Raw genomic sequence first — 144,179 nt, 5'->3', positions numbered from 1 at the left:
ATCAGTTTACGTAATGGCTTTCTGAATTCCCTTTTAGCTCAAATTCTATGACCCTAGGATTCTGGGGCAAATTTCAGCTAAGTTTTTTAAAAGATGAGAACATCTATATCAGCTAAATGGTGAAGTACTGAACCAATGTCTAAAGCCACTCAGGATAGAACTCTGCTGTTGTTCTCCAGGGGAAAACTAGTTATATAGAAGCACCTGAATAAATACAATGAAATGGACAAGACAAAAATCATACATCCCTGATTTTGTCAGGATTGTTATTCCCTGCTCCAGAACAGAGCCTAACATTCTCTGACTTAATAAACAGTTTCAGCTGAGAAAAATCCCTTGCTTGGAGCTAGTTGGTGATAAACCTCCCTAAAGCTCCTGAAGTTGATTTCCAGATGAAGCCCACAGAGTCATTCCATCATCAAGCCTATATTGGGAGCTTTCCCAGCCCAGGAGAGCTTTGGGAGCTTGTTCTTCACTGGCACGACTTTAGAGGCCCTAAGATCAACTTCTATGACAGGATCTGGCAGGAGAAGGAGAGAACTCCACTTCAGTAGAAAATTAAAGCATTTTACATTTTAAATTCCAAGCAAAATCTTCTGAATTGCTTTCTGAGTTGCTTTCCAAGAAATTCCAGACTGTGTGGATGTTGACAACAACAGTGTAAAATGGAGGGCTAAGCAGTGGGAATTGGATTAATATTCTCCTAACCAATCTGGAAATTGCCAGCCTTCAAAATGATCTCAATCCCTCCACAGCTGGAAGGTATCATCCTGCTTTATCCAGATTATTGCTTTAATATCAAACCTTTCTTTGCCTGTGAACACAGGCTTCTTCAGTATGTCATCTTTCTTGAATATCCCTCCTCAATGCCGTCCTCTTTTTGCCAAGTCAGAGCAACATCCCTGCCTGTTGTTGACAGCTGGGAGATGGAGACCAGGAAAGAATAGAAAATAATGGGGAGGAGGACTCTGGGGAAAGGACGCTTGGGAGATGAGGAGACAATGCAAGTATGGCATCCAGAAGCTGACAGGTGCATTTTGAAGACATTACCTATAATCACAGGATCAACACAGGCATCTGACAAACGCATTTATCCATGTGATCACCTGAAGAGGTTAGAACCTGTGTCTTTTAAGCAAATGGCACACTTGGACAAGGCTGTTCCCTCAAGGTACATGGATGCTGAGGAAGGCAAGATTGGACCACAGAGTAACTTTAGATTAGATCTAAATACCCTGGACATCTAATGCACCATAGCCTTTTGTGGCAAAAGGCATTATACAAAGGCTTTAGAAGGTACAAGTGGGGACCTTTTCTTCTTCGTGTTTATGTAACCAAAGAAATAAATATTTGATAGCTAAGATACTATTTATAAACTGATGTTCACCAAATACTTTAACTGGATCAAGAGTGACACCTAGTGAGCAAGCTTTGCAGAGACAAACATTTTATGGAGAAGAGAAAAATAAAATAATGAAAAACTTATATTTATTTTGCTTTATGATTTTAAAACATCACCAAAGATATAAAGAAGTCACTCTTTAGAATCCTTCACAAAGAGATGTAGAGAAGAACAAGAAAACTGTAAAGGAGTAAGAGGAATTCACCAAGAAAAACAAGAATAAAAATGAAGAAAATGAGTGATAAAAAGTTTGATTTTTTTTTTCATTTCACTGAAATACATTTTATTTCATGGTCATTTCTTAAAAGCAGCTTTATCAGTCCTAGACAAGAGAGGCTTTCCCAGAGGAAAATAAAGCACTTGTTCTACACCAGAGGAATAGACTATTCATTTTTCAGTCTTTGGGTGTCAGGGAAGCTGCAGTGTGTTAATTTCCTTGGAAATATCCACCAATTTCTAAGGACAACTTAGGATAACTTTAAACTTAACGATGGGAAAATCTGGGTTCAAATTCCACTGATTCTTGCTAACTAAATGAACCTGGGTGTCATTTACTCTGAAAATACCACCATGTATGCCTTCTTGTATATTTTGTCTTATTGTTTTCTACAAAGAATTCACTTTACTTCCCTCATCTAACATGCATTTCTGCTTTGTCACTTCCCCATATCATTCATTTGTTCTTATTCTGGAAAATAGTTCTGTCACACTTCATCCAAAACAACAATTTGACAAACATATGTTAAATACCTCCCATGCTGCAAGACACAGTTCTGCCTTTTAATATAATATAATGTGAGGATGGAAGTAGACAAAGCTTGTCTACAAATTTTTACGTTAGGATATGATGAGGATGTAGGAGAAAGTAATGGAAAACTTATATAAGACATTCCTTTCAACCCGTCATTCTCACTGACTATCCCCCATGTCAATAATTCTTTCTCTTCCCATATACCTACTTGAATCCCTGGTTTTCTTCAAGTACTATTTAAAATCTTGCCTTCTACAAGAAGTCTATACTGACCTGCCTTAATTCTAGCACCTTCCTCCATTGATTATCTCCCATTTATCCTTTGAAGAGCTTGTTTGTACATAGTTATTTACATGCTTTCTCCACCATTAGGCTGAAAACTTTTTGAAAGAAGAGATTATCTTTTCCTTTCTTTGCATCCCGAGTGTTTAGTGTATTGCCTGGGTATATGTAGTAGACAATTAATAAATGCTAGGATTGACTGTGATCCCTTCTTTCTGAAGAAGATCATAAAAGACTTCATGGAAAAAGTAGTAGCTAAACTTACTGCTGAAGGAATCGAATTTCAGTGGGCTGAGGGACTTCAATGAGAATATAGTAAAAAAAAAAAAAAAGTCTACTTGGTCTAAAACACAGCAAAGCTGTACCCAGGAGAGGGAATTAAATACCAAGTTCAACAATTTGTGTTTATCTTTTAGATAACAAAGATTCACTAAAGGACAGTGGTGTGATCAGAGAAATCCCTTAAGAACTTTGGCATTAATCAAAAGAGAAAAATAGGGAAACTACACTATATGTTATTCATGTTAATCAAAATTGTTTTAGACTGTTTAAAATAACTAGAAAATACAAGATTGAAATATTATTGTAGTACAGGAAATGCTGAGTTGATGGATTTTTTAAAATTTGGAAATATTTGGACTTATAAAGGAAGATGTTATCCACCTTCAGAGAAACAGAGGATAAATGGAAGCAATCATAGTATGGTCTTGCACAGCTATATATGAATGCATATGTGTATGATTACAGATATCTATATATATGAATATATACATATATAAATATAAGTATATATATGATTAATTATAGATTTCACAGGAGAGAAAATAAAGTAAAAAGTACACAGCAGAGAAAAAAAGAAAACCTACAAGGAAGCAAAGAAAAAATGGATACCTCTGAACACAGTGTGCAATATTTATCATATAGGCTTTCTTGAAATGGAAATTCATTGCTTTATATTTTGAATCCTCACTTATGTTCTGCTGTGCCCATGGCAATTTTTTTTCTTTTTCTATTTTGTATTTAGGTTTAAAATAAATTTTTAAAAAGAATTTTGACAATAGTGTGATGGATGTATTGAAGAAGGAAAAGAGGCAAAAAAAAAAAAAAGTAGAAAGCCATTATAATAATTCAAGCAAGAAATAATGAGAGGCAATGTAGAAGAGTAAAGGAGTAAAGATAAGAAAAGCAAGGTTCAGATCCTTACTTCTATTTGCATGACCTAACAGAAAATCCTATACCCTCTCTTGGCCTCAAGTTTTTCCATTGGTAAAATGAGGGGTGGAATAAAATGATCTCTGAGATTCTTTACAGTTCAAATGTATGATATTATGATGCTAAATGGAAATGGTGCTGCCAAGATTAGAAAAGGTAACATATGGGATAAATTGTGCAGAGGTAGACTCAGCAGGACCTAGCAACTAATTGCATAAGAGTGAAAGTAGAACAGAAAGTATTAAAGGTGACTGTAAATATAAAGACTAGGTGAGGATAGTCAAACCACTAGCAGAAACAGGGAAGTTAGGAATAAGGACAAAATCAAAATTAAGAAGAGGAAATTTGTTTGTGTCACCAGTTTGAGACATCAAGTGGAATATTCAGATAGTAATGTCTCCTACAGGAAATTAGGATTGGAGTTCTAGGAGAACTCAAGAGTTTAGACCAAGATTTGGGGATCATCTGCATAGAAGTGATGCAAGATACCCTTTGATCCAGCTGTGTCTCTACTGGGTCTGTATGCCAAAGAGATCATAAAAGAGGAAAAAGGACTCACACCTGCAAAAATGTTTGTAGGGGCCCTTTTTTGTAGTTCCGAAGAAGTGGAAATTGAGTGGATGCCCATTAGTTGGGGAATATCTGAATAAGTTATGGTATATGAATGTAATGTAATATTATTCTCTAAGAAAAAAGACTTATAAGAACTGATGCTGAGTGAAATAAGCAGAACCAAGAGAACATTGTACACAGAAACGAGATTATGTGATGATCAACGTGATGGAGTTGGCCCTTTTCAGTAATGAAGTGATTTAAGGCAATTCCAATTGACTTGTGATGGTAAGAGCTATCTGATTCCAGAGAGACTGAATATGGATCAAAACATTTTTCAATTTTTGTTGTTATTTGCTTGATTTTTTCTCTTTCAATCTGATTTTTCTTGGGCAGCATGATAATTATAGAAATATATTTAGAAGAATTGCACGTGTTTAACCTGTATTGGATTGCTTGCTGTATTGGGAAGAGAGAAGGGTGAAGGAAGAAGAAAACGATGAAACACAAGGTTTTGCAAATATTAAAATTGAAAACCATCTTTCATGTATTTAAATAACTAAGATACTATTACTGGAAAAAATAAAGAAGTGACACATGAGATCCCTAACAGAGAGAGTCATAGTGAAAGAAGACTGAAGATAAAACATGGAAAGTATGGGCTAGGAAGAAGAAAAGAAACTAGCAAAGAAGTGACTATTTAGAGAGATTGGAGGAGAATCATTCTAGCAAAATGTCAATAATAGGTGTTTATATAGATTCAGATATAATTTGCTTTCTTCAATTGTATACTATGCTTTATGGCCTTTATGGAGTTTTCTTGATAAAGATTCTGGAGCAGTTTTCCATTTCCTCCTGCAACTCATTTTACAAATGAGAAAATCAAGTCAAATAGGCTTAACAGACTTGCCCAGAGTATCCCAGCTAGTAATTGTCTAAGACCAGATCTGAACTCAGGTCTCTCTACTCCAGGCCCAGCACTCTATCCACCGCACCACCTAGTTGATAGATCAGATCAGATATAGACATAGACATAGGCATAGAAAAAGACAGTCATGGACATGGACACAAAGACAAAGACTGAGACATAGATATAGACACAGACATGGACATGGACATGGACATGGACATGGATATGGATATGAACATAGACATGGACACAGACAGATTTAGATTTAGGCATAGATATAGATATTGACATGGACATAGACACAGATAAAGACAAAGACTTAGATATAGACATAGGCATGGACATGGAAAGAAGCACAGGCACAGATATAGACATAGGAATAAATATAGACATGAATATGGACATAGACATAGACACAGTCAAAGACAAAAACTTAGAAATAGATATAAACATAGACATGGACATGGATATAGACATGGACACAGACACAAACACAGGCATAAAAACAGATATAGACATGGACATGGACATACACATAGACATACACAAAAACAAAAACTTAGATTTAAACATAGATATAGAAATAGACCTGGACATGGACATAGAAATGGATATGAACATGGACATGGACACAGACACAGATACAGACAGTAACATGGACATAAATACAGATACAATTCAAAAGTAACAAGTGTTTTCAATTCTAGTCATTTCCATTTAGCCTGTATCTACTATGGTACAGGGTAGTAAGTTGGGCCTTAAGTATAAAACAATAATAGTTAACAATAACTTTTATATCATGTGTACTATGTGCTAGGCTAAGCACTTTACAATAATTATTCCATTTGATCCTCACAATAATCCTCATAATTTGCAGTTGTTGTTTTAATCACCATTCTACAGATGAGAAAACTGATGCAAACAAAAATGAAGTTATGGGGTCACACAATTAACAAATATCTGAGGCTGGAAGTGAACTCAGGTCCAGGTTCAACCCTCTATCTACTGCCTTGCCTTGCTTCCTCCAAAAAAAAAAAAAGTTATGCAATCCTTTTCCTAAAAAGAGCTTGTTGCATGTATACAAATCAACAAAATCTTTTTTTTAAGATGGGGGCATAAAATGTTAAGGAGGAAGAAAACATTGTTGGAAGTGAGGAGAAGAGATAGTGGTAGAGGATGGAACTAGCCAATTAGGACTCATTCCACAAAACCTTCACAGACATTGTCTTCCTGTTATGCATCTACCACATGGAAATTTGGGTATCAGTTTCTGCCACAATGGCCTAGGGGTTTCTCGTGGGAAATGATAAAGTTTTCCAATTATATTTGGAGCCAAAAGGACTGATACCTTAGGAGGCATGAACTTAGTACCTCTTACATTTTCCTCCCTGTCAAGGAATCAGACAAGAACAATTATGAGCAACTGGATGAAGGGAATGGCATCAGCTACCTGATCTCTCCTACCCAGCTGTCGTGTGCCTCTGAATACATGGTATTTCTGTCTTTTATGTCTTTTGCATTGATAGGGTGAGATAGCCTATTAGAAAGCACTGTGGATAGGGGTTAGCATGGTGAATCTGAGTAATAGTCATTGACTAGCTTGAAAATAAGTTATGAAAAATAAGACAAATAATTTAGAGCAAAATAATAGAAAACTAAACAGCCCAATTCTAAGGAGTTTTTATTTCACCCTTTAGACCAATGGTTCTCAAACTTTTTGTCTCTGAATCAATTTACAATCTTAAAAATTATTGAAGTAACATATAACTGAGAAGGAATCGTCTTTAAATGAGAAGAGTAACTAAGGGGAGGGGGGAAGAAAAGATTTGTGTTTGGCCTTGGACACGTCTCCATGTCATACCTGAACTAAAAAAAGAGTTCTCTTTTTTTTTCTTCCAGGTGTAAAGTTTTTGTTTCTTTTTTCACAAATTCCTTTTCATCCTTTCCTACTTCTTTTCTTTTTTTATGTACTTATTTATTTAAAACTTAAATGCAAAATAAGAAAAATCAAAAAGGGGGAAGACAAAAAAATAAAAAAGAAACATTGCTATGTGGATTCAAAATAAATAACAATAAGTTTCCATTTCAGGAAAATATATATAATAATAAAAGAGATTACATTCATGATTGTCCATGGAAACTTCTTTTGTTCTCTGCTGGGCACTTTCCTTCCCACTATCTCCCCTAAGCAGGTCACAGTTAAGCATGGATATATTTATTATGGAGATATGTGCATGTGTGTATACTTGAATATAAACACACATACACATATATACACATACACCTAAATATATATGCATATACCTAATACATACAAATACATTTAAAAGAGTATTAATATGGCTGACATATAATATAGATTTCTCTTTTGATTGAATCTTTTTTAAATTTGTCTGAGATCAATGATTACTACCCCTACTTTTTAAATAATTTTATTATGTTTTTTATTATTTATTTATTATATTATTTATTATTTTAATATATATAATTAATTTATTTTATTATTATTAAATTAAATTATTTTAATTAAATTAAATAAATATAATTATTAAAATAGTTATTTTAATATATAATTAATATAATATAATAAATATATATTATTTATTATGTTTTATTATTCATTTTTATTATGTTTGTGCATATCTCCTATTTCCTATCCCTGCTAACTCTTCTACTTTACTTCTATCTTTTGACTTGCCTTGCTATTACTTAACCTCCTAGTTGCCGCTGTTTCCGATGTCACTGTCCCTGCCCCACCATAGATCCCCTCCTTTATCTTCTCCCCCTGCTTTTGCTCTCTTTTATCTCTTTCCCATTAATCTGCACACCTTATCCCATGGCTGTAAATCTACACATCCTTCTATATCTCACCTTGTCCTATTCCTTCCCCTTTATTTCTTTATAAATTTTAGAAGGTGCTATATCCTCTCTGGTATGTATGTGTGTGTGTGTGTGTGTGTGTGTGTATATATATATATAGTTCCTTCTTTAACCCATTCCTAATATGAGTAAGTTTTCAGAACTATCTGCTGTCTTCCCCCATCTAATGTCTCTATGTTGGTTCTTACTAATGCATTTCATTCATATAAGATAATTACTCTTTTTACCTTTTCCTAGATGGTTTTGTGCTTTAGAGTCATGTCATAATCAACTCTATCACAATCTTTCTTTGGACTACCCAATTACTAATTTCAGGTTTATATTTTCACATATAAAACATAAATAATTTGTTCTTTTTGAGTCCCTTGAAATTTCTCCTTATTGAGTCTTTGCTGTGATGGATTTATATGTTGAATTTTCTGTTGAGTTCAGATTTATTTGAGACAAAATTCTGAAAATTTGACAGTTCATTGAATGTATTTTTCTCATTCAATATTATACTTAATTTTGCTGGATATATTTTCAGTCACAACCCTAATTCTTTTTATTGTTAATATATGGTTTTTCAGGACCTACAGTGTTTTATTGTAACTTCTGATAAATTCTGGGTGATTCTTATTATAGCTCAGCATATTTAAATTGGTTTTTGCTGCTGCTGCTGCTGCTGCTGCTACTGGTGGTGATACCTTGCAATGCTGCACCAACTGCTTACTTGTCCAGAGGGGTGCTGGTTTACAGGAGCACAGGACCTCACTGTGAGACAGGAACTGGTAAACTGCTTTCCTATGCTCCAAATCCAGACCAAGACAAAATGAAGTCAGGGAGTTTGTCAGTTGAACTCCCAGCCTCCTTGTTCTTTACCATTTTCTCTTTGATGGTACTTGCTACTCTTCTTCTCCCCATGAATTATCATCCTGACTGTACCTAAAAGTCTTGACTCTTTTGAATTATATATATATATATATATATATATATATATATGTATATATATATATAGATATAGATATAGATATATAGATATAGATATATAGTCCAGGTCATTTACACCAGCTTCATTTTAGGATTATTGAAGCAATTATATAAATATAGCTGGAATCCCAAGCAGTACAATCACCAATAGATAGAAACTATAAATCAAATAATAAAGCTTTTCATGGGATGTCTCTCATTCTTGCAATGTTCTTCCTCTTCATGTCAGACTTCTGCCTTCTCTGGCTTCCTTCCAGTTTCAGCTTCAATCCCACTTTGTACAAGAGGTGTTTCCTATTCTCTCTGTCTCTGATTCTGTCTCTGTCTCTGTCTCTCTCTGTCTCTCTCTCTCAGAGTCTCTCTCTCTCTCTTTCTCTCTCTCTCTCTATCTCTCTCTCTCTCTATCTCCTTCTCTGTCTCTCTCTATCCCTCTTTCTCTCTGTGTATCTATATCTGTGTGTGTTTCTCTCTCACACACACACACACTAAATAATTTTAATTTATACTGTACATATTATTTATGTACATAATTATTTGTATGTTTTCTCCTCCATTCAAATGACAACTCCTTGAAGGCAAGGATCATGGTTTTTGCCTTCTTTTAGTCGCCTGGCACATAGAACACCCTTGAGTGCTTTCTGACCTTTTGCTCAAAGAACTGTCCAGTGACATAGGGAAGAAGAAGGAAACAGCAGAGGGCACTCATGCTACAATTTCAAAAGCACTTTGGCTGTAGATTTTATAAATTTGCCCCTTGGTGAACCCAACCAAGACTCAGCTGCATTCTTTCCTAGGTAGCTCACAACTATCTCAGCCAAATAGCAAGGAAAAGGGAAAACATTCAGAGTGGGAAAGAATTATTTCAGAGATGAAGCCCATACTCTCTCCTCACTGAGATGTCCATGTTCTTACAGAGCTAGCTGTTCCTTCACTACTTCTAAAAAAAGAGAGCTATTCCCCCCCAAAAAGATGTCTCTGCACCAAAATGAATCAGATAACATTCTTGATGAAGATAATTGTGTAATATAAACGGAGAGGAAAAGGAAGAAGAGGGAAAAGAGGAAGGCAAAGGAGCTCAGTGCAGTAGGAAAAACTCAAGGCTTGTGATCAGGATAGGTCTAGATTCAAATTGCTGTCTCTGGTACTGTGTGATCATGAGTAAATCATTTAAATTCTCTGCTGGTCAGTCTCCTCATCCACAAAATGGGATGGGAAAGACCTACCTCCCAAAGTTGTACGCCCACAAAAAAAAAAAATGTATGTAGAATCCTTCATAAAACTTAAAACTCCCTGTATACAAATGTAAGCTCTAGAAGGTAGAAATTTCCTTTCTGTCTTTTTATCTTCGGCATCTTAGCATTGTGGCTGTCATATGGTAGGTGAGTGTTTGCCAAATTGGACTAACAGTAATCCCTTACACTAGGAAGGACTATACCAGAGAACTTTCGCTCACTGCTCTATCAAGTAGATCTGTCCTTTTCAAGGAGAGGAAGGTTTGAAGGCCTCTAGAAACACTATCTGGTACCCTGATTTTTGAGAAGCCTAATGTGTCTTACTCCCTTGTTCTCAAGAATTACTGATTATTTAGATACAGAAAAATTCTATTTTCTTTCCCTTTTCGACATGCTGTAACAATCAACCCCACACACAATCTTCCTCCCTTTCTCAATACATTGTAATAACATTTTTCTTTCTCAACCCATTGTAACAATAGACCACACACAGCCATCCAAAGCCAACTAAGCAGATACACTGAGGTACAAATTTTTCTCAAAGTCCTGGATCTCCAAAGGCAAATTCTTTTAGAAAAGATTTGCAGGTTCATGGGTAAGCTGAGTCATTTTAAAATTTTAGTCATTTGGAAAGATCCCAACTCAAATGTAAGTCCTCATACGTAACTATTTACAGATTCTTAGGAACTCGGATAACAATTGTTAACATTCCATAACTTCCATGGATTTGTGATCTCATCAAGATCATCAAGATTAAAGGATGACAACTCATTCTCTTTGCTTCATAGGTTAGTAACCAAAAATGTTGTCATGAAGCCTCCTAGTAATAAGCCTCTCTGACTTAGTCAGTATAGCACTAATAATCCATCACCAAATCCCTTCAAACATCTTTGAAACAAAGTTGGCACTTTGTCTTCAAGAATTGACAGTCACCTCCATGCCAGAGCATGGAATCATACGAGGACCAAAAATCCCATTAGTCAGGCCACAATTTCTGCATATATCTCCACCCTAGTCCTTTCTCCAAAACTATAAACCTCTCAAAGCTATCTGCCACTGGAGACTACTTTCAAGTAGAGATCCCAAATGTGCCCTTAGCCAAAAAGCTGTAAACACTACAATTCATTAATGGACCTGCATCCATGGAAGTTAGCTGCCACTATCTGGGAAAGCATCTTGGTCCTGAAAATGATGAACTGGGAATCACAGAATCTCAAGAGTCAGACATTCTTAGACTTAAAATTTTTCTGGGACAGAGAGAGAACCTCCTCCTGCCCCCTCCTCTTCCTTACCCTTCTACTAAGTAGTTTTCCAGATCTCATCTTCCCTCCTCTATTCAACAAACTTCAGAGACTTAAATTAGAGCATCGTTTCTAGTTCTGGGTTCTACAATTAAGGAGAGCTCTAGACAACTTACACCAGTTGAGAGAAAAGACATAGCAAAGTGATTAGAGAGGTTGAAAAATAAGCTCTTGGGGAAAGGTTAAAGGAACTCAGATAATTCAGCCTGGAGAAGAGAAGGTTAAGGGGGGTCACTTAATAATGGCTTTAGATTCACAGTATGTAATAGGCTCTTGGACATCACAAGATGATAATGAGCTGTTCCCTATAGAGAACAGAACAAGACAAATGAGTCCAAATGCAGCAAGGGAGATTCCTGTTAAAAGCAAGGAAGTTTTCTGACAGAGAGGGTTGTTAACAGTGAAGAAATGGGCTACTGAAGGAGGGTGGTGAACTCTTCAGGAAAGTTTTTGATTTTTTTGTTTTGTTTTTTTTAAGAATGATAGAATTAATGAAGGACTTGAGGAAGGAACAACTTTAAGGAAGAACTTAAGGATGGAGGGGACTTCTACCTAATTCAATCCCCTCATTTTACAGATTAACAAATTCAGGACCAAGTCAGCTTCCCAGGAAAGGGAAGAGACTTGCCCTAAATTCACATAAATACACAGTAAAAAAAAAAAAAAAAAAAACAGGGCCAATGCTTGATCCTACATCCTTTGACTCCAAGTTGAGTCCTCTTTTTCATCTTGAAATATTTCAATGTCACACTGATTGAAGATCACTTAAGAAGATACTATAATAATAAAAAGAATAAAGAATATTAAGAATAAAGAATAAGGAAAAACCTAGATTTGGAGTCAGAAGACCAAGATTCATATCATGATCTGCTGTACTAATTGTGCACTCTTGGGTCTCCCTGGGCCACCATTTCAATAAATAATTGCCTCCAAAGTGTCTCCAGATCTAGATCTATAATCTCAAAACTATGATTAGGTTATCCACCAGGCTGCCATTACTACTAAATCTATGATGCTAAAATAATTTCTTATACCTGAGGACATTGAAACCTACAGAGCTGAAGAGTGTCCAGTGTCCCATGGACCATTTAGGACTTGACCAAACCAGTATTGCAGCAATACTGTGCACATGTCCAACTTGCCCACACTTGCACACAAGAATAGTTTTAAGTTTAAACTATGGTGAGGATATGAGGACATTCAAGAGCCTCAACTGTGATTTTCTAAAATCATATCTCAAATGGATCCGTACATCAGAATAATCCTGTTAAGTGGCCTTCTGAAACATCAGAATAAACATCAAGGGATTATAAGATGGAGAGATGTGTGCTCACAAAAGTATTTGCTATGATCATGGAGGACATCTAAGGCAGAACCTGCATGGAAGAGGGATTCTGTGTAGATGTGGAGGTTCTCCAGATGTTCCTGTTTATGAATGACATTTTCTTGACAATATCAAGCCTCAAGACAGAGCAGAGTCTTCTGTGATTATTAAAATGAATTTGGTCAGTCCATCCACATAAGAAAGACAAAATGGAGGAAGAATAGCCATTGGCCCCAGATAGAGACCTTTTATGAAGGCTATTGAATGAGAAAGAAAGAATTCAATAAGCTCATTAGATGGACATGTATGCGTTATACATACACAATATACATAGATACACAAATATATAACAAATAATACTGATGGACCCAGAGTTGAAAAGGAAACTGCAGTGGATTGCTTTTAAAAAATTGTAAAGCATTTTACTGACACCCAAGCTGTCATGACTGCAAAATCCCATCTTCTTCATAAAAGTATTCACCAATGTTATTCTATGACAACAACAGCTAGATTACCACTGACTCCATAGAACTAAATATAAGCATTACATAAAGGGCAAAAGACACAGGTGTGGGATGAGTAAAAGCAGTTTGCTACGTGTAACAATTGAGAAACTCTGAAGAATAAGAGTAAAGGATGTCCTTGAAGAATTTTGTGACAGAAAGAAAAGACAAATTGGTCACATGGTGAGAGCAAAGGATAATAAATGGATACCCAAGGTGCTCTTGGGTATGAATGAATGAATAAATGAAAATGAAATGAAATGAATGATGCTAATGAAATATTATCATGAATGAATGAAATGAAATGATGAATGAAAATGAATAATTAAAATGAATGAAAAATGAAATAAATGAAATGATGAAAAGAAAAGAAAGGTCTACAAAACAATGTCCCTCCACTCAGCAAACTTTCGAGAGGACCACAACAAGGGTCACAGCACTGGATAATCAGATTGGCTAGACTGACATAAAAAGAAAATGACAAATACTGGAATGAATATGAGAAAACTAAATTCTTTAATGCTCTGTTAGTAGAGTTGTGAATTGGTCTGTCCATTCTGGAGAGCAATTTGGAAATATACCTGAAAAGTGATTAAACTGTGCATCCGCTTGAACCAGACACACTACTCTAAGGTATATCCCAAAAAAGGTTGAGGAATGAGGAAAAGGATCTATATTTACAAAAACATTTAAAGCAGGAAGGGTTTTAGTAGAAAAGAATTGGAAATTAAAGGGATTCTCAATTGGGAAATGACTGAACATGTTATGGTATATAAATGTGATGGAATGTTATTGTGCTGAAAGAAACAATGAAGAGAATGGTTTAAGAAAAACTTAGGAAGATTTGTATGAACTGATACAAAACGAGGAGAGCAAAACTAAAGCAATTTATACAACAGAAGTATTATAAAGATCATCAAACTTTGAAAGATTTAGCAAATCTGATCAACACAATGCCCAAGTACAATTCCAAAGGACTCATTATGAAACATGAAAATGATAATCTCAGAATATATATTCTTTTCATTTCTTTTTTCTTCTTTTGAATATGACTGGTTTTTAACAATTAACCAATTGATTGATTTAACCAATCAATTTTAAGTTTTGCATGACTATATAAATGTAATGTGATTTTTTTTCTTGTCTTCATAATTAATGGGTAAAGAAGGAGAGAGAGGGAAAAATTTAGAGCTAAAAATAAAATAATGTTGGGAAAGGAAGACAGAAAGGAAGGCAAGCAGGAAAGAAGGAAGGAATGAAAGAATGAAGAAACAACAGGAGATAAGTAGGCATCTATGACTTGTGATAATCATTGTAAAAAACAAGGAAATCATAGATCCATTGGACTATTCCGAATATCTGCATTCTTATGCCCCAAGATAATCACTAGCCAGCTATTCCACATTTCTGACTTTTTAATTACAGTACCCAGGAGGCTGGGATTTTTGAAGATATATATCTACATATGGTCTGTCCATTCATATATATGAATATATATATATATATATATATTATAATGTAATGAAGGCAAGATTTGTAGATGACAGAGGAGGAAGGAAACCCACTGAATTAGTTGGAAGAAAACTGAGTTTAACATTTTATCAGCAGTGGTTAAGTACATAATTGGTAAATGTCAGAGGGACTATGGGAAGACAAACATGCTAATTCACTGTTGGTAGAGCCATGAATTAGTTCAACTGTTCAAGAATACTGTTTCAAACTAAAATTAAAAGTCACTAAACAAATCCATTTTTGCAGAGATCTTGGCAGGAGGTCAAAAACAAAAAGGAAGGTCCTCTTTACCAAAAAAAAAAAAAAAAACTATTTTAGCAGCTCTCTTTGTGACAGAAAAAAACTAGAAAGAAAGAAAGGAAACAGTGGGTACCCATCAGCTGTGGAATAGCTGGACAAACTGTGATATATGAAGACAAAAGAGTATTATTGAGTATAAGAAACATCAATTATGCAGAATTCAGGAAAACAAGAAAACTCACATAAATTGCAGTAGAACAAAGTGAGTTGAACAACACCACCAAAAAAACTATTTATACAATGACTAAAGCAATACAAAAGAAAACAACATGGGACATTTTCAGCCCTTTAACAGATTCAAACACCAATCTTGATTTTGGCAACTTGAGGCTACAGGTGCAAAGTGAGTCCCATGTTTTCATGTGAGGCCATTGTGCTGGTTTCTAAGTTTTACTTAACTGTAAATACTTAACATCTTTGTTATGAGGGAATATTCTGCCACAGAATAGAAAGGATATTTATTATTTTAAATGGGTTTAAGAAACAATGTAATGTAGTAGAAAAACCACAGACTTTGAAGATGATGATTAAGACCTCAAATCCCATGTTATTTCCTACCCCTTGACTCCATTAGACCTGAGTTTCTTCACCTGTAAAAGTAAGGGGTTAAACTAAAAAGCTTCTAAAAATCTATTCCATGTCAAAAACTACAATCCTATCAGTCAGTCTCTTTGGGCGAATTTATATGTTATGTGTTATATTATGTAAAAAGGAATAATGGTATTTGTACAACTTAAACACAGAATAATTCTGAAGATCAAATAATATACAGGAGAGCCTACTGGAATAATAAAGTTATTATGTATGTAATTGCGACGACCATGCTAGCACCCCAGACACCCCAGAATCAGCCGGAGTCAGGATAAGCAAAAGTCCTTAGTCTTTTTTCTTGGTCTTTAGATGCAGGAGTGAACAGGATGGAAACAGAATCTCCTCCACTGTCTTCTCCCTGGTCTAAGGCCAAAATGACTCTGGCTCGTCTTACTCCACCCCCCTAGTCCCTTGTACAATCATCTGTATACACCAATCATTAAGCCAGCACAGGATAGTGGGAAGGACCATTTTCCAAGCATATGCCCAAAGAGTATTATCCAATCGGTAGTTAGCTCAAGTGCTCAGCAGTCCTGATCCCAGTGCGTCAACTCAATAGTTTCACCCCTCTACATCTCCCACTTTCTTTTGTTTTAGAACACAGGTAGTCATGCCCTCCCTGACTTCTCAAGAAAGGAGGTGAAAACACCAAAAAGGAGGTGATCACACACACACACACCCCCGACTTCTCAGGAAGGGGGGTGAAAAGCACCAAAGGGAAGTGAGGATTGCTAGCAGATTTCTGGGATGAAGGCTCATATTAGAAACAGGTTTGCACAAACCCATCAGCATGGGAGGTATTACACAAGCACATAGCAATAACGCATAGGCTATTAGTGATGACTCTCCCCACAACCAGTGCAGGCTCAATGTGGTGCAACAAACATGAATTGTACATGGAAGTAGTGATATAACAAACAATATAAATAAATATGGTATTATAAGAGATTTCCAGAAGTCCTAGAAGGAGGGTATGTAACAGTCACACATACTCCTTTTTCAGCAGCCAAGAGAGAGTCCAAAACCAATCTATTGTCCATTGCTTCACGTGTCAGGGAATCCAATGATCCCTGCAAGTTTTTGAAGTCCTGCAACAGTCTTTTCATGTGTTAGGGAATCCAATGATCCCCATAAGTCTTTGAAGTCCTGCAACAATCTTATCATTTCTCAGAAAATCTAATGATTTCTGAGGGTTTTGAAGTCCTATAACAGTCTTATCATGTCTCAGAGAATCCAATGATTCCTAAGGGTTTTGAAGTCCTACAACAGTCTTATCATGTCTCAGAGAATCCAATGATTCCTGAGGGTTTTGAAGTCCAACAATTTTTGATGTCCATGATTCAAACGCCATAACTTCCATGCTCTTTCAGTGGTGAGCACAATCAGTGATGGAACCATCCGATGTTTCTTGGGTCTTCTCATTCATTTCAAGGGTCTGCTCTGTCTCCCTCCAATGGACAAGGCGAATACAGCTCGTTGGCACCCATCTGATTCCTTCTCCATCTGTGGAGATATAAGTAAACCCTCTCCTCCAAGCAATTAGCCTATCTGGTCCCTTCCATTCACCACTTTCTGGGTCTCTCCACATCACCTGGCGATTATCTAAAGACAGTGGAGCCACTAGCACTGGACACTGCCCTTCCGGTGGGTTATAAAACCTGTCTGCTGGAGCCAATGCATCTTTGTCAAAAATCAAAAAATTAATAGTATAAAGAGCTAGATTTAGAAGTTCTCTAAGGTTACCTGTGGCTCCCCCTTTCTTTTGTTTTTGGAGGAGCATCTTAATGTCTCTGTTTCTCCTCTCTACTATTGCCTGTCCTTGAGGATTAAAGGGTATGCCAGTGGTGTGTAAAATCTTATACTGTGCACAAAAGTGTGAACAATGTTTAGAAGTATATGCAGGTCCATTGTCTGTTTTTATGGCTTGTGGCACACTCATAATTGCAAATGCTTGTATAAGGAATTCAGTGACCACTCAGGCTGTCTCTTTTGCTGCTGGTATTGCAAAAGTGAATCCTAAAAAAGTGTTTACCACAACATGGATAAAAGACAGACGATCAAAAGATTTATAATGGGTCACATCCATTTGCCAAATTTCACTGGGTCTCAAACCACAAAGATTCTTCCCTGGAGACAGTGTAGGAGCGTGGAAAGGAAGCCAAGGTGTACAGGCTTTTACTATGCTCCTAGCTTCCTCTCTTGTTATTCCAAATTGTAAATGTAAAGCTCAAGCAGCCTGATGATATTTAGAATGAGATGCCTGAGCTTCTTGGAACAAAGGGGTATTGACCAACATAGTTAGAAGGCTATCTGCCTTTGAATTGCCATCAAATATGGGACCTGGAAGTCCACTACGAGAATGGACATGTAATATATAGATCTTACTATAGATCTTATAGATCTTAGGGCTGTTTTTCATTCCCTGTAGCAAAACTGTCCATTCATATTTTTTATAAGGCTCAGCAAAGTTAACACTGGTCACTGAAAAGGCAAATCTTTTCATATCCTCCTTATCTAGAGGGATAGAATAGAAACAATCCTTAATATCTATAACCCAAAGAGGCCATTCTCTAGGCAACTGAGTAGGTGATGGAAGCCCAGGCTGAAGAGTTCCCATAGTTTTCATCTCTTCATTTACCTTTCTTATATCTGTCAACATCCTCCATTTTCCAGATTTCTTTCTTACAACAAACACTGGGGAATTCTAAGGATTTAGAGAAGGTTATAATTGTCCTTGGTCAAGTTGCTCCTATATTATATCTAATAAGGCCTGAATTTTATCGCTACCTAAGGGCCACTGTTCTATCCACACTGGTATATTAGTTTTCCATTGGATAGGAACAGGTGAAAGTGTTGGCAGGCCAACAACAGCTTGACTAAAAAAACCAAAGTACTCATTTTTAACCCTAATTGTTGAAAACGCCTCTTCCCCACAGATTGATGGGGATTTTTTTTCAACTATAAAAGGAGTAAAAACTCCTGTTTTGCCTTCAAAAGTCCATCTCATAGGGGTAGCACTAACTTCAGCTGCTACTGATCCTCCTACGTCAGACATGTAGGTGTCTGCTTTAATCTTTGGCCAGTGACTGGGCTAATTAGCACCTCTAATGACTGTATGATCTGCACCTGTGTCTAACAATCCTTCTAATGGTATGCCATTTATATAGATAGTGAGCATAGGTTGGTCAGCTGTCACAGCTGCTGTCCAGTATATTCCTGGATTTTGTGGCCTGGGAGTCAGAATCTGGGCAACTATCACCAGGTTGCTTATTAGGAGTCTGTATTAGTGAACCTGCTGCTACTACTTCTCCTGGGTGATAAGTCACACATTGTCTACCTGTATTAGTGACTGGGATATTATCTACACATTCCCTAGTTTCCCACATCAGTGTATGGATGGACACTGTTTTATAAGTGCTCTCAGGAGTTGAAATGGTCATGCCTATTGTGCCTGGAGACAAGAGATCCATAAGCTAGAGAAGAACAGATTTCACCTCTCCAGGGGTATCTCAGTTGTCCCAGCTGCATACAACTCTATTCTCCCCAATTATAATCCCCTTCTCCCATCATAGGGCTTTCTGGCTGATTGGTCATGTCTGGGTACTGGACTTCTAGGCACTCTTTGGGTGTAGCATCGGCTGACATTATGCCCCAAGTATTTTTTGCCTTGGGCCCTGGGGCTGGGCCCCTTGTCCCATTTCTCCGAATCAGTCTACATTCTGAGGCCCAATGGAAGCCTCTGTTGTATTTTGGACATGGGGTTTTGGGTCTTGTTCTCCCACCCGGTTTTCTCATTCTGTCTCTATGACAACATTGAGCTTTCAGATCTCCTACTTTACCACATTGAAAGCATTGATGAGTCTCTCTGGAAGTCTCTTGCCAGAAGGGACCCTGTCTTCCCATGTTGGGATCTTGGGAAGTCTGCATCATAGTCTGGCTATAAAAGGCATTTGTGCCCACTGTGGCACAGCATCATATGAACTCCTCTAAAGGAGCATCCTTGCGCAGTCCTAGTATAATTCTTCTACAAACCTCATTAGCATTTTCTTTAGCAAGTTACCTTATCATAATGTCTGTCTTTCACCCTTATTGTTTTTATTGGGGAGTGAAGTCCATGCTTTGATAGCAGTAGCAGCAGCAATTTGCTCATAAGCTGCTAAGGGGTAATTAATCTGTACCGAAATTTCTGCATAAGAAGCTACATCTATTAGTTAGTCCCAGGTGAATGGAGGATTAACTCCACTATGACTATTTTGTTGGGCTTGTATCCTACAGAGCTCACTATATTCAAAAAGCCACAACAAATTTTGTCCAGGTTCTAAGCATGTCCTTGCTATAGATTTCCAGTCCCTAGGGGTTAAGACTTCATAAGCCAAATTCTGTAATAACATCTTAACATAAGCTGAGGTAGCCCCATAAACAGTGCAAGCCTTTTTCAAGTCTTTGAGGATTTCTATATCAAAAGGAGTATATCTTCTACTTTCTTGACCTGAAAAGTCAAACTGTTGAATCACTGTATACATTTCCAGTTGCAAATCACTTAAATTCTGGTCTTCTTCTATGGCTTTAAGTATTGCCTTTTGCAGTCTAGTCATAGGAAGGGGTGATTTGGGGGGGAAGGTGCTGGTGGTATCACTGCCCCTCCCACTACTCCTCCCCCCTCCATCCCAGAAGGTGAAGTTGATGGGGGCGTGTCAAGAACCAATTCCAGTGTAGGCAGGGTTGAAGCTGCTTTGTGAGAGTGAGAATCACCACGCCCTTCACCGTGCCCTTCATCCTCACTTAACTCTCCATGCCCTCCCGTGATATCGTTTTTAATCCCTCCTTTGTCCTCCTCATTTTCCTCACACTTCCTCATCTGGCTGTTCTTAGAATTTTTTTTTCTATAACTTGCAAGATTCTTTAAGGCCAATTGTATTATGTTGTATATATAGAATGTCTCCTTGGAAATTGAACAAGGACTGTTATCATTGTAGTATTTGCATAATTGCTCTCCTACCAGCTTCCAATTATCTAACCCTATCTCTTCTTCCTTTAAGAACCAAGGGGACGTGCGTTCTAATGACCCAAGAGTCTAGCGATCTCCACCCAAGTTACAATTAATCCTTGTCCTTTGATCAACTTAAGCATGCTTTATATAGCGCCCGCTCGGGGCGGGGATGGGCATGGGGCTGGGGATGGGAGAGAATCTTTTTCTAATATCTGCCCCATTTCAGCTAGAAAAGATTTCTAGTTTAGCCCTTACCAACATAAGTTCCCTGTTTGTCTATTTACATACTCACCCTGTTTCCTGGTCACCAGAGACTGCTTCAGTGAAGTTAGGGTCCTTGGGCCCCACACTCAGGCGCCAAATGTGACGACCGCACTGGCACCCAGGACACCCCAAAATCAGCTGTTGTCAGGATAAGCAAAAGTCCTTAGTCTTTATTCTTGGTCTTTAGACACAGGATTGGACAGGATGGAAGCAGAATCTCTGCGAACGCCTTCTCCCTCATCTACCACCAAAGTGTGATTCCGGGCAGTCTTACTCCACCTCCTAGTCCCTCCTACAATACTCTATACACCAATCATTAAGCCAGCACAGGATAGTGGGAAGGATCATTTTCCAAGCATATGCCCATAGAGTATTGTCCAATCGATAGTTAGCCTCAAGTGCTCGGCTGTTCTGACCTCAGTGCATCTACTCAATAGTTGCAGTCCTCTACATGTAATGCATAATAACATAATAAAATAATATTTAATTGCAATATTAAATATACATATAATATAGATATATTTGGTATGTGTACATTATATACATATATAGTGTGTATATATATATATATATATATATATATATATATTTACACTCACAAATTACACTCATTGTGCATTTTTTGGTTATTAAAAGCAGTAATATTTGGATCCCCTATGTATGATTTTTAGAATACTCTCACATATCACTGTGGTACAAATATGACCTGAATCCAAGGACAGACTAATTCATTTCCAGATTAGTCCTCCCCAGAACATGAGCTATAACACATGTGTATATAACAGAGAATTAAAGGGTTGCAATTTGGAGCTCCTGTGTGAATATCTACACTATCAAAATTTCATGGCTACTTGTTATTTTTCCAGAAAGTTGTTGGGAATTTTCTCATAGCACTGTATAATAACTTGTCTTTTTCTTCCTTCCTTCCTTCCTTCCTTCCTTCCTTCCTTCCTTCCTTCCTTCATTAATTCATTACGTTCTCACTTTCTTTCATTCCTTCCTCCCTTCTCTCTTTCCTTTCCTTTCTCCTTTTCTCCTTCCTTCCTCCTTTCGTTTTTTCTTTTTCTTTTGGCTAGAACAAGATATTTCAATACATGTAAGGTACTCCTAATACAATAGGGAACTCCTCCACCAATGAAGACCAGCATCTTCTTGACTATGTCTATCCAGAGAATGCCTGGGACACTGAAACAGTGACTTGCCTGGAGTATGTTCATAGCCACTGCGTGTCACATACAAGAATTGAACCCATCCCTCCCTGCCCAAAGGACTATCTGTTTATCCATTTTGCCAAGCTGCCTCATAAATTTTGCTTCTTAAAGGTCAGGAGTTTGTCATCATTTCAACTTTGTTTAGTAACATGATATCATGAGAATTTGTCTCCAAGGTTGATCCTAGGCAGCTCAGAGAAGCATGGGATTCCCATTCTGGCTCTGTTACAGATCAATGCTGTCTTGTTTAACTGCTGCTGTTGTTAAGAGACTGCCTGCTTCCCAATCCTGGGACATTATCATCATTATCAACTGAAGCCAAGTTATCTTCTAGCTAGCTATTTGGAATAAAGAAGTCAGAATAACTTATTCCTCTTTCCTGAGCTGCAGCCAGAACAATAGACTAAATGAATCTCATAAGTCTTGTGTCTCCATTAAAGAGGTGACTTTCCATTTAATATCCCAGGAGACCTTAGTTCAAAAGTCCACTGGAAAGAGAGACCATCTACTGGCTCTTACAATTTGCAAAGCTGAAGGTATAATGCTAAGGAGACTGGGGGAGCAGATATAACAAGAAGAAAGTGGACAGTGCTTAACGATATCTTTCTTCTGAATGGTCTGGTTCCTTTATTCTTTTATTTATCTCTTCATCTGATAGGCAAAAAGCAGAACCTTTCAGCTCTTGTTCTCTCTTCTACTGAAAGATGGAGTGATCTGATAGTTTACCCTCCCACCGTGAAGGTAGGGAGGGAAGTAGGAAAGAAAGCGTGACTCATCTTCATAAGTTCAAATATGGTCAAATCAGATACTTATTAGCTGTGTGACCCTGAACAAATCACATAATTCTATTTGTCTCAGTTTCTTCATCTGTAAAATGAGCTGGAGAAGGAAATGGCAGTATCTCTGCCAAGAAAACTTCAAATAGGGTTGGGAAAGACTGAAATGACCCAGCAACAAATACCTGCTACATGCCAGACTCTGAGTTAAGGGTTGGGATCACAAAGAAAGTCTAAAAATAGTCCCTGGATCTCAAAGAACTCAAAGTCTATCCTGGAGGTAGGGAGGGAAAACAACATGCAAATAACTAGGTTCAAACAAGATATTTTGTAGTTCAGGCATTTCAGTCATGCATTTCTTCATGATCCCATTTGGGATTTTCTTAATAAAAGATACTGGAATAATTTACCTTTTTCTTCTCTAGCATATTTTACACATGTGAAAATAGAGTCAAACAGGGTTAAGTGACTTACTCAGGATCACCCAGCAACTAGTTCAATTTGAATCCAGGTCTTTCTAACTCCAGGTCTGATGCTCTGTTCACCACACCAGGCTCTACTTGGGTAAAGTATCCAACACTTTGACCTGAAGAGAAAAATGAGAATACCAACATCTCATTGTCATTTCTTCCTCTACTTGTCGTATGGAAACCTTGACAAGCCTTCTCCTCAGCCCACATACGTGTGTTTCTTTGATTGACTGACCCGCCACCATCCTTAACTACAGCACCCTCTCCTTTCCTGGCCAGCTCTTCAGACATAGTAGCATGTTTCTTGCCCTCAATAGCGCTATTTTCACGTGGGTAGAAATCTTAAGTTTCTTCCTTGTCCCAAACCCCCAAAGCCTTACTCCAGATGAACTCGCCATGGTTTCATACAAAGATGGAACTCTTGTGGATAAATATAATTCTCAATAAGAAAACTCCTCTTACTAATTCAATCAGCTCCTGCTCTGCAAATGGAGATTAGCAAGATATTAGGAGATTCCCTGTCTTTCAGAGTTAAAGCCCAGTAAGCAGGCTTGGCGTAACAACAATCCTTTGCTCACCCTCTGGATGATCTCACCCTACAGCAGAATCATAGAACTGTATTACTTTGACCATCTCCAGGTGTTCACTAATCTCAGACAAGACTGGACAAGTTCCCACATTCTGGTCATGATGCCCTGCTGAGAATCAGACTTGCCACAGTTTTGTTATTATCCCTCCTTTTTAGGGATACAAGTCACTCACTGTAGAGCCATAGGTGTAAGTATCAAGATCTCTCCACCTTGCCTTGCATCCCCCCACTAGGAGTGGGGTCCCCACACATGTTTTCCTTGCAAGCCAGGTCCTTACTTTGAAATTAAACTTCTGCTTGATTCCTGCCTGCTTTGTTCAGTTCTGACCATCCACAGGTTAGAGGCCAGTTCCATATGGTTGATTAAGGGGTGTATTCTGGGTCACACAAACAGGAAATGATGGAGAAGGGACTTGAAATCAGCTTGTCCTGAGCCAGGTCAGCCTCAGGCTGCCTCTCCAGATGTTTATTAACTTAAATTCCAACTAGTAAAACATGTGGAGAGATTCTCTTTATAGCAAAATGCTTTCCCTCTGCTCTAACCCCCTGGGTCCAGTTAGCCCCATTTCCTTCTACCCTCACACCAGAGGAGTACCTTATTTGGTGGCCACTACCACCACATTCCCTTCACCCACTAAAGGGACACAGATTTCCATCTTCCCTCCTGTCCTGATTTTTAGGAACCAGCCCACCACCCTGCAAGGGCTCTTACTGCTTAGAGTTCTAAGAAAAGAGTTGTGGCAAAAGGATTAATGTGTTGAGTCTCGGAATCAGGAAGAACCAAGTTCAAATCTTGCCTGTGATGCCCTATTGCTGTATAACTAAAGCTAAGTCACTTCCCTGCCCAATGTCTCCAATTGGGTTGTGAAAAAAAGTAGTTGACAAAAGAGGAAATCTTAAGCCTCAGAAACCTAGGAGTAATACAATAGAGGAATAATTCAGAAGAATAATTCAGAATCTGTACTTTATCCCCTGATTCTCTTCTTTCTTATTCTTATATCTGGTTTGTCCAAAGCTTTCCATTTCCTTTGATTTTTTTCCTTTTTTCCTTTTCTGAAGGAAGCAGAATCAAATCTTCCTAGACTCTCATGGTATGTGTTAAAGATCCCTTGAGGTTTCCCACAACCCATCTAGGATTCATTCAAATCTCAGAGGATACTCCAGATAAAACATTCTTAAGCTCTTTATGTGTCCCCATTATCCCCTTAGGCAGTTGAGTGAAACCTCTGGAATCCTGTTTTTAAATGCATAAATCAAATACATCGACTATAAAGGAAACCATTATAGTAAAATATTATTTCAGAATATTGGGGGGGAAATTTCAGGGAGCCCAGTTTAAAAATCTGTTTCCAGATTTTAAACTTTCATCTTAGCTTCTTCCCTATAGTTTCCAGGATGACGGTCATCAACAACATTTTCTTCATACCCTCCATCCTCTTGGCTGCTGACCCCTGGCCTAGAGTATAGTGTAAATCTCTTATAATTAGGGTCAGCACTCATTTAGGATTTGTCTGGACAGTCCCAGGAAAAGGAGGTGTGAAGACCGTGTATTTTTAAATCAGCAGGAGGCAGGAATTCAGGTTAGGGGAAAATCATCAGTCTTTATTCTCAGTGAAGAGGATTGGAGGTGGAAAAGAATCGGTGATAGCAATGTGTGCAGTTGAGTCAAGAAGCTAGCTAGACCAGCAGCCACACGACCAGCAGCTAGGAGTATGGAACCCAGGCCCAATCTCTCCCAGCTTCTCTTCCTGTCCCTTTTTGCCTCCACCCACCAAAATCGTCATTTCCTATACAACACATCAGGACTTGCACGGAGAGTGGGCAGGGGCCATTCTTTATCCAATCATGTATATTAATAGAGTATAGCCCAATTACTATTTAGCCTCACGTACTTGGGACCTCGGTGCATCAACTCAAACCTCAGCCCATTACAGGAGGAACTCACCTATTCCAAGACTGACCTTTGGACCAGAAGCTGTGCCCCACATTAATTGAAGTATGACAGAATTGTCTAGCAATCATTGAAGAACTGGTCACTCAATGTGTTTGGAACATTTGTTCAGCCCAAGCTGGGGCAATAAGGACCAAAGGAGATGTCTGTCACTAGAGTCATCTTGGAGTTCAGGGATTATTCTTTTTGCTGAGCCTAAAACCCATTCATGGAATTGATGATTTCATCAAAAGTTTTTAATGGAATCCTACTCTTATAATTTCTAGCTGATAGAATAAGCATTTATTAAATAAGTAATTGCTATATACCAGGCGGTAATTATCTTCCCCACACATATTATATATATATAATTTGTTATATATGTATTACATAATAAATTTATTATAAATAAATCTATTATATGATTAAAGGAATAGCAAGTTGTTCATAATACATTTGCAGTTTCATATGCAATCATCTTTTTTATTATTCTACTACGTTATGAAAATATTTGTTTTATTTCATAAAGTAAAAATGAAATAAATTAAAAAAATTTTTTTTTATTTAATAGCCTTTTATTTATAGGATATATGCATGGGTAACTTTACAGCATTAACAATTGCCAAACCTCTTGTTCCAATTTTTCACCTCTTACCCCCCACCGCCTCCCCCAGATGGCAGGATGACCAGTAGATATTAAATAAATTAAAATATAAGTTAGATACACAATAAGTATACATGACCAAACCGTTATTTTGCTGTACAAAAAGAATCAGACTCTGAAATATTGTACAATTAGCTTGTGAAGGAAATCAAAAATGCAGGTGGGCATAAATATAGGGAATTAGGAATTCAATGTAATGGTTTTAGTCATTTCCCAGAGTTCTTTCTCTAGTGCTAGTTCATTCATTACTGCTCCATTGGAAATGATTTGGTTGATCTCGTTGCTGAGGATGACCAGGTCCATCAGAACTGGTCATCATATAGTATTGTTGTTGAAGTATATAATGATCTCCTGGTCCTGCTCATTTCATTCAGCATCAGTTTGTGTAAGTCTCTCCAGGCCTTTCTGAAATCATCCTCTTGGTCATTTCTTACAGAACAGTAATATTCCATATAAAAAAAAAACTTTAAAGGAAAAAAAAAGGTCTGATAAAGAATTCCAACAAGGTGTGTAGATTGTTTGTATAAAGTCATAGGTTATTGATAAATATTTGCTGAATGAATACTATTTATTCTTTTAATTTGCCAAAAGAAAAAAGGAAGGGGGACAGAGATAGAGAAAGAAACAGAGAAACTGAGACACAGGCAGAGACAGACAGACAGAGACAGAGAGAAAGAAAGGGGGAGGGAGAGAGGTATGGAGGGAAAGAAGAGGGGAAGAAAAGGAAGGAAGGAAGGAAGGAAGGAAGGAAGGAAGGAAGGAAGGAAGGAAGGAAGGAAGGAAGGAAGGAAGCAGCTAGTTGACATAGTGGATAGAGCATCAGCCCTGAAGTCAGGAGAACCTGGATTCAAATTTGGTCTCAGCACTTAATATTTCCTAGCTTTGTGACCCTGGGCAAGTCACTTAATCCCATTGCCTCAGCCAGAGAGAGACAGAGAGAGAGAGAGGAAGGGAGGGAAGAAGAAATAAATGAAGGAAGAAAGGAAAGAAAGAAGGAAGGAAAGAAGGAAGGAAGGAAATGAAGTTATATACATGATTATTAGAACCTAATAATCAGCATTGACTGCATGTGGTTCATATTCACAAAACCATAAAATATTGACAAGTCTGAGTGCTGGAAATATCTTGAGTGGGTATTACTTGATGTGAGAAAAGCTGATGACAATGTTCTCGAATGACAAGGGATTTGATCATTCCTGGGGATAAAGCATAAGGCCACAATGAGCTGCTGACAACCTTGCCCACCCTGCTTGCTTTTCTTTTTTCCAAAGAATGTGTTTTATTTTCTAAGAACAGTAAAATATACTCAGCTTCACTTAATCTGGGGGAATGGTGCAATGTAAAATCTGCTATACTAACCAAGGTCAAAAATATACTCTTGATAGTATGAAGAATGGTTCCTTGAAAATGTGAAGTGCAGCAGAAATTGGTGGTCCTTTTCCATTCCCCTTATATGGAGACTCACTGGGCTCTGACAGCCTCCACTTTCTCACCCCTCCCTATTTAACCTTCTGCAATCTGGACTCCATCCATTCACCACTCCAGTGAAATTCTCTCCAGAAAGAATCAGATGACATTCTTTTGTAGTCTTTATCTTCCCTGGCATTTCTGCAGCGTTTAACTCCCTTATTCCTGTTAGAACTCCCTTATTCCTGATACTTCATCATCTCCTTGTTGCTATGACATTGAATATTTGTGTTTCATTTCCTATCAATGTGACCATTCTTTCTGCCTTCTCTGCTAACTCTTCTTTCTCTTCTATCCACATAAACTTAAATGCCAACCAACCAAACTGTCCTCATAAGACTATGTCTGCAACCTCTCCTCTCTTTTTTCTTTTTTTTTTTCTCATTAAAGTTCTTTTTATGAACAGAAATCTGTTTTCTCTTCCTCCTAGTCTCCATCCCACTGAAGAAAAAAAAACTAAAAAGGAAAAACAATATCCTTGTAACAAATATGTCATGGTAAATTAAGAGTAGTGGTCATGAGAGACTAGAGTTCAGTCCAACTTTTGATACTTCTTCTGTTCAGTCATTCAGTCATGTCCAGTTCTTCATGATTCCATAAACTAAACTGTTCATGTGATTATTTTTGGCAAAGATATTGGAGTGGTTTGTTCTTTTCTTGTCCAAAGGATTAAGGTAAACAGAGGTTAAGTGATTTGCCCCATTGTCTCATGTGTATTACCCCCTGTAAACATTTAATTTCTCTAAGCCTCAATTTTCTCCTCTAAAAAATGGGCATAATAATATGTATAAAATCCACTCCACTGTTGAAAACCAAAGAAGATAATATATGGCAAATCACAAAATGTTATACAAATGTCAACTGTAATATTTACACCTTTTTAATGTAGCACAGAGAATTGTACATAGTAGGTGCCTAATAAATGTTTGTTGAATTCACTTTCTAGATAAGGTTCTATTAAAAAAAAAGTAAAACATCATGAATTTTTTTGATAATTTAGGATTATTCTGTTCTATTTTTATATCCTTTTGCTGTTTCTCTCGTGTTAAATGAGATCTCTGAATCTTTCTTGGGCCAAAATAAGCTCATTTGTTGCAACTTTAATAGCTGTTTGTGTTAAAAATTGCCCTCATTTATAAATAGAATGGTAATTTCCTTATAGGAAAAGAACAAAATACATTCCTAACCCCTGCTCATATAGGATGTTAAGCATTCTCAGTTCAAATAGAATTTCTGAATATGTCAGGTCAGCATTAAGTGCTTACTACAGTTAATATATTTTTTCTTTTTAAGTGGACTATTAAGTCCATTAACATTTAATGAAACAACTTTAGCATTATACATGAAAAAATTCCACATTATATGGGTGCCTTTCCATCAATTCCCTAAAGGCAAATGGACATAAATTTAAAAGAAATACAACTCTGACACTTTACTGCTGCACCAACTGGCAAAGATTTCTATGTAACAAATACCAAAAACAATTGTGTTTTTTTTTCAGGAGCAGTCAGCCTAATTTGGCAGTTATTTAATTAAGCCCTTCACCAAGCATCATAACAAGAATGGCTGGTTATTCATAATGTGGTCAGTATCGCTTTTGTGCTCTTCTCAAAAATGTGAGTTTTTCAAGTATACTAAAGTGCTAATTCCATAAGTTATAAGAGATTCCATAAATTACATATTGTGTGTATACACACACATATTTATTTATCTGTTTAAATGATAGATTTCTCCCTTCTGCCTTGAGTAAAATATAAAAATGTTGAAGGTAAGAAATATTTTTCATTTTCTCTCTGTTTCCCCAGAGCCCACCACAGTGTTTTATACTTAGTAGGTGTTTCATTGAACTTAATAGGTGCTTCAAAAGTACCTGCTGAATGAGTGAATAAATAAAAGATTATCACATATCATAAAAATTCTATCATTGGTGATTTGTGACTTTTCTTCTCTCTCTACTGCATAAGGAACAAGGCCTCTTGCAGTTAAAGACAAATACTTGAATACTCAACTTCTTTGGAGAGAGGCTAAATATAGGACATAGCAGTTTAGGATAATTCACAAATTATTGCCATCTTAAAAGTCTATTTATAGATTGAGATCTTTATAACATCTCTGTTATGGAATGTCTTCTCTCACAAATACTTTCTTTTTCTGCATCCCAAATATAACTTTCACCACAAATAATCCACAAACAAACATGGATGGTCGAGTTGAAAGCCTTATTTAAATATCAAACAGGTACCAGACTCTCTCTCTCTCTCTCTACATATATATATATATATATATATATATATATATATATATATATATACATATTCAAGGGAGACATTCATTCATTTTAATTCATCTTTACCAACCTTCAAACCATGGATTTTATTGGGGTTTTTAAAAATTATTTTTAGGTTTATTCATATGATAGCTCTCAAGTCTAAATTTGAATCTTTTTAAATGCTCCTATCCTGAAAATCATTTGGGGGGTTCCTTCTAGGAGAAAAAAAGTCCTGTTTAGCCTTGTTTAACTTAAAAAAAAACTAGAGAACAACAACTCCCCAAAAAAGCAAACCTTCATTCATTAATACCCATAATCCAACACCTTGCACAATACTGTCAATTTATTGATATCATCCTCTCTTCCTTACCAATTGATTTTTTGGAACTCAGCAAATAAAGGACTACAGATGCTTGGATTCAGGAACATGTTCCTAGAAAATTTATTTAAGTATCTAATAAAAAAGCCATATATATAAATAGAAATGTATATATATATATATATATATATATATATATATATATATATATATATTTAAACACTATTCTGGAAAAAAAAAAGTCAGGAAGCAGCTGCAAGGATTTGAATACCTTTGAGAGACTTGAACATCTAAAGGCTTGAGCTGGGCCGGTGTGGTTGAGAGGAGGCACATTTGACATGGCAGTTGTAGAAGCTGTAAATGTCCCACAGTAGGAAGCTGCTTTCTATAGACTTCAAAGCAAAAGGCAGTTAATTATCCTGCTTTCAGGAGAGGTCTGGACATACTTATGACAGCTGTTAGGCGAGGACACATGGGTATCTCAACAAGGAAACATCCAACTTCCCATAGTGACATTGTTCTGTTCCGATCACATTGGGAAGAAATGAGGAGGGCCTCAGCTTGGTTCAATTCAAATTAATCTAAGAGTTTTCCCAGATGGCTTCTGAAACACCAGCTTATTTCTCACTCTGTAGCCTGAGATCCACTAGGGCCTCTGAGCTGGAGCTCACATGCTGTTTGCATATGCTCAAGTTCCATTTTGAATTCTGTGTGAAGGATGCCCATTTGTACCTTTTGCTTCCCATCATTATTGCCAATCCAACCTGGAGGTCTGGCAACTTGGGGGTGGGGGAGAGAGGGAGGCAGGGAAGAATGGAGTTTTCCTTCCCTCCTGAGCCCCTTTGAATGTACTTGCTGTTGATTTTTATTCACAGAAAACACTGACTGCTCTTGACAGGTGGGGAAGAAGGATGTTCTCCATGGCTGACCAAATACAGTGGGTTGGACAGCCAACCAATTTCCATTCTTGATGTGAATCCAATTCTGGCTTAATCACCAGGAATTAGTTCTAGGTTCACTTAGTCCAGAGTTTCCCCAGACAACTTAGTTCAATCATGCAGAGTAAACTCAATTCATTCTAGGTCCTTAATAGCAACAGCACCCAGAGTTAAGGCCATAGCTTGTGCCCACTGCTTTATCTACCTAGCTTATCTATAACTGTATATACACATACATATGAAGTTATATATGTATATATATATATACACACACATATGTATTTTTTTTCTTTTAAGTTTTTCATGATGTCTTCAGGATTCCTATTACCCAAGGTCACTTCCAGGACCAAAATCAATGATGCTCTGACAATGTCAGCCTATCCATGAGCACAAAAGGGAAGACAGAAAAATAAAAGAGCAGCTCATTGGACCCGCAGAATGAATGATATCTGGACAGGGAAAGCCATCAAAGGACAAACTTCAATGTAATTCAATAATCATTTAATAAATCAGACACTAGGGAAGGTTATAGGGAGAGGGCAGGGAGAGGAGGGGAGAGAAAAAGCCCAAAGGAGTCTTCTGTCCAGAAGGTAACATCTGAGAATGAATGAATGAAAGAAAGAGAAATGTACTTTTCTCTGTGCCAAATGCAGGGCTGAGTGATATGGCCACAGATACAAAATACAAACCCTATCCTCAAAATGCTTACTCTCTAACAAAGAATAGCAGTGAATAGCTTGGCATGTGATGGTGAATGGCCTGCAGGACCTTAGGAGAGTGTGCTAATATATCCCATCCAAGGAAAATGGTGGGGTTCATTTGATTCTTGGTTCTGGTTCTGATACTTGGGCTGGAGAAGGGGAGGAAATGATATAGATGAGAAGCAGGTAAGTTTGCTAGTCAGTAAAGAAGGAGTAAAAGTAAAGTATGGCTAAGACTTTCTGAAAGCCTTTCAGGAGAGACATTCACCAATGAGGATGGCAGTACTCTTACAGGAACATTTCTCCTAGACAGCAAGGCTGCTTATTGAGAAGAGTATGGGAAGAAGCCCAAAATAAAATAAAATAAAATAAAATAAAACATTTAAAGAACTAAAATTTGATGTGACCTAATATGATTGCAGCTTTTTTTAATAAGAAATTTTCTGCCATTAAGCCTTGTAAGTTAGAGAACTCGTGCACTTAAAACTGAAAAATTAAAAAAAAATTGAGAAAACACCCCCCCACACACCCCAGTAATTTCTGACCTCTTAGTGCCCTGGGTTTCCAGCTATTCACCTCAATCAGCCACATACTGTTTCCTGACATGTCCAGGGTTCCAAATGAAGTCTTCCTGATTTTCAAGCAGTTGGTAACTATCTGCAACATATGCACAATCATCTTCTGGGTGAAGTTTCAAAATCCCAATTCTGTTCCTTTCCCCTCTCTCCCCCCTCATCCCAACTAAGCAAATTCCCTGTGAGGCTTTCATTTTTCTCAAGTGTGCAAAATGTTCCAAGACTGGCTGGAAATATATGTCACATGACTGATTTTGAGGGAAGTACGTTAGGAATTTTAATTTTTTCTTTAAGCAGTTCACTTAGTAACCAGAATGTCATTGACCAAGAGTTCATCCTTTTCTTCCCAAAGGCTGAGCAGGAATTGGTTTTATTTTTTTTTGGTTTTTTTGGCCATTATGTAGTTTGAGAATGATAAAATTTAATGTCCTTGCTTTCCTATAATGACTTTCCTGTCTTCCTGAGGAGTCTGAACACCCCAGAGGAGCAGGCTGGGCAAGTTTCCATAATACAAGGCAGCTGATGAGAATACTCGAAAGACAGACCATCACTGTGCCCTCTCTAGCATAGCACAAAGGGTGCAGCTCAGCCACAGCCCACTGGGCAAATGTCTGGTTGCCCACTGGGTGGTTTGACCTGGGATTCTAAATAGGTGCTGGAAAGCAAGATTCAAGAATCATCTCATTAGTTCTTTGGTTGGACATTGGAGTGTATCTGTATAGGGGAACATCAAGTGTGGAAATTTCCTCCACGAGCCATCTTGGCAACTTAGTCTTAGAGAGTTGTCTTAGGCAATCGAAGATTAAGTGATTCTCAGGTTCATCTCATCTAATAGACCACAAAGATGGGAGAGTCTTGATGATTGGAATTTAATGAGAAAAAAAAAATATTACAGTGGATCACTTTTTTTCTAGCCTGAGTCAGAACAATGAGAGAGAGATACATTGATATTGGGAGTGAGATCTGACCAGCACTGAGCCATGTGAAACATTCTAGCACAGAGAAGCTTAGCAACAGGACAACAAGAAGCAGCCCTGTAGCTTACTACCTAGATCTGGGTTGCAGATCCAAGGTAGAATTATGTCTAGAGGTAGTATTCTAATATGAATAGCAACTACAATTCAAAGGCTACTACTGATCAAGAAGCAAATTCAGAAGCAAACAAAAGCTATGTGGTTGGACCCCAAGAATGAAATGGGATTTCAATTCCAGCTTCTAGTCCAGTCTAAAACCTGCAAATAGGCAGAAATCCTAGACAAGCTGAAGCACTAGACTTGGAGACAGGAAAACCCAAGTTCAAATCCAGTCTCAGACACTTACCAGCAGTATGACCCTATGTAAGTCATTTAATCTCCCTTTGCCTTGATTTTCCCAACTGTAAAAGGAAGATAATAATATTACCCAACTTTTAGGAGCAAGTGAAATTTTTGTAAAAAGTGCTTAATCCAGTGCCTGGACATAATAGGTGCTATATAAAAGCTTATTCCTTTCCCTTTCCATTTCCCATTCATGCCAACCTTCTTACAGTCTTATTTTTAATTATTTATATTATTATTATTATTATTTCAGGGTGATATTGCAATTAGTCTTTAGTTATCCTCTTTCAGAATATTTTGAAGTTGAGCCCCTACTCTAAACTGGTGCTATCCTTTGAGTGCTAAATCTTCTCTTTTAGTAAGATTAAGGTTTTCTCAGATATTAAATGTTTTCTGTGTTATAGTGACTAGTTTGCTTTGTCTAACCTTCTCTAGGAAATAATGATAGGATTAATGCTTTCACTTTTATCTATTTCCTATTTTTCAGAATTGACAGCTTGATCTGCACTGAAGGCATGAGGTTTCTTGTGATTGCTTATTTTTCTTCTAAATTCTAAAATTTCTTCTAATTTTTTCTTCTAAATTTCTTCTAAATTACCTTCTCAGAGTTCATACATGAATTTCTCTCCATCAGGAATGGTTATGACCCCTGAAGCTTTTGAAGATTTGATATTTCAACTTCAAGAACTTAAGGTACTTACTCTATCAGTCCAGCCATTACCATTCAAGTAGCTCCAGTTGTCAGTGGGTCCTGTCTGATAATAATAAAACTTGATGGTTTTCCTGGTTGCCTCTCAAAATATTCATTTACTTAAGATAAAAAAAAGATTAACCATAAAAGTGACAGAGACAACATAGGCTCGTGGAAACACATGGATGGGAGATAAAATAATTATCCTTTCCCACTTACTCATGCCTAGTAATAGGTCTGCTTTCCCACCAGAAAAAAAAGAAGTAAAAAGGCTGGCCAAAATGAAGATCACTCCTTTTGTATGCAAATTCAATTCTGGCCCAGCAGCTCTTGAGCCATCATTTATTTCAGCCAGAAGGCTCTTCAACAGCATATAGTACAAGGTCCCCAATCTCTCATGACCAGATCTAAGCTCATCAAGGCTCCACATGTTGGATTGGAACTAGCTAGGTAATATCTGCAAACGTTCTGTATAATCCATTAGGAAGAGATAACAAGAGCCTGGTCCAAGGAGTTGGCCCTGATTGGTTAAGTCTCCATTTCATAAATTGACATCAATTTCATCTATCATTATTTAATCTAGTGCTGTTCACATCCAGTGCCTTCCACCTCTCTTCCACAAGAAAGTATCCCTGGAAGCAGAATGATTTCTGAAAATCCTGGAAAAATTTACATGAACTGATACTGAGTGAAGAGAGCAGTCAGTAGAACATTGTACAGACTAACAGCAACATTGTGGATAATCAACTATAATAGGCTTAGCTCTTCTCAACAATAAAATGATCCAAGATAATTACAAAAAATTCAATATGAAAAATGTTGACCACATCCAGAGAAAGAACTATGAAGTCTGAATGCAGAGCAAAACCTACTACTTTCATTTTTTTTTGTTTTTTTCTTTCTCTTGGTTTTTCTTTTTTATTCTGATTCTTCTTTCACAACATGACTAATGCAGAAATATGCTTAACATAAATTTACATGTATAAACTTTAAAAAATCATAAAATAAAATGTAAGAAAATCTCCAAAAAGTGTATTCCTGAAAAACAACATACTATAACAATAACCATGTAAATGAAAAGGATGCTAAAATTAAACCAAACTTTGAGTAATTAGAAAAAACCAGGATCAATCCTTCAAAATAAATAATTAGCACATATATTTTCTCCCTGCCCCCACCCCAGCAGAAAATTAGGGAACTACAGAATATTGCATACATTTCCTAATGAAATTACTACATCAATTGTTTTTGATTAGCTTTTTTCCTTTATTATAAGGAAAATTTTAGTTCTGAGGGTAAAGCATGAAATCATGAATCTAGATATGACTACAATGTAAAAACAAAAGATATCAATAAAACTTATTTTTAAATAATCAGAATCACAAAAAATAAAGTATTTGTGATATAAGTTACTGAATAGTGAAATTCAATTCAATAAACATATTAAGTGTCTACTAGGTATTTATGTACGTGCAAGGTACTGTCCTAGGTATCCGAGATACGAAGACAAAAGCCAAATAGACCCTGCCTTCAAGGGGCTTATAGTCCACTGAAGGCATGGCTAACAGGTAAAAATCTAAAATTTATATGAATTTATTTTAAAAGGAATAGAGAGCAATGATGACTGAGTTAAAGCCTTCAATTAGGAGACGGTACCTAAGCTGTGCTTTGCAAAAAGGTAGGAGTTCTAGGTGGAGGTAGAGATGAAGAGGGCTTACATTCCAAAAACAGAAGACCACTTGTGCAAGGAGAGTACAGTTCATTTGAGGGGAACAGCTATTTGGACATATGAAGGGAACTATTATGAGTTATGTTTCTAAAAGTAGGTTGGAGAGTTTGGGGTCTGACTTCGTGATCATAAACCATAAGTTTCGCTTTTGCCAAGTTTTGCAATCATGTCTCCAAATAAATATATGTTAACTTGGCTTGAAGGACCTTTTCAAGGTATTTGTAGAATACCTCTCTAATTCTCTTCAATAGCTGCTTATTCATAAGCTGCAATTATTTTCAGATTAGCATGCATATGTTTGCCATGTACACCACAAAACAAAATGGCCAAATATCTTGGGAAATGTTTGCTTGTGTCTTTAGTCACATGATGAAACTAAATCTGTCCACTCTTTATTTACCATCTGAAGTGAGCTATTTCATTTAGCATATGATTTCTGATTCTACTTATAATAAGAATATAAATATAGATATGGTTTGATTCCACTAATAATGTGCCAAGATAGCCAGCCAGGTTCATAGGAGTCCGAGCTGGAAAGGACTATTTCTAGTCGAATACTATCATTTTGTAAATGAAGACACTGAGATTTATGTAGGTTAAGAAAAGCAAACATATAGTGCATAACTCAATTTTTCTCAGAGTCTATCTAGCTTGGGAGGACCTGCAAAGGCTTACATTTCATTGGTTTAGTCTCTAAGAACTCCATCATTTCCATGCCACAATAATCAGATCTTTTTCAGAATATACATTTTAATATATACAATTCCAACCAAATTTAAACAATTAGATCACTCTGATAATCATTCAGCTAGCAAAATCTTTAGATCAAGAACTGTTTCATTTTTTTTTTGTCTTGGTATAGGAAGAAACTGGTTCAACTCCTGTCTCTAAAACTTTTTAGATGCATGTCCCTGGGCAAGTGGGTTAACCTCTCTGTGCCTCAGACAGCTTTGGTGCATGGATTTGATCTATGATATCATCATATAGAGAATTCCAAGGGTGAGGAAACTCCCACTACCCATGCAGATAGACACCTTTCCTGCAATCTGTAGTTAGAATTCTCTGAGTTATATAGAAGTTACTTATCCAGCATCAAACAGCAAGTATGTGTCAGAGCTAAGACTTTTTGCCCAGGTCTTCCTAGTTTCAGGTATCTGTCCACTGTATCATGCAGTCTCAGGCATCTTGCTGGAATTTATTTGCTAAGATGTAGATGGACTGTCAGTCTGCCTTGGTGAAGGAAATTTCCCATTCCAATGAAATTATATATCTTTAGATATCTACTTGAGATCCAATCATTATTATAAAAGTGTTCATTTATTTTTAATTGTTTCATATCCCTAGGGGAAATAAAACAGCAGAGGAAAATAGTTGATAATATATATTGAATTATACCGATCCTGAATTCTCAGGGGTATTGCCCTACACTAGGAGATAGAGCATCCAGCTAACATCTCATCCTCTTCCAAGTTGCCTACATTTTCATTATTTCAAGGTTTCTATTTTTTACAAAATATTTTTGTGTGGCCTCATTCACATTCAAAACCTTTATTTAAAAAAAGGATTAGCATAGTATACTTTGCATGAACAGAAACTGTAACACATAGAGTGACATAACAGAAGGGTAGCCTATGGAGTCCCAAAAGTCCTGGCCTCGAATCCTTCCTCTGAGATATGCTAGGAGATCCTGGGAAATTCATTTAACCTTGTAGTAATCCTGGCAACTCTCTAAGTCTCTAAATTGCAAATATGAACTGATAATAGAAATTGCCTCAAGGGTATTTTTCTGTGCCAATAAATCACAGGGTTTGCACATAACAAGTGTTTAAAAAGTATTTGTTAAATGGCATGGATTATGAACTTCAAAAAATCTTAGAATCTAGAAAACAATTTAATCTGATCCTCTGTCAACATGAAAAAAGATGCATATTATTACTTCTGCTTCCCCAATACTCCTATAATATAACACAATACTCTTATTTCCCAATTTCACTAACATTGCCAGGTTGGGTACTCAGAAGGCTACTGAATATTTCTTCTTTCATATAAAACCTGCAATTCAAGTAATGTTACTTATGAGCCCTCACTAGTGTGCTTCTCATTGATGATCAGCCAATAACTCCAATTAACTTTAAGGAAAAAAAGATATATGCTAAAGTGGTAGAACAAGAATCATTGGTACAAAATATTACTCTCCAAAAATGTAGAGTACTGTCTCTCACAAGAATACACAGAATAAAGGGAATAGTGGTTTTAAATATAGAGAATAATAATAGAAGCACACACATGTAGAGAACATATGTTGCCAAAAGATAAACCAACTTTTGTTATAAGAGGTCCTTTTCTGAGCAAGTATTCTTTTTGAGTTCAAAGGTTCACATGCCTTAAATATCTTCCTTTCTCAAATGTTTATTTTTCTGTATCTGTGTGTGTCTCAATATCTGTGTTTTTTCTTAGTTCATTACTCTGTGTTCTAAGTTGGACACACCATCTCTGATTAGTCTCTCGTTTTCAAGTGACATGCTCAGTGGAAAGGGAATAGAGACAAGGGGAAGAAACTCTCTTCTCCCATTAAGAACATTATTACCCCATCAGAAGTTAAGATAAAATTGGGAACTTCAACTCTTAAACCAAAATCTTCTGTTTCTAGGCTAAAATTAACTCATCCATGTATAGGTTCAATAGACGGGACTGAAACTGCCAATCACCTTGTATTTTTTTTCTTGAATCAATCCAAAACATTCCCATTGAATAAAGAGATTAGGACATAAATAATCTTTATACAATTTAAACTTCTATCTTGTCCACTGATCAACTGAATAATTGGAGTGGGGAAGGCCCCCTATCCTTCCAATATTTTTGTAAGTTTCCAAGAATGATAATTTTACAGTATCCCTTGATCCCATTCAGATAATTAGTCTTTTCCTAGCATTAATCTAAATCCATTCAGTGGCTAGCACAGTAGATTAATAAATGTTTGTTGAATTAAAATCTTGCTATAATTAAAACCTGTTTTGAACTCTAGACTTTAGATTCATTTGTCAGTTTGTCCTAAAATGGAAAAAAATAAAGCAGAACAGTTTACAAAATCATGAAAAATATAGCAATTCCTAAGGTATGTTATGGTTCTTTCATATTTCACAATTGTCTCAACCTGGTCACTGTGGGGGAAAGGATAGGATAAGAAGAATGGATTTAGCACTTATAAGTGACTGAACACTTATTAAAGGAGAAGGTAAGTTTGTCCTAACACTGCAAGGCTGTGAAACAAGGATACAATAGCATTTACCTATTCTGAATGTGTTTCCCACCTCCACTCCCCTTCTTCATCAGAAAACAAGTTTGATCAATCAGTCATCTGTATATAATGACTAAAGTGGTCTCTGACACCCACCAAGTCTGAGAGGCAATTCCTTTATGAGGTTAAGACCTTTTATGCCCTAAAACCAGAAAAATGAATCAGAAAATCTAGAATCAATCAAGTTCTGTGAATATAGTATTTTTGTCCTTGATATATTTTTAAATATCTCTTTGAAAAACTAAATTATGTGAATTGGGTAAATGGAACTATCAATGATTAATAGCAGAGAAAAATATATCAGAATGGGGTCTCAAGTTGATAATATTAGAGAAGAGATATCATAACTCCTTAGACGTACCCTTGGATCCCTAAAGAGCAGATAAAGGGAATCTGGCTCCAAGAAAGAAAGGTCACAGAGCTTGCTATGTATGAAAGACTAAAATTTTTCAAACAGTCATTTAGTCATGAAAATATGTTTATTAAATGCCTACTATTTACAGCCTTCTTCTATGAGCTACAGAAACACAATGATAACCAATACATGATCTCTGTCTTTTAGGAATTTAGTAAGAAAAATGAAACATATATATCAATAATTCTAATATATAATAAAACCTCAGAAATACATGAGAGAGACACAAAGTGTTAAGGGAGAAAAAAAAAGGACTCTTTACTTCTAGTTAGGAGAATCAAGGAAAGCTTAACAGACAAGACAGATTTCCTTTGATAGAAGGTGTTCATGGGAGAGAATTAGGAGTAGGAATAAGAAAATAAACAAAGGGAGATGTTCAGGAGAGGAGCAAAGTGAAAAGAAGCTAAAAAGGCAGGCTTTAGGGATTTAGATGCTGAATTGAAGATTTTTACATTATCCAGGGGGCAGTAAGGGATAAGAAACATTTTGTAAGTTATAAATGGCTAGATCTGTGCTTTAAGAAGATTAATCTGGCACAGGATAGACTGGAGTTGATGGAGGTGGGGAGAAGGGGTAGTCTAGACAGAAGTCAGTGACTACAGCGGCCAATGGAAAAACACTAGATTGTTAGTTTGTGAATCTTCAATTAAAGAAAATGAGTTTGGGGACCTTGTTGCTTATGTCTCCAAACATTATAGAGGGAAAGGTTGCAGAGCTTCCCCAAAGCCAGTGGAAATGAGTGACTGGTCAGGATGTATCAATTTTCATCTTCCCTGGATTCTTCCCAGAAGTCTAGATGTCAGAACAGGAGGAAGTTGCAGCAAGAATTTCCAAGATTTATTTGAGAGATGTATAGATTTATTGGAGATGGAAGAAAGAGTGAATGGTTAGAAAAAAGAAACAGGATGGAGGGGGGTTCTGGTCCTGGCTCTTTCAGTGACTTGCTATCTGATCTCAAGACTGACATATTGCTCCAATAGCCCTCGATTTTTCTCTGCTAAAAAATGAAGGGGTTAGACTTCAAGATGATTTCTCAGGTCACTTCCAGCTGATCATGTGTCTGTGCCTGGCTCCCTGCCTTCACCCAGGGATGAGCCATCAGGCCCGAATTCTTGTGCTACAAGATGCTGAGTCACTAACTGAGTTGAGCAGAGCCACAGCCACAGGAAAAAAAAAAACTATTACCTTTCAAAAACTGGTCTAGGTCTATAACTTTCCCTTTTTCTTATTATTTTAAATCCTTATATGTTTCCCCATAGCAATCACCAGCAAAAATCCAGATTAGGCAGGGTTGAGATGGTGTGAGAATGAAAAAGGCAGAGAAGGAGTGGAGAGTCCATGCTTGTTTTCTTTCAGTAAACTGGGTCTGAAAGAAGAAGGGCAGCCATCACAAAATACCAGCAAGGGAAACAAGAGAGGTAAAATCTAGGTCTTTCTTGGGGAGGAAAAATGGGGGCACAGGGATACAAAAGGCCTGAGTCAACACATTACTTACCTAGGAGGCTAGCTCAGGGCTGGAACTGGGATCAAGAAATCCTGGATTCAAATCCTGCCTTAGGCACTTACTAGCTATGTGCATGTGGGCAGCTCACTCCATTTATTCTTCCATAAAATGGGAATAATAATAGCATTTACCTTATAGTGCTGCTGTTAGGATTAACGATAATGTGTGAAAAGAGCTTCACCCAACCTTAAAACTCTCTATAAAATCTGAACTTTAAGAGCTGCCATTTGCTGGACCTCCATCCAGATGTTTGAAAATGTATTTTTTTTCTCCTATTGCTCTTCATCTCCTGAGAGGCAGCCTGACACAGGACTAAGAGCATTGGATTTGGAGAAAGAGCACATGGGGTTAGTTCAGATCCCAGTTCTGCCATCTCTTACCTGTATGACCTCATTAGATTGTAAGCTCCTTGAGGGCAGGGGCTATCTTTGGCTTCTTTTTATGTTTACAATACTAAACACAACGCCTGTCATATAGTAGGCATACTATATAGTAGGTATAAATGTTCCTTGGATGAATGGCCTTGAAAAAGTCACAATTCTTCTGAGCCTCAGTTTCCTCATCTGTAAACTAAGGTGTCTATATAATATAAATGAATGAAATACTAAATGTATAAATTAAAATTAATTTAAAATAATTTTTTTAAAAATACTATTTACTTTGTGCCAAATCCTCTGCCTGACAGTTAAGTACTTTTCCATTTCTAAATCTCTGATGCTTGTGGTCATCAAAACCATTTGGTACTGACTAAGAAAAAGAGTAGTGGATCAGTGGAATAAGTTAGGTTCATAAGACAAAATAGTGATCTTGTGTTTGATAAACTCAAAAACTCCATCTTCCAGGATAAGAACTCATGATTTGACAAAAATTGTTGGGAAAATTAAGAAAATTGTATGGCAGAAACTAGGCATTGACCAACATTTAACACCCTATACCAAGATAAGGTCAAAATGGGTTCATAATTAGACATAAACGGTGAAACTGTAAGCAAATTAGAAGAACAAGGGATAGTCTACCTCTCAGATCTGTGGAGAAGAGAGGAAATTATGGCCAAAGAAAAACTAGAGAACATTATGAAATTCAAAATGTATCATTTTGATTACATTTAACTAAAAAGCTTGCACAAACCAAACCAAAGCAGCCAGGATTAAAAGGGAAGTAGTGAACTGGGGATGGGTGGGGGATTTATATCTAAAGATGTATTTTGAAAATCAAACTGTTAAAAAAAAATAAATTTCTGATGCTTTTGGAGAATTAATATAATGACAAGAGTGATAGATGAGCGTTGTTCAGTACAGCTATTATTAGAGGCTCTGAAGTGGCTACTTCACAGACACCGATGTGATGGAGCCAGCTCACATCAGGTCAGAAATTTTCTGTGTGAATCAATCAATAAACATTAATTAAGAGCCTCCTACATGCTGGGCACTGTGCTAAACATTCCTATATACTTTGAGAATCAGCAAATGCTACAAGTTAAAACTTGTTGATTGCCTTGTTGATTTATTGCTTAGACTTAAGAAAGTAGTGGAGAAAATGTTAATAATGCAGATTAAACTTAATAGCATCTCCTACATTTTCAGAGAGCTGGCTGTTAAACATTTAACACAAGGATGTTGTAAGAATGCCAGGGTGGGTATAAAGTGCTTTGTAAGTCTTAAAGTGTTACATAAATGTGAGTTATTGGGACTTGTCCATAGCCAAAATTATGCTTCCCTGAATCTACCTTGTTTGATGCTCAAATTCATCTTTTGAGATGACATCTGCTTTCTGCATCCTGGCTCCCAACCAAGCAAGGTGAGGGAAGAGAAACCTGGTACTTCCTGTTTTCGGCCTATGGAGATCCTCCTAAGCAGGATCATGAATTTGCTTAAGGGAATTATTGAGTTGATTTAAGAGTTTCTCCAGAAGAGCAATTTGGAACTATGCCCAAAAAGTTATCAAACTGTGCATACCCTTTGATCCAGCAGTGTTTCTACTGGGCTTATACCCCAAAGAGATACTAAAGAAGGGAAAGACCTGTATGTGCCAAAATGTTTGTGGCAGCCCTATTTATAGTGGCTAGAAGCTGGAAAATGAATGGATGCCCATCAATTGGAGAATGGTTGGGTAAATTGTGGTATATGAATGTTATGGAATATTATTGTTCTGTAAGAAATGATCAACAGGATGAATACAGAGAGGCTTGGAGAGACTTACATGAACTGATGCCGAGTGAAAAATGAGCAGAACCAGGAGATCATTATATACCTCAACAACGATACTGTGTGAGGATGTATTCTGATGGAAGTGGATTTCTTCGACAAAGAGAAGATCTAACTCAGTTTCAATTGATCAAGGATGGACAGAAGCAGCTACACCCAAAGAAAGAACACTAAGAAATGAATGTAAACTGTTTGCATTTTTGTTTTTCTTCCCGGGTTATTTATACCTCCTGAATCCAATTCTCCCTGAGCAACAAGAGAACTGTTCAGTTCTGCACACACATATATATTGTATCTAAGATATACTGTAACTTCTTTAACATGTATAGGACTGCTTGCCATCTGGGGGAGGGGTGGAGGGAGAGAGGGGAAAAATCGGAACATAAGTGAGTGCAAGGGATAATGTTGTAAAAAATTACCCTGGCATGGGTTCTGTCAAGAAAAAGTTATTTAAAAAAAAAGAAAAAAAGGAAAAAAAAGAGTTTCTCTAGATAGATAGGAAAGGCAAAGAGAAATACACAGGAAGTTTGCCCCACTCTATAACTGGATTAGCTTGGAATTTCAGGGGTTGTTAGAATGGACCATCTCTGAATGAAATTGTTCATTCTTTCCTGAAGTTTTGCCCCATTTTCAGATGAAAATCTTATTCAAATCTTCTTTAGCATGATCCAACCCCCACAACTTCTCTGATTTCTATTTGGTTGGATAAATTTGCTTGGATATTGACCCCACCCTAGCTTCTCTTCCCAACACTGTCCTTATCCTAATAGCTGTATTTTTTTTTTTTTTGGCTGAGGCAATTTGGGTTAAGTGACTTGCCCAGGGCCACACAGCTAGGAAGTGTTAAGTGTTTGAGGCCAGATAGATAGATAGATAGATAGATATAGGCTCGTTCATATTTCTCTACTTCTGATGTTCTTTTGTACAAGCAACATTCAGTGGGAATATAAATTAATGGTAACTTTTCTCTTAAGAATGATCCAGAATGATGCTTCTTTTCTCCTGAACTAATATTCCTAGCCTAGAGAGATATTTAAGGGGTGGCTGCTTGATATAATTCCAGTTTGATGCCTTTAAATCATAGGTTTAGAGATGAAATGATTATTTAATTCAAGCCACTCATTTGTCAGATGGAGAAACTGAGACCAGTATAGATTAGGTGACTGAGCCAAGATCACATAAGGGAGGAGAATACAGCATCCTCTACAGCTGCTCCTGGGGCCTGCCTGACCATTCCCCCAGCTAAAATGCTGGCAAAGCAGGCGCTGCTCTTGGCTCCACTCCCCAAAGAGGTGAGCCAGCCTTTAGACACTACTCACTAACCGTGTTTTTTAATTTAGCCATCCCATAAGATACATGTGTAGGTAATATACATACACATATAATATTTGATTTTCTCCTGTTCTTTGTCCCCCTCCAGTCAGTTCAGGTCCATACAACTGACCAGAAGAATAGTCTACCACAGCTGAGCTCCCTAACCTCATTACCAGAGAGCCTCATTCGCTGTCCCAGAAAATGCTTGTCCTTGGCTGGCACTGATGAAATAGACCCACAAGCCAGCTGTGATATATTTGATAGGTCCAAAGGGCTTAACTACCACCATGGCAGCTCATAGGTTCTTGGTCACTCCCACAGATAAATCACACCTTCTGTTTTTGTGAGCACCAATTTTAGCTATCTGCTGATGAGGTTGCAAGTAGATTTTGGTGATCATCTTTACTTCTGAAACCTTCAAGGAAACCAGAGGCTCTGGACCACACAATGAATGATACTTAGTATGTGACTTATCTCTAATCCAAGATCAGGCCACACCTAGTTGCTACTGTCAGAACCTGATCGGGAAGAAATTGGTCCCTGATACTAAGCACATCTTTGTATACTAAGCACAGCACCCGACAGAGCTGACACTAAGAAAATTATCCATTTTCCCATTTTACTTGAATTGACCCCACCCTAGCTTCTCTTCCCAACACTGGTCCTTGTCCTAATAGTTGTATTTTTTTTTTTTTTTTTTGGCTGAAGACTTGTCCAGGGCCACACAGCTAGGAAGTGTTAAGTGTTTGAGGCCAGATTTGAACTCAGGTTCTCCTGACTTCAGGCTGGTGCTCTATTCACTGGACCACTTAGCTTCTGCTGTAGAAAATACAGGGGAATACTAGTCAAACCACAAGGCACAGAACATTGGTTCCCTCAGTTCATTTATCTACAACCCTGGTTCCCACTTCTTTTTCACTTTCCTCAATTATGGTAGAGAAAGATGCCAGAGTCTAGGCAGAAGGATCTGAAAATTCTCCTTCCTCCACACTTATGTCACCCTAAGTTTTTGGACAGCTTTCCTACAGCTTATTTGCTAGGGGAAAAAATGCAATTTTTTTCTTGAATCCTCAACTTTTTTTCCTAAGCTAAATCAGCCTTATGTTTAAGAAGAGAATAGAGGAGTCAATAGGAGGAATTGGACTATGAGAAGAAATCCAGTAACATGAAAGGCAAAAGAAAATAAAGATTTGACAAATTTTAAGAAATTTCTTGTTTTCTGGCCATCATCTTGCCCTCAGGCAAGTCACCTCAAATTGCTCTTCCCCTCTTTCCTTACTCTGGAAACCATAACCAAATTAGATTCTATCATTGCTTCTGGAAAGAGTGAAACAATCCATTAATTGATGAGACAATCTATCAATCTACAGAGAGCACCCTTCTGGGTCACTATTCTCATATGTGTGTGTGTACATATACACACACATATATATAGTATATATCCATATGTGTATATATATATATATATGTATACATGTATTTGTATATAAGTATATATCTCCCCCTGTTAGAATAGAAATTTTTTGAGGGAAGGTTTTTATTTTGAATTTATATTTTCAATGGCTTAGAATAGTTCTTGGCACACAGTAAGAAGTTAATAATTGCTTCCTATGCATTCATTCATTTATCTACACTGTAAGTAGTTTTAAAATGTTAATTGAGTTGAATTCTACCTGCACAACATCAGGACCATCTGTCATGTCTCCACTGCCACAATCCTGGCTGATTGCGACCTTACTGATTACTGAAATAGCCTCCATTTAGGCATCTCCCTATCTCTAGTGTCTTCCCCTCTCTAAACCATCTTTCAGACAGCTGCCAAAATAATCTCCTAATGTATAAATCTAAGTTCCACCCAACTCAAAAATATATCAACAAGGGCCAAACCTCAGGGAGCAAGAGGCACTACTAGTACGACTTGTGCTGAAGAAAACTCACATCCATTTAATATTTTCTCTGATAGAACTTAGTCATAATATTTGGGAGTCCAGGTGCAGCTGAAGACAAGGAAGTGGAAAGAGAGAGAGATACTGACTGAGAAGTTCTGATTGACTGCCTCTTCAGTTAAATAAAAAGCCTCCCACTCACCACAAAGTTAGCAGACCAAAACCAGGTACAAAATATCTAATAGGTTTCTAAGGCTTTTCGTCCCAGCTCTCCATGAAGCAAGATTCTCCAACTTTCTGGGAAGGGAAGTTGTATCAACTGAGTGAACTGTTATACTCTCTGTATACTCCTGAACCCCATTCCATGTATCCTTCCCAAGGCAACTGTAGCTACTGCAAAGCACTCTTTACGGGAAAGATAGTTATTCCCAATGGTAGGACTGTTTCATGTATTACTTTCCCCATTGCATCTCTATGCTACTGCTCTACAACTCTCTACCCTCCATTGAATTTTCTCCTAGTGATGGCTAGTTACGGCTCTGCTGGAAAACTCCTGTTCCTATACATCCTTGATGTTTCTTCCCCAAGGCAACTGTAGCTACTGCAGAGGACTCTTTACGAGAAAGATAGTTATTCCCAGTGGTAGGACTGTCTCATGTATTACTTCCCCCATTGTATTTCTATGCTACTAGTCTACAACTCTCCACTCCCCAATGAATTTTCTCCTAGTGATGGCTAGTTATGGCTCTGCTGGAAAACTCCTGTTTCCTTTATCCTTGATGTAACAAGATCTTTTAGCATCCATGGTAGCACATTGCTATCCACCCATAGCTTCATTTGACTGATTTGCATTCTGAAGATGTAAAATGGTATCATCAGAGGGAGGACAGTGCAAGTTTCTTTAGGTGAAATACAGGTGATAAGAGTCACTGAATAGGGTCTGAAATCTCATATACCTCTGGACACTATGGACATTAGTTTTAAGACATTCAGGTTACATAATTGGTCTCATCTCTGGAATATTTCATCTGGCTCCTCTTTCTTTTTTTATAGTTTTTTTTATTATAGCTTTTCATTTACAAGATATACACATAGGTAATTTTTCAGCATTGACAATTGCAAATCTTTTTGTTCTAACTTTTTCCCTCCTTCCCCTAGATGGCAGGTTAACCAATACATGTTAAATATGTTAAAATATAAGTTAAACACAATATATGTATACATGTCCAAATAGTTAAAAAGAGTCGGACTTTGAAATAGTGTACAATTAGCCTGTGAAGGAAATCAAAAATGCAGCCGGACAAAAATAGAGGGATTAGGAATTCTATGTAGTGCTTCATACTCATCTCCCAGAGTTCTTTCTCTGGGTATAGCTGGTTCAGTTCATTCCTGCTCTATTGGAACTAGTTTGGTTCATCTCATTGTTGAAGAGGGCCACGTCCATCAGAATTGATCATCATATAGTATTGTTGTTGAAGTATATAATGATCTCCTGGTCCTGCTCATTTCACTCAGCATCAGTTCATGTAAGTCTCTCCAGGACACTCTGAAATCATCCTGCTGATCATTTCTTACAGAACAATAATATTCCATAATATTCATATACCACAATTTATTCAGCCATTCTCCAATTCACTCAGTTTCCAGTTTCTGGCCACTACAAAGAGGGCTGCCACAAACATTCTTGCACACATAGGTCCCTTTCCCTTCTTTAAAATCTCTTTGGGATATAAGCCCAGTAGTAACACAGTTGGGACAAAGGATATGCGGTTTGATTGGCTCCTCTTTCAATGATAGGGTTACAGAGACAGAATAAAACCAAGCAAACTTTTCTATCCTGAAGATTTTCAATTATTAAAAAAATTAAAGTTAGCCTTCTATAATCCAGTTGCCCATACCACTGAAAACAGGGGAGAAACCTCAAGTTTCTGCAATGCTTTCTATACCAATATAAGCTAATTGCATGTATGCAGCTCTAATTTTAAATGGAACTGGGTACTCTATCATATCTATTGAATCTCTGTCCTGTACCTCAGACTTCAGGATCCAAGGTAAGGTGTTTTGGGAGAGGAAAGGGTGAAGAAGAGGGACAACAACCCAAAGAGTATTTCAGGATAGGAAGGGTTGAAATGGAGTTTTGGATAAAAATCTTAGTTTGGGATATGCTCAGTGTCTACGTTTAATTTAATAAGTTCATCTCTATTTGCATCAAATTGATTATACACTTTTACAAGGTAATGGCCATGGCAGAGTCAATTCAATGACTCTCAGCTCATTGACAGCTCAGAGAGAGGGAATAATAAAAAACAAAGTAGTTGGGAGGACACGATAAGTAATTTGATTGGTGAAGACACTCATACATGACTATGGACATGTTTACAACAGAAACCAATCATATTAAAATATGGTTATCAAAATATTTGAAAACAACTTCATAGACACCACATCCAGTACAATTTCTTGAGAAGATTCTGAGAAGGCAGAGTAGGTCAGAAAACTTTAGGCTCTGCAAATTTCTTCCACAAAAAAAGGGCAGAACATCACCTCAGAGCGAACATAGAGCAGTAGAAATAAAAGTAGGATAAAGCAGTTGTCTTACTAAAATAACTTGAGGGACAGCTAGGTGGCCCAGTGGAAAAAGCACCAGTCCTGAAGTCAGGAGGACCAGAGTTCAAATCTGACCTCAGACACTTAATACTTTCTAGCTGTGTGACCCTGGGCAAGTCACTTAACCCAAATTACCTCAACAACAATAATAATAATAAAATAAAATAACTTGAAAAGATCCTAGAAAAGACCCAACCTCCAAAGGTGATGGTTTGGACTGAGTGAAATGCAAATACCTGAAAACTAACTATGTTAGAATCAAGAAAGAGCTGGGTTGAGAGGCAGCCAGCCTCACAACTTTTATTCCATGGGCAATGAGGGAATTGGATAGCTAGCTAAGTAGGCAAAGATGGAAGGTCCTTCCATTGTAGAGGGACACCAAGTTGGAAAGAAGTGAGTGCAAGGGATAATGTTGTAAAAAATTACCCAGGCATGGGTTCTGTCAATAAAAAGTTATAATTATGAAAAAAATAAAAGAGGAGAAATCAAGGAAAACTTAGAAAAAAAATGAGAGCATCCAAGAAAAGCAAGAAATTGTGAAAGGTTAACCAACTGAAAACAGAGAAAACATAAGGAAGAAAATAATTTCTTGAAAACTACATTTGGGCAAGGGGAAGCTAATGACATTACAAAACACCAAGAAAAAATGAAATTAGAAGAACGAAAAAATAGAAGAAAATGTTAAACATTTTCTTACAAAATCAACTTATCTGGAGAACAGATCAAAAAGAAAAAATATAAGAATAGTTTTCCTACCTGAAAGTTATAATTTTAAAAAATCTTGATAAAATATTACAATAAATTACAATAAATAAAATATTAGCCTGAATTCAGCCTGAAGCCTGAAGAAGGTAAAGCAGAAATTGAAAAAATTCCCTGATCGCCACTTAAAAGAGATGCCAGGAGGAAAAATTATCCTATCCAAGCCAAACTACACAAATTTCAATGCTCCCAAGTTAAGGATATTTTTGCAATGTTTTGTAATATTTTTATTGCAAGCAACAGAAAAACCCTTACCTATTGAGGATCTACAATCTGTATTATACAATATAATTAATCTGTATTATACTATACTATTTTGCAGAGCAAAAGACTTGGGTTTTGAGGTAACTTAACCAGCAAAGTTTATTCGATTTTTTTTTAATTTTTTTAATTTTTAAAATTTTTAAAAAGAATATTTGACAAACTAAAAAAACTTTTAGGTATTATGACAAAAAGAGCAAAACTTAATGGAAAATTCAACATATAATATCCAGGAGAATTATAAGGTAAACATCAAAGATCAATTATAAATGACTCAATAAGGTCCAACTGTTTATTTTTTATATATGAAAATGTTATCAGTACTCTAATGACTGTCTTATAATGAACTGGTTGATTTTAGAAAAACATGGAAAGACTTAAATGAAATAATGAAAAGTGAAAGTGAACAGAACTAAGAGAATGTTGTATACAGTAACAATAATGTTATTTGAGAATAATTGTGACCAATTATTCCGAGTATTATAAATCTTCAGATCAACTATAAAGGATCAGTGAAGGAAAGTGCTATAAACCTCCAAAGGAAGAACTGATAAATAGAAGTATCCATAGTATGGTTTTACCTTTATTTATAAATCTGTGTTAAATGGTGGTTTTCTAGATCTAGTACAGGGTGGGGAGAGAGGGAAACAGTGCAAAACTTAAAATGTAATAAAATGTCTGTTTTATGTTGCTTCTTTCCTGATCAGGGATGAATCAGGATTAGGGATGAAACAGATCAAGGTACAATGTATGAACTTCAAAAAGTTAAAAGAACCATCAGAGGTTCAGCAACTGAGTCCTTAGAAGACTCTGCTAGTAGCCATCACCAACCTGTGTGTCCCAGGCCAGCAATTGAAGCACTGGGTCCTACAATCAAGACAGTGACTCCTCCATTATGCCAGACCCAGAATTTGTTGGGATGAATGTTGGGCTATTACCATTTTAAATTTGAATTCACTCTCCCCAAAAACTGAGGAACCGAAGGCAAATTTTAGAGAGAAGTGTTTTGTAGCACACTTATAAGTTTGAGCCCACTCTCCCAGAAACTGAAGGAATACATAAAGCTTCATGCTTCTGTCCTCACTATCATTTCTCAGTAAATTTCTCTCTGTAAAGCTGATTTTACAAAGAGAAATTTTAATTAATTAATATTAAGAAAGCAGATGGTAAAATTGATATTGGAACTAAAACTGGAACTAATGGAGGATATTGGGTAGAATGCACTGGAGGGACTTAAAAGCAACAGTATTGGATTATGTACCATTCCCTCAGGGTTGCCCATATAATCCTGAGGGAGAAATCAATACCAGACCCCTGGGATACCACCAGTGCTAGTAGGGGCTGGGAGAAGGAAACCAGAGTCTGTTTATGCTACATCAAGAGAACTGGATAAATTGCCTTGCTAAAACAAAAAACACTATAAGTCACTTCAGAAGATCAAAAATGGGAGATTTAGATGGAAGACTATCAGGTCTATTCATCTAATTTTACAAATGAGGAATATAAGTCAAAGAGAAGTTATTTGCCCAGTGTCACACAGTAAGTATGTAAGATGGTATTTTAATTAAGGTCTTCCTAACTCCAAGGAAGATCTTGTTGTTTTCCTACCACTTTCCAGAATTAGCAACCTTATGATGTTGCTACTTTCATGGAATGTTCCTTATCTTTATATATATATATATATATATATATATATATATATATATATATACATGTATATATATATATTTATATATATATGTACATATATATATTATTTATATCTTTATTTACTGAGAAATGATAGTGAGGACAGAAGCATGAAGCTTTATATATATATATATATATATATTTATATATATATGTATGTATGCCTAATTTTCCATTTCTCCACCCTTTCCCTCCTCAGATAATCCTTCTTTAGTCTCTGATAACTTCTCCACTTATCAAAATAGAAAAGGATCTGAGATCAGATATTAACACTTTAAATATTTGCACAATACCTGGCACATAGTAAGTACTTGATAGATGTTTATTGAATAATCTGACAATTAATATAGGATAGAAACTAAGCCTGTAATTAAAGCAAGTCAAATGGACAAAAAGAGTGAGTTCAAACCTTACCTTTGACTCTTACTATCTGTGTAATCTTAGGTAAGTCATTTAAATCTCTCAGCCTTAGTTTTCTCAGTTTGAAAATGAAGATCATAAAAGCACCTAATTCATAGGGTTGTTGTGAGGATCAAATAAGATTTATATTTATATATATATATATAAATATAAATCTTATATATATATACACACATATATGTATATGTATATATATATACATATATCTAGATATACTATACATATATGTATGTAAAAATTTGCAAACTTAAAGTACTACATAAATGTTGGCTATTATTATTTCATGACATAGCTATTATTTTAGAGTATAAGAGAATTCCCTAGTGAAAAATCAATGGAGGTTGGCACCTTTTCTGCAATTTATAATCTTATCAAGAGCACTAACAGGTTAAATGATTTACAAAGGGTCACATACCAATATCGGTCAATGACTTGAATCCCAGTTTTCCTGGCTCCAAAGCCAACTCTACTCACTATAAGAACTGTGTAATGGCAAGTGCCTATATTTCTAATTATTTGGGATACTGATGGATGGAGAATTACTGTTGATCAGGAGTTCTGTGCTATAGTGAGGTATACCAAAGAGAGAAATGATTATTTCTCTCTTATATTAATAGCCATTTATTTGAATTAGGATTAAGGTTTCTTCCTCATTTGGGATAGCCCCCACAGGTTATTCAGACAGCTTTTGAAGTACAGAGCAAATATTGAAAAGAAAACTCAGTTTTGTTCAAAAGGTAAAGGACTTTTAGTTTAGGTGAATTGATAATTCCAATTCATTGTATTTTATTCAGTTGGGTATGGAGGAAAAAATGGATTCTTCCTTTTGTTTAGATTACCCTAGACAGGGTGATATGGGTATAGACTCTTAGACCAAGACTGAGTGATCAGTCATGTCTTCAGACCGTCATTAGAATAATACAGACTTTCATTATAATATTTATTCTTCTCATTGTTAACCAGTGAGAGTGACTGCCACCCTCATTTACAGTTGCTCTTCCAAGGATATATTAGCATTGAGTGGGTTCCATGAGGGGTCTTTGGCATTCAAGAGTGTCACTGATCCCTTTTATTAATTATTGCTAGCATGATTAATAAAATGATTTATATGCTTTGTTATTCATATATTTATTATATATATATATATTATTTGATTATATTTATATTTTATATGTAATTATATTATTACATTGTTAAATATTATATTACATATTTTTATTATACATATTTTATATATTTATCATTAATAAAATGCTTTTTATCAACCAAGCAAGTATCCATATTAAGTTCAATTATCAATATTATGAACATCTGAGAACAGTTGCCTAAAAAAAATAAGCCAGCCAATGTAGGAAATCAACTGTTTATAATTTAGTGTAAATGAATTTCAGTGCTGATTAAAGAAGAAATATCTTTGTCCCTATTAAAGGAAACTGAAGCACCAGCAAGACGTTGGGGAATTATTGAAGGAGGGAAGGAAGTGGTCTTTCATATCCTAAGTCTGTAATCATCTGGTTGAAACTACTGATGACTATGTCAATGGACACATGGAGGGAAAAGGCTTTTCTCTCTTGTAACCAGTTTTTTCAAACAGCTAAAACTTCAACTCAAGACACCTAAGAAGTCCCCCTTTCCTTACCTGAGCACAGAGTTGCTTTTCTAGCTTGAACTTAACATTTTCATCTATTTTTGTCAGATGAGTAGAAAAGTCTAAACTCAGAAGCTCCTTAATTTTACAGATGAGGAAACTAAGGCCCAAGAAGTGACTTGTTCAAAGTCTGATATACTACTAGTAAGTAGCACCAGGAATGTAACCCAAAATCCTTTGGCACCAGAACTGACACTCTTTCTGCTCTGGTTATTTCACCTCTTGGAGAAGCAAAATGATGAGATTAGATTAGAAGAGCTAGAAGGTTCTTTCCAACTCTAAATCTATGATCCTATGACTAGGCAATCAACCAATAATCATTAAGTACTTACTAAGTATAACTGTACCAACAGTCCACCAGCTTAAGGAGTTTATGTTCATGGAAAAACAATAGGCACATAGATGAAATCAACATATATGAAATATATAAAAACTAAGGGTAGGTTCAGGGAGATGGGGCAGCTGGGGAAACAAAAAAGGCTTCATATAGAAGATGGTTTAAGCTTAAGAGAGAGGAAGAATTAGTAATAATCACATGATCCAATTTTTAGTCCAGAGCATTCTGAAGAATGGTCATGAAGCCCTTGATGGACCAGTAAAATTGTTGACTTCATTCAAAACAGCTCATTATAGTTTTGGACCACGTTACTGTAACTGTGAAAACATTCTTCTTTCATATCACGCCAAAATCTGCTTCCCCATAACGGCTACTTCCCACTGTCAGTCCTGTCCTCAGAAGTTATGCAAGAATAAGTCTTCTTCCTGTCTTACACACCAGCCCTTCAAATAGTTGACTAGCTATCAGGTCTTCCCACTCAGTCTGCATTCCATGCAACTGTTCATTATAGGATAGGATTTCCAGACCCTTCATTATCCTTCTTGAGCACATTTCCCAATTTTTCAAGATATGGGACAGAGTGCCAAATACAATTTTCCATATGTTACAAACTATAATGAGAAGCAAGTATCATCTTCCTTGACCTGGATACTATACCACTATGCTTCCATAAGCCTCCAGAAGTGGTGAATGTAGAATATTGAGTTTTTCATATATATTTGTTTTGGGGTGTGTGTGTGTGTGTGTGTGTGTGTGTGTGTGCGCACATATAGGGAGATATTAGTTTACTGAACTTTTCTCCCTCTTTTTTATTCTTTATGCAATGGAAAATAAAAGTGAATATAAACCAAACATCAATAAAATTTTATTTTAAAAAGTTATATTAGCTTTGTCAAAAGTCAGACCTTAACATTACTAAGTCATAGAATTATAGAACTGGAGGGACCTCCGTGCACATCTATTACACAATGCATATCCAAAAAAGAACCCAATTGTAGCATATTCTACAAGTAATTATTCAGTATCTTGTTAGAAAATCTCCAAGAGGGGAAACCAAACCCTACTGAAGCACTCTACTTTTGAGCAATGCTAATCTATGTGACACTCAGCTGTCAAAGTGATTGTCCTAAAACACAGGTCATTTTCATGGTCATTAAGCTTCCCCAGCTCCTTATTAATATAGGTTTATCTTTTTACTTCTGGGTCTACCTTTTTTTAGAAGTCTGGTGAAACTGTTGAGGTCTAGATTTGGGGTACCTAAATGAAATTAGGGTTTAGTTAAGGTCTAGTGGCAGGTTTGGGGTACAGGGAGTCAAACAGAGCTCCCCTGCAACCCCCTTGGATTTGGCACAAGGATACAGTGTTAAATGAGGTCTAGTAGCAGCCCGCGTTCCCAATAAAAGCATTTATTGGCCCAGAGAGCTAGATTGATAAAAGAGGTTTATTATTGAGTTTAGAAGTAGGAAATAGGTGAAGGTAGAGATAAGGAGGGCACTGGACAGAGGGTCCTCACATGGCTGGCATGTTTGGAATCTCTGCAAAGAGGGGTTCCCAGCGTGGCCCTTTTATACTAGGAGACTTAGCTCGAGGGGTTTTTGGTAGTAGCCCCAAAGTTGGCTCAGATCCAGGTTGGGCTGGGACAGGTCCCGATCTTCTATTGGAATTCAAAGGGACCAGGATTTGTGAGTCAAAGGGTAATTTGCATTAACTAGGGGGGTTGGAAATCAAAGATTGGAATCTTCCCCACATCAAAACCAATGTACCTCTTGTTTAAACAACAAAATTAAATACATAAAATTATAAAGGAAATCAATTATATTGAAATATAAATTATCAAACTTTAAAATGCAAGGTCACAGACGTCAGAACCACTGCTCTAGATCAAATAAAAACTATTCTCTGTGACATTTGGCTCAATGGTATATTAAAACAAAATGAAACCAAATTCTCTAACCAAGGAAATCATTGTGATATGGTGGGAAGATATTTCATTTGATGTAAGAGGTCATGGGTTCCAGTTACTCTCTGCTTCTTACTCTTTTTGTGAACATGGTTCTTTATCTGTGAAATGAGGGTACCGTACTAAAAGGCACTTGATCTTTAAACAATGACAAGGATCTATCTCAGTCTTGGAGAAATGACCCTAAAATATACCTTTGCAAACATTGTTTGCAGGAGTTACTGTGTCGGTTGGATTGAATTTAAATGTTTTTCTTTGTTACAAAACAGGATTGGAGCATATGGTATAAATGTCATATACACAACAATAAAACTTTTTTTTTTCAACGTCTGCTACCCACCCACCTAATGAAGGAGTTGGACTATATGGTTTTACAATCCTCTCCAGCTCCAAATTTGTGATTTTATGAACACTTTGTCATCCTATATGAAAGAGCTAAAAATTATTAGGAAAGTGGAGGTGATGGGAAGAAGGAGGGATTCCCTGGAAAATGGGAATCCTCTGAGGTTCTGTTCCAAAAATCAGCTGGTACACCCTGATTCCCTGGCCCAAGAAGTGCTCTATAATCCTAGCAATGAAAGGAAAGCAGTCTTGAGCTGCAAGGAAGTAATGGGGCTTTGCTCTGCCTCCCTTCCCCCTTCCTGACCCTAAGGCAGACTTGCACAAGTTTAAAACGCTCGGTTTCTCCACCTGGAAACGAGGGGAGGGGGTGAATGAGTGGCAGAACGCTTGTTCACTGTGGGCAAGGAGCAGTTCTCACCTAATCCGAGGGACTGCACGCACGAGTCATTTGACACGCGCTGCCCAGAGGAGACTCAGGGAGACATTTTGGCTAAGCCCCAGCGGAGCTGGCTGCTGCGGTCAGCTGCAGCAGCCCAACTGGCGACCTACCGGCAGGAAGGATGCAGAGCTGAAAGCCAGCGTACGTGCTCCACGTGACCGTGTCGTATAAGACCTAGCTGCCGGCTCTGCCCTCTTCAGCTGCTTCTCTCGGGTGCCCCCTCGCCCCGGTGCCTGGGCTCCCTGCTCTCCACACCTACCGAGTCCCTGCCTCCCCAGCAACCTCCACTGCCGGCACCATGACAGGTAGGTCCGGGGCCAGCTCGGGCGGGGCTCGGGGAAGCTCCCTGGGCCAGCTGGGTCTAGCCCCGGGTCTCTCCTTGCGCGCGGGGCGCTTGGAGAAGCCATGGAGCTACTTGGTCTCCTCCAGCTCTCTCTGCCCTTCCTTCCTTCTTCCTTCTCTCTTTGCTTCCCTTCCCGGCCTTTCGTTTTCTAATTCGCTCTCCGAGAGCGTTGTTCTCAGGGGGCTTACCGGGAGCTCGATAGCCCGGAAAGGGTACGTTGATTGCCGGGGGTGGGGTGGAGAAACTTGAGGTTTGTAGGGGGGGGGGGGGGGCCCAGGCTGTTCTGCTTCGCTTGTCACCCTCCCTCTCTGGGACGGCCTGAGAAGGCGGAGGCTCCCTTCGCTGGTTTTGCCTTTTCCTAGCCAGGTGTCAGCGCACTCTGGAGATCCCATTCCGCACCCCCAGCCAAGGGGGGACTTGACCTCCCCTCTCTTCCTCGGGATCACCCCTTTGCCAGCCGCCTTCTCCTGCGCCCCCCCCCCCCCCCGCCGCTTCCCCTTTAAAGGATTGACAGCTGCAGCAGCTGCTGCTGGGGTGGGGTGAGGGTGGGGAGGGACCTCGCCCCCCATCCCCGACATCCCCTCCTCCCATCCGCGACCCGGACACTGCGGAGTTCCCGGAAGCTTCTTGCCTTTCCCCATCAGGGCCCGCGGGAAGGAATGAAACTAGTTGCTCCGCTGAAAGGAGGCCCCGGGTGCGGCTCACCCGGGCGGGCTAGGCATTGCATCGCCCTTGGCCCGCGCCTATTTTTAGGCCGGCCCTGCAGGGACGCGGGGAACCGGGGCAGTCCGAGTGGGCACGAGGTGTCTGGCTGCCCGTCTGCCCGCTGGGAGCCTGTCCCAAGGACCTGGGACTCCCGCTGACCTGACTCGACTCCAAGAGATCTTGCTTTTGGGAAGCCCACTTGTTGCAAATGGGGCCCCGCAAGATGCTACGTCTGCCCAGAGATGGGGGTTCAAGGACAGAATGGGTGAATGGGGAAATGCAGCAGGTATGGCCTACAGTCCAATCCTGCCACTGATCAGTAATTGTAATAAATGTGATGGTACAGCTACTCTCCGGGAAGGCAGGGACCTCCACCCACAGGTGGACCATTAACCACTGATCCATTAACTGCTTTTTAAAAATATATTTTCATAAGTATTCATATAGTTGGTTTCCTAGCTGTAATCTTATCCCTGTGATCCTGTGCATTTTATCCATTTAAAAACATTACTCGGATAAGAGTCCGCATCAGTGGACTGCTAAAGGATCCGGTGCTAACACAGAAAGGTCAGGGAACCCTCCCCCCCTCTTCCCCCTTCCATTAACATCCTCCTTCCAGAACCTATCCTGAATAAAATTAGAGTCTGGAGTCTTTATTTTGAATCCTGGCTCTGCCATTTGCTTGTGTAACCAAAGCCAAAGTCATTTGATTTGTGTAGGTCTCCTGTTCTTCATCGGCAAAATGGAAGCATTGGATTGGTTGAGCTTTAAAATCCCTTATTGCGGTATATCCTATGATTAATCATCTTCTACTTCTCCCATCATGCTTTCTACCAGAAATATCCACAAGCCCTAGGTCCTTCTCTTCACTCTTCCAGGTTATCCTTTCTCTGATCATTGAGTCACATTTATGTAAGTGACTTTCCTGTATCATTCTTTTGAATAGTTGGACATAACAAATGAACAAATATTGTATCCTAGAGTGTTAAACCTGTAATCCAATCTCTTCCTTTTGAGATTTTGCAACTGAGATCAGCAGAAGGCTCTTCTCAAAGATACTGAAATGTTCTTTGAAAGCAAATAATTGGCAAGTCTGGAAGGACTGGAGATTGAGAAGGGGAGAACCATGCACTAACTCATGGATTTTTAAAACTAGAACTGTAATTTCACTGGTAGAAAGAACCTCAACCAATACTGATTTTAATGCCCCTCAAATGTAGAGTCTTTTGAGAGTTACCTGGGGGCACTGGCAGAGAACAAGTGACTGGTCCAAAATCATAAAGCCTGTATGTATCTGAAGCAAGACTGTTAATCCTGTTTGACTATGAGGTCAGCTATACAACCATTAACTCCATTTCACCTTTCATGGATCACAGGAAGGAAAACAAGGTAGAACAATGACAAAGTACCTGGCACTATCATTTTCTGATAGTAAGGAAAGTGATAAATATGATTGAATGAGAGAGAGACCATCTAATTCCAGCCTTTCATTTAACAAAGGAGAAAACTGCAGGCCAGGGTCACACAGGTAGGAAGCATTGGAACTAGGATCTGAACCCACTTCCTGATTCCTCATTCAACAGACTATCAGATTCCTTCCCCTTTCTTGATAATATGCTCAGAATGGAACTTTATCCCTCCGTTCCTCCCAGGGCTCCTGTTCATCTAGCTATCTCTTGACTTAGCTACTTTCTTTCCCCTCCTTTCTATAGTTTCACAATTATCAACCCTCCTGGTTAAAAATTGGTTAAAGGGATGTGAGGAAACTTATGACTTCCTGGCCCTACAAACACCTCGCTCACTGGTAGGGAGTGCAAGTCAAAGCTAGGCCTTAAGGAGCTTCTGTACTTTGTTTAAATATCTTAGAATTGTTATTAAATAATTTTCCACAGTTCTTTGAAAGGAACTGGCCAGTTTAACATCTAGAAGTTGACAGACTCTACAGGGGCCTTTATATGAGGCATAATAAGTAGCCTAGTAGAATTCTGTCCCCAGAGAATCCTGATAGTCTCTGGGCTTCTATTTCTAAACCCATTGGCGGGGAGGGGGAAATCCTCCGATGTTCTGTCTCCCTTTTGTTTGTTGTTTGTCCTTCGTTCTTTGTTCTCAAAGATGATCATGACATTAGGGAGGCGATGCTATGTGGCATGCAAGTGAGTTGAATTGAACTGAGGGTGAGTTTTGCAAAGTCATCAGCCTTACTTTCTCCTCCAGAGCCATTTGGGTCTAGTGGCAAGATATAGATGAGAATGACTGGAGATGTCCCTAAGGTTGAACTAGTTTTAAGAAAGAAATGTAGCCCTTAAACTCCCAAGATATCTTGCAAGATATCCACCATCAAAGTTTATATTCCTTTGGACAGAGTACTGGCAGGTATACCTACTATATGACCACCTTTTTAGCAGCTAAATAGATTGCACTTTCCTGCAGTCTTTCCAGACTCACTTGTATGTGAGGCTACATGTTTCTATAAAGAAAAATTAAAGAGTGGGATTTACTCTTAAGAGTCGCTTTCTGAAAGAGAATAGTTCATTGTTTTGAGAATTGGTCAAACAAAATCCATTTAGATGAACAGAAGAATCGTATATTTTGATTTGGAAAAAGGTCCTTAGCAGCTAGGCAGCCTAATGTGATCAACCAAGAAAACCTGAGCTTAAAATCTGCCTCAGATACTGAGTAGAGCTCTGTTACCCAAGACAAAGTATTTAATTCCTTAAAGCTTCAGTTTTCTCATCTGAAAAATGAAAGGGATGGTCCTAGTTCCCTTCCAGGGCCAAATTTATGGACACCTTTCCCATTTTACAGATGAGGCAGCTGAGGGCCAAAGAGCTTAAATGACTTGCTTTTGTGTTTTGCAGAAAGCAATAGAGCCAATATTTGAACCTTGGTCTTCTGGCTCCCAATGCAGAGCCTTTCCCCCTATACACAATTCATTCAGCTTATTTCTGAGTCTCTACAAATTCTGATTTTCAGTATATAGTTGGCTACATGCCCATGCATTTAAACTAAAATCTACAAATCAGATTAAAGTCTCAAGTACTATTCTCAGATCATCTAGATTCCTGTTGGCAATTGTTTAAACTTGGCTTCTCATCTAGTTGCAGTCGCTTTGTTAGGGAAACTGAATGAACTTACTATGTGATCATTTCATTATACTTAATTAATTTGCAGGTGTTTGCTTTCCCCCTTAGTGTTAAGTCAGTAGCATTTCCTAGCATTGTATGGTGCAGCTTGGGCATTAGAAGACCTGGTTTCAAATCTGTGACTTTGAACAAGGCACTAAATCTCTCTGAGTGTCAGTTACCTCATTAGTAAAATGAGAGGGTTACACTAAATGACTATGACAAGAATAAGAGTTAAACCTTAAGTTTAATATTTATCTTGTCATTGTTTCATTGCCCTCCTGAGTGTGTCCCAGATTCCTCTGCTAACAGATATGTCCTTTTTGTCCAGAAGCAAATATGATCTCAGATTTGCTGCTCTGGCTAAATGATGTTAAAAGAAAAAAAAAGCTTTATTTTGGCAATAGGGGATTTCCCTCCTGGAAAGTGCACGTGATCTTAGCCAAAAGACCAAGAGAAGTAATAACTGATAACCCCTCTGGGAAGAGAATGGTTGTTCTGCCTTGCTTTTTCCTGATTCTGGGACACTATTATCAATGTCATCTCTTTTTGCATTAAGATCAATCTTTTGTGACTTTGTCAACAAATGACTCCTACGCCAGAGGAGCTTTGGTGCTCGGCTCTTCACTGAAACAACACAGAACGACCAAAAGGTTAACAGTGCTGATAACCCCGCAGGTCTCTGAGTCTATGAGGTAAGACACTCCATAACTTTGAGCCTTATCTTTGCTGGTTCTATTTCTGGCTTCTTTGGTTTACAGACCAACTACTTTTCAGAAACTAGCTTATCAATGTATATGTAGAAAGTTTGGCTCCTAGATGGGGCAGCCTGATAGAGTGTATCCATGATGGATGAGCCGTCAGGAACTCCTGGGTTCAGTTGCTGCTACCTCTAACACATTCCACTTGTCACGTCAACTTTCTGAGCTTCAAAATACTTATCTGTAAAAGGAGAATAATGATGCTCCAGTACCTAGTTCGTAGGGTTATAGTGAACCTCACATACTATATAAGGGTTACTTATTTACTTACCACACATTATTTATTAGTATTAGAAAGTTAAAATGCAAATATCTGAATCACTTCTTCAGGGCTTATTATAAATTTAAAAAATAAGACTCACTATAGGAGCTCTGTTTTGTGTTTATTTGCACTTGGACCCTCTTTTGCGAATTGAATGGTTAGGGTTGTGAAATTTCAAGTCAGTCTCTGTGCCAAGAGCACCTGAAAAGAAGGCATTCTGTAGCATAGTGGCACCTCTGTTCTGGGACTCAGGAAGGAATGATGTCAGAGAGGAGACTTTGTACTGGGGAATCTATTAATGAAAAGGTATATTAGGAGCTAGCAAGGAGGCTGGGGTGCAGGGGGCCTGTTCATTGGCTTATTTTGGCTAATTTCTGGATGAACTGGAAAATGTTTCTCTCTCCCAACTTTGGGAATTGTTTTGCTGTTTACTTCAGTGCAGTTAAAGAAATGAGATGGACTGGAAAGAGCCTTGGAGCAGCAGCTTAGAACCTCAGTTTTAATACAGATTTAGCCACAAACTGGCTGTATCATCCTGGGCAAGTCCTTTTCCCTTGGAGTCTCTCTTTCCTCCTCTCTGAAGTGATCTAGCAGTTAGCCTCTATCACATGATTTCTAAAATCCTTTCTAGCAAAGACATGCAGAATTTCAAAGTGGAAAGGAACTTCTGTGGCTGTTATAAAGTACCTGACAAATGGTGAATCAGCTTTTACTTGAAGCCCTCCAGGGAGGAGATCCCTAACTCCTGACAGTGAGGTTTAGTGGAAAGAGCCTTAACATTCCAGCAAGGGGTAACAGAGACAAACTGGGTTCAGATCCTACTTTTCTATCACTTACTACCAGTCTGATCTTGGACTTAACCAATCAATTATTCAGTCTGGACCTTAGTTTTCTCATCTGTCAAGTGCTTTTCTAGATCAATGATGGAAGAATATCCTGAGGCAGCCTAACACTAGTTATGCAGACATGAAACTTAAATTTTTTTAAAAAAAAGTCTTTCACTTATTTAATTACCAAACCTATTTTTTCTTCTTCCCTTCCTACTTCATTGGAAAAGAGAAAAGGGGAAAAAAGACAAGCTTCAATTCGCCTTTTTACAGCTCTCACTCACTGTTACTTCTGCCTTCTGGGGCTAAACAGAACAAGTCTAATCCCTACTGTTTTGAGAATTCACAGATTTGAAAACAGTTATCATGTGTCCTCTGAGCCTTCTCTTCTAGCTCAATTCTATGGACTTAATTCTTTGAACATTCTAAGTATTAGGATTATTTTTTTTGATGGTTGGTTCTGACCTGTGATTTATTATTTTATTATTGTGAGGAATGTCTGATATAGAAACACTATCTTTACAGATCAGCAACTCATCTATAATTTAGGTAATTAGTTGCCTAGGGCACTAAGAAGTTAAAACTAGCTCAAAATCACAGTCAGTAAATGTAGGTTATCTCCAAGAACAGGTATGTTAACTGATTTTCTGTTAGTTCCCTCTCAAGAACTTCGTTAAATTTCCATTGGTTAAGTTTCTGTCATATTGAGACATGAACATATCCTACATTTGCTATCCATTGATCAACAAGAGTAATCCCTACAGCAGTTTTAGGCAGAAACATGGCAAATGCTTATTAAGTAAGCTTTATAATTCAGAAACCAAGAGTACCAGAAAATTAGGCAATAAATAGTTTGGCTTTGCTGACCCCTGAGATTTTTTTTGTGATACACAGTTTCATGTGTCTAATGTCCATAACTTCTAACTATTTTAAGGGGAAATGTAATTCTATATAACATCTCCTAGAGAGTAAGGGAATGGTAGAAGGGATCTCCAATTTCAGCAGTGGGGAACCCCTAGTCTAAGTATCATCTCTGCGATTTAATAGATTGATCAAGTATTTATTTGTTGTGTATGATGCATTCAGTGCTAGGGATAGATTCAGAGACAATGATGGAATAAGAGCCTCCCATTCTACTAGGAAAAAGAGAACAGGTGCACAAATACACAACACAGAGGTATGAACTAATCATGACTTCATGGGTCTAGGGAACTCTCTTTAACAAGCCAGGCTAGAAACTTTTTGATAACATATTCTTTGAGAAGACTTGGGACTTGTCCAAAGTCACACAGCCAGTATATGTCAGAAATGCTAGCTGTCATATACACACATGAGTAATGTCTGAGAGAATATTAACAACTGGGAGGTAGGATATGATGAGAGTCCTTAGGGATCAGATGATGAGCTGAACTATGAAAGGAGCACAGACTACCTAGAGATGGAGTATACTATGTATCAGGGGTTTTATTTTTCCTTGTCTCTGATAAGCAAATTAGCAAGCACTTTTTTTTTAATAGCCTTTTATTTACAGGTTATATGCATGGGTAACTTTACAGCATTAACAATTGCCAAACCTCTTGTTCCAATTTTTCACCTCTTACACCCCACCTCCACCCCCAGATGGCAGGATGACCAGTAGATGTTAAATATATTAAAATATAAATTAGATACACAATAAGTATACAAGACCAAACCGTTATTTTGCTGTACAAAAAGAATCAGACTCTGAAATATTGTACAATTAGCTTGTGAAGGAAATCAAAAATGCAGGTAGGCAAAAATATAGGGATTGGGAATTCAATGTAATGGTTTTTAGTCATCACCCAGAGTTCTTTCTCTGGGCGTAGCTGGTTCAGTTCATTACTGCTCCATTGGAAATGATTTGCTTGATCTCCTTGCTGAGAATGGCCTGGTCCATCAGAACTGGTCATCATTATAGTATTGTTGTTGAAGTATATAATGATCTCCTGGTCCTGCTCATTTCACTCAGCATCAGTTTGTGTAAGTCTCTCCAGGCCTTTCTGAAATCATCCTGTTGGTCATTTCTTACAGAACAATAATATTCCATAATATTCATATACCACAATTTATTCAGCCATTCTCCAACTGATGGGCATCCATTCAGTTTCCAGTTTCTGGCCACTACAAAGAGGGCTACCACAAACATTTGTGCACATACAGGTCCCTTTCCCTTCTTTATGATCTCTTTGGGATATAAGCCCAGTAGTAACACTGCTGGATCAAAGGGTATGCACAGTGTGATAACTTTTTGAGCATAGTTCCAAACTACTCTCCAGAATGGTTGGATTCGTTCACAACTCCACCAACAAAATGCATCAATGTCCCAGTTTTCCCACATCCCCTCCAACAATCATCATTATTTTTTCCTGTCATCTTAGCCAATCTGACAGGTGTGTAGTGGTATCTTAGAGTTGTCTTAATTTGCATTTCTCTGATTAATAATGACTTGGAGCATCTTTTCATATGACTAGAAATAGTTTCAATTTCTTCATCTGAGAATTGTCTGTTCATATCCTTTGACCATTTTTCAATTGGAGAATGGGCAAGCACTATCTTTTAAAGTAGTGTAATGTTCTGTATAAGAATGAAAACCAAATATTTAGTAATATTCTGTATAAGAATGAAACCCTCCCTATCCTCCAAAATAGCATTTTATTGCAGAGGAATGCCTGTTTGCAATTAGTTAATAATCATAGTTGCCAGCAATTTCTTTGGTTTGCAAATCAGCAGCTTATATATTAGAAATAAGAAAGAGTAATACAATGTTATATTTTTGCTATGATGATATGGGAGAGAGGAAGAGAAAAGAGAAACAGTGGTCATGCTTTTATTATCAATTTCATAAAGTAGTAATTCAAAAGAAACAACAGTTACAGTGTATTTGAGAGGCACAGTTTGTCCTACAGTACGATAGAATAGATGGCATGATGGGGAAAATTTGTCAGAATCACCAACTGATAACAAAGGGTATAGAAATTTTAACAGAATAACCAATTGATAGAAAAGATAAAAGGTATAAGATAAATAGCAATCTCATGTCACAGTGGGGTTACTAGTTCTGCTTTTCTAAAGGGTGTTGAGCTCTGTGAACTGAATTTTTTTTGTGAAATTTTATTTTATTTTAACTTTAAAATTATTTTTAAATTTAAATCTGTTTTTAAAATTTTACTTTGAACATGTACCTTTCCTATCTTTTGCTCCACAAGCCGTTCCTTATAATAAAAAGAAGAAGAAAAAAAAAAAAAAGAAGAAGGAAAAGGCTGTTAGCAAAATTAACCCACCCAATTGGACTTTATTTTAACAGGAAAGTTTTAGAGAAGATTTTTGATGAAGTCATCCTGGTTGACATCTTGGATAGCAGGGATTCAGCTCATCTAACCTTAATGAAAAGACCTGAATTGGGTGTCACATTAACCAAACTCCACTGCTGGTCACTGATTCAGTATTCAAAATGTGTGTTCATGGATGCAGATACTCTGGTGAGTCAAGATGCCCATGCTGGCCAAAAAGATTATATATAGCAACTGAGATCTGTTAAGTATTCAGAGCAATGCAGCTAAGACTGATAGTAGAAGGTGATTAAAACATCAAATGTCAAAATAGAAAGGGGACAGAAGAGCCTAAACAGGCTATCTTAAATCTGTCCCTTTTCTATTGCAGACTGGGACTTCTGACAAGTGCCACCTTGATGCTGTGGAAACAATGTCAGAGGATTGTGGGATATGGACGTGATAGGGAAATTTTCTATAAATTCCGTGTTTTCCTTTTGAATTAGGTACTGACAAATATCGATGAGCTTTTTGAGAGAGAGGAGTTATCAGCAGCACCAGATCCAGGATGGCCTGACTGTTTCAATTCAGGAGTCTTTGTTTACCGACCTTCCATTGAAACATACAATCAGCTGTTGCATATGGCTTCTGAACAGGGAAGCTTTGATGGTATGTATCCTATTTGGTTGTTTGGGCATCTAATTAGATAGGTTTATAAATTCTGCACAAAGTCTTTATTGATGACTTAATGATGTGAAGAGTTTAAATCCTTTTGTTTTGGAGATTATTTTGTCTATCTCTCCATTTATTAGAGAAACATCTTGGTTTTAGTTTGCTTATTTAATTAGAGTCAAGAGAACACAAGCTTAGTTTTGGGTGGATTTTATTATACCTAAATTCAATCTAAAAATGTATTTTGATTCTTAAGGACCTGGATACTCCATTCTACAATTTAAACAAAGGTAGATAGTCTTGATCAAGGCATGCCTTTTCCAATACAGAAGGAACTTGAGTTTCTACAGAAGTCTATAGAGTCTTTTTTTTTAATATAAACCTTTTTATTTTCAAAACATATGCGTGGATAATTTGACAATATTGATCCTTGAATAGCCTTGCGTTTCAGATTTTTTCCTTCTTCCCCCTACTCCCTCCCCTAGATAGCTAGCAATTCAATATATGTTAAACATATATAGAAGTCTTAGAGAACTAATTTTCCACTCTTCAGGAAAGATGATGATTGCTTTGATGGGTGTGTGTGTGCGTGTGTGTGTGTGTGTGTGTGTGTGTGTGTTAATATGACATTTCTAGAGTTGGAAGGGACTTTGAGATTGGTCCAACAATTGTCTGAAGACATTCTGGACAGTTATTCCTTCATCTTTTGCCTTAGTGACATGACTTTATCACTACACAGATATCATGAATTTAAAAGAAACTGTGTGTTTGTTATGAAAAAGGATAGGGACTAGAGCTGGGATTTCAGAGTTATAAAGAAACAGACAGGGGATGAAGCTCCTACCCTCAATCAAATCGGCACCTTCTCTGCAAATTAAATTCTTAGAACTCTTTCTAAAGCCATGAAAGAATATGTTTTATGCAGTTCTGAAGAACCAGTATGGGTCAAAATCTTCTTTGAACCCAAAGTTGGTTCTCTCTCCATTCTACTATACTACCTCTCATGAAAACTCTAAGAAAGCAAGTTTAGTAAATTGGACTTCAACTTTTAAAGGTGGGGTGGAAAGAAAATTGAAGGTCTGTGTAAATATTTTTCTGCCCATAATTTTTCCTATTTTCAGTAAGTCTGTGACTTGGGCATGGTATAGATTAATCTTTATTATCAAATAGGAAGATAATTATGACATCCTCCAATATGCCTTAGTAACTGTGCATCCAAAGGTTTCGCATCTGGGTAAGGTCTCCTATCCTTTTATTGGAGGATTCTATCAGTAGAACCTATAGCTAGACTATCCTTTTGAAGTTACCCAACTTTGGGATCTGGATAAGCTATTAACAACAATTAGTAGCCACCAGAGATGGTACTAATATTTTTCTCTCTCTCCATAAAAATCCTTCCATATTGTGGCTCAGTATCAAATGTTCGTCTGAAAATGATAATTGAAGCATAAGTTTTAGGAGGGAGATGGGATGCTAGAAGCACCAAATAGGGTTAAATTTGGGTTCCTTCCCTCCCACACCAGCTTACTTTCTCTATCTTGAAAACCTTATATCTAGAACCTGCTATAATCAGAAACACAGTGTCAGACTTGGGGTAAGAGGGGATTTCAGAGGCCAGAGGGACTAACCTATACCTGAAAAATCACCAAGAAGGAGGCATCTGACCAATTTTTGCTTGAAGACCTCCAATGAAGGGGAACTTGCCCTTTCCATGACAGTCCATTCCTCCTTACAGCCCTAATTGTTGTGAAATTTACCACTTTATAATTTCCACAATGCTCTTAGTTATATGTCCTTTCCACAGTCATCCATCAGCCCTCCAAATGCATCTAGTCCTGTCTCTGAACTATCTCTTGCATTTGAAAAATGTATTTATGAAGCATTGTGCCAAAAAGTGAGTCATCTCTTCTTTTTTCCAGTGTCTGTCCCCACCACCCTGGCCTTGTTTTTAATTGGCTCTTGGCTGGATTACTGCTGTTGCCAACAATGTACTGGAGGTTATTGTTTTTCCTCCTCTTGACAAGGAGTTAGTTGTGTTTTGCCTTTACCTTTATGAAACTAGTTGTACAGATCAATCAGTGGAACTGTGACAGCAAGAACTAAGGAAGTACTAATAAGGAAGTGTGCCATTCTTACAAGGGTGACTGCATAGCCTCTTCCAAGTCACTATAATCTAAAAATTGTCTCTCCTAGGAAGATTTCAATTCTGGAAAAATTCTGTGAATTTGAAGTCGGAGGTCACTGAAGACTAGTTAGGGCCCATTGTTGGAAACAAAATGACTTCTCACAAGAATTTGATGAGAAATTAAGATAATATGTTAAATACTTTATACTAGTTTTAAATAATATGAACTGGGTAGGACTGAAAGCTGTAGCTCCTTAAAAGGAGGTCCAAAAGAGAAAGACTAGGGGTTTAACTGGATATACTCAAAGAAGCCAGAGGCAAGGACAAGTAGGGAAAAAACCCAATGACTCCCTCCTCCAGATTCTAGGGCCAGGATTAATACCAGAGCACCCCAGAAACCCTGTACCACTGGGACTGGGACCAAGGCTTCCACAGCAAAGCTAGAAGTGGCAGTAAAGACATGACCAGAGATGTCATAGTTTTCAGGCAGTAGAAGAAAAGGGGAAGTCCATAGCAACCATTCAGCTAGGATCTGCTGTTCTCATTAGGCTCCTGGATCTGTCATTCAAGGCAACTTAGAAAATTCTGCTCACTCATGTTGTGTATATCTGAGAAAAGCTCTAGGATCATAGCAAATCAGATCTTTTAGAGATATGGGAGGAACCCTGCTCAGAAATCACATTGGTTTTTTTTACCTAATGGTCATAACCAGGGAGATGCTTAATTGGCTAAGAAACTGACAGTTCCAAATTTGGAAGACTCTAAATTTAGAAGTTTCTGGATATGTGAGATTCCAGAGAGAGGGTCACAGGCAAGAGTCAAGAACATGACTGGGGAATAGATGGAATACCAAAAGATTAAATCAGGAAAACCAGAGGTTTTCCTAGACTGTAAGTCATCAACCAATATCACAAACAGAATTGATTCAAGACACCCTGCTTCAGCTACATAAGAGAAAAATGGTCTGTGTCTCTCTATTCATAGAAATGTTTCCTTATTTTAATCTATAGGCTTGAAATTTGACAATAAATGAGTTGTCAGAGCTAGAACTATATTAAACTAAGCTTCCCAACTTTTTTTCCTTCCCCAGAGTCTTTAGTTTTCCTCAGACCCTTTATTCAGTGCAAAATTCTAGTTCTTACATGTAACTGTATATAAAAAATAAAATAAAGATTAGTTATTTTCTCATAAAATTTTATTTGGTATATAATCACATTTTAGTATGATAAAGTTGATAGCTTTCTAATGTACCTTTTTTTTCCATGAGCATCATGACTTTTAGAAAATTTCAATTAGATTATAGAGTTATTAATAAATATTCCCCAGCTTGATGAGCTTCCTGTGCCCCTGATTGAGAATCCTTTAAACTCCACATTAGACAAAGGTCAATCAGTCCCACAAAAGTTTTAAAGGCTGGTTGTCTTGAATCAATACTATTTGTATATTTGTACACAAATATTTGTAATTTTTACTGATGATTTTTATAAAGAACAAAATTCTAGAATTTTCTAATACTTTGTAAACTCTATAAAATATTTTCTCTCCACATGTGACTTGTTATTATACTTCAGGAGAGTGGGCTTTGTGCTTCAGGAAAATAAGCTTCTGGGTTATTGTTAAGTCATTTCCTGAATATGTAATAGCATTGTTCTGCCCAGAATTTTTAAATTGGCATAAAACTCTTTAGGTGTAATGCCTCAGGCAGTGAGGCAGAAGATTTCAGAAGTCTTCCTGCAATGATTTGTTTCTCTTTCAAAAGAGCCCTGGCTTATTGTCCATAGTTGGTTTTCTTGGTTTATTTTGTTTTGAGCTGCATTATTATGAAATTCCTCTACCAAAGCTCTGATCCCTGCGTCTGAGAGGGATCGAAGTAGCCCCTGGGTTTAAAGTTTATACTTGTGGAGCCTGAGGTCTGGCAGGATCTCCCAGGCTGGAAGTATGGGCCCAGTTAGGGACTGGGTGTCTGTTATTTAAGGACCAGCCTAGATAAGTGAATATAGACTTGGCCACCAAGCACTGAGTTGTTTATGGGGGCCTCAGTTAACTCTTGGAGTGGATCATTTTCCTGAGCTCTACCACGGTGATATGTGGCCTTGAGCTCATGTCCTGTGGGGGAATCACTTGATGGAACTGGGCATGGCTAGCAAAGAGAAGGGAAGATTCATGGGGGATGTGAGAGGATCAGAAAGGCTGACATGTGGAGGGCAGAATAGGCTTGTTGTGCTTGGCTCCCAAGGGAAGAACTTTTTTAAAAATTTGGGTTGAAATCATGGAAGTGGAAACCCCCTGAATTACTGAGTTAAGGGAGTTCTTTTTCAGTTACATTTTAGACTAATTGGCTGTGTGGTTCTTTCCAACTTGAAATTTTGTCACTTGCTGAACTCCCAGTGGAATTGCATGTTTATCAGTAGAAGGAGTACAGGAATTCTCACGGTTATCTTCTTAAAGTAAAGGGAACTGTTATTTGTGGGTCCTGATCCCTTCTGTGGAGTAAACTTTCTCTGTACTGAAACACTATTGGAAACTTTCATTTGATTCATTGTTTTACAAGCATTTCTCCTACCTATAAAACAAGACTATAAGCCAAGTCATTTCCCAATAACCATATTAATCTTTTTATGAAATTCAAGTAAAGAATTATGTCAATATTTATCTATCCATAGCCTAGGACACTGGTTCCTTGTCTCAATACCACAGTAAACATATGGGGGGGGGGTGTAAATATTTTTCCTAATTACATGTTAAAAACAATTTTAAATTTTAAAAAATTGAGTTCCAAATTCTATCCCTTCTTCCCTCACTCCTTTTTCCTCCTCCCTCTCAATCTCTTTCCCTCCTGCCTCCCTGAGAACAGTAAATTATCTGATATAATTTCTACATGTACAATCATGTAAAACATTCTCATATTAGTAATATTGTATAAGAAAACAAAAAGGAAAGAAGGGAGTAAATGAAGGGAGGGAGGAAGGAAGGAAGGAGGGAAGGAAGGAAGGAAGGAAGGAAACAAGGAAGGAAGGGAAAGGAAGAAAAAGAAAGAAGGGGAGAGAGAGCGAGCGAGACTGAGCAAGCATGTTTCAATCTGTACTCAGTTATCAACTCTTTCTGTGGAGATAGATAGCTTAGATCATTGTAAAACTGAGAATAGCTAAGTCATTCACAGTTCTTCCTTGTCCAATATTGCTGTTACTCCACAGTAAACTTGTAAGCAGTGGGCTTATCTCCAAATACTTTTTTTTTTTTTAATTTGGACTGGAATTCAAAGAGGAGATGGATTTGTAAGTGAATATGTATGTCATGGCACAAATGGCACGTCAGCTCTGGTCAGCCTCTTGAATTCATTGAACAAATGAAGTTTCAACCTGGTGTCCATTGACACTCCACAGAGATCGGTGACAGCTAAGCATTTGCCACTAACTTGCTTATAAGGTCTCTTCTGCACTGGAATGCAGTTAATCCCTACAGCTTCCACTTCACCCCTATTAGTGTTTTATCAGACTGGTAATCTGGATATAGTAAAAGAAGTTGAGCACCTGACTTGTCTTGGTGATAGGGTTTTTCTTTCTAGCAAAATCTAATTGGGTAGAATTGAAAATAGCAAGTACTGGAATATCTCTCCTAGTTCTCTTTAATGCTATTATCTTCCTTGCACTGACTAGCTCCAAGTTTTCCTGCATATATTTGTTTGTGTGTAATTGTTTAGATTGGCAGCCCCTTATGAGTAGGTACAATTTTTTTTCTTTTGCTTTTCTTTGTATCCCCAGCATTTAGCACAGGTATTTACAATACCTGGCACATAGTAAGCACTTAATAGATTGACTGAAAAGTTGTTCTATCTGCATTCACAGATTGTCTTAACCCTATCTTTCCCATAGTTGCACATTTTCCAATCCATAATCATAATGCCTCCTTCTGAGACTGCTCCTTTTTATTCTGTATGTACCTTGTTTGGGCATGTTTGCATGTTGTTTCCCTTATTAAATAGCAGAGTCTTTGAGAATAAGGACTTTTTGTTGTATTTCCTCAGTCTTTGCTACAGTTGTCTTGTTTGATACAGTCCTGTCCAATCTTTGGCATCCCATTTGGGATCTTTTTGGCAAAGACACTGGAGTGGTTTGCCATTCTTTTCTCCAGCTCATTTTAGAAATGAAGAAACTGAGACAAACAGTTAAGTGACTTGCCCAGATTCACAAAGGGCAGTCTGAGGCCAGATTTGAAAGCAGAGAGATGAATCTTCCTGACTCCAAGTCCCATAGTCACTTAATAAATTAATTGACTGACATATTTAGCCATGTTTAGATTAGTAGACACTTTCAGATTTTGGAATATGATCTGTGATTTCATTAGTGATCTCCTGGTAAGGAGGCTTCCTTATCAGACCATAACTCTGATTGATTTATAGAGTAGCATGGGTCCCTAATGAGGTTAAATGCTGGATCATCCAGCCTGTCTATTAGAAGAAAAGTAAGAACTAGATTTAGATTATTCCAAGAAACTGTTGGTAGGTTGTAGGGTAGACTCTTGAGAGAATGCAGCGATAGATTCTTGACAACTTCTCCCATTAAGATTAAAAGAAAGACCACACACCTAAGCAAAAGGTTGTTGTTTTTTCTTTTGTTTGTGAGACACTTAGAGTTAAGTGACTTGCTACAGTTACACAATTAGGAAGTATCAAATATCTGAAATCAGATTTGAACTCTCGTTCTCTTGAATCCAGAGCTTGTATCCACTGTACCATTTAGCTGCCCTATGAAAGGTCTTAAAAGAAAACATGATAGCATGGATGGGACTGACTGCCTACTCTGGCCAGTAATTTGCAAAAGGGACAAAATCCCTTTAAATTAAAAAAACTCTGATCCTTGCCAATTTGACTTCTGCTGAGGCAAAGGATCTCTATTCATTACTCTGAGGGGGGAATTTGTTGAAGACCAGAACTTCCTTCCTGGGACACTATCTTCTTCCACCATCTTTTAGTGCATCTGCTATGTTAATTTGTTAACAGTGACTTGTATTTAGTCCCATCTGCCTTCTCCCAGCCACTTTCAGCCCCCATATATCCAAGGCAGGGAAAAGATATAGGCAGTTTCTTGTTCTTGATTCTGATGTTGCATATAAAACAGACACTTCTCCCTAACCCATTGTAGCTGGGTCTTCCCCAAATCTCCCTAAGACCAAAAACATACTTCTGTTTTATAATTTATGAAAGAGAGGGAATTTATTTGTTAGTAAGAGAAATAATAATATAATCCAACAACTTTCAAATTTTGTAAAAAGCTTTATATAGAGTTCGCATTTGATTCTGACAACAACTCTATGAAGCAGATGCTATTATTATCATACCCATTTTGTGGATGAGGAAACAAAAGTTGAAAGGAAGGAAACAAGAATTTATTAAGCCCTTTCTATGCACCAGGCACTGTGCTACTAAGTGTTTCACAAATATTTCATTTGATCATCACAAAAACCTGAGAAGTAGGTGCAAAAACCCCATTTTGCCCATGACATAATTGAGACAAACAGTAGTTAAGTGACTTGCTCAGGATCAACCAACCAGTGAATGTCTGAGATGGACTTCACTCTCATGTTTTCCTGACTTCCAATTCCAACACCATCCATTAGCCACATAGACAAAGAGATCCCAATGCCATGGATGGTAGCCAGAAGTTATTTGATTGGCTCCTGGGACCTCAGTTTTGTGGTAGGTCCTGTGTGGATCAATAAAGAAGCATTGGAAGAAGAGGTACAAGAGGAGCTTACTGTATATAGGGAGACAAGGCCTCCTCTTCTATTATGTTAGTATCAAGCTGGGCTATTGAAACAAGAGGAATAGAGAGAATAGAGCCAGAGCTCTATCCACTATACCACCTAACTGCCCTATGAAAGATCTTAAAAGAAAACATAAGATATCTTGGGACTGACTGTGTGACTCTATTGGTTGGAATAATTTTCATGGAGCAGCTGGCTTTGAAAGACTAATGAGAATTAGGGAAGAATGAAACAACAGTACTGAGGATGAGGAAGAACTGGAAAGGAAGCTTTAAGGCCATCAAAGACAGATCCCCCATTTTATAGATGAGGAAAATGAGATCCAGAGACCTCAAGCAACTTATGTAATATCACACAACTAATTAGTAGATTTGAACTCGAATCTTCTCACTCCAAACTACTTACTCTTTCCACCCTAACATACTGAGTATGTTGTTGTTTGTCCTTCGTTCTCAGAGGACCATGACATTGGGGAGGTGCTGCTATGACTGGATTTAAGTGAGGGAGGCTGGGCAAGGTCACCTGCCTCATCTTCCCCTCCAGAGCCATCTGGGTCCAGTGACCAGATACAGATCAAGACCACAAGAGATGGCCTTTTTTTTTTTTTAACTGAATTTGACATATTTAGGAAACAAAAAGGATACTTATCTGATTTTGATAAGAAATCTATTTTCTTATCTTAGCTAGAAATAAGATTGGCTAACATTTCCCTCTTTTGGGGAAAGGGTAGAGTCAGGGTATGAGGTGTATGATAACTGAATGCCAATTTCTTCTTAGCTTATCTTACAAATGAGGAAACTGAGGTAAATAGACTTGGCTAGGGTCACATAGCTGGGAAGTACCTGAAGCCAGATTTGAAGTCAGGAAGAAAAATCCTCCTGACTCCAACCCTGGTACTCTATTTACTCTGCCATCTAGCTCTCCCCTACACGTGCACACAAAAAAGCCTGGCACATAGATGATTTAATGGCAGTCAGTTTTATTTAATGGCATTTCTTAGTTATAAAATAGTGTTCATCAGGGTTTGTGATAGGGAGATGTTACATACATTGGGAAATCACTGATTTTTTTAAAGCATCATAAAAAAACCTTTTTAAAAAAATTGGTGAGATAGAATAGAGGCAGATGTCTAAAAGCATTCTACACAGTTAAATCGGGAGACTATGGTACGTTGGTAATGGGTTGGAGAAAGGCAAGTTCTTTTCCTAATTTTCAGAAATGAAAAGAGAATAGAGCCTACAGACTAAAGTCTAATGAACTTGACTATGATACTTGGTAAATTGCTGAAGTGGCTTATTAAAAAAAAATAGTTGATAAACATATCAGAAAGACAGCCATGATCACGTCAGCCTTGCTACTCTGGGCTGACTGACTTTTTTTTTCCATTTATGGTAAAGGAGATCCAGTTTGCCTAGTAGCTTGCAGCAAAGCTATTCAGAAAATATTTATAGAAAAGATTGAGAAATTGGGCAGGGGAATCGTACAATTAAATGGATTTAGAATCAGCTTAATGTTGCTAACAGGTTCAGAAGTCTGATGATACAATGACTCTATGTCAGGTTGGTAAAAAGTCTTCATTGGAATGATCTCAGCAATGGGGGCTTGTCTATGTATGGTTTAATTATTATTATTTTTAATCAATGACATGGATAAGACATAGCTGACATGCTCACTGAATTGTACAAAACAGAGTAGGATAGCCAACACATTAAATGACTGAGTCAGACACTAAAAAGGTCTTGATAGGCTAAAGCATTGGGCTGAATCCAATAAGATTAAATTTAATAAGGATAAACATACAGATTTACACTTGGCTTCAAAAAATGGACTTCAACAAGCACAAAGTGGGATGGTGTAGTTAGATAACAGTTTGTCTTTTAGAAAGGTCTGGGGTTTTAGTGGGCTTAAATATGTTAACAGTGAGATATGGCAGCCAGCAAGACTAATGTGATTTGGGACTACATTATAAAAGAAGCCTCTCTTCTAGGAATAAAGAGGTGATGTTCCCAAATACTCTGTTCAGATGAACACATTTATATGGGGCTTTTTGGTTTGCAATGTACTATCACCTTTGATTGGATCAGATCTATCAGTTTTGGGCGGTGCAGTTGAGAAAGATCACTAATAAGGAGCAGTTTTTTGAGGAGGGATGATAGCATGGTAAAAGGCTTCAAGTTCTCATCTGAGGATTAGATGAAGGAACTAGGGGATGTTCTTCCTGGAAAAGAAAAGACCAACTGGGGACATGATATCTGTCTACAAGTATTTGAATGGCAGTCATGTGGGGAAAAAAAGGATTAGACGAGTTCTTTTTGGAGAGCACAGCCAAAAACATAGTTAGAAGTTAGAAGATGTCAGGAAAAGCTTGCTAACTATTAGGGCTGTTCCAAAGTGGAATGACTTGACCCCAGAAGAAAATGCTGTTCTCTCTGTTCATTAAAGGTCTTCAGTAACCTTACTGGCTTAACCACTTTTGGGCTATGTTTTAGTTGGGATTCTCTTTCAGCTAAGGATTGTACTCAATGACTGCAGTTGCCCTTCCCAATTCTGGAATTCTCTGTTTCTCTGAGATTTTCCTTTAAACAGAGTGTAATCCTGTCTGATATATTTTTAATATAATATGCTAGCAGTAAGAGGTCTCATGGAAGTGAAAGAATGTTATTTGAGCCTTCCAATTTGAAGTGACTTCCTTTAAAAAAAAAATCAATGTTTCTTTAGGTTAACTGCATCCTCCATCCACCAATCCCTCAACAAACTGTACTTTATACTTTTAGTTGACTTTTAGGCAGAGAGTAAAAATATAAGAAAGTGAGCAGAGTAGGGAATTATTTTAATTTTTCTTTAAAATGACCCAGAAATCATTTAATGTCCTTTCTCCATTTACAGCATTTTTCACTATTAACTGGTTATATTGAAACACTACAAGATTTTGGGTAACTACATAGAAATGCACTTATCTTCAGTGGCCTCTTGTTATTAAATAAGGCAAGAAAATGGACTAAGCTTTCCCAGGAAGGTTTTAAACAAAACAAAATTTTAAAGAATGATTTGTAGCCTTAACTTCAGTTAACCAGAAAGTCTAACTTCTCCCCCTCAGACATTCTCATTCCCTGTTTTATTTAATTGAAATTAGAATAGACATCCTCCAAAGAGACTGAGGTGGGCTAAATTCCTCCTTGTGAAAAGAAAGGTGCTTGCCAGGCAGGCCGGATGGCTCATTGAAATGGAATGATCACAGAGGTGATTTTATTGTTTCCAATAATTGTTTAGGTTGGGTCAAGATGATTCTCTCCTTCTCAGAAGCCTGACTACAGCTGTTGGAACCCTAGCTCTTCAGTTGTTATGTTAGGATGTTCTTCAGACATCCCTCAGGTCAATTAGGTGGCACATGCCAGCATTCCCTAGAAGTTACTTCATTCCTGGCTTGGCCATGAAGGCCTCTCTCTCCTTTCCACCCCCACCTAAAAAAAAAAAGTTGCAATAGTTCTTGGCTGTGAAAATAAAGCACAAACTATTTGTTGGATATTCCTCCCAAGAGAAAATCCTCTGGCTATTTTTTGCCTTCACATCTCTTGTTCCTACAAGTATCTTTTTAAATGTGATTTTCTGTCCCTTGTCTTTATAACTAGTCAGAGTTCAGGTGATCATAGATTTAGAACTAAAAGGAACAGAGTCCAGTCACCGACCCACTTTTTTTCATTTCATTTTTCAATAAGCATTTATTTTCTCTCTCCCCACCATTGAAAAACTGCACAATATTTACTGAAACAAGCCAAATTCTCACCTTGCTCTTGTCTAAAATGTACATCTCATCCTCTAACTGAAATCCATCTCCTCTCAATCAGGAACCCCACACATTTTACAGATAAAGAAAAGTTAATTGACTTGCCTAAAGGCACACAGGTCTAAACCTCCTAAAACAGGCTTAGACCTGCTGACTCATTTTTCTGTTCAGCATTGCCTCTGTCAGAGGCCCTATTAGGAGAACTAGGGTGAGGAAGATGTCTGCCATCTCTGCCCTGCATGCCCTGGTACCTTATAAAACAAACCAATAGGCATTTTCCCTCTAAAAATGTAGCCTTTATTTATTTGAATCAGAGCCTTTTATAGCACCTTGTAGACCAAAATGTATGTTAGTTAGTAACTTAATATTCATTAAGCACCTGTGTGCCAGCAACTAGCAGAATGAGCATAGTACCTGAAGTGAGGAAGATCTGAATTCAGATATGGCTTCACTCACTGATTAGCTGTGTGAACTTGGGTAATTCACTTAACCCTGCTTGCCTCAGATTCTCATCTGTTTAATGAGGTGGGGAAGGAAATGGCAAATTACTCTTGTATCTTGTCCAAGAAAACCCTGTGGACAAAGTCCAACTACAATCAGACAGGGCTGTATGACTGAATATCGGTGGTGTTCCAGGAGCTGTGCTAAGCACTGAGGATGCAAAAGCAAAGCAAAAGGCAACCTCTGTCCTCAAGGGGCTCCCTATCTGACAGAGGGGCAGCATCCAGCTATGGACAAACAAGCTGCCTGCAAGGTAAACTGAAAACAGTCAACAGAATGAAGCCATTGAGTTAGAGGGGATAAGGAAAGGCTTCCAGTAAAAAGTGGGATTTGAGCTGGAGCTTGAGGTCAGGGAAGCAGGGAGGTGGAGATGAGGAGCAAATGTCTGGAGGCAAGAAACATAACGTTTTGTTCTAGGAACTATAAGGAGATCAATGTCATTGCTTCACAAAATATATGGGAATGTGTAAAAAGCCTCAAAAGGCAGGGGCTGGAGACAGATCCTGAAAGGCTTTGATCCTGGAGATAATAGAGCTTACTGAGTAGGGGAGCAATGGCCCCAAATCTGTGTATTTGGAGGCTCTGTGGATTACTTGACAGCTACAGGCTGGGGTGGAGTGGGGAGTGACTTGTGGCAGGCAAGCCCCCCAGCAAGCTATTCCAACATTACATGTGTGTGAGAGGAAAGAAGGGCACATGTTCTAGAGAGGTTATGAGGATTCAGTGACAGGACTTGGCAACAGATTGAATTTGTGGAGTTATACAGAGTGAGAAATGGAGGTAGACACTGAGGTTTGGGGCTTGTGAGACTGGGAAGGTGGTGGTCCCCTTAACAGTCATAGGAAGCTTAGAAAGCTTTACACTTGAGGCAAACGACTCCAAAACATTTAGTGACTTGCCCTGGTCACACAATTAGGAAATGGTGTCAGAGATGAGATTCACACTCAGGTCTTTCTGACTCCCAATCCAACATTCCTTCCTCTGAGTTGCCCTTTTCTAGCTGTTATGATAGCTCTACCCACCCTCCATTCTTGATGTATCTTTGCCTAGAGAAGGGAAAAACTAACTAACAAACAAACTTTTGATAATTTCACCCAAGTAGGTGATATAAAATTCGTGATTTTTTTTCTATCTCACCTCACATCTATATGTCAAGCCCAATTAGGGCCTGGGAAACAAAACACATTCTTTATTAGAGAGGAGAAAGAGTTGGGACACAGCCCCATATTTTTCTGAATGGTTACACTCAAATGCTCTTCAGAGCAGCTCACAAGGCTGAAGGATCTTGGCACATGGTCAGCTTTGTACATCCCCTTCCCTCTAGCATTAGAAAAGATCACTGTTGAATTTAAATTTTTGTTTAAACTTAAAAAAAAAAAAAAAAAAAGATTTTCTGATTGTTTCTGATTATTCTGATTCTGACTGTACTAAGCCGATCAACCTAAAAGAGACTTGTCATAGATATAGTATATCTGTGTATGTATTATATATATATATATATATACAAAATATTGTTACTGTAATTAGAGGAATGGTGGTGTAATAGATAATTCAATTTCAGACCCCAGAAGACCAGCATTCAAGTATTTTCTGACACATTTCAGTTGTTTGATTATGGGTGCCAACTCCAATAAGTAACTCTCTAAAACAAAAATTCTTACTTTGAAGTTGGCCAACTTTTTAAAAAATAGTTTATAATTGACTTCCAATTTAATTGAGTTCCTTTATAATTCTTTGTATTTTATTTTATACAATTAAAAAATCTTATTTTAAGGTGGAGCCCCTAGGTTTCACCAGACTGCCAAAGGGATCCATGACATAACACAAAGAACACCTGTTTTGAGACTATTAATTACAGATGAGTAGCTGGTGCATCATTAAAGGGAATATCCACACTGAGAAAGCCTTACAGATTCTGGACTGTCCTTCTCCCCCACTTCATGATGATTTTTATTCCATAAGAGAAGAGTTATCAGTGGATGACAAGCCAGTGAACCTAACAGTACAAACTCTAGAGATGGAAACAGGGGCCAGAGACCTCATTACTGGTCCCTAGAAGAGAGAATACACGATTGATATGAAGCAGAGGAATGTGACAGTTTGGAGCAATAGGAGTAATTCTAGGTGACATGAGTGACTAGATGTCTTAACCCCTTAAGGGTATGAACCACTGTGAATCTCTTACAGCTTGTCTGCTGATCTTTAATCAAATGTACACCAGTTCCCCCACCATGCCTTTTATTAACTGTGGTTCAACAACTCTGGACTTAGGCTGTAAGGTGGTAAAAGTCAGAAACTGTAATTTTTCCAAGTTCCATTTAAATACAAACTACCTACTTGCTTTTGTGGGTAAGCCACAGTTCGACTGGTTCAGTGGCACTTTTGGGGGGAGAGGTATTGAGAATTCATACTTCTGCTTAATCACTTAGTAATAAGATATGAGATCTAGAAGGGGCTTCAGAATTCAACTAATTCATTCTCCTCCTTTTGCATATGAGGAAGCTTGAAACTCAAGGAGAAGCATTCGAACCAGGTCTGTCTGCTTCCCAGACAAATTCTTAAAGCTCCAAACAATAAAAATAAATATATAAAAAAGTAACTCACATTTATAAAACACTTGGATGTTTTCAAAATAACTTCCCCACAACAATCCTGTGAGGTAATGAATTATTATTATCCCTATTTAACAGAAAAGCAAACTGAAGCTCCAAGAGACTGAAATTAGAAGTTGAATCTTAGATATCAACTTGGACTAGAATTTCTAGAGATTTTTCAGGAAGTAGGACAAATTATAGAAAGTTTTCAAATTTCATATTCATCCTGAGTTAAACCAGAGTTCAGTATTTGGTTTAAGTCATGTCTGGTAATATACCATGACATGTTAACATAACATCTTATAATTGGATCCTCTATTTTTTTTTCTTTAGAGTAAGTTTTATTGCTATCTTTTGTTTTTTATACCACAATCACTTTAGGAAATACTTCTTTTTCTCCTCCAACTTCTCCCCCTATTGCTTTCCTCTTTCAGGAATGCAGGATCCTGAAGTCAATCCAGGCAGAAAACAGGGCTGTGTACTTTTAAACAGATGGTTTATGAGACAGATCTTACAGGAGATTTCAATCTGTGACATCATTGCCACCCAGCTAGAAAAGGACATAACACTGGAAAAGTACATAAATCAAAAATGGATAATTAACCAAACAGTTCCATTTCTGCCTTGGAAAGTGGGCACCATTGTTGATAACCATTATGATAACATCTTCAGAGTTGCTAGCTTCCTGACCCCATTCACCTACCTCAAGGCTGCCATGCTGTTGGGTGGTTGAGCAGCTAACAGAAGGATAAAAAGCTCTTAGAGCTGCCTCTACTTTTTCAAAAAGGATGCCCTCTGGCCTTTTGTATAATTCTTCCACCTGCCTCAGACACACCCTCAGACACACCTGGCAGGATCAGGGCAATTATGCTATCTGGAATTATCTGCATTAAGATGATTGGAATTAAAACAGCTTTAGTTTGTCAGATTAAATAAAGTCGCCAGACTGAAAGATAGGTCATCACTGGTGTGTGATTCCTGGGATTTTAATCATGAAATCAAAACCATGTTTTTGATTAGGGCCTGGGGTATTGGGTTGTGTGTTAGAGGAAGTATGTGTTCCAGGGAGGACTTGAAATCTGTACTTCCTTGGCTTCAAAGTCAGTTCTTTCTCCACTGTTTCATAATCTTTCTCTTCCTTCCTTTCTTTCTCTTCTTCTCTCTCTCCTTCATTTCCTTCCCCTCTCCTTCACTTCCTTCCCTTCTCTCTCCTTCTCTCTCCCTTTCTCTCCTTATCCTTTTTTTCATTCTGCTTCTCCCTGTCCTCTCTAGCTCTCCCTTTCTTTTCCCTTCTCTCTCCTTCTTCAATGTTGTTTTGAATCATGCTCTAATTCAGGGCCAACTAGAGAATAGACAATACTACCCTTTAATAAAAACTGATGAAAGATGAAAATTTGCCCAACTTGGAGATACTAATGTCTAGTAATGATAATTGTATCAATTTAAAACACATATTGATATGTCTGTAATCACTCTTAATTTTACAATCACAGGCTTCTGGCTATTATATCAATGGGAACCAAAGAATAGACCCTTGGGGCTAGAAGTGCTAAGGGTGTAAAAGATGGCCAGTTTTTTTTAGACCTTTCATCACCTGGTGGGGAGAAAGGAAGTAGAGCCAGTCTCCCTGAGCTTCCCTTCTTTCCTGTCTCTGGGTCCACTTGGCTACTCTCTCACTCTAAACTTACTCCCAGGGACTTGGCTCTCAGATCAGCTGCTGCTTTATTCCCTATTCATGTGGAATTGAATACATATAACTATTTCTTTACCATAACGAGTGAATGAATAAAGCATTTACTAACTGCTAATTACATGTAAAATCTGGGCATACAAATAGAAAAGAAAGATAATCCTTGTTCACATTCTACTGAAGGGTAATCATGATAAAATGAAGGTCTAGCCCAATGGCCAAGGAACTCAAGATTATGGCTGGTAAAAGTCAGGGCAGGAATTGGGAATATTTAGTTTCTAGAAAAGAAAATTTAAGAAGAACATGATTGAAAGAAGGGCTATCAAGGTAATCTGGCTTATTCCATTTGGTCCTAGAGGACCAAACCAATGGTGAGAGGCAAATTTAGGCATTAGGTCAAGGAAAAAACAGCTGATAACAATTTGAGCTATTGCCTTGAGGAGATAGTGATTCCCCCCCCCCCCATCACTGGAAGTCTTTATCAATGGCATAATGATTACGTGTGAACATTAAGATGATTTTTGTGTGAGAATATTGGACTAAATAGCCTTCAAAGTCTCTTCCAACACTAAAATTATATGATTCAGTGACACAATTAAGAAAGGATCTTAGTGAGGAAACTAGGGGATTAGGACTTCAAGTGGATAATTGTGGGAATTGAGTGAACCATACTGACTTCATCTTGTGACATTATTCTGGATCTAGCCCAGTTCTCTTCCATAATGGGTCTAGTCCAATTTCAGTCCTGGGAGAAAACTTTATATAATGTGAGAATTGTGAGAAAACTAAAAAAAAAAAACTTAACCTTGGGTGTCTGGGAAGCTGGACTATCTTTACCTGCTGTTTAGAGGATCTTAACCAAGGACTCAGGTCATTTTGATTGGAAACCCAGTCAAATCTGAAGAGTATTGCAAGCATTTTCTCACTATTGTACATCTCAAGTAATCCATATGTCTTACACGAAAACTGCTATCATATTGGTTAATCAGATATTGTTTTCATGTTTTCTTTGATTGTTCACAGACACTTGGGGACTAGAGAAGTGAGACACCTTTTTCTGAATTTAGGGAATTATATCTATTTACTCTCCCCTTCCTACTTGGAAAGTCCCTAATCTTTCATTTAATTAGAAAGCTGATTATCTAATGTTGTATTTTTCTCCTTTTAATTAATTGACCTTATGTAATTAGTTGTTCTTAACCTATATAAATCTCCCTCTGTATATAAGATCTATCTCTAAGCTGAGAAAGAAACCTGGTCCCTTTTTGTTATTCCATTGGCATACATTATTTAATAGATTGATATATTCAGAAACTCAAATCTTTGTTTCCTAAGTCAATTCAGCTTTCACCCATCACATTAGAGGATTTTGGAGGTCTTGTTCCATATTTTATTTTTATATTTTAACAGGAATTTGTTTTCAAGTTATTGATATTTTCTGTTTTTAAAGCATCTTCATTGTGAAACATTCCACATCTCTTCCTCCCACTACTATCCCACCTCACTTAGCAAATTTAATCAAAGAATAAAAAAATAAAGGAAGCAGGGGGGAAGATTTTCAAAGTCCCTAGTTTCCCATCTTTGAAAAAGAAAGGGGAGGTGAATTTCCTCATCTCTTCTTCAAGGCCAGACTTAGACATTATAATTACCTCATGTTTAGTAACTGCCTTTTTCTTTTGTTTTCAGGTCTTTCTATGTATCTTGTCATCCTATATATTGTTTTCCTTATTCTGCTCACTTCATTCTCAATCAATCCATGTGTCCTTCCATGCTTCTGTGGTTGTCATTCTTTTTGGCATAGCAATACTCCTTTACATTCATGTACAGAATTTGCTTAGCCATCTCCCATTTGATGGTGATCTACTTTGTTTTTAATTATGTGCTACAAAAAAAAAACCACATAGTAACTAATTTTTAATATTTCGCCTCAGTTGAACTCTAGTCCATTGTATTAGATGTATTGTCATTCAGTCATTTCAGTCATGTCCGACTTTTTATGATCCCATTTGGAGTTTTCTTGCCAAAGATACTAGAATAGTTTGCCATTTCCTTTTCCAACTCATTTTACAGATGAAGAAACTGAGGCAAATAGGGGTTAAGTGACTTACTCAGAGTCACACAGCTAGTAACTGTCTGAGGCTCAATTTGAACTCAGGAAGTTGAATCTTTGGTTTTTGTTTTTAACTACTGTCCGCTCTTTCTACTTGCCTTGCACTTGTCTCATTGCTTCCTTCCAGAGTTTATCTTGCTTTTTGATTTGAATACTCTGAAGTACAAGTTCCCCATCCATTTGTCTAAATTGTTAAAATGTGTTTTTGTCATCAGCCAGTAGATGGATGTATTTATTTAATAGAGAAAATAGAATCTCTTTTCTGTGTGCACTGGATCCAAAAACACATTGTCTGTTTACCTCTGGTATTTTTCAGGCTATCTGATCATCTTAAAGGTAGATAATCTTTGGGAGAGATGAGGATAAATATCCTCAGACAGTAGACTACAAATTCTGATCTCCAGATCTTTATTGCAAATTGAAAACCAGATTCCCAATCAAATATCTAAGAGGATCCTTTCAAACACGGATCCTTTCAAACCATGTGGTGGTGATAGAGCAGATTGAACCTAGTTCCTCTTTAGGAAGGATGGTTTTAGGGAAAGAACTGCCTACATAAAGCCTGCTCCCTCTAACTGCTGCCATCCTGTCTCCATGGTTCAGGCTGCCTAGTCTTTAGAAGTGGGAGCAATGTGCTGTAGCACAACATGCTTTTTTTTTGCAACTTGTCATATTTCCAATCTGAAAAAAAGCCTGTCTGGATGAGAGTGTAAGAACTATTTTTCCCTGTTTTTGTTTTTATAGTTTGATTTGTAAACTTTTGGAGGTTTAAAAAACTTGGCTCAAAATTCCCTCTTTTCTATTACTAGTATATGTTAGAATCCTAATGTTAACTCAACTTGAAACAAGGTCCTCCCCAAGAAACCTGCTCCCAGAGAGAACCATTATATTTTAAAGAAGAAAAACACCACAAGTATAACTTACTTCCTAGTGTAATTTTCTTCTTAGGACCTCAGTTTCCTCATCTGATTGGTAACCTCTGAGGTCCTCTCCATGTATGGTATGATTCTATGAAACAATAAAAACTGAGAGAGAGAGAGAGAGAGAGAGAGAGAGAGAGAGAGAGAGAGAGAGAGAGAGAGAGAGTTCATATTCCCTGTTCTTTCTTAGCAAGAGATTAAGAACCAGACTTGCTTTAAGGAAAGAGCCAAAAAACATAGTTGATTTATATGCTCAGGCTGTGTATCTGGTGATCAGCCTTGGCTTGTTTATATTTGTTTTGTGATTTGTAACTCTCTCTGACTGGGCTAGAAATTTCATCAAGCTGAGTAAGGCTTGGATTGGAGAAATGGATTGGCTACAGCATTTGGAATTCTAGAGAGCTACGTTGTTTCTTTGTGAGCCAATAAATACATTGTAGGCAGTACCTCAAACAGGAAAAACCACCCTAATATTTTTCTTTCTTAGTTTCTCTTTATTCTTTTCCCTGGCCTGATTCAGAAAAGACATTTCATAAAATGCCCCTAATTAATTCCCAATGAAATCAGGCACTATTTCTGAGTGATCTGAACTTCCCTTATCCAATATAGCTCAATCTGTTAATGTCCGTTCTTTCCTATTTTCCCTTTCAGGTGGGGACCAGGGTTTGCTGAACATGTTCTTTAGCAGTTGGGCAACAACAGATATCAAAAAGCACCTGCCATTTATCTATAATCTAAGCAGCATTTCTATATACTCCTACCTCCCAGCATTTAAAGCGTAAGTAGACACTATTCCAGCTTTTGTTCAAGGTGGGGATGGTGGGCTCTTCAAGACATGATTAGGATTCGGTTTGTGCAAGTTTAGTGAATGTAAGGTGGGGAGGATAGATCTTCTCAGAGATGTGCTCAAACCAAAACTCATTTAATCCAATGTTAAGCTATAGCCTTGGTGCCAATAGGTTCCCTATTTTGGACTGTCCTAAGTGAATTTTTTCACAAAGAGATTCTTCACCCCCCAAAAAAAGGGAAAAGAAAAAGCAACAATGAAGTAGAACTTAGTATTACCAGATCTCAAGTAATGTCAGATAGTAGTAATCCTTACAATTATTTATAACTAGTTAAAAAAATAGAAAAGTAGATCAAATAGAACAGACTAATTAAGCAAGCAAATGTAATAATACATTGTTATCTAAGTCTCAATGCACAAACTTATGAGGGAAAAACTTTCTATGTTACAAGAACTTCTGGGAAAACTAGAAGATACTTTATACCATATGTCAAAGGAGGTTCCCAGAAAGTGCCTGGACCTTCAGTATTCCAAGCTTTGGTCCCAGAATTGATTCCTCTCCTAGCCTCAATTTTCACATCTGTAAAATGAGGATTAATAATAGGACCTATCTCACAGAGTTCTTGTGAGGATCACATGAGATAACATGTAAACCACTCTGTAAACCCGAAATACCAGATGATGATGACGATGGTTACATCCCTAGGGACATAGACCCCATCACTGGTACCTCAGACTTTGTTCCACTTGTGTTGACCAATGGGGTAGCTCTGATATTTTTGTCTTGAATGAAAATCCACCATAATCTTAGTACACAATTATATAACACCCCAAGATATAAGTGCTTCTTAAAAAATTGCTCCTTAAATATAGCAGACAGTGGCTTTCTTCTTTTTTTGTTTTAAAATCTAATCCAGCATCTCAGATCAATCCTTCCATTGAGAAGGGTTTGCTAAAGCACATATACTTCTGTTAAAAAAAAAAAAGGTTTGCTTTTCTTTTCTCCAAGGCTATAGACAAATGTTACAATGGTCAGCATGCTGTCTTTCCCAGGACACAAAATATGTGAAATGTTTCATCCCTCATCTTTATTATGGCTTTTGTCCAACTGCCTGATTTTAAATACATCTTTACATCGCTAGTTACAAAGTTTCATCTTGAAGGCTTTGTCATTGTGCCTTACATGAAGATTTGTGATCACTCATTCCCTGTGGTCTTATGAATCAGATCTGGGCTTCAAATATGTCTTTGTTTCATTCTTTTTTAACAGTTTAATGCTATACAAAGAGCTTCTCTAGGGTTCATTTTCCTCATCTAGAGAATGAGTGAACTTAGTGACTTTTAAAGTTCCTTCTGGCTCAAAAATTATGATTGTATTTAATTTATCCTTTCTGCACATAAGCAAATAATGAGATTTGGTGAACTAAACAGGAGCAACCAATGTAGACATGTAAAGGGCATAATTTGCTAAGAGAAATCTGTGCCTCATATTTCTCTAACACATGGAATTTAAAGCACAGACCATCTTTGCTTGGATTTAGTCCTTTTAATCCTGGGCTAATTTTATTTCTATGTTGTCTTCTCCTCATATACTCTCATGAGTCCAGACAACCTGGTCCCTTCTCCCTTTTCTCTGTGTTCATCTCAGAAGTTCCTCTCATATTGATATCTTGTCAGTCACTTGATCTTATACATTTCAGGAGTTCATATATTTAAAGCTGGAAAGATTCTTAGAATCCACAGCATCTCACAGCTCAAAAAAGTCCTCCTCTGATCCTTACTACCTGGGAGGAATCTTGGGTAGATCAGTTTTATTGACTGGAAGATAGGGGGATTGGAGTGTAAGACTTCTGAGGTCCCCATCAACTTCAGGTCCATGAGCAGGAATATAGTCCCAGAGAAAGTAAAGTAATTTACCCAATGTCACAAAGTAAGTGGCGAACTTAGACTTCCAATCCAGGTCTTTGACTCAGCCGACACTCATTCCAGTGTGCCTCATCATTTCTGGGTAAAGCTATGCATGTAATAGAAAGAAACATTCTTACAATGTAGGTATGAATCACTGGTGGATGACAGATCCGTATACTTTCTCTGACATCTGTGAAAACAAGGAAGATGCTACAGCTACACTGTAAAAATCCCCAGGGCTTCTTGACTCTTATAACAGACTTTTCTCTGGTTCAGGGAGGGGAAACAGAAGGAAAAAAAGACTGTATAGTCTGCTGAGCTATTCTCTTTATTCCATCAAAATATCATTTATTTGTAACCTAGAGAATCTTCATGTCCTCTCTATCTGTAATTCTCCCAAAGGAAGTGAAACAAATTTATTCTGACTCTTCCATATTCTACATGGTAAAGTCAATGTCAGGTTATGTTGAAAAATGGTTTTGTAAGTACAATCTGAACTTTGTTGTACACAGAGCCGGGGAATCAGGCATAGGCAAGCTTGACAACAGTTTAAGGTGTAAATATGCAGAAAAACACCCTTAAATATGTTTCGATCACAGGGAAATTCCATTCTCTATGGCTCCTAGATAGTTATTTTATGACCATGCATATGTTCCAGGAAAGTTTCTATTAAGGAGGAATGAGGGATCCTGATTTTTCAGACTTTGGCTAGAAGTGCATAAATGCCAGTTTCTCAGCTCTGATTGTGCTGTAGGCGGAGAGTGCCTTCTCTCCCTTCTGAATTTAAGATATAATACAGATTGCATAACCATTTTTCTAGATCAGAAGTTCTTAACCCAGGGATCCACAAACTCCATCAAACTATTCTTGAATAGATTTCAAGGGAGTCAATGAATTTTGATAAGGAAAAAAAAAGACCTTTCACTAACTTCTAACTGAAATATATAATATTTCCGTTAATGAATATTAGCCCAAACTACAGTAGGCTTTACCAGATTGCCATTAGGGTCTATAGCAATAAAATAAGGCTTAAAACTCCTGTTCTTCTCTACCATTGCATAGAGTTTAATATCTCTGGATATTCTAAAATATCCTAGCTTTCTCTGCTCAAAAACAATGTATATTATAATAATGTATTTCCCACATATAGACACCATGGGCACAGTGCAGAAAAGGACTTTAGATTTGTATTTTCAAGTGACTCACTCAGCTTCACTCTAGGATATGAAAAATTTTATTTGGAATTAAAACATGATACCAAATTCTATTACTAATTTAAAAAATCAAATTATCACTGATTTGTCATAACATTAAAATGACTGCTAATTAAATTAAAATAAAACTAGAATTTGTTTAAAAAATTAAATCAAATTTAGTAAATAAGTAATGAATGTTAATGATTTTTAAAAATCTAAGGAGAATTTACCTGAGCAGCAAAAGTTATTGGCTTTTTCTTGAAGCCTAGGCTATTTGGGATTTTTCATTGTCCTCTTTCTTTCCCCAGTGCCTAGCATAGTGCCTAGCATATAATGTTTAATAAATATGGTACTGATCTGTGATTTCATGAATCCAGGTATGGCAGGTGAAAGATGAAATTATTAAGGGAAAACTTTGGAGCTTCCAAGCATATTGATTTATTAAGCAACACATGCCACTTACCTGACAATTCAGAACCCAATATCCTTTGGCACTGGATCCTGAATACAGGGGGAGCCAGATTTTTATGCATCAAGAAGAAGTAATCAAATAAGACTAATTAGTTAAAAGAAAACAATTAACCAGGATACAAAATTAGATAATCTGATTTCTAATTGGAGGAAAGATTAGAGACTTTCCAAGTTGGGAGGGAGGATATGAACAGATGCTAATTCCCTGAAACCTGAAAGGGAAGTGTTCCCACTCCCCCCCACAAGTAACTGTAAGCAAAATGTAAATGACCAACAAAGGAACATGGAAACAATAACTGATTTGACTATTACAAAGCCAGTTTTCAGAGAAAGCATATAGGATTGTGTGAGATGTATAATTGTGAGACAACTCCTTGCAACAGTCTTTGGAACCAATTGAATTTCTAATCAGACAGCCTAGGTCCTTAATTAAGGATCTTAAAGCAGCAGGTAGGGGTCATCCAGCTTCCCAGCCACATAGGGCGAGTTTCAAACAATGCAACAAGGTTTTCTCAGAGTTCCCACAACATAATGAAGTTTTCTCACAAGACAGAAGTTGCATTAGACCCCTAACTGAATAGAAAAGGAATGGAGATAGCTTCAGAATTGATTCAAAGATCGAGTCAGTGTGGTTCACTCAAGTCCCAGTACTGCTTGCTATTCTAATTCCTTCAGTTCTCCCTTATAGGGGAAGAGGGCAGATCAGTCTCCTGCCATGGATTACTTATCAACAAAACAAATCGATAAGGTTTTGCACATATTCATAATCAAAATTACATAAATCAGGTTCACAATAGACTAATTTTGAGAAGACAGATTTACATGTCACCAAGGTAACCAAGAAAATTCAACATAAGGACAAACACCATGAAACAAAAGGGCAAAGCAATGCAAACCTCTTGTATCCTAGTAACCCACTCTCAATATCCAATTAATCAATTCATCTTGTCTTGAGTCCCAAATATGCCTGAATATTTTTTCTTGAATATGCTAGAATAGAATTCATTCTCAAGATACCCACAAAGGAACTTGTTTCTCTTATTCCTAATCATTTGTACTAAATGATTATTATTTTTTTAATTATAGCTTTTTATTTACAAGTTATATGCATGGGTAGTTTTACAGCATTGACAATTGCCAGACCTTTTGTTCCAATTTTTCCCCTCCTTCCCCCCACCCCTTCCTCCAGATGGCAGGTTGATCAATACATGTTAAATATGTTAAAGTATAAAGTAAATAACAATATAAGTATACATGTCCAAATAGTTATTTTCCTTGTCCTAAACTATTATTAAAAAATCTTCCAGAAACAAGACTTAACACAATTGAATACAATCTCTTAAATGTGGTTTTCCAAACAGGGAGCTAGCTACCAGTGAGGTAACTAACACACTTTACCAATCTAAATCTGAAGTCCTGGTTTCCTGCATGGGATAGAGATGGCCATCACTCAAAACATTACCTCCAGTTGTGCAGATCAGTATCTTTCTGTGCCTTTTTATTCTGTGGGATTTGCATCTTGTATTTCTTCTATAAGTCCTCTTTGGAGAAGATCTGCCCAATCCTTTTTTTCTTTCAGTCCCTTGTGGGTCACCCATTGGCCACTCGGCCTATCCCTTTCTTGTTCCTTCCATCTTACCTGTGTCTGGTCACATACATCCCCAGTGATGACCTCTCCGCCATTTCTTTAATTCAAGTCATGGCTGGCAGCCTGCCATAGCCTTCTTTCTCAGGCATCTTTCTGTTGTCCTTTAGGTTAATTTTAATTCTTCCAAGTGTTTCATGGTTCATATGGCGATACCACATGAAAAAGGCAGAAAGCCCACTCTCCAAAAAAAGTTTATACTCTGGAAATTTCAAATCATTGTTTTTCACCATGTTGGCTGCTCTGAACCTTGATCCAGTGATTATACTCTGGCCCTGTGTTTATTTCATTAATGCATCTATTTCAGTTTTTTCCCAGCTATTATCTCCTTTTGTATAGAACTTGACACATGTTAAAAAGCTTATTTGACCTGTATAAAAAATATGTTGCATTCTAGTAGTGATAGATTAGTATAATAGAGTATAAGAGGATTAAAGGATCATAGCTTCTATGGTTCTAGACCTAAAACCACTTATTTTACACATGAGAAAACAGGCTGAGCAAGAAGCTAATAAGTATCAGAGACGGGATTTCAAACCGTAACAGTGTACACGATGACCATGGTGTTTTAACTTATATCATTCTTCTTGGCATTGTTTCTTGGCAGCTAGATAGCAAAGTGGTTAGTGTTGGACCTGGAATGACCTGAAATTATATTTTGCCTTAGACACTTTTCTAGTTGTATGATCCTAAGCAAGTCATTTAACATGTCTGCCTCAGTTTTCTTCTCTGTAAAATGAGGATAACAGTATCTGCCTCCTAGGGTTACTGTAATGATCAAATAAATAATATCAAATAAATCAATAATATTTATTAAGCATGGTACACAGTAGGAATTTAATAAATGCCTGTTCCCTGGTCAGTCCTTGCTCTTTATTATGCCTTGTGACATTGTCATTCAACTCAACACACATTTATGGAGCACCTATTATGGGTCAGATATCATATATTAATGTTAACCAGATGTTAATGGTTGGGGATGTAAAGATAACTACAAAACAATGACTGCCTCAAAGAGCTTATGGCTTTATGGGAGAGAAATGCACACAGATAAGTAGATACCAAATACATAAAGACCAGTAATTTGGGGTGTAGGGAAAGCACCTAAACCTTTGTTGTAAAGTCACTGGCTTTCCCGTTACCTCCCTGTGGAGACCATGTCTGTACAACTCTAAGGTCACAGTAGGTTTTTTTTTGTTTGTTTGTTTTTTGCATGACCATGACCATAGTTTTGCAGGAACCATCCATCAAGGACTGTGTGTTTGAGGAAGAACCAAGTAATGACTGAATTCTGGCACTTACGTAGCTCCTTTGACATCCAGAATGTCTTGCTCCTGAGCTTTGGCTAAGTCAGCCTGACCAGCATATTACCTCTCCTCTTTTGTATACTGGTGGACATGGAAGGCAAAGCTCTAAGGGAATGAGGTGGCCCCATCATCAGGCCCCTCAGGACCATCATCAACTGAATTCTTATGGAAATTCTTTCTCTTGCCTCGGGTTTACCTTATTCATTTCCATTTCCAATCAGTGCTGGGTTTAAATCCAGCTCCTATCTTCTAAATTTGTTAACTAAGAGAGTCACCCATTAAATTCTATCTGATCTTTGAGTGACTCCAGGTTGCTCAAGGATTACTCGGGACAGCTAAGCTAAGCAGGATTGTAACTGGCTCCCACTCAAGCTCTGTCTTGTGATCTGGATGTCTCTTTTGAGATTCCATTTGGTTTAAAATTAGAACATTTATTTTAAGAAATACATGCAAGCTGAGACAAATCCTCAACACTGAGTCCGAAGGGATGGCCACCGGTAATTTAAACGCTATTGTGATGTCTGCCCAATTTCTCCTCTCCCCTTCCCACCCAGATATTGAGTCTTATAAATTCTCTGATGAGTCAGTAACCTTCCTTCCTAACCTTTTTCTAAACTGAGGTCACTTGAATTTTCTTTTCTCTTGACATCGACATTTCCCCCCTTTCTCTTGCCTTAGCTAACTGAAATAAAGGGTTTTTTGCTTACCAGAACAACGCAAATTCTTCCAATGTCTGATTGTGGAGCTAGAATGTAAGCTTCTTGAGGACAAAAAAGATATTACTCTGCCTCTGTTTCGCGCAGCTGGGTGGCCCAGTGGCTACAGCTCTAGTATCAAGAAGAACCAAGTTCAAATTTGGCTTCAGACACTAGCTACGTAACACTGGACAACTCATTTAACCTCTTATTCAGTTTCCTTAACTGTAAAATGGGGCTACTAGTATCTTCCTCCCAGGGTAGTCCCAATGATCAAAGGAGGTAATATTTGTAAAGCACAGTCCCTTGAATATAGTATGTGAGTACATAACAAATGCTTCCTTCCATGTTTTCCTGGTGCACAGTAGGTACTCACAATAAAATCACCATGTTTTATTAGGTTAGTAGTAAAGTGTAAATTGTAAAATATATAAATATATTAGTTGTATTAGATTTACAGTCTTGGAGTGTGTTTGGTTTTTAAGCAAGGAATACATTTTTTTTTTCCATCTCTAAGAAGGCTGCATTTAATTCCATCAAAAGTAAAGTACAACTGAATAAGCAAGGAATACATTTTACTGGATTTTTAGCTCATATGTGTATTTTATTCTCTGATCATTTTAAGATTTAGGCAGATGAATGGGAGATCAGTATGATGTGAGCTGTAGCTCTTGGCCAGAGCCACTATGTTTTGGCTCCCCACTATCACCATCGTATCACTTCCACCACCATCACAACTGTCACCACCACCACACATTTTTCTCTCTCTCCTACAAGCACCAGGACATAATTCATCATCCCTCTTAGTTATAATGATTTCTTACATGATCTTCTGTTTTCTCATTTGTAAAGAGGGGATTCATAAATGTTCAACAGACATTTAGTAAGTAACTACTCTCTGCTGGACACTGGGTATGCAATCAAAACAGTCTTTGTCCTCAAGGAGCCTCTATAAAAACGCAGGTAAATAAAGACAAATCATAGGCAAAGGGGTGGAGGAAATCAGAGGATACTACAAACGTGATGGGATCCAAATAGGTTTCTGATAGGAAGAGGTATTTGAACTGAGTTTCTAAGAGTCTCCAGATTTTATCAAGGTCAGAGGTTAGAAACTACAGGGTTGTTGTGAGGAAGGGGCTTTATAGGACTTAGAGCACTTGTTTAGGCTTGTTTATTATTACCAGATATAATTATCAAGGACATCCACTCCCATTTCCCCTGTGGGCACGAGAAGACTCAGGGTTTTGATTCTTTTTTCTTGTCCTGCTTAACTCCCTTTTAGATGCTTTAAGAGATTTTACTATTTGTAAACAATGAAGAAATACACAGACCTTTAAATAATAAGACAAAATGTTCTTCCCTGTGGATTTAACACACACACACACACACACACACACACACACTTTTAGAAAGAAGAATCAAGGCCTTCCCTCTCCCTTGCATATCCCCAGTTTACATGGGTTCAAATTGCCATGAGTAAGCCCCACACAGGCACTCTCGGGCAGGACAATAGGTGCTAATAGGTTCAGTAGGCCAAGTAGGATTCGTTTTCCTCTCTGAAGAAATAGAAGTTGGTCAGTGCCTATTCTAAGAATCCTCCCGCGTCAGGCAGGAAGGTCACTTCGATCTCACTAAAGCAAGAAGAAAAACATTTTCAAATAAACCACATGGGGCTCAGAGTTGAGAAATGCAGAATAATTTCACATCAGGATTACAAAAATACTGGTTTTTTACAGAAATATTTTACAGAGCAAGCTGATGCAACATTTCTCTCCAGCGCTTTTACTACTTATGTACTGTTGAGTTTGAGTCATTACTACTACTGCTACTACTACCACCTCCACTACTACTACTAACTACCCCTACTCTTACTGTTACTGCTGTTGCTATTACTGTTACTACTACTGCTGCTGCTGCTACTATTACTATTACTACTATACTCTTACTATTACTACTACTACTATTACTATTAGTACTACTACTACTACTCTGTTACTACTGGCACTATGACTACCATTACTGTTAGTACTACTACTACTCTGTTACTACTGGCACTATGACTACTATTACTGTTAGTACTACTACTACTCTGTTACTACTGGCACTATGACTACCATTATTGTTAGTACTATTACTACTCTTACTGCTACCACTGTACTATTATAGTTAGTATTACTGCTGCTGCTGCTATTATTATTACTACTACTTGCTGACCAGCTAGCTTTTACAGAGTGCTTTAAGGTTTGTGAACCACTTTACAGATGTTATCTCATTTTTTTTTTAATCCCAATCCCTATGTCAACCTCAGGAGGTAGATGCTATTATGTCCATTTTACAGTTGAGAAAAGTAGCTGAAGGAGGATGAAGGTGCATTGACTTGCCTTGAATCAGAGCTAAGGAAGCGTCTGAGGCTGGTAGGAAGCCAGGTCTTCCTGATTTCAGGCTCCACTCTGGTATCTGTTTTGTATGAGTTGTGTGATAGAAGTTGGTGCAGGGGTTTGACCACCGGGTCCAAACTAGGCGCCATTTGTTTCTCTCCCTGGCTTTAGGCCCCTTTCTGTTTCAGGTGGGTGTTTCCTGTCAGGATGGGCAATGGTAAGAGTTGATGAAGGCAGGGGCAAAGAGTAGACAAGTAAACAGACTGTTGAGACGCATCAGGTACAAGGCTTCCTAAAGAGCTCTGCTATCCTTCCAAAGGTCCCCTTTATAGTGCCACTGGCTCTGGAATCTGACTGCCCCAACCCCTTGGTGAGCTCACCTTCTACCAACAGGAGACAAACTGGCTATTTTCCCAGTGGCAGAAATCAAACATCTTCATTGTGTCCTGACCCAGAGTCACTGACTTTGTTGGCCACTACAGCAGGAACCTCTATTGCAGCTCAAAAGACAGTAAATAACAGTTTTGCAGTCAACTTTGGGAATGACTTCTAGTATGTCTCTTCATTTGTCAGGTTTGGGGCAAATGCAAAAGTTGTGCATTTCCTGGGACGAATCAAACCGTGGAACTATACCTACGACCCCAAAACGAAAAGCGTCAGGAGTGACTCTCATGACCCTACTGTGATCGACCCACAATTCCTCACCATGTGGTGGGATATCTTCACCACCAACATTCTGCCTTTACTCCAGCATTTTGGAGTTGTTAAAGATACCTTCACAGCTCTTCACGCGGTAGGGTTTCTTTTCTCTTTCTTGAGTAACATAATGCAGCTTCTGACCTGGTTTGAAGGTGGGAGGAGATAGGGGGTGAAAAAGAAAAGCAGTTAAAAAGCCAACAACTTAGCACCTAAGAATTAAATCCAAAAACCGAATAAAATTTACAGTAAGGAGATTCATAATTGGCCCGCCTGTGTTCAGGGATTTGTCATAACAAGGAAGATAGAACAAACAGATATAGGATTAAGAAGGCAGAAGCAAAGCAACACCCCTGAGAAACAGTCTATGGCATGTCCATAGAATCTTATCCAGGAAGAGCACACCCCACCAAGTCCAGCTGGGCAAAGCTAAGAGCATTGGCGCAGGATTTTGAAGCAATTGGGACCAGCTGGGGTTCATCTGGGAAGCTTAACAGAGGTGGAGCATCGCTAACAAAAAGAAAGAGGAGAGGGATGTGTAGATGGAAGGAAAATCGAGGCCATCCTGGGTGAGGGCTCATTAAAGCCTTGAATAGAAATGGGTTGGGGAAGCAGAAATAGCTGGAACAGAAAATACAAACTAGGGTCAAGAAATACATAGTAATAACCAATTATTACTTTATACGGACTAGTGCTTTATTAAGAGATCACAAGTGAGATTGTGGTTTTTAAATGACCCAAGCTATAGGTTAAAAGCATGAGTGCTCTAACCCTTTGCGTGGTTCAGAAATCACAAATATCAAAACAATCTTTGGTTAAAAATTTTCCATCTGCATGAGAGGCCAAGATGTTTGCAGTGAAGTTGCTATATGAAAATACAGCAAATGTCCCTTTAGTATTTTGGTGGCCACAGTATTGTCCAGCCATCAGACAAGAGCCATCAAAAGAAATCTGCAGAGAAATGACTACCCTATCCTGTACTCGGCTCATTATCTGACGCAGACAATGTTAAATTCCCTTTAAGATCCCTCCCTTAGGTTAGGAAATCCAGGATGAAAAGAGAGTAGATTATGTGATAGTGAGAAGTATAAGAACAGGAGTGATGGAAATTTGTCCACTGATTAACCACAGATTAATAGGCCATCTACTATTGGTTATTTCTGTTCCCCACCTACAGTTAGAAAAGGTAAAACTTCTAGCCGCCTTTGTGAAGATTTGAAGGAATTTGAAAACTACCCTCTCCAGGCTCCAATTTTGAAATCTGTTAAATGGAAAAATTAGACTAGATAACCTCTACACTCCTTCCAGCCTTGACATTCAGTGATTCTGCTCTTCTAGAAATAGATTGCCATTGCCAGAAAAAATGAGCGTGGGTCCAATTTTTTTTCCTTAATAAATGTCAGAGTTTAAAGAACAGTTCTGTGGTCTTGCCAGAAAGTCTGGTCATCTCTACAGTAAGGAAAAGTTGTTAGAAGGGGCTTTGAGTGGGGTTGGTGACTATTACTGGTGAAATGGCTCTGTCATGCTAGCCTATTACTGGAGTTAAGAATCCTAACTGTATGTTGCTCAGCTACTTTCCTTTAACTGTATTATATATATCTCATCATCTCCAAATCTCATCTCTCTAATGGGAGGATTGGACCTCTGATGATCTCTCTTAAGTCTCCTTATTTGTAATTCTATAATTTGGAAGAGCCTTACTGAAACCTGCTGAAAATACTTCATTTCATAAAATAATAAACAGATTTGCTCTATAATTTAAAGATGAGGAACTAGGGCACTTAAAGATCAAGCTGACTGAACTGACAAAATTTGAGGGGCTTCTCCCTCTTCCACGAGTTTAGTAAATTTTGGCTCCTAAATTTGTATAGCGTTTTTTTGTGGGGGACAGCTTTGCTGTCACTCTGGTATTATAGCTGAATGTCTGTGAGGTCCTATAAGCTCACCATCTTTCCAACCCCCTGCGGATAGAGAGCTTAGAATGAGACATGCTTTCCCTTATCCATCTTACCCTCTCTGATGAACTGTTTGCAGCTTTCGGGTTTGGCCTATACTCTGGCTTTCTCTTGTGGCTTCTGTAGAAAGGTATGCAGACCTTAAACCTAACCCTAATACCTGTGCCTTTCTGATGTTTTCACCGAGAACAGTGTTCATTTTGCTAGGAAAATCATGACCTTTTTAATGTTGTTTCTGATTATTTTTACTTTTTTTTGTTTTGTGTTTCTTTGCATGATTCACCCCAGCTTCTCTTCCTTTCCATTTACTGCATTCTTTAGAGACTTTTTTTTAAAAATAATAATATCCAGCTCTCTCTGAGGTCTCGATTATGTTTCTTCTTCTAGGCGGAAGTTACAGATGCAATGTTGCATATGTCCATCGGGGACCTCAGCCCTCCCCCCCAACCATTTGTATCCTCAGAAGAACGTAAGGAGCGGTGGGAGCAAGGCCAGGCTGATTACATGGGAGCAGATTCCTTTGACAACATCAAGAGGAAATTGGACACTTACCTTCAGTAGAAAATACCTCCATTTTCTCTGTGCAAACATCGGCTACACAGGACTGGTTCTGGATAATTTAGCATCTAGAAGTGTTTTGAGTATGGTTGTTATGGTTGCTAGCGGCTTTGACAGCAGCTCTACGTTTGAAGGTTTATAGTACTAATGTGAAAACTGGACAAAAGTCAAGAAGTAAAAAGCTCATTTTCTGGTCAATTAATTGCTGAGGGACTCTGCCCGATCATTCAGAAAAAACTTAAGAAATTTTCTATTTAATGCCAATTACCAATAAATCTGAGAGGGAATGAAGCCATTAAGCTATCTATCTGCCTCAGCTCCTGAAACCTGAAGAGCTGAGTTCCAATCAGTTCCTCTTTTATTTGCCTTGCTCTTTTTCCTATAGTAGATAGATATTTCAGGATTGATCACTTTCCTCATGGTCCCAATTCTTCTTTTACAGAAAAGCAATGTAATATTGTCAAATTGAGTTACAGATTTATTAACTGCTTCCACAAATGGTGACACCCTTTTTATCTCTTTAAGAAACTGAAGTGGTTTTTTGTTTTTGTTTTTGTTTTTTTTTTACCAGTTTTCTTTGTACAGTAAGGTAGCATGCTGGAAGGCAGTTCTATACATTTTGGGGATGAGTGAGTTTTCTGAATGCTTACCTCCAGTGGCACTATGTACAAAAAATAAACACTTAACAGTGAATTTCTGCTCGTCTGTCTTGGCTAAGAACTAGTTTCCTAGAAGAAAATTGTGCCTTATACTAGGAGTACTCATGATCTATTTTTTCCCCCTGAAATAGTAGCTTAAATTGAAATGAGCTCTTTTATGACCACAGTCAAGTTCCAAAGTCCATCCACTGTAAGGTGTTGAGATTGCAATGTCTGTTCATGAAGAGGAAGGAATATCTATACCACTGAACTCTGTTGTAGAGCTCCTTAGTGTATTGTGATGTGATTATTTATTTACATATTCATATATATAATTGCGTATATATACAGAGAGGAAAGGAGGGGAGAGAGGGAGGGGAAAAAGGGAGATGAAGAGAAGGAAAAGAGGGATGGACAGAGGGAGGGATGGATGGATGGAGTGAGTCATTTTTAAGAGCAAATTAAGGCTGAGAAAATTCTAGAAGACACTACTTTGCAAACAGCTGGGGAAAAAACAAAACCAAATAATTCTGATGATAGTGTGATTAGACCTGATAAATAGATGGAAGACAAAATAAAAATCTACCATAGCATCTCAGCTTTTGATTACAGTGTGTACACATTATTTGAAAATTTAAAAGTACCCATGAGCCACTGCTAAGTGGGCATCCTGACAATTAGAAGCTCAAATATTCAAACTGTGGTCATTCATTTAGTATCAATATATAGAATTTAACAATATTCCACAAAAAACAAACCCAGGCTGACATTATAGAGGGACTCTATAACAATGAAATGGGAGATTTGCTCATTAAATTCCCAGATAATTTAGGTTGGAAATGGTAACTGGCTCTTGGAAGGAGAGAGGATCATGACTCCAAAGTGATGGTCAAGAACTGTTTGCCACTTAAGTAGAAGTATGTCCCTCCCTGAAAGTCTTTAAAAGCAATTCTCCCCAGTTGGTTTTAATTTCAATAAACAATCTTTTAAAGTTCACTGTGGTGCATCTTTAAATGCAATGATTTTAGATTTCTGCCTACCTAAAAAAGCAAAATAATCTTAATACATAACCAACATCAACAAAGTGGGCAACTAGGTGGGCCTGGAATCAGGAAGACTCATCTTACTGAGTTCAAATCTGGCCTCAGACACTGAGCAGCTGTGAGACCCTGGGCAAGTCAATTACCTCAATTTAATAATTTGTAAAAATAAGCTGGAGAAAGAAATGGCAAACACTCCAGTATGTTTGCCAAGAAAACTCTGAATGGGGTCATGAAAAGTCAGAGACAACTTCACAATCAATAAAACCTAACTATATTCAACTTTTATAAGCTTTCAATATTAGCACGGTATTTAAGAACACAATTGCAAATTATCATACAAACTGATTACAGACATGGTGCTTTTCCTCAAAGAACACAATACATTTAAGGCAGACAACAATAATATGGACAGAAACCTTAAGGACTCATGGAAAACAATTTTTAAAGAGATTCCAAATATAACAAGCACATTTAATAGAAGTGTGATAGTAAACAAGGAGGTAGGATAAGTCACCACTACTCTGCCAATTAGTTAAAAGCAACTTTCTGGAAGAGGTTATTTTAGCTGTGTGGGAACTATGAAAAAAAGTATATTCATCTCTATACTGATGCAAATCACTAGGTCTTTGTAGTTTTGCCAAAAATATCCTTGAATATCCCTGCATTTTTCAAGGTACATTTGGCTTTTCTTAAAGCTAGATTTGTCTAGAACATCTCTCCCATCTCTGAATTAAGCTGCCTTTATTAAGCACTTACTACTTGCCAAGTACAGTGTAAGATGATGGGATACAAGGACAAACAATTCCTCCTCACAAGAGTTTAATAATGGAGAAAATAAGTGTACATGTACATATAGCACATCTGTGTGCATAAATATATATGTACAATTACATATACAAAAGGAATAAAAATAAAGTTATTCACTACAAGATAGGTTGGAAAGGAGGCCACTAGCACTTAGGGGGAATCGCGAAAAAAAAAATGTATAAAGTGATGTTCAAGCTCCATCTTGCAAGAAAGGAAGTCTTTTAAATAAAAATAAAAATTCATACTCCAAACACGAGACAGCTGGTGCAAAGATAGAGGACAGGCTTCATATGTGAGGAATGAATTTTGGATTGGATCTGAGCTGAAATATTTTTACTTAGTCCCTCCACAACAGACCTAATCTTGTTTGTGACATGGAGGTAACTCTAGGCTCTCTAAAGCCTCTTTGGGTGAGCTGGAATAAAGCTGGAAAGGCTCAAGTACCGACTCGGTGACAGATCGTCCTTTCCCTGCCCAAGGACCAGCCTAGTGAAAGCCCAGAGCAGTTCATGAGCAGCAGGCTGGTCGTCAAGCCTTTTGGGTGTTTTTAAATCAAGCCAATTGATTTAGACCACCTATTAACTGTAGGGTCTGTGAACTATGATAAGGGTAGCCATAATGATGCCAATAGACTTGGCAGAATTAACTTTTATCATTAGAATAGTTTCCTTAGAATCTTCTAATTACTTGTCTGCTGTGATGTGTTTTGACAGAGATGTTCATTAAGCTAGAATTATTAGTCTCTGACATGACAGGCTTATAAAAATCATTCTGTCTTTTAAATGGAATCCCATGTGGTCATTTTAAGTTGGTTATTATTACATTTGTCAATAGATATTTTTAAATCCCTACTATGTACTATACCTTATGCCAAACACTGGGAATATAGAGAAGGCCAAGGATGGTGCCCACCCTCAAGGAACTCATAGTCTGATGGAAATATTTATGTGATCAATATTATACTCTTTTCAATAAACATACCTTAGTTTCTGAAGCTAGGCTTCACTTTAAAAAAATTACAATTGAAAAATCCAAGGATGTATGAAATAACTTTCCTCAGCACCCCATTATTCAAAAATGGAGTCCTTTTCTAATAACAAGGTCTCCAATCTTTAAAGTCAGAAGATTTGAGTGTAAACTCATTTTTGTTTCACCCATCAGGTCTACACATAATAAAGAACCAGATCACAATGTATTTCCTCTAAGTACAATAGAAAAAAAATAACTACTTCTTACCTTTTGCTTTGACCTTTCTATTCATGAGCTAAATGATTCACTAACTGATTCAAAGCTAAAGGGCTTTGAATTAGATTCTAGTCCCTCATGAACTAAATCTTAAGACAATTGCTTCACAAAGCCCACCAGAGTCAATGCAGTGACAGCCCCTCAGCTGGGAAAGTAAGAATCCACAAAAATTCAGGCATTTCCCACCAATACCCCTTGTTCTATTTAATTCCCACTTAAGTGTTGGTACCAAGGGCAATCCTTGCTGAGATATGGAGACCACACTGACAGCTGTGGGGAGCAGGAGGCCCAGGAAACCTTTGAGCCTTGCCATCTCATTTTATCCTCTTATAGTTATATGTAATGGACACATAGGCTATTCTTATCTCAAAGGAGAAGAAACTCAAGTAAAGAAGCAGTGAACTGGTGCATATCCCTCAGTCAAGGTGGCTAAGAGCCACACTTAGCAAGAGCCTCTATGGATCACAGTCTAGCTGACCTTGCTCTCGGCTCATCACTCCATTTACTTTTACTCCCTGTTGGTAGAAATGGAAGAAGCTTGTGATTTGTAAAATGATTCTTGCCTTCCTTGAATGTGACACTTAATAAGGTTGTTGGCATTTTAGGAAAAAAAATCACCACGAAGTTATAGGAGTGAAGAGGCCAATGGAATCAATTCTAACGTTTTTATTGATTTTAAATGTAACACAGAAATCCAATCCAAACTACAAATGCATAGGGCATAGCATCTACCTTTTACAACAAAACTGTTCACAGGGAGCTTCTTCTGTATCGTAGAAACTCAAACTGGCTCATAACATAGCACTAACTTAAGTTAAAATTCCAGTATCCATCCCCAAATTTCAAAGTAGTTTGCATATTTTCTTTAACAATACATTAAGGAAATATTTGTACTTTTGAAAGAATTCACCAAAATAAATATTGGAAATTAGGGAAAAGAAACTCAGTAAACGTTTGGTAAAGAAGATAAGGGAGTTCTTAACTTTACAGAAATTCAAAAGGAGAATGAGTTGTGCAAGTAACCCGATTTTGTGTTTTGTAGGAAAATTCAGATTCAAATCTGTTCCTCACTCTCCCATCCCCCAAGTTTACATTGCCAAAGATCAGTAGCTTTTCCCTAGTCTGCCCCTTAAAGCAGCTTCTGAAGGTTAGTAGAAACAGCTTTCAACTCCCTTCTCCAACTCAGGGAGAGATGCCACCGAGCTCCTAGTTGTATGTGATGTGGATCAATTGCTGTTAACAATGGTAGAAGAAACTGCGGAGAATAATGCAAGCTTAGCTGCGAGGATACCTGACGTGAGTCAAATCTAAATTTAGGCTTTAGGGAAGATGTATTCCTAAACGTGAAACATATATGCCACAACTTTAAACTGCATGTAATCTTCCTTGCTTTTCAGTCAGGTGACATCAAATACTCTAAGCAAAATCTAAGGTGCTTTTATATCTGTACCAAATATGAATCTTCACTCATCACGGTTATTAACGCATCTTCTCATTAAAAAAAAAAAAAAAAAAAAAAAAGTACACCCTTTAAACTATTTCCATATGAAAGTAATACTATCTAAACCTGATCACTGAATTATATATATATATATGTATATGTATGTGTACATATACATATATATATTTTAAAATAGCACTCAAGAGGATCATCTGTCACAACTATTAATAGTTCTCTTATTAACATAAAGAAATAAAGGTGACTGGGTTTCTATGGGCATATAAGAATGAATTCTTAAAAGTTTCAAATATTTTGATAATAACATGCAGAAGAGATTTTTATGAATAAGGACCAAGATGTAATAGAATCACAGAACCTTAAAGATGAATGGACCTTATATGTTATCTAAATCAACCATCCACCCAGATTGCAATTTTACATCAAGCAGACTTTGGAATTATAAAAGTTTACAAAGTTATTTTTCAAAAAAGCTTCATGAGTGAAAACTACTTACAGAAATGTCTATTTTTAGCATTTCCATAATTTAAATTGTCAAATCAAATAAGGTGGAATGATTTTTTTCCCTGTATGACCTAAGTACCAAGATAGGTTTTTAAAAACATTTTATACAGTGCTACCTGACTATATAATGGGGAAATGTACTGCTATAACACAGTTTCTAAAAAAAATTTTTAGCTACATAAAATTAAGTTGTTCATCTAAGGCTTTGGCCTTTGATATAATTTGGTTCTAGATGCAAAGATTATATCAGAATAAAGTTCCAATGAATTAATTCACTACACATTTTGTGTACTTATCATCTTGGGAATTAAATTTAGGGAAAATATCTATATCTATTTCATCATAAAAGTATTTAGAGGAGATGAGTGAACAACCGTAAGAGATCAACAAGAAAACAACTTGTTTGCTCATAAAGTGTAAAAGGCCTGACATAGTCAAAAGTGAAAAGGCTGTGTTGTGTACCTGGTGGGAATTAGTTTAAGAATACTTAGGACTGGTATTATGAAAGTAGAATACTAAAGTAATTCTCTCTCATAACATTATTTTAGTTACTGTACACAGCAGTACTTATTGCTATTTGAACTATCATTAAGAACAAGTTCAGATTCAGAAGAGATAACCTGTCAATTATCTTGTCACTAATAAAGATGTTCGGTACCTGTTTAAAAAAGACACAAATCGCAGACTCCAAATTACCTCTTCCAAAGATTTTGTAAATCTGTATTTGACCAGCTGAACTCACCTGGCCTAAAACCATACACATTACAAATCAATTAAAGTTCTGATCTCATTAATTTTGGCTTGCTTCATCTCACTGGCATTAGGCTTTTTGGTTCCAAAGGCTCCTGCAGCAAGTTCCCTCTTTTTGTTCTGTATTTTCAGCATATTTTCTTCCACAGAGTCCTTCACAATGAACTTGAAAAAAGAAAACCAAACATGGATTTTTAAAGCCATACTTATTAAATGTGCTAACATGAAAACAAAACACTGCAGATTCACTATTAAAAATGTTTCTATTGCATCAAGAGGGTTTCTCTAAAGTAAATATTATGCAAAACCCAAATCTGAAGCTCCCAGTCAATTTTGAAAAGCAAAAAAGTCATGTTTTCAAAAACTTGGGTGACATTTTCTATTGTAGAAAATTTACTGTAATTTTTCATCAACATTACACAGCTTTAAGCTATGCATCACAAAGGTAAGAAAGCAGCACAGTACAAGGAAAGAACTCTTGTCTGTGGAATTTGAGAACTTTGGTAAATCCTATCTTTGACTCAGTAGAGCTGGGTAGTCCTAAGCAAATCGCCTTCACTCATGGGACTCGTTATTCAGGTGAAAATGGGAGAAGAGACGCCAAGAAGTAGAACTAGGTGGGAGGAGGTACACTGACTAGGTGACCTGTGAAGTTTTCTTTCCAGCTCTAGATCTGTGATCTTTCTATCCACATGAAAATATCAGAGGCAACTGGAGAAACTGTAAACAACTATTGTCCTCCCCTTTTTCTATTTATGAAATGATAATTACAAAGTTGAGGATTTATATTATTGCTTAATATGATTCTCTATCAACAAAGTGCATGGTCTTAAGGACAGAAAGCTAATTGTCTGAGAAAAACATTTTATATTCAAAAGAGCAAACTCTCCAAGAGCTCCAATGATCCTCTGAAAACAGTATGTAGGCTTTTAAAGACTGATGAAACAATTCAGGTGTATGCCAAACAGACCTTTGTGATGACTACTTCCTGCTTCTGGCCAAGTCTGTGACATCTGTCAAAGCACTGATCTTCAGCAGCAGGATTCCAGGCCTGTTAAGAAGAGGTTTTTAAGAATAACTTGTCCCAATTGTTGTCATTCTACTTTAACAGAAGTGTCAAACATACAACCTGCAGCATCCCTGAGTGCATGCTGAACTAGATTAAATTTAATTGAGAAAATTACACTGGGAAAAAATACACTGAAAACAAAAACTAAGTTAATATTGTGGTCTAGAGGGATCTTTTTGAATGGATTAGTGGTCCTTGTTCTCTTCCCCTAGGTCTTAAATAATAGAATCCCATCCCCTTTTTAACAGATTAGGAAGCTGCATCTTGGAGAGGTCCTCGAGGGAACATGTCAGTGGTGGATCATACAATCTATGTGGAGGCACAGGTGGGACATGTGGCTAAGACTCCTGATTCCAATACTCTTCTCATTACAATTGGTTGCCTAAATGCTCAAGGCTTTACAGATATGATTAATAAATATTAGGTGTATTGAGGGGCTTCTCCCTGAAGATCTCTTGAAGCTTTTAGCATACCCTTACACAAAATATGACAAGGTGCCCATACCAGAAAATGGACTTGGAAATAAAGCAGAGTAGGGCCAGTATGGCATTTCCTACATTATTATCCCATGACTGTGTAATTGTTCTATTCACGTTGAATTCTCTTACAACTGACCATATTAGCAAATCTGCTAATATGCAAATCAGTTTTGTCTATTTTTTATATATACACAGCATATAAAAGTATGCATATTTACATAAACACATACATTTATACTATTTCTAAGGAAAGTAATTAGGAAAAGTAGTATTTTTTATTAAAAAAAGCTATGTGTCTCATTAAGTACTGATAAAAATGCTTCTTAATATGCATTTAGTTTCAGGACACCCCTTTTTTGGTTTAATTGTTGCTTTTACTGCTACTATTTAACTGAAGAGTTGCCTTTAGAACAGAAATAGAATTCGAAGGCCACTCCTATTTGGGCAGTTTTCTGAAGGGAGACAATTATTTGCCTTTTTCTTTTGACTATTTTCTTATTCCTTTTTTTTGAAGGAGTTTCCAAATCAAAATAGCGATGAGATCTTTAAAATTTTGTCTAGGAATATGAAAATCCTATAGCCATACTGATTTGCTACTATACATCTGAGCCAGACAAACCTATATAGGCTGAAAACTGTTTTTCTTTGAACCACTTTTCCAGCTCAGTGGTATCAAACTCAAGTAGAAAAGGATTCTTTTAGGCTACATACTACCTCAGAAAATCAAAAAATTAATGTTATTTATGTTGTCTTGTATTTTTTTTTTTATTTTGCTAAACATTTACAATTATATTTTAATTTGGTTTTGGTTGTTTTGGGGGCTACAAGTTTGACACCTCTGTTCTAGATGTGATACACAAGTGATGTCTCATTTTTATCTGATGAGCTTTTAATACATTTAACTCCATATATATTTATATATATATATATATGTATATATACATACATACATATATATATATGCGCAAACCATCAGGTTATCTGTTTCTAACCCAATATTCATTGAGAATTCAAAAGAAATTTTAACAATTAAAAGCCAGGTTTCTTTTCCTCAAGGACAGTTTTTATGTAAAAAGGTAAATAGCATTTTTAAGGCAGCTAAACAATTAAAATAAAAAAATAAATAAATCAAGCAATTTTCTGACTTTTTTTTAAATTGCCAGACATGATCTTCCTTACATAACTTTGTAATCTGATAAAATGTCCTTATATAATTTTGTAATCTGTCCTACTTTCCACTAAAATATGTGACAAAATAAAATCCTACTAGATTAAAAAAAAAACACCAAACTCAGTACTGATTATATTTAATAAATTCATAACAAAACAAAGTAAATGAGCCAAACATTTTTTTTTTTAAATGTTAGTTTCTAACACATAGGCTCAAAATATTTAGCCCAGTTTTCTACGATTTCTCTATCTTCATGATACTATGATAAACAATGGTCATACTGATAGCATTGGAAGTTTCTGCATCAAAAACAAAAATGTTCAGTGTACACATATTAAATATATCATGTTATTTTATACATAAATAACAGTGGACTAGGGCAGAACGTCACTGCGATTTTCTCTGGCACTATTCAATACTCAAGAGCCAGAGAAAGTGAAGAGTTGATGACTCAGTTGAGAAGCCACAATTGAGTATATAAAAAAATAGCCAAGGTAGGTGAGTTACTTACTTTAGTACCCTTTAACAAGTGGCCACTTTTTTTTTTTTTAAACATTCCTATCATGACCAACAAAATGATTTTTTATTGTTGCCATTTAAAACACTACAGAGATACTAAGGAACCAGGAGAATGAAATGAGGCTGAAGAACTACAAGGATGAAAAGGAGAATAAGAGTAAATGAGGAGATAGAGGAAAGTAGAAGGATGTACTATGTGTGGTCAGAGAAATTTTAAGTAGTCTGGTTCTGAGAGATAAAATGGATCTCAATGAAGCATTGTGAGGGTCAAGCTGTAGGCTAAGGATGCAGCAATACTGGATGCAAACCTCGCTTCAGATGCTGGCTCCCTGCTTGTGTGATATAGGGCAATTCGTTTACCCTCTCAGCCAGTTTCCTTGTTTGCCAGAGAGAGACAAGCAACTTACTTCATGGATTTGCCATAAGGTTCAAATGAGATAATCTGCATAATGTACTTTGCAAAATGTTATATAAATGTCAGCTACCCTAATTATTCCTGAGGAAGGAGCACTGGTTTTGGAGTCCGGAGTTCAAAACTCTCATTCAAAACACCTATTATCATCTTAGTACAAAAGGTATACCCAAGCAAGGCGTACAACCTCTTTAGATATCAGGTTCCTTTCTATTAAGTGAGTGAACAAAATGATCTCTCAAGTCCATTAAAGCTGAAATCTATGGTACTATTACAAAAAAAAGTAATGTCAGAAAAAAGAGCTTAGTTTTTTAAAATTCCATTAAATCAGAATTCTAGTTCACTCAAGTATTTATTTCTATAAATGACATACCCTACATTTGAATTTCTTTAATCAGTTTTTATGATAGTGTTAAACTATTTCCATTAGTTACTTTTAACTAAATAGCCCTTTTAAAGACTCTTGAAAATATATTGATCCTGTCAATTCATAGTTCTGTGGCTTTGGGTGAGTCATCTAATTGTGGGTGCCCAAATCCATTAGTCAACATATATTTTTATACTCAAGCATTTACAAAGCACCGGCTATATTTATGGCACGATTTACATGATGGGAATTGCAGTCAGTCCTTTAATACCTGAGGCTCCTCTGGTATTCTGAAATTAGATAAGCACAGGCTAGCCTAGAATTTAAAGACTCAATAAAAAAGTAATAATTTTGAAAGGAATAAGTATGTGAGAAGGGTCACTCTACAAATGAACGATAAGACTGTTAACTTCTCAAAAAAAAAAATATTTGGTACTCCTATATATATTTTTTAAAATATCCTGGTCACATCTATCTCTAAGGTTACTTACTGGATCCATTAAAAATACTCGAGAGGCTGCACAGAGATTCAAACCAACTCCACCAGCTTTTAGAGAAAGAAGCATTATTGTAGGAGATCCTGCTTCAGTTTTCTGAAAACACTGAATTGACTCAACTCTCTTCTTCTGGGCCATGGAGCCATCCAAACGAGTAAATACAAACCCAGATGCTCTTTAGCAAAAATGGAAAAAAAAAAAAAAAAAAAAAAAGTTTACTAGGCTGTTATTAACAACAGGAATATAATCATTTGCACACATAGTTTTTGTAATAAGTTCAAGATTTAAAACAATATTTCTTATTGTTACAAAAAGTTCTTTATAAGTTATATAAAAGTTATATGGGAAAAAATATAAAATGGGCATATAAGTTAAAACTGCCTTTCTGACACAAATTTCATACAGCAAAACACTTAAAATCTTTTTTTTACTGAAAGTGATAAACACTGTTCAACTTACTTAAGTGGTGTTTCTAATAAAGACAGGAAAGTTGTGAATTGAGAAACAACTAAACTTTTGATTTGGGGGTTCTTCTTTCTTAAGTCAATCAAAGCATGCATTAGAGCATTGATCTGAAAAAACAAAATTGTATGTAACCCATCAAATTCCACTTTGAACTAGTAAAAATTATGCTTTTACAATTATTCTGAAAGTTCCATGTTTTAATTACAAATGGGATTAAAAGATCTTTGGTATTTATTCTAAGTTCAAAAACCCTCCAAATGCCATATTTCATTAATATTATACTTTCTCTTTAAATAAAAAGGCATCACTAAATACAAAAACTAAAACAAAATAATTACATATCAATTATCCTTTCTTCACTATTATTTCTTAAATTCTTTTTCTCCCCTAAAGAAAAAAACTTACTCCACCCCACCCTTACTACCTATTTAAAAGCCTTCAAATGACAGGCTGAAATTGAAATAATCTTCTAGTTCAAGTGCAAATACAACAAATACAAATGGCTTTGTATGTGTAATACTTTCATCAGTCTGAAAATTACCTTTGAACTGGACATCCATTCCAGATCAGTCTTTTTCTCAGTACTACAGTTCAATTCTTCCGGAGGACACTCTACCAAATTTTCTGCTCGTAAGTCATTTCTGCATAAGGGGCATTTGGCATTTGGCTGTAAAATAAGACATTAGATCTCTGAACACTCCTAAGAGATAAAGGTATTTTATATTATATTATCCCTCCTCCCCTTTTTTTGTAGGACCCTTGAAGGGAATTCTCTGAGAACTTGAATTAACATTAGTATGAAGATAAAAAGCACTGTATTACATTGGGAATGGTGAAAAAGTTATTGAAGTAATAAAGGGACAGACTCAAGTAAGTTTCACAGGTTAGTCTAGAACTTAAAATTTTGAAAGCAGTAGGTTTATTAGAGCTCCTCAATCAAAAACAATATTGTCTTTTTATGTGAAAAAACTGGTTCAGGTCCTGATTTAAGAGACCTGAAATCTCACAAAGTTTATCATCCAAATGGAAATGTTGTCTTATTACTAAGACCTAAGAATGAATAAGAGTTTATTTTTAACTTCAAGATCAAATCTTGTTGAAGTGCTTGTATCCAAAAGCCCAGCTAAAAAAGTATTTCTCTTGATGTATCCCACATAGAAAATTGTTAGCAAAATAAACGAATAGAGACGTAAGGATATCATAAGTCTACCATTTTTTCTAATAAGATACTTTTACTTTTAGAACGGAATACTGAATAGAAATGAATGCCTCAGAAAAGTAACAGCTTTGCTAAGTGGGATCAGGCCAAAAATTTTTGAAAAGGCTTCATTGCCATTATCTTTACACTCTGCGGCCTGATTTCCCTTGCCATCACTTAGTCCAATTTAGGGTTCTTTGTTTAGTCCACTTAGGAGTCCCTGACTGTACTGCTGCTTTTGTGACATGACTCTCTTCTCCTCCTGCCCTCAAGACACTACACTTTGCTTATTCCCCTGGCTTCCACTGTCACCTTTCATACATAACTATGAAAAGAGGCAGTATAGTGCAATAGAAGGAAATGACACAGACTTGGGAATCCTGAAAGACTAGGCTTCAAATTCACTTCTCATATTACTAAATAGACAATAGTGAGCAAGGCATTAACCAAAGATTCGTTTTCTTCAGTGAAAACACAGGTAATGCTTATAAATATTACTTAATCTACTATTGTTTTTGAAAACCAAATAACCATTAGAAATAATGCTTTGCAAAAAAAAAAAAAAGCTCTACATAAATATCAGTGTGAATGCCAGACTGATCCTTGTAAAACTGTCCCAAAGATATCCTTATTTGGATCAAACAAACATTAGGTGCCAATGAGGTTCAAGCTATTGGAAATACAAAGAATCCTAATCCACAAAAAACTTCCCTCTCTTTAAAGAAACAACACATGCAAATAAACAAAATATATACAAAAAACAAGGTATTTAGGGGAAAGGGCATCAAGAAATGAATGACTCATAATCTAAGGTGGCCCTTGAGCTAAATGTTGTATAGAACTAGGGATTTTAACAGGTTAATGAACAAAGTGGGCACACACTATGTATGTAAAGACTCAGTCTGGAGACAAAGGCTGAAGAAAGCAGGTTTGGGTAGATCACAGTAACGGGGTGGAAAGATGGGGAGGTTGGAGGGTAGTAATATAAAATAAAATTGGAAAGGAAGATAATTTAAGCCAGATGTTAAGAGTTTTAAAAGCCAAAAAGAAGTGTTCACTTTGGACCTTACAGAGAAGGTCATTTCTGTTCTTCAGGAACATTATTTTGGCACTACCAGTTATCTGCATCTGAAATGGATATGGGATGAATTGAAGCAGACTAAACACCTAAGAGAGTTTGCTGCAAAATATTTAACAAATTAGATACTCATTGACTGGAAAATGGCTATGTAAATAGAATATAATGCAGTATGACTGCACTAGTAAGAAATGATGACTGGGACAAAGAAAATCATGAAAGAGCTACCTGATCTGTTACAGAGTGAAGTAGCAAAATCAAGAATGTTATTTTTATATTATATATGACCAAAACAATGTAAATAGAGAGAATCACCAAATAAAAAATAGACAAATAAGTCAGGAGTGAATGTTGTAAAATTTCAAAGAACAAGCATTAGCACAAAATTTGAGTTGTGAGAACACTCCCAATTCTACCCCCTTTTAAAGGCAGAGGTAGCCCATGAATGGTTTACAATGTGCATGTTTTAGACACCAGTTATCCTGATTTTCTTCCCATTTGTTTTAGTCAAAAAAAATTTGTTACATGAGATGGCCCATGGAAAGGGAGAGAAAGACTTTAAACCATGATGATATAAAAATACACTCTATTCCTCAATATCAATCTGTCTTTTCCTGTCTCCCACTCCTTTACTTCAGATTCCTCATCTGCTGAATTTCTGTGCAGTCTTTTGAAGTCCATATCTCAGGAATCAGGTGTACATAAGGATTCTTATACCGTCTTTAGCCCAATCTTGTCCTCTTGGATGGCATATTATCCCTTTTTTCACCTCGTTAAAACATTTTTTTTTTTTATCAAATATAAATTTCATGAAAACAGAGATTATCAAAACATTTTATGCCCTTAGTGCAATATTTTGTAGTGTCAAATATTTACTTAATTAAACTTAAGTCTGCTAAAATAGTAAAGTGTGAATGGCCCAATTAAATCATATAGTTTTGTTCTCTAGGAAAAAGATTTACATGAAATTTTGACAAAGTATCAAATAATTAAAGAAGCAAAAACTAACCTGCTCATTCTGAATTACTTGACAAATGCATGGTTTACAAAACACATGTGCACAATGAGTTATCACAGGAATATTTAAAGAATCCAAGCAAATTGCACACTCTTCATCTGAGCCAGAGCTCAGAATTAACTTCATCTTGCTAATCAACTTCTTTCGTAGTTCTTCAGGTGTATCATCTCCTATCACAATTGGGTACAGAGGCAAATTAATTACACATAGCTCCTCTTAATGACTGAAAAAGTTAATTTATATGAATTGAGTTTTATTCTACTATACAGAGTTTATTATTTAAATGAGGAAATGTAACAACACTAAGCAGTACCCCCTCACCAAGACCAGGTAAAATACAAGAAAAAAAATTGCACACAGGAACCTGTGTACAGTCTATTCTAAAGCAAATTTCAGAGAAAGGCAGATCCTACATACTATAGCAAGAAGGGATCACAGGAGTCACCTAATATAATCTCCTCATTGTAGACAAGGAAACTGAGATTCAGTGGCATCAAATGACCTGCTAATAGTAACCAAGGTATAGATGGTAAAAGATTTGAAACTAGGTCCTCCTGAGTCCAAAACCTTTAAGTGCAAGATACTGAACTCCTAGGAAGTTCTTTTGGGCAATAATAGAAAATCCTCATCAGCAAAAATTTTCCAATAGATTATTTAGGCCCAATGTGTTACATTTAAGTTATAAACCCCAGGTCTATCTATTTGTGCATTCAAAAAAACAATAAAACAAAATATGATCATTTTATGCCCAGCATGCATCTCATAATAAAATTGCAACGATCACTTAACAAGAATTCTGACTGCACAAAATATTTCTGATAAACAACAATGTAAACTCAATTATATTTACTAACCTGAGGGACCACTGGAAGATGTTGTATTTGTAAAGAGATGAGGATGACAACATAATTGTCTCAATCTGAGCAAAAGGCCCAAGACATCTGCATAGTGTGCAAGCACAGTGCCTTCATTAAAATACCTAAAAATTATTAGGAAGCCAAAGCATATGTTAAGAAACTATTGCAGTTTCAATAACAAACTCTGCATAGAAAGCCTAAACGCATGCACACACATACACACACATTCATACTTCCTCAACAATAAAAGATTCTCCACCTCTACAATGCTTCAATCACTTGTTGCCTTTGGCCCCATTATCACTTAAGCTCATAAGCATTAATTTAGAACTAATCCCACTTTTAGTAGTGACACCCCCAAAACCCCAAAGGTGATAGATAGCAGAGCTAGAATCGACACCCAGGTCTTTAAGCCCATACTCTTCCCCTAGACTTATTTCACAAAAGATCTAAAACTTTCAGAATCCATTTCACCCAGATACCTCCTCTACCTTTCTCCTTTTGTTATATTATTAGTTTACCTTCAGAAATCATAGCATCAGTTTGTTCTGGAGGAATCAAGAGCCTTCAGAATCACTAGACTCACTTGACATTTCACTTGACACATTTCCTTCAGACTCTTGCCCCCTGTCCTTGCTGACCCTCAGACTACTCTGGTCATCTTGCCATCTTTTTCAAGCCCAAAGGACAACACCCCCCCCCCCCCCATTCTCAAGGGATGCTTCTGCACCTGTGAGCTAAGCACTCAGAAGGACAGAGGGATCAAAAAGCTCTGCTGCCCTAGGCCCTTGGCTAGTTGAACTCTGATCTCTTGGGAGCTAGCCTTCACTACATTGCAGATCATAATGCTTTGTCAAATGGAAAGTACATGAAAGCCAATTTAGACTTGAAGTCAGAAGAAATTTCTAGTCATTAGAATGACCTCTAAGTACAATGACAAGTTGCTTGGTGTGGCGCATACAAGATGCTGAGACAGGAAGAGCTGAGGTTGAATCTCAATGATAAAACATTCTGGCTATGGGATGGTCATTCAAGAAGCAAAGGTACAAGGTGCCTCCCAAGGAGTTTGGTGCACCCCCAAAATCACAGATCTGATCACTATCCCAACTCTAATGTTGGGCAGAAATGCTTAAACTACATCAGGGTAGGGGAAAAATAATTCCCTACTATATGCCAGGTCTCATGATGAGCACTTTACAATGTTATTTTATCTCCCCAATCACCCTGAGAAGTACATTCTGTTATTATCTTCATTTTATAGGTGAGTAAAGTGAAAGTCAGAAATCCAATGACTTGCCCAATACTGTACACTAAGTATCTGAGGCTAGATTTGAATTCAGGTCTTCTAGATTCTGGGCACAGTGCTCTAAAGTTGTCTATCACCTAGTTTCATTCATAGCATATTTCAACTATAACAATAAATAAGTATAATAATCATTTTAGTCCTCTAATATGATCAGTCCAGCAGACTGAAAAGCATTCCTGGAAAATAGTTTTCCTTTTCCATACCTGCCAATTGCAGCTCGGCCTTCATTCTTTACAGACTGGTAAATCTGTCTCTCTTCGTCCGTAAGTGTAATGTGTTGAATAAATACTTTACGTTCTGGTAACTCCAAAACAGGTTTGCCTTTAATTTTGCTTGTTTTTGTCCTTCTGAGGGTAATATTTTTAATTAAGGACTGTAAACGCCTAGGAAAAGATAAAAATAAATTCCATGTTCAACTCATTGCTTTCAAATATACAACTTAAGATTAAAAGACAAATATAGACATTCAGTGGAAATGTATACACTTCTAGTTTTTGAAGTTTTAACCAATGTGAAAGCAAGTGTTTACAAACATAAGACATTAATTAAAAGCAAAACAAAATAAAAAAAGACTTTATTCTCCAGGTTTGATCATTTATATATTTTTCTTTTTTAACTGCTCTAACTTTTTTTCTTATACTTTATTTTGGCTTTTTTTCTTATCTTTTCTTCTCCTCTGTTCATACTGTGTACCTATCACAAGTACACCATCATAGATACCTCTTAGTTTTGCAAGTACCTTGATTATTTTTACAAAGATGCCCAACATTTTCAATATATTCTGCTTGATTTGCACCTCTGAAATCACAGAAGCTATATTACTCCTTTGATAAATGCTGTCTGTATTGCTATTCTACTATTTTATCCCCCAAGCTAAACTATAGAACTATAGACTCTTGTAAGCAAGATGATACCAACTCTAGCATACACTGGCTATTCAACAAAATGTCTAATAACAACAACTAGTTCTATTTGTTTTTCTTATTTCATTTTCATTGTTTTATTGTTTACCATAATTTTTTTCTTCTTATCATTTCTTTTTCTCTTTTTAAGAAGCCTCTTAATGTCTGTTTAAAGACCACCAGGTGATGGAAATTTCTCTACCTATGAAAAGCAACTAAAGAGGGACTTATAATTATTGTAAAATCTCTATCAAATTTCCACTCCGTTGTTCTTTCTAGGTCCATATAGAATTATTCTTGGGCAAGCCATTTAACTTGTCCAAGCCAGTGTCCTCTTTAAATGAAGGAGTGAACAGATAGATGGTTTTCTACTCAATGATTCCATGATCCAAACCCCTTTTTCATGTATACAAATGACAGCATATGAGTGCATGGAATATGCCAGAAAGTCCCACTCTAGAAACAGTCAATCAAATGGTGTTTGGGGTGGTATGACAGCAACTCAAGCCCCTTGGCTATCTCATCACACTAAGCCAATATGGAGGTTGCAAAGGGAGCAGTTATTACAGGTTTGTCAACAAGCTAAAAAACAATCTAGAAAAGGTTGGAAATGAGAAGAGTCAAATGCAAAGAGATTTAGTGGCCAGCGTGGAAAAGGATTGGTCAGTCAAACATCCCTAAAAGAACCACCATTAGCTTCTCACTACATAATTGTACAGACACAGCATACCGAAGTCCCCCCTCATCCCCCATCGTCACAGGACGCTGAATTGTTCGGTGCCACCATTCTCTGTCAGTAAATGGCTTCAGTTTTAAAAAGGAAAGCAGTGACCACAAGTCCTTTAATGAATTCTGGATTGGAGTACCTAAAAAAAAAATTTAGAATTTCTTTAGTAAAATATAAGATATATTTTAAGCAATTTCATGACCACCTCCACCTATCTTACTGCACTTTAAACATCTCAATTTTTTAAATTATCTATCATAAAACAGAGTAGAAACAAATAATGAAATTCTTATTTTAGGCAACAAATTCAACATGTTCCTCACCTGAAGTACTTTAGTAAGATCAGCAAACTGATCTCATTGTCTTTTACTCTCTTTTCAATATTTTAATAAGCAGTAAAATAGTCCAGTCAGTAAAAACTGAACTACTACATTTTAAGAAAATTTCTTTGTTTGATTCTGTAATTTTGAATCATAAAGCATGTGGCATATTATCTAACATGAACCTTCTAGGAACACATGCTAAAGCCTTTCAGGAAACATCCACTACAGGAAGCCTTTTCTACATATACCTGAAAACTTCCTACCATTTCCCACTAACCTTATTTTTCTAATACATTTTTTAAAATGACTAAACTGAACTGTAACAAATGTAGATTACCCGTCAGCACCCATCTTCTTTCAGCATCTAGATCTAATGCAGCTTTTGTTTGCTGAGCATTTGGATTCCGGATGGTATGGCCTTCATCCAGAATTACTCTCAGCCACCTTATTTTGTGTAATGGACTGTCCCCTCTGCTCTGAAATAAATAATAACAGCTCATATCAACTATTGATATACTATTCATTAAAAATGCAGGAATGAAAAGCCGATAGCAAAATAACATGATATTATATTGAAATGCCAATGAAATCACTGAGCTTAGCAAAATCACCCTATTTTATGCCAGGTAATATAATCCTTGTCAAAATTTCAACTTTGCTATTACAATGTTTTAAAATATAAAATTTTAAACCTGTCTTTGGGAGGGTAAATAAACAGTATCCTAGATGTACTAGAAAACTACATATCAAGGTATTAAGTCCTTTTTTTTAAAAAAATTGTGCAAGATATTCTTTATTACTATTATAAACATTCCCTAGTGTGGAAAAAAACTCGAATAAACAAACACTGGAAATATCTGATTCTAAATAGAACAATTTCAAGCATACTTACTCCATAATCATAAGTTAAAATATTATATGTAGTCAATACAATATCTTGTTTTGAAAGCAAAGCAGGGTCTTTGCTGCGATCAGGACCATAGTAAACATACAAATTTAAGTGCACATCTGATTTTATATGCTGTCCAAACTGATCCTAAAAAAAAAAAAAAAAAAAAAAAAAAAGTGGTTTTAACCAGTAAGCATAAGCTTATTAACTTAATACTACATAAGAACATTTTATACACACACACACAATTAACAGTGAAGAAATGATGTATCTTTTTTAAAATCCCGTTAACATCTTTTAACATTATAATAGTCATTTCAAATCGTTTTCCTAAAAGCTGAAATAGCTCTTGTGGCAAAGACAAAAAATTAAGTCCTTTGCCATTATGTCACAGAGAAGGTAGGCAGAGGGAAGGAAATAAAAGAAGCTGTGTTCCTCATCTAGCTACTGATACACCTTACTTCTCAAAGAGGACATAACAGGAGGACTATGCAGAGTCATCAGCCTCACCCCTGCAGGTGTTCCACCCAGAGGAATATAAATTATATTTTGGGTTTTATGGGCTACATTTTTTTTCATTTAAGAACCATGTCTTGATAAAAATCACTCTGGCTCTCACCAACTGACCAACACAAACAAGTTTGAAGTCAAGTCCCATTGGTCACTGTTTGGGCTTTGACTGGCACAGAGTGAATGTAAATGACAATTTTCTATTTTGTCCAGAAACCCTGAGGGTCCTCAAGACCAATTTATTTTTTTTTACTAGGTGGAAGAAGCTCTGCTCTGCTTCATTTTTTTTTACCTAGCCTTAATCACTGATTGAACGATGCCTCACACTGGGGCTTCAAAAGGTCAAGATCTCCCATTGCATCCAGGGCCATCTCTAGTTGTCCTGAAATATTATCTTGTCACTGGAACCAGATGGCTCTGAAGGGGAAAGTGAGGCAAGTGACTATGCCCAGCCCTTCCTCGCTCAAATCCAATTGACTTGCAGTTCATAGCAGCACTTCCCTGATGTCACAGTCCTCTTCAAAAACAAAGGACAAACAACAATATATGGAAGGAGAAATTATTTTTCATTATCTGTTCTCCATTGTAGTCTGTGTATATTGTTCTTAGTTCTACTTACCTCACTCAAAAATCAGTTTAAACAACTCTGTTTCTTCTGAATTCCTGATTTTTTATTACATGATAAATTTTCATTATGTGACGGGAAATGTAACTTTAAATGACAGTATAAAAATATGCTTCATGTTACAGTCATGAGAGTTGGAGATTTCAAGTACTCATGAGGTCTTTACCACCATTTAAATTGACAAAGATGACAAAGATATTGGCAACAATACATGTTAGAATATGAGCATACTCTGTATGGTTTTGGTGGAGCTGTGAAGAGGTTCAATAAACTTTTCAGAATTTCCATTCTGAATTTTCTTAAATTCTTTCACTAGTCATATATGCCAGGAAAGTCAAAGGTAAAACAAAATGCTTTTTACACCAAAATAAATATGGCATCCTCTTTATGACAGTAAAGACCCAGAACCAAAGTAGGTGCCCATCTCTTAGGGAGTGACTGAAAAAAATTGCTCTTCTCTTCTAATACCAGCTCCTTTCTTTTTAAAAAATGGTTTATATCCTGGTATGGGCCCTACAATAGAAGATGGCAGTACCAGAGATGGACTACTGCAGAGTTTCATAAATGGGGAAAAAAAAAGTACAGGTATGCCACTGACTCTTCAGCCTCTCCTCAAGCTTCCTAAAGCCCCACTCTGCAATTCCTATTAGTACATATCTCTCTCTTTTTAGCACATACGAAAAGAGTTAAGCTTGGCCAAAATCAAGAAAGAAAGGAGAAGCAGAAAAAAAAGTTAATTTTGGTTTTCATCTACTAACTGCTAATTATAATAGGTAGAAATAAAATAAAATCACACATTGATTTTATACAAATTTATACTTATATACAATTTGAGAACTGTAAGAAAATTTTTACATTTTAAAAGGTCTAGTTTCCCTATAATGAGAAGGGTTAAGTCTTTGTGTAGCACAGAATTAAGTGGTAGACACTAGGCCAATGATAATCTCATTTGATTCTCACAATGAACCACAGAGGTAAATAGGTGCAATCATCATCATTTTTCAAATGAGGAAACTGAGGCAGAAGTTAAGTGACTATCCCGGATCATAGAGCTGTTAACTGACTATGGCACCTGACAGATATTTCCTTTATTATTTTACTTTGGTTCCCATGAAGTGTGCTTAGAGGTTTATACGTTCTTAAAAACAATTAGATATGTTTCCTTTTATATTTTTTGGCTTAGGATGAAAGTTGTGTTCACTTCAGCAAAACTGCTAACTACAAATAAAATGGAGAAGTGGCACTACCTTTCCAAATCATAATTAGTGTACTTCCAACCATAACACTAGAAGACTTAACAAGTTAATTTCATATTACAAAATTTTAAGATGTAGTAATAAAACTTACAATCCAATTGCTTAAAACAGAAAGAGGACAGATGATCAATGTTGCTCTTGGTTTCTCTTCAGTGTCAATTTTCTTAGAGCAATGTACTAGGGTAGTAGCTCCTGAAAGAGTAAGTTATCATTAATAGAAACACAGTCCTTCATGTAGTATACTTATGTTTAAATCATTCAAAACTTATAAAGCCGTTTATCCTTGCTGTAATCATTTTAATGCAAAAAAAGTCTCTACTTCCCTTATATTATTTACTCTTATAACTAATATCCATACACTGAGAATGCCAAGCCATGATTTAAACAACCAATTGATACTTGATTCTGTATTTATCCATATTATGTGCCAGTCATTATGGCATGAATGGAACCAGGCGTTCTAGACGGCAAAGGAGTATAGAAAAGAAGGTGATAGCATAAGATATTAAAATGAAATTCAATTGCACCCATTGCTTAGCAAGTTATTCAACCAAGCTAAGTTTTCCATAAACTAAGTTTGTTTTTTTCTTGTTATATATTACAAATTCCCTAAAATTCTTATCAATGACTGACTCTTATTTTGTACTCTACAATTTCTCACATCTCCTTAAAAGCAGTTAAATCAAACTAAACAATTTGAAAGTTTGTAAGTAATCCACTTCTTTAAATCTTTTGGCCAACTTTTATTTTTTCCAGACTTCTTCACTAACTTACATAGTTACAGCACAATTGTAAAAAAGAGTTAAATGAAATGCTTAAAATCCTTGCTTAGCAAAGACATTAATCCCAACATCTGGTCTTTAACCAACAAAATCATATACTGCCTGCCTTATCCTCAACTTAATAGCTTTAAAAATTCACCTGACAATTATTGTTCTCAATTCACTGTTAGCTTAATTAACCTAGCCAAAGTATACAAATGTCAGAAGAGACAACAACATAAGAAAGTACAATATAGGATGATAGATTAAAGGGGTAGGAAGGAACATGAGAGGCCATCTAGAGTCCAGCTTCTTAAATTGCGGGCTGAGATCCCCTATGAGGTCTAATAAATGAATGGTGAGGTCATAATTATGATTTATCATCAGTACATTTGATGACTACACCTAACTTATATACCTATATCCCTGGGGTCACATGAAAATTTCTTGGGTAAAAAGAGTTGGAAAAAAAGTTTAAGAAGCTTTGAAGATCAAACTCCTACAGTCAAGATAACACAAGATTAGCAACTTCCCATTAAAGGATCAGAGAGCTTGGAATATGATATTCCAAAGAACAAGGAGAGCTAGGATTACAAAAAAAAAAAAAAAAAAAAAAAAAATCACCTACACAGCATAATGGAATATAATCCTTCAAGAGAAAAAGGTAAACCAGTCAATGAAATGGAGGACTTTCAAGCATTCATGATGAAAGAAAAGAGCAGAGCAGAATAGAAAATTTGCTTTTCAAATGCAGGACTAAGGAGAAACATAAAAAGGTAATCAGTATAGGGAAATTGTAAGGGACTTAAGGTTTATCTGTTTAATGTTACTACAGAGGATGACAATACTTGTAACTCATAAGAACTTTTTCATTATAATGGCAATTAGGAGTACATATAGGCAAAGGGCACAGGCGTCAGTTGAATATTAAAGGATAATATCTTTAAAAATGAAATTAAGAGGTGAGAGAAGAGTGTATTTGGAAAAAGGGAAAGGGAAAAGTGAAATGGTATAAATTATCGGCCATAAAGAGACCAAAAAAAAAAAAAAAAAAAAAAAAAAACTTTCACAGTGAAGAGGGAGAGGAGAGAAGGAATTAACTTACTCTCATCATACGTGACTCAAAGAGGAAATAACATACATACTCAATATGGGGTATCAAAATCTATCTTACGATTGCAAATGTTTAACCTGTATATCATATCACATTGTTCTGTCTTGGGGAAATGGGGAGGTAGGGAGAAAAATTTGGATCACAAAATCTTTATAAAAATAAATACTAAAAACTATCTTTACATGTATTTGGAAAAATAAAATACTATTGACAAATAAGGAAAAAGAAAAATCTCTCTGCTGCAGGAAAGTAGAAAGAGAAGGGGATACAAGAAAGGTGGATGTTGACAGAAAAGAGGGCATGTTGGAGAAAGGGGCTTGTCTCTCTCAGAAGCAAAACATTTCTGAAGAGCAAATAGGATGAAAGAAGAAAAATAGAATATATATATATATATATATATATATATATATATATATATATATATATACACACTTTAAGTAAAAATAAGAGAACCAATTAAATCAAGACTGTATTCATTTATAATTTTATCATTTCATAAAATGATTATTTCAAACTAAAAATAATACACCCCCAAATTCCATTCATTCTTTCCCTGAAATCAATAAAATAACATTCAAAGTCTCTGCGTGATCTTTTCAACTATTTATAATCTTTCAACCTGGCTTAACAATGAAAATCAAATCCATTTCTCTCAACTCTACTATAAACACAGAATATTCTATTTTGTCTGCTACAAAAACAGACAATTTGTATGTATAATACATGAAAAAACTTCTCAAGTTAGGTTATTTCTTGGCTGATCTAAAAAAACAAGACCACTACTGACCTTTTTTCATGGCTTTCTTTTTTAGCAGAGGGGCAGATGGCTCAAGTGCACATGCAAAGTCTGCATCTTCTTTAACCTTAGAAGATCCTGGGGGGGGAGGGGGGGGCAGAGAAGGAGATGGTTGCACTAAGTTATAGTTAACTTTTGCAATGAGGGAACATTCACTAACATGAAGTTATTACCATATTCTACCCTAGACTCTGTTAACATAAGGCTGGCCTGATATTCCCTGATAAGTAATCTACCAAGTTGTCTCCCAAAGCTCAGCACCAGTAATAGAGAATTCTTTCTCAAGTACATTATCCTCTCAATTTTTGGAGCAACCATTAGCAGGCAGCTAATCGTAATTTCATTTCTTAACATAGTACAACTTCAATAAACTTGGAATGACGGCAATATTTAAACATAAAAACAAAAATTTTGATAATTAAATTTTAAAGTTATTTTATAACACAATAATATGTATTAACCAAGTTTTCAAAGGGGCAGGTAGGTGGATTTAGGGCTGGAGTCAGGAAGATGAATTAAAATCTTGCCTCACTTCCTAACTGTGGGTACCTGTGCAAGTCACTTTACCCTGTTTGCCTCAGTTTCCCTATCTATAAAATAAGAGAAGGAAATGGCCAACCACTTTACTATCTCTACCAAGAAAACTCAAATAGGGTCACAGAGAGTCAGACACAACAGAAATGACTGAACACTGTGGTTGGTAAACACACAAATAGGCTCGTTTAATAAGACCACTTACTAAACTACTACTGAATGATTCTGAGCAAGACACTTTCCCCAACTACTATCATTTTTTCTTTCTATGTAAAATGAGAAAGTTTGACTAGATTTCCATAGGATTGGACCTGTGATTTCATTTTAAGTAGAGAATGACCAAACAGGAAATTATCTCACACAATTCAGATGGACTTCAACTCTCAAGTTATTAGTTATTGTCTTAGATGTACAGAACTTTTGGTCATCTTGTGGCAGTTTGCTGAAGCCTACAAATTCTTCTCAGGATGTTTTTAAATGTATAAAATATATAGGATTACAACAGAAGCCAATTATATTTTTAAGAATGCCATTTGCCCCAAGTTTATGGACCCCCTGAAATCCCTAGGATTTTCAGACTCCATTCTATGAACACTTGAGAGTGGGCAAATCACTTGCCAACAGTCTTCTGGGATTGCTTTCGATTGCCTTTCTTTTAAAAAATGTTTTGAAAGCTTCTAAGCTGGTGTCTTAAGCAACTTTAAGCAAAAGCTAAGCATTACCGTTAACTACCACAATTTATCAATCATTCATTTGTTTAATAAATCTCTTTTTTCAGCATCAGAAGAGCAAATGTAAGCTTAAGTCCATGTGCAATTATAGATTCCAAGTCAGTGATAAATAAATTAGTAAAATTTATTCTAATATTCTTTCAGCTAGCAGGTAGAGAAAAAATACATAGAGAATACATACTTTTAATTCTGCCTTTAGTCACTGGCTGTTCCTGTCTAGGTCTGGCTGTAAAAATACATTAAAAATTGTCACAATCAATTAGCATGTAGGACAAAATAGTAAATCAAATGACATTTCAGGTTACCTTTTATTTTATGTGGCAATTCATTTAATTCCACCTCTTCTGAGTCACTGCTTTCAGTATACTTAACAGTGGCTTTTCTTCTAAAAAATAAATAGTTTTGGGAAAAAAAAAAATCAGACATATGAAAAGGGAACTAGACACTGGAGTGGCAAGTTATCCATGAATTTTGGTCCTGAGAGATACATTTGACATGAGGGAATCAGGTTTCTCTTATCCTAGAATTTTTCTTAAATTACTAATGGAAAATAGCTCAATTTTATAAAGCCAAGTTCAAAACAGGTTTTTCAATATTAGTGTTTGGCTATACTTTGTAATATTTAACAAATCATTTTTACCATCATTTAGCAAGCAAAAATGCAAAGAGGTTGGCCAGGCACCTTTATTCCTATTCTACAAAACCATAATGATCTAGGTCACCATTCTGCTAAGTCTGTGATCTCATTTATGTGGACATTCTAGTAGGGCAAAATAGTTCCCTCCCAATTCTCTCCATCAATAATAGCAAGCTGAATTAGGAAAAAATAACTGGAGATAATATATCAGTAAATTTAAGGTATAGTCATTTCCAAGAGAAAAAACTGCCTTCTTTGAGTCATATTCAAGCCCCAACATATAATTTTACCTTTTGGGACGAGTACTTGTAAATTCTGACTTGGAATCTTTACTTTTCTCCTTGACGTTTGAAACACTGGGCTCTTCACTAGCAGTGCATTCTTCTACTTAAAAGTAAAAGATACATATCATATGAAGTAGTGATTAAAAATAGGAGAATACATACCATGACAGAAACAAAACATCAGGCCAACCTTAACAATTGCAGTTCTTAACCCTCATTTTAAAGAATTACGTGTCAATGGACACTAGAATTAATTAGAATGGTAATATTTTAAACTATGCACTTTTGGATTAAAATTTTACCTTTACACAGTTCCTTCACTTGTTCATTGTCATCATTTTCTCCATGTTTTGCAGATTTATCAATAATATGTTCCTAAATGAAAAGACTTTCTTTAATGATCATAACTTTCCAGAGTCTGAAGGGACTTCAGAGGATGTTTACTTCAAGCCATATAAAAAAAACAATCCCTTCTACAACATATGCAATCCTTCCTTTCCTTGGAGGCCCCTAGTGATGAAAGCCCTACTTTGTCTCCCAAGACAGCCCGTTTCACATCTGGAACACTCTATAGTGAGGAAGTTTTCCTCACCTCAAGCCCAAATCTATCCCTTTGAAACTTCTACCAATTGCCCTTAGGCTGAAGCTTCAAACACAAATTATTACTGTGAACTATAACATTGTTGGTTCATAAATTAAATTAATTGCAATTAACAGATTTTTTATTAAACTTCCAAACAAACTTATAGCAATGGGCTTTGCTTTTTTATGGCTACAAGTTACATTCTCAACACATAATATAGAAGTGACAGACAATTAGAGCTCTGTCATGAAATGAGAGGGGATGGACAAAGGGATATTTTTTCCTACAAAGTCAGATTCAATGTAAAAAGAGTTGGAAAAGTAACTGCTTCCCAATAGACAAACTAAAAAGTCGTACAGACTCCTTTCCAAAAATATCTCATAAAACAAAACATTTTCAAATACTCCACCTCCTTCAATTCATTAGTTTTTTCAACAGGAAGAGGCTTGCCATCGTAGAAGTTGGTTAGAATCACTGCAATGGCTGCAAGAGTTTTACCCTAAAGGGAGGGAAAAAGGCTTTATAAATATATATAGATTACTAGAAGATGTCTCTTAACTATTTTGTGGAATGATCCATGTACCACATAACCAAAGGAAAAGTATATTGGACCAATGGTGCTTATGAAATATAATTTATGCATTTAATGAGTCCCTCTACATACTCTAAATATACTAGTGATCTAAAACTCTGAAGTTCTGCAAAATATGACTGGCATTAGAAAAATAACTCTCCTCACCTATAAAAAATATGTGAAGAAATGGCTCTATTATATAATAACAAGCATCTCAGAAATGTATTATTTAACTGATATGCCAAAAGTGCATTGAAACACTACTATGTCAAGTTTCAAAAAAATTTATTTTTAACCCTTAACTCTTTTAACTCAGTTACCTTTGAAACAAATTCTATTTTAAAGCTTTTTGTTGTTAAAAGCTCTTATTTCTCTAGTGTTGTTGACAAGATAATTCACATTGGGGAAACTAAGACACAAGTGACAATTTGCAATAAAAGTATGCATGCAAGACACAATGTGTTGAACTTAGGCAGAAGTATATGAATTTAGTAATTTTTTAACAAATACTTTCTCCAACTGCTTATAGATACATAAACAAGGATTAGAAAAACAGCAGGGGGAAATAGATATATGTACCCAACCTACAAATTACCTATCAAAATGCTGGGGGTAGGTTAGGAACATGGAACTGTTTGTAAATTGAAAATTTACATGGAACCTTTCATTTAAAGAACTGAGGAAAATATTGCTCTTACATGGTAGAAACTACAGGAAAAATGAGCAGAACCAGGAGATCATTATATACATCAACAATGATACTGTATGAGGATGTATGCTGATGGAAGTGTATTTCTTTGACAAAGAGAACATCTAACTCAAGTTTCAATCCCTCAATGATGGACAGAAGCAGCTACACCCAAAGAAAGATCACTGGGAAATGAATGTAAACTGTTTGCATTTTTGTTTTTCTTCCCGGGTTATTTTACCTTCTGAATCCAATTCTTCCTGTGCAACAAGAGAACTGTTCGGTTCTGCACACATATATTGTATCTATTATGACCTATTTAACATGTACAGGACTGCTTGCCATCTGGGGGAGGGGGTAGAGGGAGGGAGGGGAAAAATCAGAACAAAAGTGAGTGCAAGGGATAATATTGTAAAAAATTACCCAGGCATGGGTTCTGTCAATAAAAAGTTACAATTATTTAAAGGAAAAAAAAAAAAAAAAAAGAAACTACAGGAAAGATTTTTTTTTTCTATAAAGTCAAAAATGTGTCCCTCAAATCCAGATCAACATACCTATTTCCGTTTAATGAGTCATTTTTTAAAAAACCTATTATGAACAACATTACACTTTTATTTTCACACCCAAACCCTTTTCACTTACCCCCAAATGTTATTACCCATTCTAGGGAGAAAAAAAAAAAATACAATTACCAAACCCATATCATCAGCTAAAATTCCTCCAAGAACATTCTCTGGTGGTTCCTTTTCAGAAAAATTGGTAATTGTGTTATAGTAGGAGTTATTTCTTTGTTCCCAAAATGGAGGTAGTTCTTTGCTGTTTTCACGTGAAATCATCCAAGCCAATGCTTGTTTCTGGTGTGGAAGTAAAGGTGTTTCAATAGCCTACAAGTAAAAGAAATCCTGTGAGACATAGCACAAACCTTTCTTTATTTTTCCATAGAAACTAGTGAAAATGTGAATAATACAATAATCTGACAGAAAAGGAAGTCAGAAATGTCCAAAATGACACAGTAGTATTTTACAGCACACTTAAAACAACCCAAGTAGTCTTCAATATAAAGACCACAAACTCAGTACCTCAGCTGGTTCCATTTCACGAGTTTTATCATCTTCTTTTAAATCTTCAAACAATTTGTCAAATTCTGTTTTGAGCTGTAATATAAAATAGTCATAATAATGCAAATTACTAAGATAAAAATCAAACTTGAATCTGCCTTTAGAATACTTGGCTATATCAGAAAAATGCCTATGCATTAAGGATCCATTATTTCATTGCCACTCAGTTTGGGAGAATTCATCCAGCAGATTTCACCCTAGGTAGAGGATTGACTAAAGAAATGAACAACTTTCCCATGGTCATAGAGTTAGAAAAGCATCAGAGTTGGGATATTCTGTTTCAGTCTTTTACTCTTTTTCTACAAAAGACTTAAAATCATCTGCTACTCCAAACAACATAACTATGCAATTCCCAAGTTATTCATTCTTAAAACAAAGGCAATGGGGCACAGAAGAAAATAGCACAGAAGTACAAGTCAGGAAACTTGCTTCTTAGTGTCTACAACCTTAGGAAAATCACTCAATGTCTCTAGGTATCAATTTCCTCATTTGTTAGAATGAGATTAGATAATCTTCAGAGTTCTTATAATTCCGAATTTGAAGCTTCCAATTAGTAACTACATTAACATAACACAATTCTGGATGGAAAATGAACTCAAGATTTTATATACTTTAAATGTATCAGGGTCCTATTTAAGTAGTTGTATTCCTGTTGCTATCCTGAATGTGATTGAAGGCAAGGATCCATTGTATCCAGGGTTCTTCCCCCTCTCCTCTCAACATACCTTCCTTTCCACTTTCCCACTGGGAACCCAAATCAAATCAATCCCACCACTACTTCTAGAAAGATCATAATCCATCAGCTCTCATATGGCTCCACTCAATAACCCTATGATAACCCAGATCAAAATATTCTCTGATGGATACCACTATTTGGTAGGTCTCCTAACAAAATTTTAGTTGCTTAAGGATAGGCACCATTTCACTTTGGCATTTAGAGTAGTGATTGGCTTATAATAAACACTTAATGTATGTTTTTGATTTATTTATTAGATGGAAAGGGGCAAGCAGTCAGAAGGAAAAGACATGCCAACACAAAGGACTATAAGTTAGTTTGCATATGGACACAAAAATATTATCATAGATTATTTAGGATAATAATAGAAGATAGAGATATTACAACCCTAAATTAACAATGTTTAACATGCTTATGCTCTAAGCTTAGGTGGTATATTTGCAGCAATTAATATTAAGAAAATATTTATATTCTAGTCCAGTAATTCAAAAAGCAGGTTAAGAGATAAGCACTGGTAAATACAGCAAGATCAACCAAAGCTAATGACAGAAGAAAAGACTCTAATCCAAGGCAAAACCCAAAAGAGAAAAGAAGCAAACCTGTTCAGTTGTCATTTGCACAGCAGCATGAATAGGTACACTATAACTTGGTCCAGCTCTTTCAGAACTCCAACTACTACCAAAATTAAATCCTGAACCTGTGGTTCCACAAAACAAACCACATTAGCAAAAGTTATTATAATAACTTTACATACACAAATAAAAACATTTTAAAAGTGACATGTTTTGCTAAAAATCTTCTGGACAAAAAAAGTATTTAATCCTAACCATCAGATTATCTTACATTACTAAAAGCAAATCTCTGAGCAAATAAAAAGCCCTCTTCCAACAACTCCTTGAAGCAACACAACATTTATGATTTATAAAAGCCCATATTTATAACCAGTAATCTCTTTAAAATGACAGTAGAATAAAAAGATTACATTTTGAAGCTTCAGCAGAGAGATTTTAAGCCCTTAGGGAACTCACAAAGAAAATGGGCAGACTAAACAAAATTACTCCTACCAAAATAGTCTTATAATCCTTACATTTTTAAGAACAACTTGACAAATTCAACCAGAATAGAAAACAAAGTTAATATATCAAAATAATTAAGTTTTGAACTTACTTTTTGGTGGAGGCCCCAATTTAAATCCATGTTTCTTCAATTGATCTAAAACTGCTTTTCTATTTTCTTCTTTTCCCCAAAAACTCATCTGAACAGGCATAGTAAAAGCATTGCTTGTTCCATAATGGACCACCCTATAAAGATTTGGGGGGAATAAAATAGGGATTCTTTTATTTTTCATTAGCTTTTTTCCACAAAAGTATTAAAACTAATTATTTTCATTCAATTAAACCTATAAAATATATATGGAAAGAGAATGAAAAACTATAATGAAAATCCCTTATCTGTCTCAACTTTCATTCTTGCTAAGGTCCTGCCTGACAACTAAGCAGGGAAAAATACCAAGTAGGAGCTGAAAATCAAAGGGGAAAAAAAGTGAGTAGAAAATGGGAAAACAGATTAGTTAACTGCCAGAATGTTGGAAGAGATAATGAAGTATTTAAATAAGATAATTTTTGTAATAGTATAATTTGGAATACAAGGGAACTTTACATTGAACTGATTATGATATAATTGGACAACAGAGCAACTTGAAGGTTAGAAACCTGTCCTATCAGAAGAATTGGAACATGAGAGATTAGGGAGGATTTGAACAAATAAGAAGGTATATAACTGACTGAAGTTATATACTGTACTCTTTCCAGAATTCAGCACTGATAGAATAAAGATTCTTTACACTAGCAATACAAACTACTTTCTGTTCTTTCTTATAATTCAGCTACACAGACAACATGACAACAAGCGGGATGAGGAATCAAGGATGAAAGTATTAAAAAGGCTTTATTTCAGTCAGAAATATCTAAGAATCCAAGGTATTACTATCCACTATCCTTACTTCTGAGGAACTTAAATAGGCAAGGCTAGATCTAAAAAAATGTCTTCATAATATTTATTATTTCCACTTTATGAGGAAGAAACAATAGAGTCGGCAACTTATTTACAGGATCAAATTAAGAGAATGTATATAGTGTTTTTATATAAAATCCCAGTTACTAATGACAATATTATTACTACTATACTGCCAAAGCAAGGTATATCAATCTTTTAAAACTGTCAAGCATACTACTTAAAAGAAGTTAGAAATAAAATTTCTTCATAACTTAGTTGAATCATACAGTACCATTTCATTCTCTAGTTGTTTTACATATACATCAGGAATGAAATAAGAGATAAATTTTGGGATTAACTTCAGAACAAGTAGCACAACAATATACTCATTAAGAGCTGCTGAGCTGGTGCTTTTCCATCTATATGCTTTCAACAACAGTTTTTAAAAGGCACTGAAAACTTTAGGTTGTTTCTAAATCAAAAAAAAAAAAAAATAGTCCAAAGAAACTTTACTGTTCTAGGTACAAGATTTCTATGGAACAATATTTAGAATTATCAATTAACATTAAGTTAAGTCCCTACTGAATATATTTCCACTATGTTAAATAATAGCAAAACAATGTTAAGTGGTGACTTACACCTTCTTACAAACAAAAGGCAGGACAAAATAATTAAAAATAGGAGATAGTATATGATTAGTGTCGTATGAATGATATATTTCCTATGAACACTGTCCATAGTGTCTACACTTAGGACATGGACACTTACCAAGTAAGTGAATTCTTTATAACCAAGAAAACTTTACTTATATGCTTAACTACATGTACATGCTGTCTCCAAAGGTTATTTGTAAAAGAAATTTCCATATAAACTTGATTAATGTAGTTATTAGATGGAAAGGATAAAGTTACAGCATAAACAGAACTGTTCCTATTTCTTTTGCCTATCATCAATTAACAATTACTCTTAATTTGCATCACTCTTCCCACATACTTCCCCAAAACCTAAAAAGTCATTTAATTTCCCATCACCTACAAAAACACAAAGAATTATAAGAAAATAAAAAGGCATCGAGATGGTGTGTAAAGAATAGAGAAATTCTCAGCTGTTTGATCTGTTCACGAACATTCCACTTGCTGAAAGTTCCAGAGATACTTTTATTGTTGATCTTTAACCACCACACTAACGAGGACATCAAAGGTAGTTAGTACTTCATAGACCTGAGAAAAAATGATTACTAATAGGAAAAATACTGACTACTCCAGAATTAAACTAAAGTTACTTGTAAAATTCTTCAAACCAAATTCTTACCCTTCCACTTGGGCCAGTTTGTTGTCCATGATGTAGGCCAGAGGGGCTGCAAGTTCTTTCTTTATGTGACCCACCTGATTTCCATTGACATTATTTACTTTCACTGCATTTTTGTCATATGGGTTATTAGGCTCTCTCTGAAGTGCCACCATTTCATTATTATTAACCTAATAAAAAAATATTCAACAGAAGTAACATTTTTAATTTATAATACTTTAAATTGTACTGCTCAAAGCCTATAGTATAATACTCAAAAGTATTTTTCCCTGAGTTTCAGTCTATAACTGTTCAAAAATATTTTCTCTTTCTCTCAATATTTGCTGGTACTGCCCTTTCTTTTCAAATCTGAAAGACTAGTTCTAATCAATTAATTATCAAAGCCCTCAAAATTTGCACATTAATCAACACTATCTTAATTTTGTAGTTAAAACTTTGTTTTGAAATTTCCAAAACAGTACTATTTTACTAAGATGAAATTAAAATCATTATTCACAACTTAAAATTTTGCCAAGTATCTACTATAGTTCTTGGAATTTTTTCAAATACTAATTTCATTTTTATTAATTCTTCAGTACTGCTTTTCCTGCTTTCATTTTTTTCAAAGTGGCTATGATTCATACAACTCCTCAGTTTAAAAACACAGTCCACTTTGATGACAGTTTATGAGTACCAGAGAGGCTATATCATTGATTATAAGCAAGAATCTAAAGAAACACATTATATATGGTACACTAGTAAGAAAAGGCAGGAACTCATAAGGAAGAGAGGAATAGGTGCCTCCCTATTAGAAGCAGATAAAGTCCAAAGCAAAGATTCAGAGAAAATACATAGAAAAAGAGACACAAAGTGGGAAGGGGAAAAAAAAAAAAAAAAACACCACCACAAAAATAGAACTAGCCAGATATTTTAATAGGACATGAAAAGGAGATTTCAAAAAACTAAAAAGATATAATACAAAAATATGCATATTGACTCTTTTTAACATGTAAAACTCATTTTTTGAAAATATCATTTCCTCCTTATTCCCAAATCATTATCTTGTAAAGAACTCAAGTAAGCCCTACTATGGAAAACTATACTTGCTAATCATATTCCCTTTGAGAATACCTCTTCAATTATAATAACCAGATTACTAAACCAAGTGAATACCCATATTTTACTTACCACTCCTGTGTAATATCGTAATCCAACCACATGACCTCTTAAAGTTCCAAATAAAACTGAATCTAGATCTTCATCACCAGCTATAAAGTCATCTGGAGGGACAATGTCCTCAGGATCAAAAGGAGAAAATAAATTGGGATAGGTGCAGTGTGAAAAAGTTCCATGGACTCCATATTGGAAAGACTGCAAATATTTCCAAAGAGGATCTCTAATTAAAACAAGAGGGGGAAAATCAATTACTTTGGATTGTCCTTTTATCAAATATGAACAAATTATCCAATATTATAAAGACAATGAGATACAAGCAAAGTTGTATGGCACTTGTCTGGGAATCAGACTTCTCTTTGATTCTAACATTAACTAAATGATCCTGAGCAAGTCTCATTCCCTGTCCTCATCCATAAAAGGAGGAGTGGGAGGTAGCATGGTAAAAAAAAAAAAAAAAAAAAATATTAAAAAACTGAATTTAGCATCAAAGGATCTGTAACCAATTAAGATTCCTTTCCCCTTTTCCCCCTTTTAAAGTGGCTACCTCATGATCCAGCCAGGAGCTCTTACTGCCCTTAAGTCTGATCTAGACTTTAAACAGCCAATAGATCAGAAAAATACAGTATTCTCTACTACCTGGATTCCCAGATTTACGTATGCTACAATTTAATGTGAGGTGTTCTAAATAGTTAAAAAGCAGGTTCCAAATGTTTTCTTTTGAACACAGAGCAAAACCCAATTTTAAGAAATACATGTATAATGTAACACTTTTATAAAGCGCTATCTCTATAGCCTTGTAAATGGATTTTTGAGAATTTATCCATTTAGTTTCAGGAAACCTTTTTTTATATACCACCCTCCTCTGGCTCACATATATAGAAGTTTATAAACACAAAATATCCCAATCAAGAATCCCTTAAAAATCACCATCTCTAATCCTTGATCCAAAATAACTGGACTACTTGCCCCTCCCACCAAAGTCCAATACCTCTTGACCTTCATCTTAGGGTCCCCATGGTACAAGTTCCTCTCTTTTCCTCTATTCTTGAAATATGACCTATCCAAATTCTTTCCCCATGATCAGTTTGCCCTGAATACATCTGTCACTCCAACCATGAAATGTAAAGTACTGTATAACAAATGACTTCATATGTTCCTTTCCATGTGGCTAACAACTTATTTACAAAAACCATTTTAATTCTAAATATATGCTTTATATTCTAACTTTACCCATATGTCAAAGTCTCATGGGGAATGAAAAGAAAAGACAAAAAATAAGGCTGTTATGAAATCACTTGTCTCTACTATTTGAGGGTATAATTATTTCATCTAGAAATAACAGCAATTTTAGAATTATCAAAATAATGTTCCCATGGCACAAGTTCATCAAATAGCCAACCTCTTTTCCAAAACGGATATATAAATAATAGAAATCTTTCTTTAAATAGTTTTGTTGTATTTACATAACATACAAATAGTTGCTATCACAGTCTTCTCTCTAAAGATATCAATCAGTAAATAGAAAACAAACATCATTCATGACTAAATGATGAAAGACCTTCTAAATTAGAAGTTTTTAACCTGGGTCTGTCAACTTAAAAAAAAGAAAAACCAAAACCACTGTATTTCAATGTAATTATTTGTATTCTTTATGTATTTAAAAACATTATTTTGAAAAGAGATCAAAAGGCTTCACCAAAAGACCAACTTGCTACATGGAAAAGTTTAAAAACCCCTGCTGCTCAGGATCTGTGCCAGTATTCTAGCAAATTCTTGTCATTAATATATATATATATATATATATATATATATATATATATATATATATATATACACACACACACACACACATGCATGAATATATGCATGTGCGAACAAATGGATCAACTCCTCACACAATGCTGATGTTGGATTTGGATTTTGAGGATAGTTTTTGATCAATGATTCCAAACTAACCAGTTCTATTAAATGACTCAGAAGTTAAACAAACTTTCTATAGACTAAATTATAATAAATAATAATAATAAATAAATATCACTTACGCCAGGCTAAAACCCTTTACAATTATCCCACACAGGATTCTTACAATCACCCTTCGAAGTAGATTACTACTATTACCCCCATTTTACAGATGAGGACTTGCCCACGGTGATATAACTTTGTTAAGTGTCTGAGACTGAATTTGAACTCAGGTCTTCCTGATTCCAGGACCAGAAAGGTCTATCTAACTTGCTACTTATGCTTTATTTTACTGGACTATAAAAATATATATATATATTTTTTTAAAACATTGAATTCCTAAGTTTACTATGTATTTTCTCAATCAAGATACTAAAAATACAAGAATCATGTGCAAGTTTTTACAACTTACAACACACAGAAACACTGACTTGTCCAATCATTCTTCAAAATCTGTCTGGCAGGGCCAATCTTTGTAAAATTTACTTTAAGATGTTATACGATTTCATTTTAAAAATCAGCTCCAAAAATACATATAATTTCTGCTGACTATGTAAGCAGCAAAATACTACCTTTTCTCTTTAGCTCTCTGTAGTTTACTATGTATTTTCTCAATCAAGAAACTAAAAATATAAGAATCATGTGCTAGTTTTTACTACTTACAACACACAGAAACACTGACTTGTCCATATTATTCTTCAAACTCTGTCTGGCAGGGCCAATCTTTGTAAAAATTTACTTTGAGATGCTATACGATTTCATTTTTAAAAATCAGCTCCAAAAATACATATAATTTCTGCTGACTATGTAAGCAGCAAAATACTACCTTTTCTCTTTAGCTCTCTGTCTGTGGCTTCCAGAGTCTCCCTAGGTCCTGTTGCACATTTTCCCCCTCCTGCCCAACACCTGCGCTTGGATGGATGTAATGTTGGCCAGCAGTTGTAGCTTACTCAGGCAAGCAACTTTCCTTCCCCGTACAGCTCAGAGTTCCTCATTTTCTACCCGGGCTAAGAGCATCACTTTCTATCAGCCTCTTTCTCCTTTGCTCCGACTCAAACAGCTACAAGTTTTTGGAGCGAGCCGATAAAACGCGTCCCCTCCGTTCCATTTCCGCAGTGATTAGCGTCTCCCACCGCCAGTCTCTCACACCCCCCAGCCAAATCGCGTCACTTTTACCATAGTTCCTGGGTGTTTACGGTTTGCAAAGGGGCAGCTTCTTTCTCTTACTGAGCCCGACTTCCTTAGTGCAGCCTTCCCCCTCCGGCCTCTTACTGAGCACAGTCCAGCCTCCAGCCGGGCCCCGGGAGGAATCCGCCGCCTCTTCCAAACTCCTCCCTCTGCCCGCCCGTCCCGGAGCCTCTCTCACGGTGCCACACCCCCGGAGCCCGGTGCCCGGCCCGAGGTGGGCACCAACTGCTTCCTGCACCAAGGGCCCCCGATCCCACCCCGGTCTGTCTCAGCCGCCGAGGGGGCGACCACCGCGTTATCTATTTTGTGAGATTCTCCAGCAAATGAAGGAGCAGGAGCCCCAAGTGTCTGCCAAACATAAAACCGCCCCCTCCCCCCTGCACAGTACGAGGTCCTTAGCCCCGGCCCTTCCCCCCCCCACGCCCCGCGCCCCCAGCCCGCATTTTATTTAAAGGGAGGAGGGGGAGCGGGCACCGCGGACGCAGCGACCGCTCCTCCCCCGGGGCCGCCCGCTTCCCTCGAGCCCGAGCCGCGCGGCTTCGGGGAGACAAGTTTAAAACGCACGAAGGCTAACTCACACTTTAAAGAACACCTGGGGCGCGTCCGTCCTGGAGGGGAGAAGAGAAAGTCCTCGGGTCAAGCCGAGAGCACGTGAACGCTTCTCCCCAGTTGGGGTTTTTGTTTGGCTGCTGTTGGTTTGTTTTTCTCGGGGATCCCGCGGACGGGGCCGTCCCCGGAGGAGAGCCCGGACAGGTGAGGGGCCCTCCCTCTCCCCTCCCCCCGCGCCCCGGGCCAAGGTCTCGGACAGGGGACCCCCGGCTGAGGACGGGAAGGGAGGGTGAGGGGGACGCGCGCAGGACGGGCCCCTCCCACCCGCCACGCGCAGCGCGGGGATTCCCAGAGGGGCTGATTTGGGGATCGGGGCCAACCGTTACCCGCCCCCCCTCCCCCGGCCCCTTCACCTCCTGAACATCCAGGACATGGCGCTGGGCACGAAGGCGGGGTCCGGGACCCCGCCGCTCTCAGGCCCCCCCGGCCCGCCTCGCTCCTCCGCCGCCGCCGCTGCTGCTCGGGTCCGGGCCGCGCCGCTGAGGAGAAGCGGGGAGAAGGCAGCGAGCGAGCGCGCCGCGAGAAGGATGCGAAGCCGAAGCTCGGGCCGCCTCTCCGCCCCGCTCCGCACCTCCCCTCACTCCGCCTCTGCCTCAGCTTCTGCCTCAGCGGCGGCGGCGACGTCGCGTCCCTTCCTCCGCCCGTCGTCGTCGAGCGACGCCGCCGTCTCCCTTCCCGCAACAAACCCAGCCCCGCGATCTGACGAGACTGGCAGCGGCGCGCCCCAATCGAGGGCAGGCTCGCCGGGATCTTAACCAATCAGCGTGTAGAAGAGGCAGGCGGCGACCGCCCCCGCGCTGCAATTCAAAGAGGTGAGTGGGCCGGACCCCGCGCGGCTGGTTTCATCCGGGCTTTTCCCCGCCCCCTGGGTTGGCGCGCGGTGCTGTCCCTCCCGCCCGGGGGGATTGGGGAGGACGGGGGGAGTGTGGTGAGTGATGACCCAGCGCGAAAGCCTCCTGCCCGCAGCCCTCCTAGCTGCGCCCGGCCTCCGCCGCTGTTCCGAGCTGGGGACCTCCGGCCCGTGTGCTCCCTGCAGCCTGGGCAGATCCCGGGGCCGCTCGGGATTCCTGCATCCCGCGCGCCCCCAGACACCCAGCCCGGGAGCCCCATGTTTCCGGTGCTGTGCCTCAGGGAGCAGCTCTAGAAACTAAGTTTCATTTTGCGTCTCTTCGAGACTCGCAATCAGAAGTGAGATGTACGGCTTGTTCTTGACCTTGTAATTTGTTTCTAAATAATGATTTTTTTGGAAAAAAAAAAAAAAAAAAAAAAAAAAACTCAAAGCGCCCAAGACTGTCCCTTTGAGAAGGCGTGACTATACCCACCCTTTAGGGAGGCTGGATTAGGTGCGCCTCGTAGAATTGCATTGTTCTCTTGTCCTTCTCGTGCTCGCGCCCCTTCCTTTTGTTTCCCACGCCCGGGCTGCACTCAGTAGGTGCAGAATTAATGTCTGCCTTAGTGGAATTAATGGGACTGCTAGATCTTTAAAAGCCTGGTAGATTTTTAAAGGAGGGAACCTCGGGGGCTTTTGGTAACAATCCTCTCGGAACGTTTGCTCCCTTAGAACGCAGTTAGTTCCAATTGTACTCGTGATATCTATCGCTCAGATTTTAAAAATCTATTTTAATGTTAATTCAGTTTGGAGGAGTTGGGCGAGAGGGCTAAGATTTATTTTCAGCTGAGATTCCCAGAGATGAAGAGGGCCACGAAAGCCGAAGCTCGATGGCCCCTGGGGGGCTGTACTTTGGTTTGGATCTAGATTGCCCTTGAGTCTCTCTTCAGATGCGGGATTCTGGGATGTATAACAATTAACTCAATTCCTCTAGGATCAGATGAACTGATGGGATTATTTTAGATCTGGAGCTGGGTTCAAAACCCAGTTTTACAGGAAGCACAATGGGCAATGGACTTGCCTTATGATCCTAAGGCTCCCCAAGTTATTTTTCTGTCTACCTTTTTTTTTTTTTTTTAAACAATACAATAGATATGATTCACTGTTCATTTAAAGAAGAATTTCAAATTATATAATAAATATTATATATAAATAAATTATATTATAAAGAAGAATTTCAAAACTGACTTCGTTTTATCAAACTCGTGATAAATTTGATGGGCACAGAAAAGAGTAAAAACTATGACTTCAAATACAAACTTTGAATGTGAAGTTGAATTTATGGACAGCTACATTCCCTCAAATGATCCAGAATTTATCATTTCAGTTTACCTAAGCCAGAATTAATCATCAGGTTTATTCAGTGGATAAACTCAAACCAAGTTCTATGAAGCATCTAGAAGGGAAAATTCCATTTTTTTGCCCCTCCAACCATTTTCCCCCTCCACTTGATTTGATATTATTCTTCTCAAAATGCATCTATACTAAGATAGCTCGTCCCTTTATATGAGTAGATCTGGAAATAGGATTTCCATTTTTATCAACATTATTTACCTATAGATAATGGATACATACCTCTCATGCATGTGACTGATCAGATATAGTCTTCAAGTTCTCAACATGTATGTGTATACACATAAATAAAACATGCGCATATATATGAATGTATATTATCTATGTTTGTATATACACATTTATACACATATTTATATATTGTAACATTTTCACATTCTCTAAATCCCAGCTTCTTAAACTGTGGGTCATAACCCTACATGGAGTCATGTAACTGAATGCGGGGTTATGAACTTATGATTTATTATCTTTGTAACTCTTTGATTTGTATACCTATTTTATATTCCATTGAACCCAGGGTCAAATAAGAGCTTCTCCAGCATAAAGGGTCACAAGTGGAAAAAGTTTTAAGAAGTCCTCTTCTAAATATAACATCTGCATTGTAGTATATAGATATGTATATACACATACATGTATGTATTGTATGAATTACATGATTTATTTGTGTAATTTATCATATAATATTAGATTAATTACATAATTTAGAGAATATTTCTATTAATATTTGATTATATGTACATATAAATTAATCTTGTGAACTCACCTTGGTATCACTAATAGAACGTTGAAATATTATCATCATAGTCAGTAACTATGTCTGCAGTCTAAAGTAGGAATTTAGAATCTGTTTTTGTTCTAATCTTGGTTACCATTTTCCACAATCCCCTTTCCCATTCCCGGATTTCCTTGAATTTCTGTGGATTCCCACAGAATCACCTAGTCAATGGAAAACATTTACACATTTGTATTTCAAGATCTGTTCCACAAACTCTGCTCCCTGAATCCCTCTGGAGGCCTTAGGACAAGACCCAGTAACTTTTCACAACTCTACAGTAGGACCAAGGCCATGTTTCTTTCTCAGAAATTGTTAGTTTGATTTTTTTATTACCCAACACCCACCCTCATTCTAGCCCAGACAAGAGTTCCCTTGAAACAAATCGTCCAGTTTCCATGCTCTGAAATATTCACTCCAGATTTCTGTAGTTCCTGATTTACTTTAAATTTGAGTAAATATTTTCCTTTCAAAAATAAAAGTAAAAGAAAAAAGATTAGTACAGAATCTTGGGATAAACTGTAATAATACAATGATAAATATTTATTAATTGATTGGAATTGGGAGGGTCATCTCAGATGCTGTCCAGGTTAACCTGTTCTCTATATAGATAGCATTTGTGTAACCAGTATAGATTTTAAGGTTTCCAAAGCACTTTACAAATATTCTCTCACTTAATCATCATGTCTACCCTGTGAGGTAAGTGTTATTATTCCCATTTTACAAACAAGGAAACTAAGGCATTATTAAGGAGGATTTTACAGATGAGCAAACTGAGGCAAACAGAGACTTAACAATTTGCCAAGAATCACACATCTAAAAAGCCTCTAAGTTCAGATTCGAAGTTAAATCTTCCCAACGTTAGAATTGTAACTTGTTTTCCTTTGTAACCCTATGAATTTATCTAGTCCATTTAAAAAGCATGATTCTGAGAAGGGGTCTTTATGTTTCGTTTGTTTTACTTGATTGCCAGAGAGACCCAGGACATATAAAAAGTATTAACAATACCTGGTCTAGGTAGTTTCCAGCTTTTCAAAGTCCTTTCTAAAATGTGGCACCCAAAAATGAACACAATATTCCAGCTGAGTTCTGACCGAGACAGAATGCAGTAGGGCTTTTCCCTCCCTAGCCCTGAACCCATAAAGCCCAAGGTGTATATATTAACACAGCCCCTTTTCACTATTTGGGCAGCAATGTGGCACAGTGGATAGAGCCTGGAGTCAGAAAGATCTGAATTCAAATGCCACTTTGACATTTATACATTTTGACATTTTGTGACATATTGACATTTGACATTTAACTAACTGTGTCTAAGTAGACAAGCCACTTAACTCTGCCTCAGTTTCCCCATCTATAAAATGAGCTGAAGAAGGAAACGGCTAAACTACTCTAGTAGCTTTAGCAAGAAAATCCCAAATGGGGTCATGAAGAATCAGACAGGACTGAAAAACGACTGACCCACAGACAAAATTACTATATTAATTCATATTGAACTTTTTCAGATAAATTG

The 144,179-nt window shown here is 37.0% G+C and overlaps 2 protein-coding genes across 4 annotated transcripts; one reads left to right on the top strand and one right to left on the bottom strand.

The window, feature by feature from the left end:
- The first annotated feature begins 57,492 nt into the window (after nucleotides 1-57,492).
- GYG1 (glycogenin 1) lies at nucleotides 57,493-102,007 on the top strand. 2 transcript variants are annotated; one of them, XM_031957793.1, is made up of 8 exons: nucleotides 57,493-58,011; nucleotides 62,436-62,571; nucleotides 67,052-67,226; nucleotides 67,523-67,685; nucleotides 87,827-87,953; nucleotides 98,136-98,355; nucleotides 100,293-100,343; nucleotides 100,601-102,007. In XM_031957793.1, the coding sequence occupies exons 1-8, from the start codon at nucleotides 58,005-58,007 to the stop codon at nucleotides 100,772-100,774; spliced, it is 1,053 nt and encodes a 350-aa protein (XP_031813653.1). In that variant the 5' UTR covers nucleotides 57,493-58,004; the 3' UTR covers nucleotides 100,775-102,007. The 2 variants fall into 2 exon arrangements, with proteins under 2 accessions (XP_031813653.1, XP_012401955.1); XM_012546501.3 differs by lacking the exon at nucleotides 100,293-100,343.
- Nucleotides 102,008-105,155: 3,148 nt separating this feature from the next.
- HLTF (helicase like transcription factor) lies at nucleotides 105,156-140,088 on the bottom strand. 2 transcript variants are annotated; one of them, XM_031957791.1, is made up of 26 exons: nucleotides 140,009-140,088; nucleotides 139,625-139,654; nucleotides 135,912-136,119; nucleotides 134,748-134,914; nucleotides 132,609-132,742; nucleotides 132,041-132,138; nucleotides 130,667-130,741; nucleotides 130,280-130,471; nucleotides 128,735-128,824; nucleotides 128,045-128,117; nucleotides 127,749-127,845; nucleotides 127,127-127,206; nucleotides 127,003-127,047; nucleotides 125,548-125,634; nucleotides 122,977-123,077; nucleotides 120,498-120,641; nucleotides 119,943-120,081; nucleotides 119,286-119,421; nucleotides 117,857-118,036; nucleotides 116,345-116,469; nucleotides 115,482-115,660; nucleotides 112,738-112,863; nucleotides 112,191-112,303; nucleotides 111,726-111,906; nucleotides 108,188-108,268; nucleotides 105,156-107,382 (listed from the first exon to the last, which is right to left on the bottom strand). In XM_031957791.1, the coding sequence occupies exons 1-26, from the start codon at nucleotides 140,026-140,028 to the stop codon at nucleotides 107,230-107,232; spliced, it is 3,054 nt and encodes a 1,017-aa protein (XP_031813651.1). In that variant the 5' UTR covers nucleotides 140,029-140,088; the 3' UTR covers nucleotides 105,156-107,229. The 2 variants fall into 2 exon arrangements, with proteins under 2 accessions (XP_031813651.1, XP_031813652.1); XM_031957792.1 differs by having other exon boundaries at nucleotides 127,749-127,842.
- Nucleotides 140,089-144,179: the final 4,091 nt, after the last annotated feature.

The sequence above is a fragment of the Sarcophilus harrisii genome, chromosome 3, assembly GCF_902635505.1.
Source record: "Sarcophilus harrisii chromosome 3, mSarHar1.11, whole genome shotgun sequence".
Classification (NCBI taxonomy): domain Eukaryota; kingdom Metazoa; phylum Chordata; class Mammalia; order Dasyuromorphia; family Dasyuridae; genus Sarcophilus; species Sarcophilus harrisii.
This window is presented reverse-complemented; position numbering and strand designations above follow the sequence as displayed.

Bases quoted from the DNA above. Each gene is read 5' to 3' on its own strand.
- GYG1 (XM_031957793.1), top strand. The intron at 87,954-98,135 runs GTAAGTAGACAC...TTCATTTGTCAG, and splicing joins TACCTCCCAGCATTTAAAGC to GTTTGGGGCAAATGCAAAAG. The intron at 98,356-100,292 runs GTAGGGTTTCTT...AACTGTTTGCAG, and splicing joins CCTTCACAGCTCTTCACGCG to CTTTCGGGTTTGGCCTATAC.
- HLTF (XM_031957791.1), bottom strand. From the start codon at position 140,028: ATGTCCTGGATGTTCAGGAG. The intron at 119,422-119,942 runs GTAATCTACATT...TTTTTTTTTTAG, and splicing joins AAGAAGATGGGTGCTGACGG to GTACTCCAATCCAGAATTCA. The intron at 108,269-111,725 runs GTAAGTAACCTT...TCTTCTTAACAG, and splicing joins GAGTATTTTTAATGGATCCA to GCCTGGAATCCTGCTGCTGA.